The sequence below is a fragment of the Spea bombifrons genome, chromosome 2 (assembly GCF_027358695.1).
Source record: "Spea bombifrons isolate aSpeBom1 chromosome 2, aSpeBom1.2.pri, whole genome shotgun sequence".
NCBI lineage: Eukaryota > Metazoa > Chordata > Amphibia > Anura > Pelobatidae > Spea > Spea bombifrons.
The window spans coordinates 66,785,126-66,929,304 of record NC_071088.1 but is presented as its reverse complement, the minus strand read 5'-3'; the positions used below and the strand labels follow the sequence as shown (position 1 = coordinate 66,929,304).

The window sequence follows — 144,179 nt, the reverse complement described above, 5'->3', positions numbered from 1 at the left end:
TTCCACTCAGGTAATCAGACTCAGCTGTCTCAAGCAATCAATAACTAGTGCTCCAGAGAAGGAAGAGCGGCCACTAGTGTGTGCAGACACACATGACAGCAAAATAATAAGTGTATGGTCCGGGCTAGTAGGGTGGAATCCTGACAAACTCAGGGAAGACCAAACTTGCTTAAAGTGGTACACGCCACTAGAGGTCTGGAGTTGGAACACAACTCTTTGGTAGTAGTCATAAGGATGAATGATAGATAGATGTCCAGGTCAAGCTAGTCAGGGAGGCCAGAGCTCAGGAAGCCAGATGAGCCACGATAAGTGGTTGCCAAGCCAGACTTCATGATGCGAAGTGGTCAGGGTAAAAGTAGTTAAGCCAATATTCAGGATGGCACAGGTCAGCATAAATGCAGGGAAACAGAAAATACCAGAGAGGAACTTGCCCCCCTGAAGGCACAGTTTCACTGAGCATTGGCTCGGAAAGGCAGGCATGATAGGGGCACAGGACAGCTTCCTGAGTGTCATATTTCTCAGCCACATCTGCTTTACTATAGTGATGCGGCTCATTCTAAAACACAGGTAGTGCGCATTGCAATTGCGACCACCTGGCAGTGACGTGCCAAACAAATCTTGGGACGCTGCCACAGGAGGGGTGCAAGCCCAGTGGGAATGAAGACAATGTCAGCTGCATGGAGAAGGCATGGCCAACAGCCCACATAGCGGTGAGGTACAGACCTGACAGGACCCTCTCTCAACGCGTGATCTTCGGGCATGTTTAGGTGCAGGTTTCTGAGGGTGCAGTTTGTGGAAGGAGCGAACAGAGGCAAGTGCATGCACATTCACTGATGGTTCCCAGGATCATCCCTCTTGACTGTTGCTCTTCCAATTCATTAAATATTCTAATCGACCCCTGGCGACATCATGAATCCAAAACATGCAGAATATATTCAGGTTCACCATTCACCAGAACAAGAGCAAAACTTTAATGGCTGAGAAACTGAAATTCAGTGTCCTGTACGGTGGGGCTGGATATGTGCCAGAGTCTTCCCACTCGCAGTGCCCTGCTACTACTGCTGCTGCTGCATTATCACCTTCCCTGCTCTGAGGAATCAATGAATCAAACTGGTCCAATTATTTGAGAAACTGAGTCATGCCATGTTGCTGGATGTGTATATCTATTAGTACAGTGCTGCTGTTGCTGGTGGTGGTCCTGCAGTGCAAAACAGAGTGTGAATCTCTTCCTTAAGTTTATGCTATAGGTGAAAGGTGAGCCCAAAAGATATAAGGAGCTTCCCCTTTGGGAACACCCCCTGTATGTTGTTTCGGAATGAAAAATGCACCCTAAATTTTGTCTCAGCAGAACTGCTGGGAAAGCAAATTCATTGCCTCAGAACGAATGGCGCAAAAACAAAATAAAAGTGTCGTCAAAATCTATTTTGCTTGCAGTGCACAAGTCTAATGACTCCTATCAATGTATAGCAAACTGTACACATATGGCAGAACAGCATAACTCCCATCACTATATACTGAGCCAGACATTGACAGTGGTACTGCATGACTCATATTATTCTATAGCGAGCCAGACACAGACTGTGGTACAGACTGAAAATGGTACAGCATAACTCCCTATATACTAACCCAGGTACTGATAGTAGTATAGAATGATTCTAATCAACAAGCCAAACACAGACGGTAGTACAGCATACCTCCTATGACAATATACTGAGCCAGACATTGACAGTGATACAGTATAACTCTCATCACACTCTCTCACAAACGTACTCACACTCTTTCTTTGTATATATATATATATATATATATATATATATATATTCTCTTTTATTTTTATTCATATTGAAAGAATGCATATAAATGCAGACAAACATTAATAAAAAGTAACAGTTATAGGCATAATAACGTTAGGTGTAGACTTGATCCTATCTGCTTATTTACTAAGTTGCCTCGCAGGCAATATTTTATTATTAGTCCATACGCTCTTATTGCATTCCGTAAGAAAACATAGCTATTCTTGGTGTCTTAGTCCATACTGTGACTATAGACTGGCCTATCAAAACCACCTATTAACACATACCTCCTTCTGTTGCCTTGAATTTAGCTTAACAAGATTCTCATATATGGGTTCTTTTCTCAGATGTCGATAATAGATGGGCAACCCCTTTTTCCATTGTTAATTGAAATCACAATTGATTTTCAAATTGGGTCCAATCAAATTGCTTGCTTTCCAGTTTCCAGTCCCTCTCTATGATTTTTTTTGCTGCCAGACAGCTATGTATTGACATAACTGTCTGACTCTAAATCATATGGGACCATCCAAGGTTCATCAAGACAGCAGCGGTCCCATCAGAATTTTAATTCCATCTGCCATCTCCAAAAAGTAAAGAACCCTTTCCCATAGTTTATGAACTTTGGGGCAAGCCCACCATATATGGAAATATGACCCCTCTGCCTCATTGCATCTCCAGCAGGTTCTAGATACTACAGGACACATTTGTGCCACGTGGGTTGGCACCAGATACCATCTATTGATCAGCTTATATTGGGTCTCCACTAAGGATAAATCCTTCACATTGGATAGCACCTTCCTAAACAAACCCAACCATCCCTACATTGAGATCTGAATTGCAAGCTCTGTTTTCCATCTAGATATACTTGGGCAGACCATATCCCTCTCTTCAAACGTTCTCACAAAGTCCACACATTTTGAGTATAGTTTCTTACTGATTTGAGAGTTTAAGCAGGGTCTCGCCCTCAATCTACCTTAGATGTTTCTTAAGACAGTTTTTTACTAATTTAAAAATATTTGCCTTTGAGATATTAAATTGTTGTAACAACGCTGGGAAGGATATAAGCTATCCATGTTGGGTTATATCTGCTAAATAGTTCATCCATGCATTTCTCCATTCCTCTAATGATAAGTCTTCTGTGTTACTCTCTAATATTCAGATATTCTGTGTTTCAAATATTTGGTCCTTAATCCAAATTTTACCCTTAATAGAGACTGGTATAATCATTTCTAGGATTAAGTTTCTTGACAAAATCTGCCATTTCATCTCTTTAGTGTATAATGACCATATAATAGTATTTAGATGTTTTACCCCACATGCTTCTTGCTCAATCTTATACCAGGCTACATCTAATGATCCATCCATCTGCATTCTAACTATATGAAAAAGTATGCTAGATTCATACAAGCCTGTCCCACTGTCCTTGGTTCTAGCGGCCAAAATTTTTATTCTGATATGCCTACCCACTGATATCCATTCCTAGGCAGACAGACACTAACACGCATACCCAGTCTCTGATGCAGCACTACTCTGGCCTCCCCTACCGGCCCAGCGAGTTGCAGCACTGCCCCAGCTTGCAGGGTTATGCAACGCGATGGTGCATGACCCCGCCTCCTCATGGAAGTTAGGGAGATAAAGAGGTAAGTTCTCAACTCAAGGAGCATGCCTCGGTCTAACTTGGGTGGACAATTTCCCTGTTGCACCACATACCGGATCCCCCAATGTGCAAGTAGATCTGCGATCTAGGCCGGTGTATACATTGCCTATAGGTAACCCCAGCCCTACAAATTTTAAATGATGCTCCTCCGGTGCGATGCCATATGGGGCCAGCAGGCGTTCCTTCACCCTCCCGTAGTCTGTACTGTCCACATCAGGGATAGCCTCATATGCTTCCAAAGCCCGCCCCGACAGTCGACTTACCAGGAGTGTTACCCAGCAGGCCTCCTTGACTCCTTGGAATGCCTTACGCGGTTTGTAGGTAGCGATCAATCTCGTCCCTGCAATCCTCGAATTTAGTGATGGCATCATAGGGCAGTTTCTGACAGAAACCGGCAGGGTACTTATCCGTTGCATGTGCTCTCACCCTACCTCTTTTTAACTTGGTAGTGAATTAGGGATAACAACAAATGAGAAGGATTTGGGAATTGTTATAGACAACAAACTAGGCAACAATGTGCAATATCAGTCAGCAGTCAGTAAGGTATTGTCATGTATAAAAAGGGGCATCAATTCACAAAATAAAAAATATAATTTAGCCTCTTTATAAATCAATGGTAAGACCATACCTTGAATATTCTGTGCAATTTTAGCACCTATTTTAAAGAAGGGTATTATTGCACTAGAAAAAGTGCATAGGCGGACTACAAAATTAATAAAAGGAATGGAACACTTTAGTTATGAAGAAAGGTTAACAAATTTAGTCTAAGGCAAAGAAAAGGGTTTTTACAGTAATTAAACAGCAACTGGATAAATACTTTTACATACATATTTTTTTCCCTAGTTTGTTGCAATATTGGAAAGATCTACAAACTGGATTTTTTTCCTTCTTTTGGATCAACAGCAATTAACAGATGTGGGAAAGGCTGAACTTGATGGACGCATGTTTTTTTTCCAGCCTATGTAACTATGTAACTCTGCGACCTTTAGCTGAGTGACATCGCTAAGCATCTGGGCGATGAATGCTTGTGGGGAATCAGATCCGAGTAGGGCTTAGCGCCACTGCACCTCGCGCTGGACCTCCGAGGCATTGTGCTTTCAGACAGGGCAAGGTTACTCCCATCTCCCTCCACTAGCTCGAAGATCAAGGTTGCTTTGGATTTGTTGCTGGCTGTTTGTCCTTTAACCTCTAAAAAAATCCTTCAGGGTGCTCCTCTTTAGGCCACTGTACCACCAATCCTTTCACTGCGATGAGGTCCCAGTAGTAAGGAAGCATGTCACCGCTGCCACCAAACGTGGCGGGACGACCTGTACCGCGACTGGATACACCCGCCAAATTGTGCTTCCTGCAATGCAAGTTAACGGTTAACCCTTTCAGTGATGGCGAGATGAAACATTACCGCAATCCAATGGAGCCACACTGACACTATGGCTAGCCGAAGCTTAGCTACACAGTGTTACTATTGTCCTAAAAAGGGTGGGGCTATGGGAGTCGGGCATACTTTGGGGTATAATAGGCATCACTCCTATACAGTTCCAAAGCATTGCGGATAGGCACAGGCAATGGTGATCCAACGGGTTGGTAAGAGCAGGGTGTGATTATACTCCTAGGGGAAACGAAGAAAAAGGGGAAAACAACTCCAAACTGCAGCCCTAGTTTCGTGACAGGGAGCTATTTAGCCTGTGCTCGTGTGTTGCAAGTACACCCATTGTACAGCTTTTCTGTCAAAAAGCTTCAAGGTAAGGTAGATGTTTTATTTTATAAATATATTTTTGTGTTTTGAATAATGCGGATACAAGTACATCACAGTGTTTTAAAAGTTACGATATAGTATATAATACTGTTTCTTTAATTAAGGATAATAGTGCCAAATGAAAATGTGTTACCTGTCATTTAAAATTATTGTTCAGGCCTTTTTTCCAATGTTGTGAGACATTATGCAATGCAGAAAGGCATGCCTGAATACCTGTTTGTGTGTGTGGTTTGTCATGTCCCAGTTTTCCAGACATGCAGCCAAGTAATAATGTTACTTCCTGTCTTGGGGATTAAAATATTAAATTTGTTGAACAAGTCACAGATTATTACCATTATTCAAAGCATAAACTGAGTTTAGTAAGGGAAATTAAATAATAGAAAGCTGGCATAGTATAGTATTCCCTGGGCAAACTACAATTTACTAGCAGTGTAATTTTTTTTCTTTTTTTTTTCTGTGGAAGTTCTGGTGATTTCATTGAAAATGACTGAATTAACCTTTTTTTTAAAATTGGTTACCTACAGAGGACTGATGATCTGTCTGATGGTTTTTGTTGCTAGAGACTGTCTTGAAAGTACTGGAAATATGTTTGACCTTCCATATCTTTCCTGGTATTGAATCCCCAGAGATGAGAGAAGATAGAATGCTCTTATGATTGTATGACTTTTTAAAGGATTGTATTGCTGAATAAAGCATCCATCCTTAAGTAGAAATATTCTCCTAGCCAGGGCTGCCTTTGCATAGGGCAAAATGGTGCTCATGCTTTCATCAGTATTGATCCCAGGCACCTTGGTAACCAAGATGCCCAAAGTAGACACAGTAGAAGCTGTGAGACTATGAGAATGATAGGGAAATTATGGCTGTAAAAGAGGGTGAAACAGGGAGAAAGAAGGCTGTGAGAGGGGGGAGAGATAGGGAGGGAACTGTGAAAGGAGAAGAGCTGAGAGAGAGAGAGGGAAAGCTGAGACAAGGAGAAAATGAGGTAGAGTGAGTGTCTGTATATGTATTGTATCTGCATGGTGTTAGAAAGTATTCGTTTACTGTTTGGTGTCAACATATGGTGTGTGTGTGTATATCCGTAAGTGTATGGTGTTAGTGTGTGCATGTTAGTGTGAGGGTGTCAGGGTCTGTTGTTAGAGTGAGTGGATATTAGAGCAATTAAGATAACCGATCTGTGGGAGGGGGCATATTTCTCTGCCCTACTGTCAGCTGTATAGGGCAATGGAGAGACACAAATCTCTGGGCACTCGTGCAGGCTACCATACAAGTAGCCCCACTGCTTCAGACAAAACCAGTAGATTCTTGACATATGTAAGCTTGCAAGCAAGGCCTTCTTTTCCTAATGCACTACTTTGTCTCAGTCCACTAAATATAGTTTTGTCATACCCTTTGAATATATTTAATTTGTTAGCGCTGTATAAATAAAAGATAATAACACAATAATTAAAATAAAATGAACAGTTGGGGAACTTAAGATATGGGGCTTAATATAAACACATGCGTTGTGCTACATTACAGTTCTACACATGACTTTTTTTTTTACCTTAACAAAGATCAAACATACTTTAGCCTAACACACAGTATAATATAACTTTTATTTTTTCCTTTAACATGTCACAAAAAACAGGATAAGTATGAATATCCAAGGCTAACATTTAAGGCTGAATAGCCAACTGTCAAATTCAGATTTTTAGGAAAGTTTGCCAGTTTGAAATTGGCGGATCCATTTATATTTTGACATTTAGGGAATATATTTAGACTAAAATGCATTCACAGTAATGGTGGCAAAAAATGTAGCTCATATTAATGCATGAGATTGCAGTGACAAATAAACACTCACTGGCCACTTTATTAAGTACACCCTGCCTTCATTCTTCGTGGCATACTTTCTACAAGGTGCTGGAAACATTCTTCACATATTTTGGTCCATATGGGCATGATGGCATAACGCAGTTGCTACAAATGCAAATCCCAAAGGTGCTCTATTGCATTGAGATCTGGTGACTGTGGAGGCCATTGGAGTACAGTGAACTCATTGTCATGTTCCAGAAACCAGTTTGAGATGATGTGAGCTTTGTGACATGGTGCATTATCCTGCTGGAAATAGCCATCAGAAGATGGGTACACTGTGGTCATAAAGGGATGGACATGGTCAGCAACATCACTCAACTAGACTGTTGTGATCCATGCTTTCATGTTGTTTACGCCAAAAATAATAAAGCTTTGAGAGGCATAGGCTTGGAAGTAAATGGAGACTACAGAGCCTTTTTAAAGTGCATGAACACAAGCATCCCTGTTTATAACGAAAACCCTACTGTTCTTGTGGCACCCTAAACATACCTATTCTGCTAATGAGAAATGTAGTCCTGTATCTTGTTTGCTTACAAGGGGTTGCTATCCATAGATGCTGAATAACTGTGAATAATTAGTAGTTTGCTAAGTGAGTCCTGTCTGACCGTTGAACAAGCAGGGTTTCACTCAAGAATACAATCATTTCATGTACTAGTGGCTACCAACTGCTTCTACATGTATAATATTTTGTGCATGATGGGGTTTTTTGCGTGCACAGACTTAGGGAAAATGTATTCCTGATGCATTCTCATTCCCTAATAACTTGGTACACACTGTCTGAAACAATGGCACATTTGCTGCTGGGCAGTTAACATGCCACTGGGCTAAGGAAACTTAAGACTCTCCCAAGTTTGTGTTTGAATAGAAATACTGTAAGGTATTTGTAGCAAGAGCAGACAACTACAAAGAATGAATGCTCATTTAAACTCTAGGCAACGGCCAACATTGATCATGGCACAACAGCATGTTAACAAATAGTTCTTAACTCCCAACATTTGAATGGCAAATAAGGGACAATTTTGTTTAGATGCATGGATAGAAGGAAGGCCTTTATCAAGATAAGTTTGTGATGGCAGAAAAGAAAACAAAAAACGACTGGGCCATCTAGTCTGCCCATATAGAATTCTCTTATTTTTTTCTCTGTGATAGCTTTGTGGACATCCCAAGCTATATTGAACAGTACATTGTATTGTGAGTTCTACTGCTCTAGAACACTGTGAATCACTCATTTCCACAAAATATTTTGACACCCCAGAAAAAAGGAGAGTAAGGGAAGAAATGGGGACAGAAAAGTGTGGGTCTCTCCAAAAGCAGTACACTTGGAGGTATAATAATGACATCTGAATGTATATCTAATGGCAGTAATGTTCCACAGTACACAAAGAACACTTCGTGCTATCCATCATGCCCAAATGCAGCTGCAAAAGTCCAAAAAAGTCATTTCTAGATCTATGCCAATGCCTTAGAAGGTAGTTTTATATTATACGCCCTAACTGTTTGAAATGACAAATTGGCTGAAATGTTTTTTTTCAGATAAGACTTCTTCATTTTTGGGGGGCATATTCTCAGCTTAATTATTGACAAATGTGCAAATGTGCAAACATTTTATAATATACAGAAAAAAAACAGAAGGATTACAAAGCTTTGATATCCCTTGGAACAGGCCATCTGCTTAAAGATTCAATCTTGTCAAAATCGTTTGCGATGTCATTAGCAAACACAACATGACCAATATATTATACTTGGCTCTGGCAGAATTGACATTTGCACTGATATAAATTCAGTCCATTGACTTCAAGAAGATCTAGTACTTTCATAAGTCTGCTTTCATGTTTTTTCCCCCCACAGTGCAAGCAAAACACAATGAAGTCATCCAAAAAGGCCAATACTTCCTGGAGATGCTTACTATCCAACTGTTTCTTCTTAATTCTTTGCTAAGTAACCAAGGTTCTAGAAATACCCTGCAGCAACACGTAAAACCAAGAGCATTAAAAGTTGCAGGAAAAAGCCAATAAACACTGTTTTTGCTATCTTCAACATGAACATTTCTAAGATAATAGTGTATGCATCTACTTAAATCATCCGTAAAAGATAAATCTAGCAAATAATAGTTTGACACTGTATTTTGTATAGTCATTAGAAGTTAATGAGCAAATGTATGGCATTGTTTTTCTTTATCACAATGGCTGTACTGCTTTGCTAGAGGTGGAGGAGCAGGTGCCCAACACTAAGCGTGAGCATGAGGACTAGTAACGTGTAGAAATTACTTGAGCATGTCTGAAATACGGTTGTCGTGACGTGTTGGGAGCGTAGAGCAGGGTGGAGAACAAGGCGGCCAACAGGTATGCAAATAGAGTCCGAAATCCAGGACAGGATAGGCAGCAGAGGTGCAATGCAGGAGATGAGCCGAGTTGGGATTGGAGAGAGCCTGACAGATGTACTTCAGTTGACTATTACTCTGTTCCAACTAGAACGTATTCCCTCTTAACCAGCCAACCAAATTCACGTGTTTTTCTGCAGTGAATTTAACATTCAGTGGGATATACTTCCCCAAGTATACTCCCATATATACTCTGAAGTATCCTCAATTATTGAGCATCTCCAAAAGGAGACCTAACAGTTAAATATAGTGCAAACACCAGACTCACCACTCAATACACAAATTACACACTCCCTCTCACCCCACATATATGCTCACACACACATCCATGCTCACACACATCCATGCTAACACAGACACAATTACATATATATTCTCTCACACACATCCATGCTCACAAACACATACTTACACATCCATGCTTACACACACAATTACATATCCATGCTCACATACATACATATATACAAACACATATACATTCCCCCCGTTCCCCGCTTACTTCTCATCTCTCTAGCAGCTTGCTGTCCAGCTGCTCGCACACAGCTCGGTTTCACCACAGGGTCAGGTGACCCTGATACAGACTTTTCTCCCCGTACCAGTTCAAAATTGTTTAGAAAGAGCCCTTCTGACCTGGACCAGTGAGGTCCCAGATGGAAGTGCCCGTTCTAAAGAATTTTGAGCTGGCATAAGGAGACAGGAACAAGGGGTTGATCCATGCCCCCTGGAGGCACAGGCCCCGTTGCAGCTGTGACCCCTGTTCTGCAACCTTAACACAAGTTTTTCACTATATCTCATCTGCTTGCATATATATGGTAGGAATGGCAACTTTCATTGTATTGAACTAATTGGGGTTTTTTGCACACAGACTACCCAAGTAACTGCAAAAGGGACTGGACTGAGCACCAATAAAAGGAGCACAGATAAAATCTACATAATAGTGTAAATGTAAACTAAAAATCCCACCTCTATAAACCAGATCAGCCCTACAGGCAGCAATCCCACAGCCTTTCTTGTCACGGGAGCTAGAAGTCTTTATCCAGGATCCCTAGCCATCATGTTAATTTCCTTCTCAAGCCCTCTAGGGAAAGCCCTACTAAAGTCTGACTTGTTATCAGACTTTCCCACCCAATAAAATAGTGTAGCTAAAAAGCAGCCATTTTTCTTTTATTTAAAAAACAATGGGACGATGATTAAACAATGGGTTACAATTTTACTCTAAAATTAGGCTTTAGAACAGAATAATCCATAAACAGAGCAAATTACACAAAATAACTAATAAGGAGAGGTCGATTTTAGGTTGGGAGAATTGTCTCTACATTCCTAGGGCGAAGAGGACCAATTAGTACCTATCTCCTCCATGTTATCCTATGGGGAAGGGAAACCCATCACAGTGCCTGCACACTCCCTGTTATTTTATGGGGATTGGCACAAGTAGCCCAGTTCAACCTTTATTGTATGTTGCTGCCTTTTTCTGATTCTGGGAAACCTCTTCCCTTGCTGGTGCACTACCACTCTCATCATCAGTGCACACTGACTGGTCTTTAAGGACCCCTGTGGTGTCACTAGTCATTTTCTCCTGTACAGCATACGATTCCCATAAACAGCAATCAGGAGATCCTAAGGGAAGCCTTCTGACAACTGCCTCCCCCCAACAGCTTTGTTGTTAGGGCTGACTGATCACACATAGGAGGGCAACAGAGGACACTTGTCATTGTGGGAATTGTAACACTAGGTGGGACAGGAATCAATTAGAGTGTAGCTAGTTGAAGGTTCATGCCACCTATTATAACAAAAAATTAGATAACAACAGCTGGCTCAATGTATCCTTGTAGTAGGTATACTTTATTTGTTCCTTTGGTATTCTGCCCTGTTTAGGGACAAAGTGGCCTATGCCTGCAATTTAGTGTTTCCATGTATTACTTATTTATTTTGCATGCTAGGTATCGTGGAAGGGGCCCAAGGAAATGCTTGCTAGGGTCCAATTTTTTTAATTTGTTATAAAGATTACACTGTTAGCTGTTTTTTTTCCTATATTTAATTTATTTAGAGTACATTATTGTTACCAGTGTTTCCAGCTATATATTATTGTACTTGTTGGCATTTGCACGTAAATAATCTCTAACTAAAACTGGTTGTTTGTTACAAGATGTTTTTCCTGTCATTTTAGACATTGGGTTGTTAAATGCATCTAAAGTTTTAGAATTGATAGTGAAAAGTGCATGATTACTAATTTCTGATATCCAGGACCTCTAAATTGTGGCGGGATTAGTGACTTTTTGCTTAAATTCAATCTGGACACAAATTGGGTCTCCTGTAATAAAATAAAACAATTTTGTATGATTTGTGGCAAGTAAAGTCAATGTTCTGCATTTAATGTTTGCAGGCTCAGTCGGTAATAAAAATTTACATTTTGGTTTTCGCGATTACACTTCAGGGATAATGGTAATAAAAAAAGAAACATATACAATACAGTATACAGTTTTACTCGGAAATGTTAATTGTCTACAATCTGACCTATTTTTTAATGTAAACTTGTGTTGGCCAACATTTTTGTGTGGTTCACCTAGGATTCTGTGAACTGATGGCCTCAATCTGAAAGAAAACACTAAAAAGAACATGTGGAAAAATAGAATTTTAAGAAAAAGCGGTCATATAATATATAATACAAGATGAGAGATTCTTTGAGAATAAAGGTAGGTTGTAAATTGCTATATTGCATTTTAAAGTAATATTTTCGACAACTGCATATTTTTCATGTATGTGCTTTACATAAACAACATATTGTCTGAGAATCTCCTTAGCATGGACATCAATAATCAGCAAAATGTAGTGCTTGAGCAGGGAAGTCAGCCATATTGTCACATGATTTGTGGGCCTATACTTTCCTTCAGTCTAAACTACATTCATTTGGTTTAAACACTAAATTGTGAGTGGGCAAAAAATGAGGGTTTTGCAAGAATTGGACAAAAATCTGCTTTCCTGATTCACTAAAGCCAATTTGCATTAGCGCCCACAAAAAATCACTCACAACTTGCATACACTCCGCTTTAGGAAAGTCTGATGAAAAAAGCAGACAACAAATTTATGAAAATGAGCGTTGAAACTCCCCCTTCACAAACATTAGAGTGGTTGGGGTATGGCTAGAGGTGGAACCATCTTACAGTGCTCAGTAGATTTGTACATTTAGATCAATTTTGTCAATTGGTACAAATCTCAAAAAAAGATGAGGGTCCCGCAATGAAGCAAACAAAAACTAGGCAAACACATTCTGTTTAAATTGTGTTGGTTCCTTCACTCTCACACACACTCTCTTACATACTAACCTAGTCCATCTCACACCCATTCTCCCTCTCTCACACTCTCTCTGAACGTCTCCCTACGTTCCCCACTGACTGCTTCCGTGTCCCTTTCTCCTTGCCGTGTAGCTCTGCTTCTTCACTTGAATCTTCTTATTCTTCTGCTTTCTTTCCTCGTCTTCTTTCTTCATCCGCTCCTGGTGAACTTCCTGATTGCTGTTTCTTCCAGAAGTTATCCCTGATGCTCCACCATTTTGCTGTAGTACACAGGGAGGATATAATAATGCACATAGATTCACAGAGAAAGAAAGGTCTAGAAACTTGATTCTGTCTTCATTATTCTGGCCTGGTGAACTTCTGTAAAATGGCAGAGCTTCTGGCACATCCTCTCCACCGATTGGCAGAACAGGGGAAAGGGTGTAACAAGAGACTCTGCATATGCTATTATAATTATACTTTACACCTCCTGTTTTACATTTAATTTCATGAACTACTGTGCCTTTCCCAATAACATTTTACACTGCTCCTCTCACAAACGAGATTAACTAAACAGTTAAAATAAAATCAGCAACATTTTCAAGAGTTGTATGTGCTAAAAATTGTGTTCCATATATATCTGAATCATTAAGCTGCACTGTGAAAAAGAAGACCAGCCTCACTCGAGATACACACAAACGTTAGTGCGTCTTTATTTTATGATCAGTGGCATCCAGTCCACAGAATAAACAGAATAAAAGAGAAGCAAGATGAAAGCAATACATTGAAGTCAAGGGCTGTTTGTTAGTCTCTCCCTGCAGCAGAGGTTGGACTAGCACTGAACATCAGGTGGTCTTTGAAGCGGAGATATACAGAAATACAATTGTATGAGCCATTTCATAAAGTACTCTGGTCGATAGTGTAAACCTCACAAAAGATCCAGGGGAAAATAGCAACCGGGATAAAATATTTCAATACACGTACAATATACAAAGTGTGTGTATATAACTGTATATGTATAGTATTTATATATATATATATATATATATATATATATATATATATATATATATATATATATATATTTCATATATATATATATATATATATATATATATATGATGTAAAAAAACAGAGTATTGCAGAATATGCAGTGATACCTTTTTTTATTGGACTAACATAATATTTAAAAGACAAGCTTTCAAGAGTTATCCTCCCTTCATCAGGTCCAAAGCAACACAGTATTGCTTCGGACCTGATGAAGGGAGGATAACTCTCGAAAGCTTGTCTTTTAAATATTATGTTAGTCCAATAAAAAAAAGATATCACCGCATACTAAGATTATTGTTATAACCAGGCTTTCCTCTCCATGACACAAATTATGAAGACATTTTATAACTTATTGTGTAATCTTACTGAATACTTCAAATTCAAGTCACAGATAAGGGAATTCCTGAGGAAGCTTAACCTCCCGAGATTTTTTGACGAAAAATTGCACATTTTGAACCAACCATTCTTCAATAATAGATCCATTGATCTCATCATTATTCTTTAGGGCTTTAATGAGGTAAACCCAGAGGCGTATCTAGGGTATAGCACCTATGGCTCGTGCCATAGGCGCCATTTGAAAGGGGGGCGCCAGTGAGCAGCTTTCAAACGCCATTTTTTTTTATTGTGGAGGAGAGAGAAAGGCGCCTAGCAATTGCTTGGTGCCCCTCATTCTCCTCCACGAGGCCTCTACCTCCATCCCGGTGCCGGCATTCCATGCGGAGCGCTGTAATACGACGTCATATTTCGGCGCTCAGCAGTGAAGCAGCGGGCACCAGTGAGCGGCTTTTAAATGCTGTCTTTTTTTTTTTTTGATGCGGAGGAGAGGGGCGCCTAGCAACCACTCGGTGCCCCTCGTTCTCCCCCGCATCAAAAAAAAAAAAGACAGCGTTTAAAAGCCGCTCGCTGGTGCCCGCTGCTTCACTGCTGAGCGCCGAAATATGACGTCACATTATGGCGCTCAGCGGTGAAGCAGCAGGCACCGCAGCAGTACATGAAGACAGAAGCCTCGTGCTCCCGTCGCTGGACCTCAAGGTGAGAGAAAACTACAAAGGGGGAGAGGGTAGATAGTGAGTAGGGGGAGGTAGAGGTAGAGGGGTTAGAAAGTGATAAGGGAGGGAGAGGGGTTAGAACGTGATAAGGGAGGGAGAGGGGTTAGAAAGTGATAAGGGAAGGAGAGGGGTTGGAAAGTGATAAGAGAAGGAGAGGGGTTAGAAAGTGATAAGGGAATGAGAGGGGGTAGATATAAGTAAAGAGCGTGAATTAATGTGTGGATGCATTGAGTGAATGAGGGAGAGCATGAGTTGTCTGAGGGAGAGCATGAGTTAATATGTGGATGAGTTGTCTGTATGAGGGAGAGCATGAGTTAATATGTGGATGAGTTGTCTGTATGAGGGAGAGCATGAGTTAATATGTGGATGAGTTGTCTGTATGAGGGAGAGCATGAGTTGTCTGAATGAGGGAGAGCATGAGTTAATATGTGGATGAATTGTCTGAATGAGGGAGAGCAGGAGTTGTCTGAATGAGGGAGAACATGAGTTAATGTGTAGATGAATTGTCTGAACGAGGGAGAGCATGAGTTAATGTGTGGATGAATTGTCTGAATGAGGGAGAGCATGAGTTAATATGGGGATGAGTTGTCTGAATGAGGGAGCGCATGAGTTAATATGCGGATGAATTGTCTGAATGAGGGAGAGCATGAGTTAATGTGTGGATGAATTGTCTGAATGAGGGAGAGCATGAGTTGTCTGAATGAGGGAGAACATGAGTTAATGTGTGGATGAATTGTCTGAATGAGGGAGAGCATGAGTTAATTTGTGGATGAGTTGTCTTAATGAGGGAGAGCATGAGTTAATGTGTGGATGAATTGTCTGAATGTGTGAATTAGCGAGTGACTGTAAAAGTGTTTGTGTGTATCATAGATGTATAATTGTGGAAGGGCAAAGATGGCACTAGCAGGATGTTTGAGCCTTCGGGACCAAGATGGCACAGGCAGGGTGTATATGGGACAAAGATGGCACAGGCCGGACTGTTTGGGGACAAAGTTGACTTGTGCTGGGCTATTTGGGGACAAAGATGGCAAGTCTTATGTGTGCTATTTGGGTGCTGGTCAGGCTCTATGTGGGCAGTGTGGACGCCAGGGCTGGCTTTGGGGTGTGCAACCTGTGATCTATGCCTGTAATTTAGGGGGTTTTAAATATACCTTTTAATGCCGTGTTTTTTTAATGAATTCCAATTGATGTATACCTGCAAAGCTGGGATTTTGTGATATTCTGTAGATCCATATCTGCTATGCTATGTTTCCATACATTATTTATGTATACCTGCAAATACAGGGTTAATATGGCTTATTCAGTTGATTAATACCTGCAATGCTGTTTCCATGTATTTATTTGATCTATACCTGCGATGCTACGTTTCATATGTTATTATTGTATACCTGCAAATACAGGATTTGTATGTCTGATTCTGTTTATTTGAAATATACCTTCAGTGCTGAGATCACAAGTGAATTTCAATCGATCTGGGTTTGTGTGTTGATCTATACCTGCTATCGGCAGCAGGGTCTAATATATATATATATATATATATATATATATATGGGCAGCAGGCGCTAAGAAATGGGTTTTTTCAATTTCAATGCTTGCCATAGGCGCTATTTTCAGTAGATATGCCTCTGGGTAAACCATGATAATCTCTTTCTTCCAGAGATGCTAACAACTTCAATATGTCCAGTTCTTAAGACAGAGAAAGACCCTATGTATAAAGCTATATGTATATAGCTATATCATTAATAAATCTGGACGTTAAGATTTACTCTGAAATACTTGCTGAGCGGCTTAGATCAGTCATTATGGATCTAATGCACCTTGACCAATTTGGGTTTATTCCAGATGGTATAAAGCTGTTTAATTTAATTTCAGAAGTTTATACTATAGAAGTGCCTTCAGTTTGGATGCCGAGAAGGCTTTTATTAGGGTTAGCTGGAATCAGTGGTGTCGCTAGGGTTGGTGTAACCCGGTGCAATGACATATCATGTCACCCCCTCTGAATGACCACACAATCTGAGGTCGAGCCTGGACAGGAGAGTCACCCGGAACTAGCAAAGAGAGGTGAATGGTCTGTAGGGATGCCAAAGTCAGGGTACCGGAGGACAGGACAGGTCAGCAACTAGAATAGCCAGGGTCAGGATGCCAGAAAATCAGAGTAGTCAAATAGGTAAGCCAAGGTCAGGGGAACCAGATATACAGGGGTGGTCACAACAAGCAGGGTTCAGCAACAAGGTAACTCTTATAAACGAAGAAGCAAAACAACTGAGCACTGAACAAAGGTTTTAAAACGATAGACCATGCCCCTTGTGTGACAGACCACACCTCCTTGCGTGACATAAATGAGCTAGCCCGTGCCTGTGCTTATGTCAGGGTCCATTCAGGCTGCAGAGCTGCTTCTCCCTACAGTTCCCCCTTTACTGTAATCCATTCCTAGATTTCCATATGCTCTGTTCTGTGCTTCTGATTCCTTGATTCCAGTTCTGCTCTTTGCTTCAGCTATGTTTCCACCTATAAGGTGTGCCCCACCTATTTGTTATGTTTGTCTCAGTCAGCAATCTAAAGGTATGGCCTCTTGGCTTTGTGTTTAGATTCAATGTTTAGTTTCAGTTTATTAGTAATACAGCAGGCAGGGTTTAGTGTTAGGACCCACCGAATATTGGAGTACTTTGGCATAGTGGTGGGCTAGGCATACTATGGCCATATGATGTGACAGAATCGCCAATTGTTATCACAAAGTCCTAGGCTAGTTCCTGTATTCATGTTTGTCTGTCTCGTATGTACCTTTGCCCTCTTTTCCCTGAATCAATAGGATTTCGGTTCCTCTCTCCTCTCCCCATGTCCCAGTTAAGATGTCCTATCCTTGCTTAAAGGAGAAGCATCTGAGGATCCCGGCTCCTCACTCCATCCCTTGTGGTCCTTGTTCCCTGTCCTTGGTTGTGTCCTGTATCATGTATGTCTTGTCTGGCTATGTTTCTTGCTCGGTCTCCCTGCTCCTTGCTCTGTTGCAGATCTGGGTAAATCTTTGTCACTGGATACATGGTACAGAATTTTGTCTACAGTTAAGAAAACATCCACTGTATAAATCTACAAGAAACGTTTTTGAAGCTTGTCCATCATTGGCATATGGTCCCAAACCATATAAATAAATTTCATTAATCTACGCCGTAAGAATGTTGGAGATGCATTGGTCTGGTGGGCACGATATATCATGTCTGGTGGGACTGTAAAAATTTGAACCAGATTAAACAAAAAGCTGCAAATTTAATTAAATTTTTATTTAAACAAGAGATTGAATTTAGTCCACAACTGTTTCTTTTTGCCTGTATATTCCATTGAGCAATAAGCCAAATCTTTCCTTATGTATCCACATCTTCTAAGCTAGAAATATATGCCTAACTAGATACTGGAAAACTTTATACTCCTTATTTGCAAGATACTATTGAGCAAATTAAATATCAATGTTATATGGAACAATATTATACAGTACAGTATACTCGAATATTAATAAATATAACTCCATCTGGTCTCCTTGGTTTGACTATTTGGATCGTATATGAATTAATTAGTTGGGTCTCAATGCAATGACCTGACCTATCTCCATATTAGCAGGGACAACTGATATTCACATATCCTCATGAGAAATCTTCTCCACTACCCACAAGTCAGCCTATATAATATAATAACATTATTTTACATTATATATTCTTTAACCAATCCTTGTCTTATGATTTTTTACATCATGTAAGTCGGAAGTCTGTTTAAGTTCACAAGATAGAATATAACCATTATCTAAATGATAATAATGTTGCTTAATGTAAAACAAGAACAAAACATATATATAATGGAAATGAACTTAAATGTATATGTTTGTGAAATGGGAAAAAGGAAGATTTTACTTCACTGGAATTAAGGGGCTTATCCCCAAACCCTGATTTCAATAATGAAGAGCTGCACAAATCAAGGTTTTGACTGGCCCCCAAAAAGCCCTGACCTCAACACCATGAAACACCTGTGGGATGAACTGCAAAGGAGATTGAGAGCCAGGCCTCACCCAGCACCATTGTCTGACCTCACAACTGCTCTACTAGATGTACTCTCTCTCTCTCTCTCTCTCTCTCATTTGTAAATTTGCTGTCCCCTCAAAATAACTTACCACACAGGCATTAATGGCTAAACCTTGGCAACAAAAGTGATAGTGGCAACAAATGTCATTTCCTCTCCCTAATGTCATGTGACTCATTCGTGTTACAAGGTCTGAAAATACCCTGAAATTGAGCTGCAGCACGATAGGCTAGACCATACAGCGCTTTCACAGGACAGGCTCCACTCAGAACAGGCCCCGCCATGGTCGACCAAAGAAGTTGAGTGCACATGCTCAGCGTCAAATCCAGAGGTTAGGAAATAGACGTATGAGTGCTGCCAGCATTGCTGCAGAGGTTGAAGTGTTTAGACCATACGCCGCACACTGCATCATATTGGTCTGCATGGTTGTCGTCCCAGAAGGAAGCCTTTTCTAAAGATGATGCACAAGAAAGCCCGCAAACAGTTTGCTGAAGATAAGCAGACTAAGGACATGGAATACTGGAACCATGATCTGTGATCAGATGAGACCAAGATAAACTTATTTGGTTCAGATGGTGTCAAGCGTGTGTGGCGGCAACCAGGTGAGGAGTACAAAGACAAGTGTGTATTGCCTACAGTTAAGCATGGTGGTGGGAGTGTCATGGTCTGGGCCTGCATGAGTGCTGCCGGCACTGGGGAGCTACAGTTCATTTAGGGAACCATGAATGCCAACATGTACTGTGACATACTGAAGCAGAGCATGATCCCTGCAGGGCAGTATTCCAACATGATAACGACCCCAAACACACCTCCAAGACGACCACTGCCTTGCTAAAGAAGCCGAGGGTAAAGGTGATGGCCTGGCCATGCATGACTCCAGACCTAAACCTTATTGAGCATCTGTGGGGCATCCTCAAACGGAAGGTGGGGGAGCGCAAGGTCTCTAACATCCACCAGCTCTGTGATGTCCTCATGGAGGAGTGGAAGAGGACTCCAGTGGCAACCTGTGAAGCTCTGGTGAACTCTATGCCCAAGAGGGAAGTGCTGGAAATTAATGCTGGAAATTAATGGTGGCCACACAAAAAAATCGACACTTTGGGCTCAATTTGGACATTTCCACTGTAAACTCACTACTTTACATTGTAGCAGAGTGTCATTTCTCCAGTGTCACATGAAAAGATATAATAAAATATTTACAAAAATGTGAGGGGTGTACTCACTATTGTGAGATACTGTATATGTATATATTGCCCTTAAACATGCCTACCCATACTCACACATATACACTGCCTATACAAACACATGTAGACTGTCCTTACACACACATATACACTGCTCATACACATACCTATCCACATACACACATATATACTGCCTATGCACACATATACACTGCCCTTACAAACGCTTGCTCATGCACACACATATACACTGCTCATACAAACACCTGTCCCACACACACATATACACTGCCCTTACACACGCTTGCTCATACACACATACACACTGCTCATACATACACCTGCCCATACACACAAACACACACACACACACTACTCACACACACATATACACTGTCCATACACACACTTATATACATTGCCCTTACACACAGATATACACTGCCCTTACACACATACACATTCACATATGTTATATCCTCCCTTTTCTCATTAGATCCCCCTTTCTAATTATCATCTGCCCCCCCTTTCTAATATGCTCCCTTTCTCCATATACCCTCCCTTTTTCTCCCTCTGCCCCCCTTTTCTCCCTATCAGTGTACTTTCTGTACATAGCATCATTAAAGGCATTGATGAAACAAAGTTTGCTTATTGTGTTGCAGATAACTGTTAAGTTGACACTGTAGTATTTGCATAGGAATGCATTTATAGATTGACGGTTAAACTGTTAACAAAAAAAAATAAGTAAATGAGTGGGAAATGTGGGATGGTATTGTAAAAATATTTCCTTGGCTGGAATAACTGCAAAATAACATGGTGAATATTTATTTAAATCCTCCTCGCATTTCTTTATTTGATTACTAGCACTAAAGCCTTCTATACATTTTATTAGCTCTATAATACACTGCTTAGCTTGTATAGTACCCTATACGTACAGATAAGCTTATACAATATTGTCTTAATATCTCCTTATAAAGTAATGTCATTGTGGTAAAATATAATTATTTTCTTGTTAGACCCAGGGTCCATGCATGGAGATTAAGAACCAGGGGAAGGCTGCAACATTCTTTGTGGAGGATATTTTACTAAATGCCCCAAGAGCAGCAAAAACTTCTACAAGTCTTATCATGGACACTCATGCGCGGGTACGAATACTTTGCTTACCCCTGATTAGGATGGAGAAGTTCAAATCAACCCCATGATGAAATCAATAAATTGAAACTGTGGCCAACTCATGCTTAAATGAAAAAAAAACAATACATTATTGTGTGAATGGCAAGTCATTGCAGTTTATCTACCCCTTCAAAATGTTTCAGGTCTAGCCCCAAATAAAATGTAAACCTAGCTTTTAAAAGCCCTACCTACAGTTCTGTGCAGATTATTTTCTCCTCTACAGTATTAATGTATATAATGACCAGGTAGGCCATTCAGAGCTGTTCCTCTAGGGAAGTGGTTTTCTCAAGTGGCACACTAAGCCACGCATCCCTTCTTTTAGTAGGAGTTAACTGGGCAGAAAGCAGAGGAAGGCAGGTGAGGAGTAGGCAAAACGATGGTAGGGAGTGACAGTGGCCAGATACTGCACGTCTGTTTGGAGAAAGAAGAAAGTAACCTGGAGGCTCTGGGCCTAACCATGAGAGTTTCCAAGTATGATAATGAGGATTATTTGTCCTTCTTTTAACGGAGTCCAGTTTTAACAGTATCATGCCTAGTGAATAACTGAGTATTCAATATTGTCGATGTTCTGTTGATTCTTTTGTTGTTGAGTGGAGTTGTAACTGCCCTAGACTGAAATGAGCGGTTCTATGTTGTCCTTGGGGAAGGGAGGTGTGGCTGTTCCAGATAAGTACAAATATTTTCAGGGTTCTCATCTCTAACATGCCTTGGAGTGGAAGATTTGTCCTCCTCATAGGCTGTGGATAATTTTGAAACAATCTTCATTCTCAATTCTATAGCCATTGTTTATGGTTGCATCCCATTTGGGCCAGATAAATATTTGGTGTGCATCTGCTAGTAGGAGCCACCTTGAGCTCTCCCAACATGTAAGGGTGCTGTTTTTCTTATACCTGTCACGCACAGCGAGGTAGGAGGCAGAGGTGCAGGTAGGACACAAGGCACGGATAAGTACAAGGTCAGGTTCAAACCGAGGTCAGGGTACCAGAGATCACGAAATACGAATGACAAGCCGAGGTCAGGAATCCAGGGGTCAGGAGAAACTAATAACAAGCCGGGGTCAATAACAGGAAACACGAACCAGAACGCGCACTGAGGAGTAACACTATAGGAATAGGTACAACCATCAGAAGGCAAGGTCTGAATGTCCACTGGGAGTTTATAAAGGAAGAGGAAGTTACTAGGCACCAATTGGAGCAATTGGCGCCAAAATTTGAACAGGCTGATATTACTTCCTGTTTGGTGGAATCTGGCAGCCATCTTGAGTGTGGCTAGACCTTAGCCTATAAGTATAGGTGCCTGCAGTTCTGGGTCTAACCACCAGAGGGCGTGCGGAGGTAGAGGGAGGTCTCCCTCTCCTCCGTGGAGGTTGCTGTGGCTGGTAGCTAGCAGAAGGGGGTCTCCCTCTCCTCCTTGGAGGCTGCTGTGGCTGCTGGCTGACAGAGGGAGGTCTCCCTCTCCTCTGTGGAGGCTGCTGTGGCTGCAGGCTGGCAGAGGGCGGTCTCCCTCTCCTCCGTGGAGGCTGCAGGCTAGCAGAGGGAGGTCTCCCTCTCCTCCGTGGAGGCTGCTGTGGCTGCAGGCTAGCAGAGGGCGGTCTCCCTCTCCTCCGTGGAGGCACCTGTGGCTGGAGACTAGCAGAAGGTGGTCTCCCTCTCCTTCATACCAGCGGCCGCTGATCCAGGTTGGTGACAGTACCCCCTCTTAAAGGGGCAGCCCCAGGATGACCTTCGCCCGGACATGCTGGCCTCCGTGAGTGAAAGTACCGAATCAAAGAAGGTGCATTGAGCCGTGCTGCGGGAACCCAGGAGCGTTCTTCAGGCCCATGTCCCCTCCAATGGACAAGGTACTGGAGACTCCCTTGTTGTCTCCTGGAGTCAAGGATGGCCTGGGCAACGCGTTCCCCCTCCTGCCCCACTGGGGTCGTGGGGAAAGCGGGATGATTCACGGTGTATCGATTGCACACGAGTGGTTTGAGTAGGGAGACGTGGAAGACCCTTGGAATACGGAGGGTCCTGGGCAAGGAGAGTTCATAAGCCACAGCACTGACACGTCGGACAATTGAAAAAGGACCGATGAAGCGCGGCGCCAACTTCATGGTAGGAACTCTAAGCCTCAGGTACCTGGTGGACAACCACACCCTGTCTCCTGGAGAGTAGGTAGGGTGTGGCAAGTGTCTTCTGTCAGCGTAGCGCTTCTGGTGCAGAGCAGCCCGTTCTAGTGCAGCTTGAACAGATAACCAGGTGGAGTGGAGAGAGGCAAGACGTGCATCAAGGGCTGGAACCGAGGCCGTAGGGAGAGAGCTAGGAAACACCTGCGGATGCAGACCGTAGAGGCAGTAGAAGGGAGAAACCCCAGTGGACTCCTGTATAGAATTATTACGTGCAAATTCTACGAATGGCAGGAGATCAACCCAGTCATCCTGATGATCGTTCACGAATAAACGTAGGAACTGTTCGAGGGGCTGATTAGCTCGCTCAGCAGCCCCATTAGTCTGGGGATGATATGCGGAGGAGAAGGCAAGGTTGATTCCGAGAGCCCTGGTAAACTCCCGCCAAAAACGTGCCACAAATTGCGTTCCACGGTCAGACACAATCTCTGTAGGTAACCCATGTAAGCGTTCCACCTCCCGAATAAAAACCTCAGATAGGACTGCAGCATTAGGGAGTTTCCTCAGTGGTACCATGTGTAGCGGTCCACAATCATAAGGATCACGGTGTGACCCCGGGAACTGGGTAAATCAACAATTAAGTCCATTGCCAGATGAGTCCATGGAGCAGAGGGACGAGGAAGAGGTTGAAGCAGATCGGCAGATGGTCGTCTGGAAGCCTTATTAGCAGCACAAGCTGTACACGCTTTGACGTATTCTGTGGTGTCCTTACTCCAATCTGGCCACCAGAAGGTTCGGGAGACCAGCTCTTTCGTACGGGCGGTTCTGGGATGACCAGCCGTCTTAGAACCATGGCAAATACTCAAAACCTCCGTTCTCGGCTCTAACGGTACATATAGTTTGCCCGCAGGTAAGGCTGATGGAGCTCCATTCTGCATGCCTGAGAGTTGGTCAGTCAGGGGAGTTAGACAGCGGAGTTGTACAGGTGCCACGAGTTTGCCTGATGGAATGATGGATTCTGGAACCCGGTTCTCCTCCTCCTAGGGTATGGTGAACATGCATGAAAGGGCGTCGGCTTTGACGTTCTTTGTCCCAGGTCTGTAAGTAAGCACGAAAGGGAATCGAGACAGAAAAAGCGCCCATCTGGCTTGACGAGGGTTAAGGCACTTAGCGGACCCGATATATTGTAAGTTCTTATGATCAGTCAATATTGTAGTGGGCACATGAACCCCCTCGAGCAGATGACGCCACTCCTCAAAGGCGAAAATAACTGCTTTGGGTCAGGATGTCCGAGTACTGGAGCAGTGATGAACTTGTCTTTAAGGCGAGTGAAGGCTTGAATTGCCTCAGGTGTCCAAGATTATGTGTTGGAACCCTTCTTGGTAAGGGCCGTGAGCGGTGCAACGATCTTAGAGTAATCTCGAATGAATTTCCGATAGTAGTTGACAAACCCCAGGAACCGTTGAAGAGGTTTCAGCCCTATCGGTTGAGGCCATTCCTTGATCGCTTGGACCTTAGTTGGGTCCATCTCGAACCCCTCTGGGGTTAAGAAAAATATCCTAAGAACGTCATTTTGCATACCTCGAAGGAGCATTTTTCTAACTTAGCGTAAAGTCCATGAAGTCTCAATCGAGCTAAGACACTGCACACGTGCCTCCGATGAGTCTGGAGGTTAGGAGAGTATATCAGGATGTCGTCCAGGTATACCACTACGAACTGTGGAAGGAAATCTCGAAGACAATCATTAATGAACTCCTGGAAGACTGCCGGGGCATTACATAGTCCGAAGGGCATAACGGTATACTCGTAATGGCCAGACCGAGTGTTGAAGGCGGTCTTCCACTCATCCCCGGGTCAAATCCTGATGAGATTGTACGCCCCTCGCAGGTCCAACTTGGTCTATATTTTGGCATCACGCAGTCTGTCAAAAAGTTCGGTAATCAGAGGTATCGGGTATGTATTACGTCGAGTGATCTTGTTGAGACCTCGATAATCTATACAGGGGCGTAGGTCCCCATCCTTTTTCCGTACGAAGAAGAAGCCTGCCCCTGCGGGTGACGTAGATCGCTGAATAAAGCCTCGTTTAAGGTTCTCCTCGATATAAGACTCCATAGCTCGTGTCTCAGGAATGGATAGTGGGTAGACACGGCCACGAGGAGGCATAGTCCCGGGTAATAAGTCGATAGGACAATCATATGGCCTGTGTGGAGGCGAGGCGGATCGGTCTGTGGCAATGCCTGGCACAATCCTTATTCCATGCCGTGATCTGTCTGGAACTCCAGTCTATGATGGGGTTATGAGACTGTAACCACGGAAAAACCCCAGAATGAGTGATATAGTGGGGGAACGGATGACGTGGAAAGACAGCTGTTCCTCGTGTAGGAGCCCGACAGTTAGCGTGAGTGGTGACGTAGAATGGGTCACAGTAGATGATTGAAGGGGTCTCCCATCAATGGCTTCTACGATGAGGGGAACCGCTCGGGGTTCAGTAGGAATGCCGGCTTGTTGACAAAAGGTAGAGTCTATGAAGTTACCCGCCGCTCCGGAATCTAGAAAGGCCTCAGTAGAGATGTGACTGGAGGACCAGGATAGACGAACAGGAACTGTCATGCGGGAAACTAGCAAATCAGAGGAAACATCTAATACACCTATGGCAGGTCCCCTGAGCCTGCTTAGGTGCAGGCGTTTCCCGGCTTCTTGGGACAATTTCTCACAAGATGTCCAGTCTGGCCACAATACATACAGAGACCCTCCTGTCTCCTACGGTTTCTTTCTTGCTCAGAAAGTCTGGTAGCCCCCACTTGCATAAGTTCTTCAGGGCTCATAGTTGAAACACCCGGGGGAATGAAACGTGGAGCTAGACGTATATTGGGTCGCCTGGGTCTTTCTCTGTTCCTCATCTCCTCCCTCTGTGCTTGTCTGTCGCGCAGTCGGAGATCAATTTGGGAAACGTACGCTATCACATTCTCCAACTCGACAGGTAAGTCTCTATCCACAATCTCATCTTTTAGAGTCTCAGAAAGTCCATTTAGAAATGCGGCCACCAGTGCCTCATTGGTCCAGTTCACCTCTGCCATGAGAGTGCGGCATTCTATGGCATAGTCCAGAAGAGAACGAGACCCCTGGCGGATGGTGAAGAGAGATGATGACGCAGTAGTCCGCCTCCCAGGAAGATCAAATACTGAGCGTAGTGAGGCCACAAATTCAGCGTAGGAATGAACTACCGGATTGTCTCTTTCCCAGAGTGGAGAGGCCCAAGCCAAGGCTTTGTCCGAGAGTAAAGAGATAACGTAACCCACCTTGGCCCGGTCGGTAGGGAATGCATAAGGAGATAGTTCGAAGTGGATCTCGCATTGGTTCAAGAACCCACGACAAGCGACAGGATCACCTCCGTAACGAGCTGGTGGAGGTAGATGTAGAGGTACATGAACCGTCTGCACAGGAGCCGAGGCTGTGGAGGACTGTGTCACTTGGAGAGCTGGATCAGAGCGCTGTAACAGGGTCTGGAGCGCTTGGGCGAACTGATCCAAACGATGGTCCATCTCATCTAGGCGACCCTCGCAGGAACCCTGCTGTCCTACCGATGCCCGTCTCATAATGGCCCTCTGATACTGTCACGCACAGCGAGGTAGGAGGCGGAGGTGCAGGTAGGACACAAGGCACTGATAAGTACAAGGTCAGGTTCAAGCCGAGGTCAGGGTACCAGAGATCACGAAATACGAATGACAAGCCGAGGTCAGGAATCCAGAGGTCAGGAGAAACGAATAACAAGCCGGGGTCAATAACAGGAAACACGAACCAGAACACGCACTGAGGAGTAACACTATAGGAATAGGTACAACCATCAGAGGGCAAGGTCTGAATGTCCACTGGGAGTTTATAAAGGAAGAGGAAGTGACTAGGCACTAATTGGAGCAATTGGCGCCAACATTTGAACAGGCTGATGTCACTTCCTGTTTGGTGGAATCCGGCAGCCATCTTGAGTGTGGCTAGACCTTAGCCTATAAGTATAGGTGCCTGCGGTTCTGGGTCTAACCACCAGAGGGCGTGCGAAGGTAGAGGGAGGTCTCCCTCTCCTCCGTTGAGGTTGCTGTGGCTGGTAGCTAGCAGAAGGGGGTCTCCCTCTCCTCCTTGGAGGCTGCTGTGGCTGCTGGCTGACAGAGGGAGGTCTCCCTCTCCTCTGTGGAGGCTGCTGTGGCTGCAGGCTGGCAGAGGGCGGTCTCCCTCTCCTCCGTGGAGGCTGCTGTGGCTGCAGGCTAGCAGAGGGAGGTCTCCCTCTCCTCCGTGGAGGCTGCTGTGGCTGCAGGCTAGCAGAGGGCGGTCTCCCTCTCCTCCGTGGAGGCACCTGTGGCTGGAGACTAGCAGAAGGTGGTCTCCCTCTCCTTCGTACCAGCGGCCGCTGATCCAGGTTGGTGACAATACCCCCATACTCTTGCCATTCACAGATAATCCATATTTTCCAGAAGACAGAGGAGGTCTATCATTGGGCCCCCAGGAGCTTCCTGTTCTTGCTTGTGCCCCAGATATGATGCTCCCTCACCATACTCCCCAGGTGATTTCTGTCTATAATCGTTTATTAGAAAAAAACTAGACATCTTTTAAATGCTGCCAAATGTTTGTTCCTGCTCTATTGGAAATTTGGAAGTAAGTCAGTGTCGGGTAAGTAATGTCCCATGACTATTTGTTTAATATACCAAAAAAAAATGATTAATAAAAATAATAATATTTTCGGCTGCATTCAATCACCGATTCTTCACATTTCCCCTATCATAAAACCACCATTTCACATTCAAATCACATTGGTTTGACAGAGAAATGTACCTCTCGTGACTGACACTTAGTGCTCTACGTTGTGTCCTGTGTTGTGGAAACAATATCTCCATTTGATTAATTACATAGTCAAATGTTTTTTTCTTAGTTTTTTTATTTTATAAAAGTAAGAAACAAACAGAAACAACAATCTTTTTCCGCAAATCAAGGCCCTATTCATGATGCAGAATGTGTGTGCAAGAGTAGGGAGATATAGTACCCATATTCATGTAAAAAGTCCAGTCCTCGGCTGGATTGAGTTGGGTACACACACACCTGGCTCAGTTGAATTTTGAATCACATACCGAGCTGCAAGAGACAGAACGTTGGCTTTCACTATTCATGTGAGAGGCTTGTCACCTGTGCTCTATTACAAAGTAGGTGTACAACAGTTTTATATGATTGAATTTTTGCCAAAAGTATATATTTTGAAAATTTGTCAGAAGACTTCTCTTTAGCCTGTGGTCATATGATCTTCCGAACCCATATTTTAATTGTATATATCCCCTTGCATTGGGCTGTGAGAACCTAGCAACATTATGTTTCTCATTGGCCTAGTGCTTGTATACAGGAAATATCTGTTAAAATTTATATTGTAACGTTTACGTGTGTTGTGAATCAAACCAAATATTTTTGTTTCAACTGATTGTGACACTGTTCCTACTATACTGGTGGAAACAATCCAGGAATACAGATGATGTTCTGGCCAATCTAGAGGGTAGGGATACACAGGTGAATTGGTTTTCTTATACAGATTTGTGAATTAAAGTAAGTGATGCAATGATATGTATTATCTTGACATGATGCATGTAACCGAGACTTAGACAGTGATACAAACAGTCCTTGTTGTTGTCATGTGTTTAACCTGTTTGTGCCCCCATAGACATACAGGTACGTCTACAAAAAAGGTAGATAGATGCCCCCTAAGACAATACAACATTTTTTATAGCAGTGGAATCAGCTGCGGACACTGTACATATATATATATATATATATATATATATATAATCTCACAAAAGTGAGTACACCCCATACTGTAAAGTAGTGAGTGTACAGCCTGTATAACGGTGTAAATTTGGTTTTCCCATTAAAATAACTCAACACACAGCCATTAATGTCTAAACCTTGGAAACAAAAGTGAGTACACCCCTAAGTGTAAATGTACAAATTGGGCCCAAAGTGTCAATATTTTGTGTGGCAACCATTATTTTCCAATACTGCCTTAACCCTCTTGGGCATGGAGTTCACCAGAGCTTCACAGGTTACCACTGGAGTCCTCTTCCACTCCTCCATGAGGACATCACAGAGCTGGTGGATGTTAGAGACCTTGCGCCCCCCCCCCACCTTCCATTTGAGGATGCCCCACAGATGCTCAATAAGGTTTAGGTCTGGAGTCATGCATGGCCAGGCCATCACCTTTACCCTCAGCTTCTTTAGCAAGGCAGTGGTCGTCTTGGAGGTGTGTTTGGGGTCGTTATCATGTTGGAATACTGCCCTGCGGCCCTGTCTCCGAAGGGAGGGGATCATGCTCTGCGTCAGTATGTCACAGTACATGTTGGCATTCATGGTTCCCTCAAAGAACTGTAGCTCCCCTGTGCAGGCAGCACTCATGCAGGCCCAGACCATGACACTCCCACCACCATGCTTGACTGTAGGCAAGACACACTTGCAAGACAGTACTCACCTGGTTGCCGCCACACTTGACACCATCTGAACCAAATACATTTATCTTGGTCTCATCGGACCACAGGACATGGTTCCAGTAATCCATGTCCTTAGTCTGCTTGTCTTCAGCAAACTGTTTGCAGGCTTTCTTGTGCATCATCTTTAGAAGAGGCTTCCTTCTGGGACAACAGACATGCAGACCAATTTGATACAGTGTGCGGCAAAGACAACCTTTGGATATGACGCTGAGCATGTGAACTCAACTTCTTTGGTCAACCATGGTGAAGGCCTTTTCTGCGTGGAACCTGTCCTGTGAAACTGCTGTATGGTCTTGCCCACAATGCTGCAACTCAGTTGCAGGGTCTTGGCAATATTCTTATAGCCTAGGCCATCTTTATGGCCATCTTTCAGATCCTCAGAGAGTTCTTTGCCATGAGGTGCCATGTTGAACTTCCAGTGACCAGTATGAGAGAGTGTGAGAGCAAAAGCACCAGATTTAACACACCTGTTCCCAATTCACACCTGAGACCTTCTAACTCTAATGAGTCACATGACACCGGGGAGGGGTGTTTCTCTCCCCTTCTCATTATCCCTCCTACTTCTTATTAACTCTCCCTATCTCTCTCCTCATCTCTTATTATCTCTCTCCTCCTCTTTATCTCAATTGCTCTTCTTTTTCTTTATCTCTCCACTTTGCTTTTATGATTTTAAAAGGAGGCCCTACTTGTCCTGAAGGTACATAAAATATGCAAGGGAGAACCATGGTTTAACAAACATATGGTAAAAATCCTCACAAAAATCTGGTCATAAGGGTATAAAAAAACCCAGTCCTAAATGGGTTAAATATACGTGGTGCCCTTAATGTCTTCAAGCAGCAGCACAACACACACTTGGCTTAAAGGTCATCCTTGATTTCCACATTTCTAGATTTCCACAGTACAATTTGAAGGCTTAAGTTAAACTCTAAGCCTCTGTGCACTGCCTGAGTAATATCAATGCATTGTCAATGATACTTATTGATCTCACAACTTGTTTGGTGCCTTTTTAGCGTTTGTACACATTTCATAAAACACATACAAATTGTGGAGATGGACCATGTGTATGCATCCAATTTTTTAAAATGCAATTCTAATTTTATTTATAATATAATGTAAATATATACTGCTACTCAATGTTCTGTGAGCAACAACAATTAAATAAAAAAATCTATGGTCGATAGTCCCAGTGGGTCTCCTGTCAAATCAACTGGATTGGATAAATCATCCACATTGTACGTCAATTATGATTGTGCAATGTAAGGCTGCTAGAGACAAAGATATCATATAAAACGCTTGCAAGATGATAATGAGGGAAAACAATACTCTGCTGATTTGTCAATATATATATTCTTTTGAATATAAGATCCTGAAAAGTTGTGTGAAAAGGAAAAAGGTGATTCAGAAATGTATTGTTTATATGAACAAAGTAAACCCAAACATTATTGCATCAAAACTGCAAACTGGCAGTGTAGAAGAGAGGAGGTAGCCATCCTAGTGATAAATTAATATATACAGTTATAGACATGGCGTGTGAGTCATTCCTGGGAACTCTCTATCTTTACCAGGAGTCTCTGAGTAAAGCCCTGCATCCTTATTTCTCTGGACAGGGGAGCAGCATTTGGGCATGCTCACTCCCCTCCCAATACCCCTCCTACTGTCCGCCCACTTTAGACTGGCGCTAGCTCAGTCCCTATGTACGCTAGCTTGATGGATGGCTAGCCATGAGCCGTTAGGAAGCCACTCTTTAAAAAATTGATAGCTCCAGGTACCCTACCCTGAGAGGTTTGTAGGTATGGTGCTAGTAACCACACAGGCAAAGGCTTAACTGAAAAGTCTGACCTTAATAGAATAGACTTCTTCAAGTTAATAAATAGGATGGGCATTGATGGCTAGTCTAAAGATGATGGTCATTGGTGGAGCAGTTAGCCATTGTTAGCTATACATATTAACTAAAGTCTTCTAGTTATTTAATGTGCCTAGTATTTTTTTTTTCTTTAGGTTAATAAAGTGTGGCCAATTTTTGCCATAAACCTTGCTGGTAAATTTGTAAGGAAACCAATTGTTGCGTAACTTTACAGACCCTACCAGAGGCCATCTGTCCCTTTTTAATGCAATGTTTACACCACAAATACTTTCTATGCTACTTTTATGTAGATGTTTTAATATATGTGTGGTAGGCAATGAGTGTGTTGTCTTCCAAACATGATTTGGGCCTCTATATTAATAGACACGTCACTTGTTGCCAACCCTCCCTTATTAATTGCTTCAGATATATATATGGTCTTTCTCTTTCCAGATATTCACATGGACCTTAAACCATGATATTTTAAGTGTGCAGAGAAACACCATTGCATCTTCCCCTTATATAGTGTGCCATGACATGTGTGGATTATCTTAAATACAATACTAACACCTATGAATTATTTAATGTATAGTTTTGTAATTTAGTGCTTGTAATTTGTCTCCTGTATTTGTTACAAATGATCATTGCAGCTACAGGTTCACTTCACTTATATAATTAAATGCAGCAATAAATAAACAATGTATGTTGAACACCCATACTTTTGCCAGACATATTTCTTTAATCATGTTAAATGTTTCCTCATTCATACATTTTGCTGGGAACACTTAATTGTCACATGACAACTATGGCTATAACATACCAGTGCCTGATTTTTGTCCAATAACTCTTGCAAAATGTGCAAAAGGAGACACAATTCTACATGTGTAAAGATGTATTTATGGGAAAAGTTTAAAGATTCAACAGAACTAGGATTGATGTTTCTATTGATGTATTAAGTAACAAAATATTACATTTTACAGAATAGGTAGAACAGCCCATTCAAGGCTTTGGCAAATATTTGTATCTGCCAGCAACAGAAATAACAAACATGTAATAATATCTTAAAATGTAAAGCCCAAAATGATTAATTTATTAGAGGCTTACTATGGAGTAGTTAGTGAACACGTTGAGCCTTTGGAAGAACAGGTTCTCACGGTGAGTAAGAAGAGGCTGTTTGCTGGACTCTTAATGCACTTATAAAACTAAAAAAAAAGAAAAATATCCTCCTGCCGTCTGTCTACAAAGGTCATCTGTATTTAAGGTATGTTTTTCTTGAAAATCGCTTTGCTGCCTCAGGAAATTCCAGAAAGCAACTTTCTCCCTCAGGCACCACGCCTCCACCAGACCACGGGAATGCGGGGAAGCCAAAAAAGCCACCACACAGAACACAAGAGTGTGTCTACCTCAAAACATAGAAGTGTGTCTGCTGAAGAGAGGAGAGGTAGAGATAACCAAGCCCCTGTCTTTAGGTATGATACATTTAGTCAGTTACAAAGGGGCAATGGTGAATATAACACTTTTAGGAGTAGAGAGTGAAAAATAATAAATGAGATTTGTGTTTGACAAAAATTACATTTGACGTACAGCGAGAAGTACTGATTAATGTCTATGCAACACAATTAACCCATTGACAGAACACACAGAGTGGCTAATTTTTATGTGGAATTATGGCCTATTTACTATGTTTAATATATGTTGAAGGATGTGTATTCAGCTCCGGTTACCACCTTGTCCAGTGAGTGAAGGCAGCAGATCATTTTAGGTTACCTTTCATGAAATGCAAATACTTCCCCCATTATAGAGCTATCCACAGGGTATCCATTATCAAATGGATGCCTCATGTTTTGAAATACCAACCACTCACTTCATTTCATAAATGAGCGCAAGGGCCTAGTAGTGGTAAAGAAGCAGTTAAATTCCCAAAATGAATATGGCAGGTGTCAGCTTTTTAGAAGGAAATAACTTTTTTTTTGTTCTCTGTTGGATTGGGGTGTCAAAACTAATTTTACAATCATATTTCATATGTATAGCTGAAATGTCAAATTTGTCACATTCTATATACTTTAATTTAGGAGTAGATTTTAATAAAAGTGGTTTGTATGACAGATAATTATATTGTGATGATTTTATCAGAAGCTAACCAGGCTATACCAGAACTAAAAACCAGGGATTTTACACAATACTCTTGCGTAGGCTTAGGCATTTCTGACATCACATTGCTAAGTGTGGTAGCTCCCGTTCAGTGGTCTCCTGGGCATCTGTCCTATGTGGCCAGTAGTCAGATGAGGTGTAAAGAATCTGTGTGCAGAAGTTTGAAAACAATTTGTGTAGAGATTTGTAATTTTCAATTAGGATGCCAGCAGATAGTAAGGTTATCATGGTTATGTTAAACTCTGTTTCTTTAAGCTGCATTTGATATTTTAAAACAGCCTCTTCAAGTTGGCAATTTTTTTACTTCGACAGAAAAACAAAACTAATTTTACAGATGTTTTCTTCAGACCTGTGTAACTACCAGGCGTAGAGACATAGATCTCATAGATTCCTTACATTAGACTTCCAGAACTTTCAGCTCCATCAAAATGGGTCTGCATTTAAAAAAGTAGTGGAATAAAAATCCTTTAGGTATTCCAAAAGGGTTCATGTTGGGAGTATACTGTATTAGAATATTATGGCTCCCAAGTCACCTAGGCTTCTTTGTTGCTTTGCATAGGACATTCATTTAGTAAATATTTCAGGAGTTATTAAAATGAAATGAATATTAAAGCTTTATAATGTTTGTGCCATGTGTCTATGCAATGTAATTCTATAGAAAATTTATATTAAAGTCTGAAAAGATAAATATAGAAAACTAGTTAACTGCCTGAGTTAATGAGTTATTTAGTGAGCTGAGGTCAATAGTTAATTTAAATCAAGACAATTGTGTTTCTTCAGTTGTTTGTGTTTAATACTAACGGCAGAGGTGGTAATATTGTTATGATTTTCATATGTACTGCACTATATATTTTGCTAAATGTTACTACTAACAGCCAAATTTGGCAATTTTAATAACTGCCAAGAGGAGGGTAGAAAAAAATTTCCTCTACAAATCCTGAGTGTTGCTGATGGCAGGAGAGACATAATCAGGTTACTGGAATAATACCAACTTAATATTTCATTAAAATAATATACGGCAACATTTCTTTGGCAGTTCTTGTTACAAAGCCAATTAATACAGAAGAGGTGATATGCTTTTAAATGTCATGTACTCCTGAGTCATATACTCCTGAGTATACAAATTACTTTTCAGGTATCAGAACTAGAAACTTACTCATTTGACGTATAAGCAGAAACAATATTAACTATATACTAGTCAAACATAGTGATGGATATTACAAAATAATATTAGCGTGAATAGTACAATACCTGCTTTCAGGAAAGTCAACTGATTGGGGCTCCTGACTTTACTTGTCTTTGGAAATGTCCCTGAACACTTCAAAAAGGTAATATAAAGATTTCTACTGGAATCTTTTATGATCTTTTACTTTTAATTGAGTGACTACATATTTAGCATAGTCAAGGTCATTGTGGAAAAAATCAGCCAATTTGTTTTATGGAATATCCTTCAAAAACAACTTTGACACAAATGTTAGAAAAATAACAAAGTCAGTGCAATAACAAATATGTTTATAATGTTCTCTATGCTGTAGTTGTATAGCTATATTGACCAATCATAGATAAATAAGCAAACTAATGACTAATGTTTTGACTCAGAGCAGGTCTTCATCAGGGAACAATAATTCAGGCCTGCTTTTTTTTTGGAGTAAATATTCTTTGTATCTTGATTCTTTTTGTACCTTGTTTTTTAAAAAAAAAAATACTTTAAATTGTTGGAGCGCAAAAAGTTTTTATTGTTGTTCAGGGGTTGAATCAGGACTGGTGGTTCAGTAATATGTTGATCAGAAACATATTTAAGAAACAGCATACGTAGTACTAGACTCGGGGGGGGGAAAGACAACAAATTCCACAAATATTTGCCCGTTCCCGTGTTCATTTTGGGTGAATATTCGTATACGTTCTTCGGGTTAGTTTTTCTCCTTTTTCTGCTGTTTTTTTAGCATGAGTTAATACGGGATTAATGCTGTAACAGTTAGCACTATTTATGGCGCTAGGATTTTGAAGGTCCGTAAGAGCAACTCTATTGGTCCTCTGCAGGGGGCTCCTCTGGCATCAACCAATGCCCTTCATTGGTTGATGCCAGAGGAGCTCCCTGCTGGGGACAAATAGAGTCACTCTTAGGGACCTATAACTCTTGATGCCGAAGCCATTAGTCTCCTCATGCCAAGTTGCTCCAAGGTGTACTTTGTCCTGCCCTTTACCAGGGGGACTAAAATCCCCGTTCCTCCCAGGCCAAGTTGCTCAGACCGGTTGTCTCAGAATGGGGAGCAATACTTGCTTGTCTGTAGAGGTAAATTAATGCACACCTTTCCTTACAGATACTGAAATTGTTAATTGCCATTTGCAAATTAATTATGCTCCTCCTTTTATTTAATGTAATAAAGTTATACTTGAGGTAAGGAAGACTTACTTCAAAGACAGGGTGGTGGATAGGTGGAACAGCCTCCTAGCAGAAGAACCTTGAGATCTACAGAACCCCTGAGATTTTTCTTTTTCTTTTACTCATCTTTGCATCCCTCCTATATAAGTTGTTGTTTTGGTTGACAGTTTGAAATATATTATTAAAAGTTTAATTTTAGGGTGATCTGAGCTAGGATTTTTTTCAGTATATGTATCTCTGGCATTACTGTGTTTTGTTCCTTTTGCTGTAGGTAACCCTTTGCACTTCATCCATGAAGCATTTCATCCGTAGCATTTGCTAATACATAATAAGCAGCACCAGTTAAATTTATCGGGCTCTGAATGCTTAACACATGTACCCACTGCAAACCTTAACAATATTTTCTGGGAATGCTGCCAAAAATGCGAATTGTATCTTGTTTACTCCTGTATGACCCCTCATTTGGAGATTTTATTTGTATTCAAAAACAAGTTTGTACAATCCAAATGCACAAGTCTACCTTTTATAGCAATACTTTGTTAGCAATGGGTCCACAATAGAAGCCATTGGTTTTGTTTCAAGGCAGTTATTGATACAAGCAACAAAGCAGCTATTTCTTTTCACTGGCTGAAGATGAAGCAAGATGCGCATAACAGGTCATTATCTTTTTCTTGTTAGTTGTAGGATGGTTGGGGGTTAAACTTATCAGGACTGTGTTAACCAGTCAATATATCAACTTAAGTTGATGTGCCTATCCCATGGGCCTATGGCTATCCTGAGTCTAAGAGACGACTAAGGACTGACTAAGTTTTGGGTCTTAACAGCAGGAAAAAAAACAGGCAAACTAAAGCTAAACAGTTCTTAGCTGTCATCAAATTCAATGTTGATGAACTGAAGCTGATATTTTAGCAGTTAACAAAAAAGATCATGACCCTATATTCTTTAGCAAGTGCATATACTTTTATACATAAAAGGTAACAATAACATCTATGGTCAAAAGTATTAATTATTAAGATAAACCCAAACGAAAAATGGTGCCATGAACAACAAACCAGTGTGCATCAAGGGAAATCAAACTCTGGCAGCAGAGGTGACTGGCTCAGCTCTAGCACATTCTTATTAACTCCACTAACGCTGCAATGAGTCACATTGGCAGTTTAGCACTGAATAAGCCAGGAGTGCAATGTGCTTTCTGCTTGGGTTTCTAAAATCCTGGACGCCTACTTTATTCATGCAATCTTAGACAAAATACATTTTGTTGAAGAATTTCTAATATTACAATATGTCACTCCTTCACATTTCAAGAGCTTTTCTTGTAAATCATTTGATAAAAGTAGAGCTAAGGGATATACAATTTACATTGCACTACTAAACAAGGTACTATAATAATAATCATTTATTCATAAACAACAAAATATCCCTCGGTAGCAGAATATGAAGCATTTACAGTATAAACTAAGGGTAGTATGCATTTAAGCATGCTAAAACATAAACCATAAACTCTATACTCTAGCATATGTGCCCTTTATTTTTCTTTTCTCTTCTACCTCCCTTTTAATCTGATTTCCTCACTCTCTCTTTTCTATTTATTTATATGCCCAACAAACAGGAGTGTCTTGCAAAATCAGGGCTGTCCAACTATGTATCTATCCAAGTCTAAGGGCCCAGATGGTATCATACCATACCATCAAGCGGAATTGCTTACTTCTCTTTCATATACCAAAGGTAGGGACTTCCGCAAGTCGAATCTAATTTAATGGCTGAGGTTTGTACACCAGCCATTTAAACCCACATCTCTTTGCTTTAACAGGGAAAATACTCTAGATATCAGCTATGCACTTTAAAGCTTGCAGGAGATTTTTAAGAGCGTACTGTTCTGCCGACGGTATGCCACAGCTCTGAAGTTGTAGTTTTTGCTAAAGGTAAGTGGCTTTTTTATTCCCTTTAAAGTAAAGGATGCATATTAAAGCTCTTACAAAGTATTTTAATGTGCATTCTTCATTGGTAAGGCTGCATGGGACACAGGCTACAAGGTTAGTGTCAATATGCTGCTTTTTCATACAAAAAACTAGAAAACGTATAACTAGAAAACGCATACTGTGCCATGAGTGGATCAAAAAAGTGCAATAAAGGTTGGAGGAGGTAGACAGCTGATTCAGTTCCTTGAGCCACCTCCAAACCAAAGTCATTCACAACACAAAGAAATATAACAAAAGTCTGGATGCTCGTAAAAACAAAACATTTATTCATATAGCTCCAGACAGTGAAAATATTAAAGACAATTCAAAATGAACAATAACATTGACACACATTTACACATATTGGTCCAAAGAAGAGGGCCCTGCTCTTGCGAGTTTAGAATCTATAACAATCTGTATCACCAAAATACCTAACAAAGGGATTTGAGCCAGCTCTCTTTCTATTGAGCCTTTCCAAGCCTTGGGGTGACCCACCTCTAATAAGCAGCATGTATAATGCTTATCATAGTTATGCTTATAATAATGATTTTAGTGATCTCTGATCAGACACTGCATCACAGTAACATTCTTATCGTGCTCCAGTCATAGCAAATCCTAAAAAATAAAAATGTTATGAACTAAAAAACCCCACCAACTTTAACTCACAAACACACTAACAGTACTGTAGATTATGCTGGTGCTTTAGAAATAAACAAAATAATATATGGGTGGAAAATTATTCATAAGTTGCTTCATCATAACATTTGAACCCTTCTTTAAAGTTTGAGTAAAGTGGTTGCAGAAGAAAGCACTGTCAGTGAATTCCAAATACAGTTTTGTTTATTGTTCATAAAAATTGTGAAAGCATACTGCTCTCTGCTGGTCGTTTGTGTATATCACACATAATGTTTCTCAACACTTTTAGGGAACGTTGATCTGCAGCCCTATATTACAATAGAAGCAATTTGCAGAATAATGAAAGTTGCAAGACAAAATACAGCATACACTCTACAAGACTGTATATAAAATCATTTTATTTTTTCCACAAGGCAATAAAAACAAGCAGCGCCTGAATGATAACATAAAAAGTAATGCTCTGCCACATAAGATATATATAAATGCTGCTTTGCAGAATGAAGAGTAGGAGAGCATTAAAGACTGATGTGAAGGGCTGATGTTCAACGTTACAATGAAAAGTACAATGCAATGCAGATAATGCAAAACAATTTAACAATATACAAATAATGATGGGTGGGAGTTGGGTGTTATTGAATCACCAGACACACACTTAACAGCATTAACAAAGAATATTTTACTGTTATTTGGTTTCAGCATATTATCAGACAATCATAGCAGGGTTTCGTGAAACATGCTATATCTGAACAGGTATGAATGGAATAACTGAGTCTGTAAATTTCTATTCTCAAGGCGAATGAGTCTCAGTCACACAGCCTATGGCTGAATTTTTTTGCATCAATCATTGATCTGATGTAACTTGAATCTCCAGATTCAAGGATTTCCACACTGGAGCAGCCGAGGGGGTTCATGGATGAAATGAAAACTATCCCTGGAAACAATTGAACACCAGTCACAAATGTAAATACTGACCTCCAAAATACCACATAACCTGCTCACTCATAGTGATCATGCTTTGCAACAGTAAATACTTTCAAGCAATCTGACACAAACTCTGAGACTGAGAATCACTTAATTTCAGGCATCTCGTTGTTAAGGATAAAACTGACTATATTCTCGAATCAATGACACAACATACAGATACTAGATACTAGATTTGTAACAACACATATTTGAATTTGTATATACCCTTTAGATCTTAAAATGTAGTGTGTATTTAAGTAAAAGGGATGCGCTTTTTTTTTTGTTTTATGTACTTATCATTCTACATCAGACATAATTTGGCTCTTATCCTATTCCAACTAGATACACTCCAGTAATGAAGAAGTTCAGTAGTGACACACAGACATGTCACAGCAGTCAATCTCTGGGTCATGGGAGTGACATCTAGGCATGCCCCTTTCCCTCCCTATTTCCTTTTCACCCTCCACAGAACTTTAATGTGTTTGGCACTGGTCCTGCCCACATGTGGGCAAACAGAAAGGGGGAGGGCTTTTGCAATCAAGCATTATAGTGACTCAATACCAATATCTCAGGTATAAAATGCACCTGTATAATATAAAGTTGTAACTTTTACAATACATTTTGTAGTAAAAAATAAGTATGCACCCATATCTCTAGGTTCATAGGCAATTTCTACTAGTTGTTATGTTAATGCCCCTCCTAATTAGTGAATTTAGATTATTCGGTTTTGGCCCATTTGTTTTCAGCAATTTTCTCACACTGGGCATCTCTCACACTGTCTTTCTCATTCACTTTCTCTCATGCTCTCTAAATGTTTCCCTACCGTCTGTGCCGCCCACTTCCGCTTCCGCCGACCACTTCCGCATCTTCTTCATCTTCGTCCGCATCTCCGTGGACATAACGCGGTGGGAAATTCCGCCAAAATGGCAGCACTTGCAGTGGAGGATCGGGGAGAAGATGCCATCGCAAGCACTGGCATTTTTCTATTGCTTGTAATCCGGGCAATATGGTGACGCTTGTGGTGACGTCCTTCCCCCCAATAAGAAACATTTAGAGAGCGTGAGAGAGTGAACAAGAATGAGAGAGTGAGATTGTGAGAGTGTGTGAGTGAATGTGGGCTCACGAATTTGAGATGAGAATACTGAGCTTTTTGCTTTGGTTTTGTCTGATTCGTGGTCTAGTCTCGTTTTCAGGGCTGCATATGAATTTGGCAAATTTGCAATTCAAAAGAGTTGAAATAGACAAGTCTAGAGATCATTGTGTGCAATGCCAAGCATTGGCTGGAGTTGTGTAAAACCACACCTCCACTGGAAATGTGTTCTCTGGAGAGATGAACCATGCTTCACTATCTGGAAGTCTGATAAACAAATCTGGGTTTGGAGAATACTACCTACCAGAATTCATCATGCCTACTGTAATGTTTGGTGAAGAAAGGATAATAGTCTGGGGCTGTTTTTCTGAATTTTGGTTTGGCCCCTTCATTCTAATAATGGGTAATTTTAATACTACAACATACAAAGGCATTAGGCACAGTTGCATACTTGTAACTTTGTGGCACCAGTTTGGGAAAGGACCTTTTCTGTTCCAGCATGACTTTTCCCCTGTGCACAAAGCAAGGTCATGGTTTGATGAGTTTAGTGTGTAGGAACTTAAGTGGTCTGTGCAGACCCCTGACCTTAGTCAATTGAACATCTTTGAATTTTGCATTCAATATCAGAGCTTGACATCACAGAGCTTGACATGTGGACACACATTCCCACAGATACACTACAAAATCGCATAGAAGGTGGTGGAGGTAATTGTAGCTGCAAAAGGGAGAATATTAATGCCTATGGTTTTGTAATGGAGTGTTCAATACATTTATATGGATGTGATAGTCAGGTGTCCTCATACTCATGACCTCATACTGGTCATATAGTGTATACTGACAATTTTACACTCAATCAATGCATTACACATACATCTACATTTAGGAGCCCCTCCGAGCTTACCTACTTTTGTAGGCTCAGGAGGAGGCTTATTCCTTGTGGTCCAGAAGCTGGTGAACACCAGGAAATCCCTGACTCAACCTGCAGCATTCTGAGGTAACTGAGGTAACAGATGGAGAGGGCTTTGCCACTCCCCTTGCTAACCACTATCAGTCAGTCCCTCAAGGCTATCGGCAAGCACTCTTCTTTGGTACTCTCTGAGTTCCAGCATACTGACTGGGTCTGAGCACCGGAATATGACATAATTTCCCAGTGCTTAGCCACATGTGGCATGTGAGAGGTAAGGCATTGCATCATTGCAACCGTGGTTTAAAAGTAAGTTTTTTTTTTTCTTTTTAGTTTTTTTTTTTGTTATAATATACATCTTTTTTTCAGGATTCTTCAAAAAGGGGTAAATTGTGCATATTATACCTAAGATTCACAGTAATCATACGCACTCAACACCATCCTTCCTCCTTACCAAACTTAGTAGTTTGCCGCATCCCAATGCTTCAGGTATGCTGGGTAACATTGTATTACATGAGCCTATGGCCAGCAGTGGCGTCTCCAGCTTTAATATTTAGGGGGGACACATGGGGGACAGGGACCAAAGCAGAGGGGGCAATTATAAAACACTACATATACACTATATATATGCGTTCGACATGCATTTTTAACAATATAATATGTACTTATCTCTTTGACGTAAAGACCGTGACTGAAATATGATTTCAAAATAACAGCTGAACTGGGAGTTATTTTTCATTCTTTAATATTAGCCACTGCTGCCAATAAATATAAATATTAGCCCCTGCTGCTAATATTAGTGCCTGCTGTCAATATTTATTAATATTAGCAGGTATACAATAATATAAATATTATTATAATATATGTATGGAAACATAGCATTGCAGGTATAGATCACCAGAACACACAAACCCAGCACTGAAGGTATAGATCAACTGGAAATCACATAAAAACTCAGCATTAAAGGTATAGATAAATTACAGGCATAGGTCACAGGTTGCACATCCCAAAGGCCAGCCCTGGCGTCCACACTGCCCACATAGAACCTGACCAGCACCCATGAGTCAACTTTGTCCCCAAACAGCCCAGCATACGACATCTTTGTCCCCAAACAGCCGGGACTGTGCCACCTTTTGTCCCATAAACACACTACCTGTGCCACCTTTTGTCCCATAAACACCCTGTGTTTTGTCCCATAAACACACAAACCTTGGTCCCCAAGGCTTAACCACCCTGTTTGTGCCATCTATGCCTTTCCACAAATCAATTAACCATCTATGATACACACACACGTTTACACATTTACAGTCACTCACTAATTCACACTTTCATTCACACAATCATTTATTCTTTCACTCTTTCACACACATTATTAACACATATTAATTAATGCATTCTCAGAACTTCATTAATTCATACTCATTCAGATAATTCATTCACACATTAATTCATACACTCACTCATTCACACAATTAAATCACACATTAATTCTTTCATTTTCTCACTCATTCACACAATTAATTCACACATTCATTCTTTTATTTTCTCACTCATTCTCACAATGCATCCACACATTCATTCATTCTCTCGCTCATTCTAACTCTTTATTTCAATATTCTCACTACCCTCCTTTCTCACTATCTACCCTGTCTCCCCTTTTCTCACCCTCTACCCCCTCTTTCCACCTTCTCACCATCTAACCCCTCTCCATCCTTTTCTCACTATCTACCCCCTCTCACTATCTACCCCCTCTCTTCTCACTATCTCAATCAGTCATACGTTTGCTTTATGAATTATGAAACAGTAATGACATAAAGAGAACATGGTTTAGAATATTTAAGACTGCATAACAATTCTCATTATACTGGGGGGTAGTTGCATATTCAATAAATCCCTAGCAGTAAGATAGCTTTACTGAGTATACAAAAGGTCATGCTAAGCTATAAAAGGAAAAACTAGAAAGTTTCCAGCCTTCTTTTGATAATTTGCCACAAGGACTTGTTTCCCTCTCATGTCCTCCCCGTCCACCAGAAGTGCTCCCCATGCCCCCCTCTAATCATCTGCCTCCATGGCATGGAGCGTGGAAAGTTTAAAACTGAGCAGTGACTCTTATTCAGTGCTCAGTTATCGTGTCAGCCAGGCTTACTGTTCCTGCAGTGGCATTCATGCTTAATGCCTTATCAACCAAGCAGAGCTCTTCATTTTTTTCCTGGCGTTCCTGATCACAGTTGGACTATATCTATATCTATATATATATATATATATATATATATATATATATATATATATATATATATATATATAGATGCTTAGTGCCTTATCAACTAAGTGAAGCTCTGCATTCCTGTTTTGGATCATCTCTGCTAATTAAAGCCTGATCGCTAACCAGAACTCTGCCTCTCCAATTGTACCTGATCCGTGCATACTGGGTTCCTTACCTGATACCTACGTTATACCTCTGCTAAGCTAAGTGCCACTGTCTCACACTCCAGCTTTCATCAATCTCAGCATATTTAAATATCTAATGCTTGCCCCTTCCCCTGGTAAATGCTGGTTGGTGAAAAAAAGTAAGGAAAGATTCCTGCAGATAGTTAAACCCATCAACCACAGACATTACTATCAACGAGACCACTCCCTGTTTTTAGACACTCAGTCTGTTATGGTTTCTTGTATGGTACCTTAACTGTTGATAATCAAACAATATCAAAGTTAGTTTCAGATTCATTTATGAATGTCCAAATACAAAGGCACAATTATCTCCTGGTATTAGCAGCATAAGCAGAAAAAAATACCTTGTAACTTGATTGTTCCAACAATGTAAATATAACAAAAATAAAGTATCCAATCCTGGATTTGAAGCAGTCAGACAACTGAGAATCAAGAAACTGTTTAACGGTATGCAACGTAGCACCTGGTATTTGAAGCAGTAGCAGAAATCATACTTTGTTTGAAGCAGTGAGACAGACAATGTCCTAGAGGGAGCCAGAGAAGCTGTGGATCCAGTGAAGGTAAGTAGGTCACAGGAGGACGAAAATCAGATGTAGCATGGTTTGTTGGAACTTGCTCAGACTCAATACGCAGGAATTGGAAGTAGCATCAGGGATGGAAGGTAATGTAGTGAAGTGAACCATTTTGGTGAACCTGTCCACTATTGTAAGAACACAGGTATTATTGTTAGAAGGAGGGAGGTCTACTATACAATCCATCCCTATAGAGCTGGAGGGGATAAGAAGAGGTTGTAGAAGGGCTACAGACAAGGAGGAAGATTTTTTCTTTCTCTGACAGCAATCGCATTGATTGACGTAGGTATGAACATTGTCTTGTAACCTTGGCCACCAGAAGTTCTGTTTGAGTCTAAACAGCGTCTTCAAGATTTCATGATGACCTGAGAAAGGGTTATCAGGGACAAGTTGGAGAATTCTGCGTCTGATGCCCTCTAAGAGATGTCCCCATTCGTCTAAGGAGTATTTTATAGATAGTAGCTCCTTTTCACCGATGCTGTAGTTGCATTCAGAGGATGATAGTTTCTTTGACAGGTAAGCTATAGGTAGTAAGGGATTAGAGGGGGACTTGCGAAAGGATTGCACCTATGGCCTGGTCTGAAGCGTCCACTTCCAGGATGTATTGTGGCGAGGACTTCGGTTGTTGTAGAATTGGTGAAGAAGAGAAAAGGTTTTTCAGGGTGCCAAAAGCGTTGTTGGTTTCTTTTGTCCAGATGAACGAGTTGTTGGATTTAGTCAGGTCGGTCAGTGGAGACACGATTCAGGAAAAGTCTAATACATTTCCTGTAAAAGTTTGAGAATCCAATGAATCTTTGTACGCCTTTCTTGTTCTTTGGGGTAGGCCATTCTATTATGGCCTTGACTTTCTTAGGATCCATTTGAATGGTTGAATGACTGATGATGTACCCCAGTAGGGGAATCAAACACGCATTTCTCAGGTTTTGCATAAACTTTGTGTAAACTGAGCCTTTCAAGGACCCTTGTAACATGAGAGCGTTATTCCTGTTCGCTTGCGGAGAATGTCATCAAGATAAATAATAACGAAAAGGTCAAGGAAATCACGGAAAATATTGTGCATGAAATGGTGGAAAGAAGCAGGGCATTGCATAGCCCGAACGGCATCACCATGTTTTCATAGTGACCGGGTGCAAAAAGTGGTCTTCCATTCATCTCCAGACTTTATTAGAAGTAGATTGTACGCACCCCTTAGGTCTAATTTGGTGAAAATGGCGTTTTTTATCCTTTCCGATATTTCCGGGATCAGAGGGAGAGGATATTTGTTCTTTATTATTATCTGATTTAGATGTGTGTAGTCGATTATAGGTCGGATAGTGCCATTTTTGTTTGTTACAAAAAAGATCCCGGCCCCAGCTGGAGAAGTGGAGGGACGTATAAATCCCCTTCTCAGAATGGTGTCAAGGTAATCCTTAAGAGTCTACAGTTCGGGTTCAGAGAGGGAACAAATGACCAAATGGGATCTAAACCCCTTCCATGAGATCAATATGACAATCATATATCCTATGAGAGGATAAATGTGATGCTTTACTTTCGCTGAAGACATCAGCATAATTGTGGTAGTGCACAGGGACATGAGTTTCTGAAGAGTCATCACTGGTCATTGAGAAAGAGGAATGGTTACAATGTGATGAGGGAAAGAACACGTCTCCTGTGTTCCAACTTATTGAGGGATTGTTCAGCTGTAGCCATGGTAATCCTAAAACGATATTCAATATGGAGGAAGGAATCACCTCAAATATCAGTTCTTCGTGATGTGACCCTGCAGTTGTAACAGTTAAAGGTTTTGTTTGTTGCATGATAGACCCTGATTGGGAAACGGAACCATCGAAAAGAATGACTTTATTAGAGATTTTTCTGGTCAGTAGGCATGGAGAATTTAGTGACACACTCCTGAGTGATAAAACAGCCATCAACACCAGAATCAATTACCGCAAACAAATGAACAGGTTTTTTGATAACCATAAGGACTATGTTGATAGTGAAGTGTCTTACCTTGATTAGTCCACTTCGACAGAGGACAAGGTTGGATAGCATGGGCAGGAGAAGCACAATATGCACTGAGGTTGTTTTCCCTCCTTCCCTGTCTTTCTTCAGGGGACAGAGGACCTCTTGCAACTCCAACTTCCATAGGTTCTCCTCTGGAACTGTCAGGAGCCATAACAGTGTTTCCAGGTTTGCTAGGAGTATAGGGTACGTTTTTTTCCGCTCTCCTTTCTCTCAATCTTTGGTCTAGGCATATGGTGAGATCAATCAGATCATCAAGGGAATCAGGAACTCCTGTTCTAGTGAGCTCATCTTTTAGTGGTTCCGCCAGTCCGGATCTGTATTTGAATTTGAGGGCTGCCTCATTCCAGTGTATCTCAGAGACGAGACTTCTGAACATTATCACATCCTTGACACAACAGCTGTAATTGACTCGCAGCGGAGTTGGTTCTGTGTGTGTCCTCGTAGAGTCGGCTCATTTCCTGGAGAAAGGCTTCAAAGGTCCTCAGGCAAGGGTGGTCCACTTCCATGATCTGGTAAGCTCATTTAGCAGGATCGCCGGTTAATAGGGAAACAATCTTTTTAATCTTTATATCGTCATTTGTATATGTTTTCTTTTTCAATGGGAATATGATTCTGCATTCATGTGTGAAGGCCCTGAAAGAAGTGCGATCACCAGAGTATTTTTTAGGTAGATTCACTGCAGATTCAGGTGTCCTGAGAGGGTGGAGAAGTCATAGTGGAAAGCTGATTCTGGAAATCAGAAAATCTAAGATACAGTTCATGTAATGATTGGGTTAAGAGATCTACTCCAGAGTGCTCCAGAGTGTCCAAAGCCTGGTTCAGATGGGAGGGATCTTTTTTTTTAACCAACAGTTGGTAACAAAGGCACTTTGAATCTGTTATGGTTTCTTGTATGGTACCCTAACTGTTGACAATCAAACAACATCAAAGTCAGATTGATTTATGAGTGTCTAAATACAAAGGCACAATTTTATGGCAAGACAGGAGGCTTTGTATTTTGCATAAACCTTCTTTACTGTTAACCTCCAGCAGCAAAACAGTTAACAGAGAAACAAGAAAACAACCAATCAGAACACAGGAACAGTCTATAAAAGCCTTCACATCTTGAAACTCCTCCTCTTTCTTTGCTGCTTAACCTCCAGGTGAGAACATTCCATTTTCTATATATATATATTTATAGATTGCTTAGTAGCGATTATTTGGTTGTCCATTTTATTTTACTTCTATTGCTTTAGTAGCTATTTTTGGTTGTTTATTTTATTTTCTGTGGGTGTGTATATTTACTTTTTTTATCTACCTTTCTGTACTATATATGGTTTTGTTGAGGGTTCTTAGGAAGTTTCTTGTATCCCTCTTACCTTTTTTCGTTGCCCAATCCTTTTTTCCTCTGCTCCATGGCCACGTGGTGCTTCGCATGAATCCACCTGCATTTGCCTCCATCTCGGCCTTGCGCGCTGGCTCTTCTGCCGGCCGCGTGGGGCTGGGGGTATTTTCCTCCCCTGCCCGATGTCGCTTATTTGTCGCCAGGGCGTTTCCACGCGCGGCGGTGTCCACTGTTCCCACACGGCAGTTTGTCCATTGCTGCACGGCAGTCTCTGCTCCCGCTCGGTTATCTGTTACTGTGGGTGAACCCCTTCTGTCTTGGCTGAGGATTGATCCCCTCTTGCCTTTTACTGGGGTGAACACCTACTGCCTACTACTAAGGGTGAACCCCCCTACTGCCATCATATAGGGTCAACCCAGACCTCTCCCCAGCCTCGGGTTCTTATGATACGCTTTTGGGTGCATGACACCTGTTGTTTAGGGGTGACTCCTCCATTGCCATTTTAATGTACGGGTGATCCCCATTTTGTCCAGTATTAGGACCTTACTTTTACTCACTCCTGTTGTTTTGTGTTCTTCCATATAGACCCATTTTGGAGTAAAATGACTGACGATTCCCAGAATCAAATCCCTGCCGCGGTCCAGGCCTGGCTCCACTCTGCCCTGGCTGCGTCACTTCCTGCCGCTCTCGATGAGCTCCAATCTTCTCTCCCGGCTCAACCTTTCCCTTCTCCTACTGGAGTTGAGGATTCAGAAGCTGACGGTTCGTCTTCTCCCGCGGGCACGGCAGCTTCGCACAAGCGCACCTGGAACGAGGCGCCATCCACGTCAGGAAAGGGCAAAGCCCCACTAAAGGCGCGCAGTTCGGTCCTTCCCATGGTCTTCCTAACTGAGGACCTCACCGAGTATGAGATTCTGGATGAGTACTGCGCGGGCTCCTCCGGTTTGGCCTCTCCTACCCGGGGTCATGACTTCACTCCCGAAACCCCCCAAGATCCCACTTAACCCGTCCAACACACCGGACCAGCCTTTCGAGGTGACGGATGACCTCGGCACTCCGTTGTTTGATCCCAGAGCCCTGTGCCACCCTCGCTCCTCTGAGTGGACACCTTCTGCCCAGATTTTGGCTTCGTCGTCCCCTGGATAAGGAGGTCCGTCAGCGGCTCCGTTTAGAGTGTCCTCGACCCACCATACGGGGTAAAGTTCTGAATACCCCTGAGTTTGACCAGACTTTCGTTACGTTCCTCACCAAGAACAGCAAAGACCCTCGTAAGGGCATTAAACTGGGGTTACGATCGGCCCAAGAGAAATTCTTGGATGTCTCTGGCCCCTTGACACAAGTTTTCCAGATGGCGGACTAAGCCATAGCAGACGGCTCCCCTTTGGATCCCCATCTGGTCCGTGACTGGACTCTATGGCGTGGACACCAAAGGTTTACTCTTCGGCGAAAAGTTTATTAAAGACCTCAGTCAACACGTGAATCTGTTCACCTCACGCGACCTCAAGGACGCATACCTCACGGTTCCCGTTCATCACGACGATCGGGGGTTTCTGCAATTTTGCTGGCAGGGCCACCTCTAGCAGTTCACTTGCCTCCCTTTCGGCCTTAGCTCTGTTCCATGGTGCTTCACCAAACTTATGAAGCCGCTCATGGAGTTCCTTTGGGCATGTGGTATCTGCTCCATCATTTACCTGGATGACATCCTCCAGGATGTCGAATCCCTTTGGCGCGATACTTACCTCACGGTTCGTCTTCTTCAGGACTTGGGTTTCGTTATCAATGAGGCCAAGTCCCAAAGCAAAACATACAATTCCTCGGTTTCTCGGTGGATTCGGTGGCGTCGGTCCTCAGACTGCCTCGCGAGAAGGTTCTGGTTATAAAGAAGGAGATTCAAAAGCTCCTTCGTTGTGGTCTGGTCTCTCTCTCAGAGACCTTGCCAGGGTGATAGGCCTTCTCTCTGCGTCCATTCAGGTTATCTTCCCGGGCCCGCTCCACTACATGGCACCTCCGCGAGTCGGCCTCCTATGACCCAATGATCTCCTTGTCAGACGAGGCTCGGTTAGAACTCCAATGGTGGTTGGTGCACACGGATGCGTGGTCGTGCCATTTTCGGGTCAAGCCAAGATTTTGTCTTAGAATCTGACGCAAGCCTGTGTGGTTTGCGGAGTCGTGGCTACTGGGGGTCCTGAACCACAGAGGAACGTGATCTCCAGATCAACTGCTTGGAGCTCATCGTCGGCTCCTTTGAGAACCACAGATTCATGAGGGCGTCACCCATTGTTCTCTGGTGCTGCACATGGACAACGTCTCCACCGTCCGTTACATCAACAGGCTAGGGGCCTCGAGAACCAGGCTTCTCACGGAGCTTACCAAGAAGCTCTACCAGTTCTGCCTGGACAATCACTTGTCCATTCGAGCGGAATACCTGCCCGGCAAGCAAAATCTTGTGGCAGATTGCTTCTCCCGGCATTGGAGGGACGCGAGCGATTGGCACCTCCTCCCGACCGTTTTCCAATGTCTCCACGTTTGTCCACTCCACTTGGACCTATTCATGTCCAGGGTGAATCATCAGCCTGACGTGTTCTTCAGTTGGCTTCCGGATCTGCTGTCTTCAGCGGTGGACGCCTTCTTGCAGACGTGGCCACTCCGGGGAGCTTATGCATTTTCCCCCTTCTCCATGATCCTCCAGACTCTCCATTCCGTCAGCCGGGTGTTTTGATCCTCTTGATAGCCCCCCTGTGGAGGACTCAGCCATGGTTCGCATTGCTGCTGGAACTGTCATGCGAGGATCCTCTCATCCTCCCCTCGTCTTGGGACTTGCTTTGGGATCCGGAGAAGAACCCTCATCCTCCAGGATCATTTGATTCTGGTGGCTTGGTCAGTTTGCGGGGATCCTGGCACGTGCCAGGCTTATCGGAGTCAGCTCAAGATTTGCTCTGGGGATCCTGGGCTCCTGGTACCAGAAAATCTTACCTCCAGGCTTGGGGCACCTGGAGTTGCTGGTGTTTGGCTCAACACCTTGACCCCCTTACGGCACCTGTAACAGCGGTCCTCAATTTTTTGGCTCATCTTTTTTCCCTTGGCAGGTCTTACCGCACTATTAATTTATTTTGCTCATGTTCCGGTGCAGGGCCTGGGAGCCGGCAAGGATCCTTCTGTCTGCCATCTCCTCCGCGGTGTTTGGCTTTCCAAGCCCCCAAGGGCTCGTTATGGGTCCCTCTGGGATGTTTCCCGGGTTTTCCGTTTTTTGGAGGCCTGGCCGGACAACGATAGTTTGTCCTTTTGCCAGCTTTCCGCGAAAAAAGCACTTCTTTTGTGTCTCGTTTCTTTTCGACGCGTGTCTGACATCCGTGCTTTCGATGTCTCTTCTTTTTAGTTTTCATCCGAGGGTGTCTCTGTCTCCGTCTCTGTCTTTCGTCGAACAAAATCTAATTCGGCGACCGTTTCCTATCCTTATTTCCCTGATCGACCACGTCTTTGTGTGGCTCGATGTGTTCAGTCTTATCTTGCCGTGTTGGCTAAGTTTCGTTCGCCCCCCTCAGGCCTGCTTTTTATTTCTTACGTTTGTCCTTTTCAGCCTGTCTTTGTTTCCACGATTTCCAGGTGGATTCGGTGGATCCTCCTTTTGGCCGGGGTTGAGGGATCCTTTGGGGCGCATTTGGTCCGTGGCGCGGCTGCTTCCGCAGCGTTGTCGGCGGGCTGTTCCTTTTCGGATCTTTTGTCGGCAGCGGATTGGTCCTGGGAATCTACGTTTCGGCCTCCGGCTCGCGCTGCATTGGCTTTGATTGAGGGGCATTAAAACTGCAAAATACGAAGCCTCCTGTCTTGCCATAAGATTAGGGATTAATCTAGCCTTGGTGCAGTATTAATCTAAATTTTATTAAAGACAGGAGGCGAGAATTTTCCCTCCCTTACTGCCATAAATATCTCCCCCCCTATTGTCTGGGTTAGGTCCATCTGGGGGGACTGGTATTGTCATGTTTTTTACTCTTTTTTTTCTGTGTCACGATCGGCCTATGATTTGCTTGGTACTGTCAAGTTGTTCTGTCTTTTCAGGTCATCCTCCTGTTGTCCACAGTGTTCTTCGTGTTTCCTGAGTTTTGTCCGGGGTGTTGTTTCTCCCAGTCCGGCTAATTCGCAAAGAAAGAGGAGGAGTTTCAAGATGTCAAGGCTTTTATAGACTGTTCCTGTGTTCTGATTGGTTGTTTTCTTGTTTCCCTGTTAACTCTTTTGCTGCTGGAGGTTAACAGTGTGGGAGTTGAAGAATTTTGCTGATTCTGGATCTCAGCACAATGATCTTTACCTCATTGCTTATTCTGCTGATAGCAGATAAGATAACACTACAATCACCTGTCTACCTCATTTCTTAGTTTACTTATGTCTTGTTTGTGTCTTGGAAGAATGTGTATGTATGGTATGTTTTCGTGTGTTTTCTTTGCTCTAAGTGCCTTGTTGCATAAGAATCAGAGTCCGCCACGACAGAGGACAAGTTGTCCCTTTCTTGACCTTCTGTAAGTAAAGATTTCACATGTCGGGGGGGGCTATTTTTTCTTGACCTTTTTAAACCATGTGTGTCAGCAAATCAAAGTAAATATACCAACAGATGGCTAGACAATATGCTAATAACTGTTTGCGCTTCTTTGCCTATATATTGTTAGAAAATTAAGGAGGGGGAGAGAAGTCTGCGAACTGGACTCTCCCCTGTGCGCACTTGAATAAAGAATCTCTTGCTTACTCAACTCATTGAACTGGTGTCGTCAGATTTCTTGCCGACATTCACAACAGTAAAGAAGGTTTATGCAAAATACTCGCCTCCTGTCTTTAATAAAATTTAGATTAATACTGCACCAAGGTTAGATTAATCCCTAACTATTAGCAGCATAAGCAGAAATCATACCTTGTAACTTGATTGTTGCAACAATGTAAATATAAGAAAAATAAAGTATCCAATCCTGTATTTGAAGCGGTCAAACAACTGAGAATCAAGAAACAGTCTGTTTAGTGGTATGCAATGGATCTCTTGTTATTTGCAGCAGTAGCAGAAATCATACTTTGTTTGAAGCAGTCAGACAGACAACGTCCTAGAGGGAGCCAGGGAAGCCGTGGATCCAGTGAAGGTAAGTAGGTCACAGGAGGCCGAAAATCAGATGTAGCTTGGTTTGTCGGAACTTGCTCATACTCAATACGCAGGAATGAGAGGAAGCGGAGATAGCCAGTCTTAGTCTCAGATAGTCAGCCGAGGGTAGCCAGCCGGTTTAGGACAGAGGAGAGAGGCTGGTCTCCTTGACAATGGAAGCAGCTTGGAAATGCTTTGGAATCGCACCTGGAGGAGACAAAACAGCTAACTGCAGGTTTACTTAACCCCTTAAGGACAATGGGCGGTCCCTAAACCCATTGAAAACAATGCATTTTGAGCCCGTACATGTACGGGCTTTGTCATTAAGGGGTTAATACATTGAAAGTGCAGGGATGCTTGGGCGGATACAGTTCAATAGGAACAAGGTGTAATTCACCTGATTCGACGTAAGGGCACAGTTCACTATAAGCAATGATAGGTGAAACATAACACAGTCATTGATATGTACCCTCCTATACCCAGTTCATCCCACTTTACCTCATCATGAGTGCCACATGGCAACAAATGGACAAATCATGACACGTTTTTCAAAACTGTTGCAGTTCTTTTTTTTTCAGAGATGGCCCTTGTTTTCATTGATTCGTACAAACGCACAAAACATGAACAAAATTTTCATTAAAAATAAAGTTTGTAAAAAATGAATGCACAAGTCTTATAAACACTGTAGCCTTTATAATCCAGCATGCTTCTGTGTCTTTATTATAGATAGATTAATGTCATTTGAACATTGCACAATCATGTGCACTGGCCATGTTGAGAAGCTTTGAAGGCCTTTTCACCTAGCTTCTCTTATAATCATCCTGAGAAAAAACTATGGGAGAAACAGGGAGAATTCCTGCTTGGGTTTTTATGTACAGTATGTTTAACATCTGACTTATTAGTATAATTTGATAAATTAAATCGCCACTGCTAAGGTTCCCATAATTACATTTATTTGTGATAACCAATTAAAGGATTCATATAATTAAGACTTTAAGGTTGATCCTAAGAGCTAGAAAGACAAGAACATGTTTAAACAGACCATATGCAGGTAAAAAAAGACATTTGGGTGAAAAAAATATCTATGAAAACTGTGAAAACCAATCTTGTCGCTGCTCATTTATAGTTCTAGGTAATGTGAAAGTTAGACACTTGATCTGCAAAGTTACACAGTCATTTTGTGGTTGGGGTAAAGTGTTCTGAATTTATAATGTACATGTTAAGCTTCTTTGTGGAGATATATGGAGAAATACTGCTCTCTAGTGCTAAATAACAGTATTAACTGCTGCTAGACACAAACTTTTAGTTCTTTTAGGGTATTTTATGGAATTTATTCATTAAAATGTATATGGTATTATAATAGGGAATACTCTTAGGGCTTCAGAAAACCCAGATCAGATCCAGATCAGTTGCAACAAGCTAAACTATCTAGCTCACCAAATTCTCTATACATTATTAGTACTCAATCCATAAAAATGCAAGAATGAATTCATTGAAAACTCTTTTTACAGGGGGTTTATTTTCCTCCAAACCTTACAAGATGTGTCTCCTTTTACTAAACTTACACAAGAGTCCAACTCACAAATTCGCTAAAGTTAACTAGAATACTCACTTGCAAAAAAACACAACTTGCATGTAGGATTGTTGTGTACCCTAGATTTCCAAAAGTAACAAGAAGGATAGCAGGAAATAGAGCAAAAGCATACAAAAGGAGGTTGAGGACAGGAAGGTGCTGTGGTGTCATAGAAGTGATCCTGACTCTTTCATGTTATGAGTACCCACTACATACACACTGTAGCTTTTCTACATATCTTCCAGTGGTTTCAAAAGCTCCATATCTATGTGCTAAACACAATTACATCCATCCATACACCAATCAGCTCTGTCCTATCTAGGCATGGATACCACTAGACATCTGAAGGTGTGCTGTGCTATCTGGCACCAAGACGTTAACAGCAGATCCTTTAAGTCCTGTTAGTTGCTAGATGGGGCCTCCATGGATGCATCCATGGTGCCATGTGTTCTCCGGGTAAGTGACACCCACCCATGTGATGTTAAAGAAAACGTGATTCATCAGGCCAGGCCACCATCTTCCATTGCTCCACGGCCCAGTTCTTATGCTCACGTGCCCCAGTTCTTATGTATCACAACCAGCATTAACTCTTTCAGCAATTTGAACTACAGTAGCTTGTCTGTTGGATTTGACAACACGGACCAGCCTTTGTCCCCCCACATGCATCAATGAGCTTTGGTCAGCCATGACCCTGCTGCCGGGTTCACCGGTTTTCCTTCCTTGGTAGTGACCACTGCAGACTGTGAACACCTCACAAAAGCTGCAGTTTTGGTAAAGCTCTGACCCAGTTGTCTATTCAACACAATTTGGCCTTTTTCAAAGTCACTCAGATCCTTACGCTTGCCCATTTTTCCTGCTTCCAACATCAAGTTTGAGGACGAAGTGTACACTTGCTAATATATCCAACCCGTTAGTCATAATGTTATGGCTGATGCGTGTAAACATCCATGGAAACCAAGTGGCCACATAAGTTTCATTTCATTTACCTCTGATATAATTAGTTCTTTCATTGACTTAATCTATTCTACCTTAGAAAAACAAGTTTTGAAAGAGGGAGATAGCTATGTCTTCCAGTAGATGTATTAGACATCTTGCAGCATTCAAAGTACTTAGTGAGTACGCGTTTATACCTTAGAAAATGATTGGGATGTGTGTTGGAGTATCGTACCATGAGTGAAGGGAGGTAGAAAATTCACCATCTGTCACATACCAGAGTATACTTATTCTCAAAAAGGTTGGATCCCTGGACATTTCCACCATCTGTGTATATAACTTCACATCACCTCTCCACATCTCCAGTCAGTTGGAACTACTTTGGGAACGATCCTATGTATCCACTTTAGTGATCTAAACTTAACCATAAATAAAGTCACTCAGCACTCCAGTAGTTCAATGAGGTATATTTAATTCAGCAACATGGGCAACGTTTCGACCTTACGCTCTTTATCGATGCAGACTTTTGAACAGGAGCCATTTCATTTTTTTTCCTTGTTGCCATGTTTGGTTTTATGATTGTGCCATTCTGTTATCTACAGTTAAATATGAATCGCATAAGAAATTAAAGAAATCTGTTTTGCCTGCTCACTCATGTTTTTATTTTTTAAAATGGTATATTTCCAATTCGCTAAGCAAATGTTTGAGCACAACTGTATATGAGCATGACCGGAGCAGTCACAGTGCATCCTGGGGTAGTGTGACGGAAGCCTCCATCACTGGGACCACTGGAGGAGGCTGGCAGTCAGGCCGTAGTTGATATAGGCACCTTTCGCTCTAGACCCTTCCCGATTCAGGGTGGGACCCGTCAGGGGTGTCCCCTGTCGCCCCTACAGAACCTCTGGCACAAGCTGTCCATCTACATCCCGAAATTAAGGGCCTTGCAATAAGGAACACCATTTATAAGCTCAGTTTATTTGCTGATGACGTCTTGTTATCCTTGACGCAGGGGCGTACCTAGAGTATTTGGCACCCGGGGCGGATCCTGTATGTGGCACCCCCCCACACACACACACTTTAAAACTACCTGGCCGAAACTGAATATGACCCCCCCCACACACACCATAAAAAAATCTAACACTTTTATTTAAAGTAAGTAACACACCAAAATAGGACAAAACAATTAAATAACAATATATATATATATATATATTGTGACACAATACCCCTTCACTTTGGTACTCTGTCCGGGAATCTTTACTTACACACAGTCTTTCAGGCTGCAGAGACGGCTCAGACACGAGGAGGGTAAAATAAAAAGGCTGGGCCTGTTTTATTTTGTCACAGGCATAACAGAAAATAAACAAATCAAAACAAAAGCCTTGCTCTTGTGAGCACTAACTAATACACGGTTCTCCAACCTAACTACAGTTGGACGGCTTATCCGTTCCCAACAAACAAAATAACAGTTTGTTTTCAATAATTGCAGCAGTCAGTATTTTGGCAGCTCTCTCCCTCTCGCTCTCAGGGAGCCAAATGATCTCTCCCTTGCTCTGAGACCAGGAGGCTACTTAACTGCCTCTCCCATTAATTAGTGGTTACAGGTGAGTGCTAGGAGAGTATCCGATAATCTCCGGACTGGATTCCCACCTGCTGGTCTTCGGCTGCTCATAAACTGTGGAGTGGAGCACTGGCCCGCCCTACTCTCCAAATGCTCCACCCCAGGGACCCAAAACACACAAATAACAACAAACATTAATAATTACATTTGTAACAATACATCTCCCTGGGGCTAGTAAACTATTGAGGGTAACCACCCTGCAAAATATAAGGCGAAATATACACTCCTTCCATTATCATTCCCTGCTTTCTGTCACAATATATATATATATATATATATATATATATATATATATATATATATATATATATATATATATATATATAATTGTTAACAGCAATCACATTCCTATCATGCCCAGGCATACCCAGATTCCAGGAGGCACTCGCAGACTTGGCATGATAGGAGTATGATTGTCCTATCTACCCCTTCTCGCTCCCTTCTGCCCTATCTACCCCTTCTCACTCCCTTCTCCCTATCTACCCCTCCTAACTATCTACCCTCTCCCTCTTTAAAGTTCACTTACCTTTCAGGAGTCCTGCGGTGGGGGTGCAAGGCCTCTGTCTCCCAGCTCTGCCACTGTATGGAACAGTATAGAGTGATGGGAGTTATGATGTACTTTAGAGCATAATTATATAATGAAAAATACATTGGAAATGGTACAGCATAACACCCATCACTCTCACACTTACCAATCCGCATTTACCAATCCACACTTACCAATCCACACATACCAATCCACATATACCAATCCACACACACATACCAATCCACACACATACCAATCCACACACATACCAATCCACACACATACACCAATCCACACACATACACCAATCCACACACATACCAATCCACACACATACACCAATCCACACACATACACCAATCCACACACATACCAATCCACACACATACACCAATCCACTCTCACTGTATGCTTTCCTACCTTTCCTCTTTTCTCCTTACAGCTCCTTTTCCTGCTCTTCGCTCCTCTTCTTCTTCAGTTCTTCTGTCTTCTTCCGAGGGCACGGGGTTCAGAGGGCACGCACAGCGGTGGGCGCGGCTTCAGTGTTGTGCGCCGGGATCTGACAACAAACCCTGGCGCACAACAGCTGTTGCCGCGCGGATCGCAAGGGAGCAGTATCGGAGGTCTTTAACAGAACTCCGGCTCCCTTGAGTGATTTTAAGCCGGGATCAAGGGAGATCTTGGGAGCCTGCTCCTCCAGCGGCGGACATTACTGTCCGTCTCTGGAGGGGTGCCGGGTGCCGGCAAGTTGGCACCCCCCTGATGAGCGGCACCCGGTGCGGACCGCCCCCCGCTAGTTGTTATAAATGGTAAATTTTCAAGCTGGTCAAAAGTGGTAAGTGGTGTCCCTCAGGGTTCTGTTCTGGGACCAATTTTATTTAACATATTTATAAATGACCTGGCAGTAGGCATTGAAAGTCATGTTTCTGTGTTTGCAGATGACACTAAACTAGGTAAAGTTATACAGGGCGAGCAGGATATTACTGTGCTGCAGAGGGATCTAGATAGACTGGGGGACTGGGCACATAAATGGCAGATGAAATTCAATGTAGACAAATGTAAAGTTATGCACTTCGGGGTAGCGAATGCACAAGCAACCTACACCCTAAACGGTAGTGAATTAGGGGTAACAACAAATCAGAAGGATTTGGGAATTGTTATAGACAACAAACTAGGCAACAATGTGCAATGTCAGTCTGCGGTTGCTAAGGCCAGTAAGGTATTGTCGTGTATAAAAAGGGTTATCAAGTCGCGGAATAAAGATATAATTTTGCCTCTGTATAAATCAATGGTAAGGCCGCACCTTGAATATGCTATGCAATTTTGGGCACCTTTTCTAAAGAAGGATATCATAGCACTAGAAAGGGTGCAGAGGCGGGCTACAAAATTAATAAAAGGAATGGAGCACTATAGTTATGAAGAAAGGTTAACTAATTTAAATCTGTTTAGTTTAGAAAAACGTCGCCTCAGAGGAGATATGATAACATTATATAAATATATTCAGGGGCCAATACAAACCATTGTGTGGAAATCTCTTCATAAACAGGACTATGCATAGGACACGTGGTCATGCGTTTAGACTGGAAGAAAGGAAATTTAGACTAAAGCAGAGGAAATGGTTTTTTACAGTAAGGACAATAAGGATGTGGAATTCTCTGCCTGCAGAGGTAGTTTTATCAGAGTCTATACAGACGTTTAAACTGCAACTGGATGGATACCTGGAAAAACATAATATTCGGGGATATAATTACGGGGAAACAGCTTATTGATCCAAGGAGGAATCTGACTGCCGTTTTGGGGTCAAGAAGGATTTTTTTCCCCTGGTTAGTGCAAAATTGGAAAGAGCGAAACCGGGGTTTTTTGCCTTCTTTTGGATCAACAGCAACAAATTAACAGATATAGGAAAGGCTGAACTTGATGGACGCATGTCTTTTTTCAGCCTATATAACTATGTAACTATGTAACTATTTATGGGGAGAGTTTATGCGGTGAAGATGACACTACTGCCCAGGCTTCTTTATTTGTTCCACTCGATCTCGCTACCAATCTGAAGGAAAGATGTCACTAGCCTCCAGGGAGCAATTGAACGATTTGTTTGGCAAGGCCACAGAAGTTGACTCGCTAAAACTACCCTCTATAGACCAAAAACAGCGGGCGGGTTGTCCGCTCCCCTACTCTATGAATATTACGTTGCTGCACAACTGGTGATGCTGTTGTCTCTCTCACTCCACCACCCTTGTCATCATTAACCCCTTCACAAATTGATGTGCCACGTCATGACTTTAAATGGGTGTAGAAAACAATCTATGGTCGCTTTCCTCACTCTAATGGTGTTAGTATAATGCCTTGATGTTGAGGCATTCAGCATCTCTTAGATCAGCAGCAGGGGCTCTGTGTGGCCCTTCCCCCAGATATATATATATATATACTATTTTGACAAACACCTGATTTAAAGAGCCTAGGAGGCGATCAACAATCACTTCCTAACTGTAAACGGCGTTGCTGAAATGCCTCGATAGCGAAGCATTCAGCGACACCAAAAACCCACCTGAGGGCACACTGTGAGCTTTCTGGAGTAACTTGAATGGGCTAGCGTCAAAGATCTCCCAAATAACACATGGAGCAGGATGACCACATGTCAAAATTCCAATTTAAAAAATGCAGACTTTCCAAATGTGGCCTATTACCCCCAAACAAACTGACAAACCCATGCATGGGTCATATCACTGTAGTCGGGAGATGTTGCTGAACACGTATTGTGGTGTTGTTTGATAGTAGCATATAACAAAAGCTGTGAATTCGTACATGAAGTAAAATTTGTGTGGAAAAAGCCCACAAAATAATTACTACCACAAAGTTTGACAAAGGCTGGTGGTAGAATTAGTGTATGGAAATAATTTAAATACTAGCATTTGAAATACCCTGGGGTATGGTTTGATGGGGTAAATTGAACTGGCCGTGTTCAAAGATCCCCCAAATAGGATATGGGGTGTGACAAACACTGTAGCATGAGGGCCATACATGTCACAGTTAGGGGTCTTAAGCACAGTCCTCTAGGGCAATTAGAGTCAGGAACACCAACTTGTAACAAAACAGTGCTTTATTTTTAACTTAAACACCCCAAAACAAAATCATAAAAAGAAACAGCCTAGTTCCCAATTGGAGCCCTATCTAACTATACTATGCTGGCCCACACTGGCCAGCCTAAACTACCACTAACTTGACCTCCCAGGCAGACCCAGCTAAGCCAGGCTCTGGAAAACCTCCCTCAGACATCACAAAGGTCCAGGCAGGTATTGTCTCACTTGGCTTAGGGATGGTCTTCTTCAGGGCCTCTCCTTGCCCTGGAAGCACAGGGGAACTTCCTCTTCCCCCAACAGTCTCTCAGGCTCCATGGGGTTTTAATGACCAGCACCTGTGCCTGATGCAGACCCCACAGGAATCCCAGACCAGATCATGCAGATCTCGCGGCTCTGTCCGTCGTCCGCTTCGCTGTCCTGTTCTTCGCTTCCCGCATCCGTGCGGGGAGCCAGAAGCAACAGGAAGAGGGTTAAGTCGACAGGAGGGGCAGCGCTTCTACAAGCTTTTCCAGCGCTGCCTTCTCCTGTAGACTGTATGTGCAAGGGGAAGGGGGGAGGGACAGCCCAGAGTTAAGTTGAAGGGGCGGTACTATCCCTTCTGTGACCCTTTTGCCTATTTATCTACCTGACCACAGATTGTCTGACCCTGCCTATTGATTGCAGCCTGGACCTGACCACGGATGGTTCTCTGACCCTGTCTATCGATTGCTGCCTGAACCTGACCTCTGATTGCTCTCTGAACCTGCCTATTGATTGCCGCCCGCCTAGACCTTGGTTCGCCTACCGACTTTCTCGCTGCCGATAGTTCTCTTTTTCTTTCATAAAACGTTTTATTTGAGAACTCCATTGATATTGTTGCTCACTTACAGGCAATTTTGTTGTTACCATAGAAACTGTCTAGGATTTTCTTCCCCGGCAACTAAATATGTGGATGTTATACTTTCTAAGAATCACATAACTGAACCTTCATAATTATAAGATGTAGGAATAGGCATAGAAAACATGCGTTATTGCCATAATTGAATAATTACTCAGTCATAATATTGGAATAGATTACATAGCTAAAGGACAGACAGAGCATAATCCCTCAGTCATGCTGTTTGGCCATCAGGTATAGTAGATGAGTTTTCTAGTAGCGTTTTGAACGGTACAATTGAATTAAGTGGGCTCATGTCTCCTTCACTCAATCTTTGGTGCCATGTACAAATGCTGTAAGTTCCCTATGTTTAAATAAGTAGCCGTTTCCCTTCCCTTTGCCTCTTTTGTGTTCCCCCAGGTTATAACCACATATTTCATATTTTTAATTCAGTGCTTAGCCTCAATCGCAGGTACCTTGAAAGGATGTTTGGTACATATGTCCAAGGTTGAAACGGGTATCCAGATAGCTTAACATTTTATTAACCTGTTATTCTTGTTGGTCACTTTAGCTCTGGTGGTGATGTAGAGGGCACAGAGGCTATGCCTGATTCATGAAGATTCTCCTAGCCGCTGGTGACTGTATTACCTCTATTGCTTCATGTATTTCAACATGCTGGTTTACACTATTCAACCCTTTGTCCCCAGGAGCTACAGCTTCATGTGGCTGTGTGTGTCAATAGTTCATCAATGCCTTCTTAGCACTCTTTGTGTTTTAATATGCAGAGTTACGCTGAATTACATTTGTCTTAAACTCAGACACACAACAGAGGGTGCGACTAACAAAAGTGGATTTGGAATATGAAACATATACTTCCAACATCAGGTAGCAATTATTCTGTGTAATCACTTGAGGAGGATTTTGATTATTTTAGCATATTTTAAATGAAATTCCTCTGGATTCATTCTGGCATGTTATTGAAAATATTGTAACACATCCTTTATATAGACCATGACATCATTGCTGTGTGAGCAGTGACACGTGCTTACTGACAAGTGTGTAGAGGCATATCAGGAATGGTTGATGAAGGTCAAGGCTTGACTAAAAGAGAGGGTAACACAGTGGGTCAATTGTGTCTTCACTAAAAGAGAAGGTAACATAGTGGGTCAATTGTGTCTCCACTAAAAGAGAAGGTAACACAGTGGGTCAATTGTGTCTTCACTAAAAGAGAAGGTAACACAGTGGGTCAATTGTGTCTGAAGTGCCATGCCTAGAAACAAAAACCTAGAAAGGAAATGGAGCTTAAAACCCATCGTAGTGACAGTAATGTAAATTAAGTATGACTGGATGTTCCCTATCCCTAGAGGTAACATAGGCACAAAGAAATGTAGAAAACAGTGCAGTTTTAATAGAAATTCATAATCAAACTCAAAATATACAATTAAATCTAAATAGTACATATATACTGTACATAAAGCTTAATGATTATACTTTAACATTCAATGAAAATCTAAAAAAAAAAATCATGGGTGTTAGTTATGAAGATGAACCGAAATAAATTCAAGTCTTCAGTTCTGAATTACCTTTCATATAGTATAAATGCAACACCTCTTTCTTTGCCCCAAACACCTGCTCCACAGACATACATTGTGTTTTGTATTGAATCTGTACAGACTAACCTCATCCTAAAGGCCGGTTATCACATAAAAAGAGAAAGTGATATTGTGCGCTTTAGTGATATCATATACAACCTTTCAGTAATATGTTTTTTGATTTTTCAATATTCCAAATATGTGATGCCCCCCTCCCCCAAAAAAACAGAAAAATAAATACAAAAATATACCGTATTTGCCCGATTATAAGACGAGGTTTTTTCCAGAGCAAATGCTCTGAAAAATACCCCTCGTCTCATAATCGGGGTCGTCTTATAATCAGACCTCTGGTCTGACTATGAGACTAACTCAGCATGAAGACCTGGATCTTCTGTCTGTGTTATGCCCCCCCCCCAACTTTCCGGTGCTTCTGAGTCCCCGGTGCTTAGTCCGGGCAGTGTGTAGAGCTCTACGCGATTCACGTAGATAACTTCCGCTCACGCACGTAGCGCTCTACATGCTGCCCAGACTAAGCACCAGGGACTCAGAAGCACAGGTAAGATTGGAGGAGGGAGAGGGAGGGAGTGTTAAATGGGGGGGGGCATAAGGCATTTCTGGAGGCAGAGTGCTCTGTGAAATGCCTTTTAACCCCCTTAATGCCACTCTGCCTTCAGAAATGCCTTTTAACCCTCTATGCGCCACTCTGCCTCCTGAAATGCCTTATACCTCCCTATATGCCACTCTGCCCCATAATATGCCTTTTAACCCCCTATATGCCACTCTGGCATTTAGGGGGTCAAAAGGCATATCATGGGGCACAGTGGCATATAGAGGGTTAAAAGGCGTATCATGGGGCACAATGGCATTTAGAGGGTATAAGGCATTTCTGGGGCAGAGTGGCAAGCCTGGGGGCAGATGTGCATAACTGGGGGGGCAGGTTGAAAAAAAGGAAATAAAAACAACATATTTTTCTCAATCATAGCTTTTATTAACAAACAATTGTTTACATAGTTTACATGAATTAACATTTACAGGCAAAAGATTTTTCCTATATGGTCGTCTTATATTCAGGCTTTTTCTTTTTTTCATTAATTAATACTCAGACTTTGGGGGGTCGTCTTATAATCAGGGTCGAGCAAATACGGTAGTATAGTAATCTTTATAAGTGTTGATTGTTCAATTCTGGTGATGTTTACATTCACATTTTAGGAGCGTTAAAGACACTTTCTCAAAAGTAACTATATCCTTCTGGAGATATGGTCTACAGTACTGTACACTATACTCCAAATGAGGTCTTATCGGTCTCAAGGAATAAGCCCTTCCCTCTTTCTACTGCTAATACCTCTCCCTATACAACTAAGCATTCTGCTAGCATTTCCTGCTGCTCTATTACATTGTTTATCTACTTTTAAATCTCTGAAATAATAGCCCCTAAATACCTTTCTTCAGATTTTGAGGTTAGGATTGTATCAAATATTTTATACTCTGCCCTTGGGTTTTTTTGCGTTAGGTGCATTATCTTGCATGTTTCCATGGTAAACATCAGTTGCCACAGCTCTGACCATTTTCCAGTTTACTTAAATTATTTGCCATTTGACTTATCCATCCAGGAACATCAACCCTGATGTCATCAGCAAAAAAAACATCCATCAAGGCCATCTGCAATATCACTAATAAAAATATTAAAGAGAATGGGTCGAAGTACAGATCCCTGAGCTACCCTACTGATAACAAGACCTAGCTCCAAATATACTCCGTTGACTACAACCCTTTGTTGTCTGTCACTTAACCACTGCCTAATCCATTCAACAATATTGGGATCTGAACTCAGAGATTGCAGTTTATTGATAAATCTTCTATGTGGGCCGTACTAAAAATCTAGATGCGCAATGTCAACTGCACCACCTGCATCTATTATTTTAGTCACCAATCAAAAAAATCAATAAGATTAGTTTGGCATGTTCCCTCTGAAGTAAATACATGTTGTTTTTGAGCTTGAACCTTTAGATGCTCAACAATCCTATTCTTTTACATAATGTAGTTTCAATCAATTTCCCCACTACTGATGTAAGGTTCACAGGCCTGTAGTTGTCTGTCTCCTCCTTACTGCCTTTCTTGTTAATTGGCATTACATTTTTTTGTAAGTGGAAGGATAGTTTGTAGTGTGGAAATGGTCAAGCAGTCATCATTAGGTAAAAAATGTAATGCAAAGACATGAAATTCCCGCTACCTGACCCATTAGATGGTGGTATACTTTGCTAAAGTGAACTCTGAAGCTGCCTTCCGCTGTCATAAATCTCCAGTAGACACAACCTTGCACTTATTCTGCCATCACTAATCACTTTAGAAGATCACTAAAGTCAGTGCAAACCCTGATTAACCACAAGGAAATGTTGAAGGAAAGATACATGCAGAAATATACATTGAGGGTGTGCTTCTGTAACCCATGCACCATGAAGAATCTTTAATCACTTGTTATGGTTAGAAGAGTTTCACTTGTCATAGACGGTATATTTCACTGCTGCAGGCTTAGGGAGTAGTGCGCACTGGAGCAGCAACAAGTGGTGTCTGTAACAGATGGGTAATGTAGCATGGAACTGGTGATACAGAAGTAAGAGTGAGGGGAGGGGAGGAAAGGGAGGGTGCAGTGTGTAAGCAACTGAGCCTGGAGGAAATTAGAGTTGAATGTGCAACATTCAACAGACAAATACTATTCAGTGTGAATATCTGAAACAGGAAGGAAATTCTAAACATACACAGGTAAATGCTATGTAGTTAAAAAGACACTCCACCCATCATATGCATTTTAGCTGAGAGGTCCCTTTAAATTATCTTGGTACCCCAAATGGGTAAATCCACTAAAGTGAACTTCCTCCACTACTCCGACCACTGAACCTCTTGCTTATTATCATCTGATGTCAGAATATTGGCTGCTGACGCCTTCCCCTCAAGAAACATCAGCTGAGACCAGATGCTTGAGGGTAAAATCATGAACTCATTTTAAAAACACACTGGTATTTAAACAGTACAAGCAGGTAATTTACAATGTAATTAATTTACTATTTTGTTTATATAGTGTATATAATAGTCACAGCAAAAACACACATAATTCTTAATCAGGCCCTCCTTTGGACTTCCGGGAGGCGGGCCCTTGAGATGGCTGCTTTTTAATCGAGCTCCTCACTTTGCTTGAAAATCCATCGCCATCCATCATTCTACAACGGTGTTTTTTGAACGCCACTTACATCACACTATTGGTTTATCTACTGGGCACACGACTCAGGTATTTTGTTAATTTTTCTGTTTTTGGAGCTGCATTCCCCACTCCACGTGGTGTGGCCTGGAAGTCAAGGCCTCAATAGAAGCCGCTGGCCTGGAGTGGAGACTTCTCTGCTCTGCCACTTTTTCTACCGGCAACGGTATTCTTCTTCCACCGAGACCCGTCCATCATCTACTCTGACCAGCTGTAACCGGCGTAAGCCGAATACCTACCTTCTTCGTTCTGCCGTACTGTTGCGGGAGTCCAGTTGGGCCCCCGTGCGGTCGGTGGCGTTGCTGTGGGAACGCGGAGCTGGAGTGGCGGTCTTGGTTGGCGATCACCTTTCCCGGCTCTCTACGTAGCAGACAACACACCGGGCAGTGGCTGCTGGAACCACTAGGCGGACGACTCGAACGCGGCTACTTCCCCTGACTGACCTCTGATTCATCGCTGCATCAAGCAATTACCGGGATCCCCACTTGCATCTAGACCCTCGGTGCCGTTGGAGGACCGGTGAGGTGGGCCTACCCAGCTGTCCGGCAAGTACTTTGCGTTTTTGTTTGATCTAGCTGCCCCTTATTTTTCATTTATGTTACAACCTGGCATTAGTTAGATGGGAATATGGGTGGGTTTTAGTTAGGTTGGGTGGTGGGGTTTTGGGATTTGGACTTTGCCACGTACAGATGGTCTCCACGTGCTGCACCATTAAGTGGATCTGTGTCTCCTACTACTCTCCTGACACCGGGACTCTACGCTACCTGTATGTTGCTGCACCTTACATCTAGATAGATAGGGGTTATGGGAGGGCTATAGTTAGGTTGGGTGGTGGGGTTGGGTTTGGTTTTTCTATTTTTTTATGTTTATTTTTTGGTCCTGGTTTGGTTGAGTGGCTTGGGCCCGATTTGGAAGTGGTGTGCGTCGCATGTGAAGGAGAGCTACGATAAGCGCCAAGAGCACAGGGCCATACATCAACGTGACTGTACACGGACCGCTTCCTTTTTTTTTTTTTTTTTTTTGCCACTTAGTTCATGGGTTAGGGTGGGCACTAGTTAGGTGGGGAGGCGGGATTTGGGCTTCTTTATTTACTATTCTTCTGGGGTTTGTGTTCAGATTTTCCTTTTCTCTGCTGTTGTTGTGATAAGCTCACTGCTTCTGTGATATATCAGTACATGTATATATGCTCGGGTATCTCATCCCACCAACCGATCTGTGCATAGATTGTGGTTTTGTGTCATACCCTCTTGTGCTATTCTATTCTTTCCTACTCTTGGGAGTGAGTTCCTCACTGCCCCTTATCTACACATGGAAAAATATATGGATCCACCATCTAAATCGTCCACCAGACAAAGCAAGGCAAGAGACAAATCTACAGCGACCTGCAAACCGGTGCCACCTTCTGGGTCGGGCTCTACTGTAGCGGAAGGGCACTCCGTGTCTGACGCCTCCTCAAAAGATCCGCTGACGGCTCAAGACCTTGTTGGTGTCATATCTCCGCTCTTGGATGCAAAGCTTGAGAAACTGTCTGATTCCATCAATGCCGTTCTTGCTGAGTTGGTCTCTCAGGGAAAGAGGATCACTTCTCTGGAATCCAGGGTCTCCGACATAGAGGATGGGAACGTCTCCATGTCTGCCTCCCTCCGCTCACAGGATCATTTACTCACGTCATTACAAGACCATATTGATGACCTTGAAAACCGCAGTAGATGCAATAAATTGTGTCTGGTTGGCCTGCCTGAGGAGGTTAAGGGCATTGCGCTACACGACCTTGTAACGACTTGGCTTCCAAAGTCTTTGGGCCTGGTGCTTCCTCAGGGTGAATTGATCATCGAAAGAGTACATCGCATCGGCCAACTACCAGCTTCTGCCATGTCTCGTCCTAGGGCGGTGATTTTTCGGGTCCTCAACTATACTGACAAGGTCAAGATCCTGGACGCGTATAGAAAGGTCACGGCTCTTTTTTACCACAAACGTAAGCTGTTACTTTTCCAAGATTTTTCTGCAGCAGTAACGGTCAAACGACGCCAGTTCTCCGAAATCTGTACAGAACTTTACAACAAACGAGTGAAATTCGCTCTTCTCTATCCGGCTAAGCTCAGGATTACCCATGGGGGGCAGGCCTACTTTTTTGACACCCCTATGGCGGCCAAAGAATTTCTTCGTGCTGGATCCAGATCTCCTCCTTCTCCGGATGATAGTTTGGCGGTGCCTGGGGCCTCCCCCCTTCTCCTTCTCGCTCTCGTCCTGCGTCTCTGCCTCGCTCCTCTCCGTCTGTCTCCCCTAGTGCTCGAGATCTCTGAAAGCCATTGGTATTTGGATATGTATCCTCTGGTTTACCTTTATTGGTTATTGTACACTGTTTTGTTGATTCTCGATTATTCTTATTTTTTTGGTTACTCTGTTGTGTTTCTAGGCACAAAATTGTACGTGCCGAGTTTCGGTTTATAAAAAAAACAAAAAAATGGGATAAGCATTGCACTTTAAAAGTGGTGATGTACGGTTTTATTTTCTACTTCGTCCGCTGGGCACTTGGGAGGGCTGGCTGGGACCCTCCTGGGCCGCCATTTCCAGGTTCATTTTCCATCTTATCTTTTCCTCAGCGGGGCATCGGGTGACCTCCTGGTCCCGTTGTTACTGTGATTATGGTACAATCTGATAATAGCTGTGATGCGCCTTCTTCCTTACGGATTGTATCATGGAATGTTGAAGGCTTAAATACACCTGTTAAGCGTAAAAAGGTACTTAACCATCTCAAACGAATGCACCCAGGCGTTATTTACCTTCAAGAAACCCATTGGTGTGACCGTGTTAAAAATGAGCTGAAAGCTCCGTGGCTTCGAGCTTGTTACTCCGCTATGTATACTAAGAAATCCAGGGGTGCCACCATCCTTCTCTCTAAAAGGTTGCCCTTTGTTATTGAGTCCAAGATTGCTGACCCGGAGGGACGCTACATTATTCTTCAGGTCAAATTGTTTAATGAATCTTTTACTTTTGTCAATCTATACGCCCCTAATTCTGATCAGCCAGCTTTTCTGGCCAAAATTTACTCACTGTTGCTGGAGATTTCGGCCCCTAACGTCATTCTGGGGGGTGACTTCAATTTAGTGGCCAACGTTTCCCTAGATGTGTCTGGCCCTTCCTCTCGCCCTGTCGGGCTCTCCTCCCTACCCGTGTTGGATCACCTTCGTTTGCGGGATGCCTGGAGATTTCTTAATCCGACGGATAAACAATACACGCTTTACTCCCACCCCCATAACTCCTTCTCCAGGCTGGATTACCTGTTCTTACCGGTGTCATTTTTACACAGGTTGAGGGGTGCCCACATAGGCCAAATAGTGATCTCTGATCATGCCCCTATCTGGATGGATATCTGTCTGGCTTCCCCATATCAGGTGTCCCGTAACTGGAGGTTTCCTCATTATTTGTACGCTTCTGAAGCGTTTAAACAATTCCTGATTGCGAAATGGAATGATTATGCCGATGATAACCATGAACATCTCGACGACCCTGATTTGTTCTGGGGTGCTTCTAAGCCGGTTCTGGGAGGGCATATCATTGCCTATGTTGTGCGACGCAGGAGAGAGGCCGAAGCCAAACTTGTCCAACTCACTGACGATCTTTCCAGGGCGTATGTTGCCCATAAAACCCATCTTAGTCCAGATACCCTAAAAAATATAAAGAGATTAAATCCCTCTACGATGCCTGGGTTACTGAAAAGGCACAGCTTTCTTATAATTATACTCGTAATACTTTTTTCCGCTGGGGCAATAGGTCCGGCAAGCTTCTGGGCAATCTTATCCGTCACTCTAAATCTAAATATCATACTGTAACCCGGCTTCAGGATTCTTCTCAATCGGTCATGGCCGACCCTTCTAAAATCACTCAACTGTTTGCTAAATACTTTGAAGATTTTTATTCTTCAGAACCTAATGACTCTGATGAGGCGCTTCAAATGTTTCGGCGGGCTGATATTCCGAAACTGTTACCTGCAGACCGTGAGCGTTTGGTCAAACCGTTCACCCCGTCTGAGACAGCCGCTGCTATCAAGTCCCTTCCTAATGGCAAACCCCTGGCCCGGATGGCCTGGGAGACGAATATTATAAACTTCTCTCTACGTATCTACCGGCACACCTTGCTGATGTTTATAATGGATTTCTGCAGGGGAAGGTCCCCCCGAGGGAATTCACAGCCTCCCGTGCTCTCCTCCTATCGCCCCATTTCCCTCTTGAACCAAGATCTAAAACTATACGCCAAGATTATAGCCTCCAGACTGCAACCTATTCTAATGAAACTCACCTCCCCTTCTCAGACTGGATTTGTTAAAGGACGCCACGCCACTCAAAATATTAGGGGCCTTATCTCAGCTATTCTTACTGCCAAACTTACTAACAGTAAGGCCTCTATAGTAATTAGTTGTGATGCTGATAAGGCGTTCGATAGAATTTCCTGGCCATACCTTGTTAGTTTTTTCAAATACCATCATTTCGTGTTGCCTTTTGTACAAATGTTTCGAGCGTTGTATCATTCCCCGGTGGCTCAGGTTACGGTGAATAATATGAACTCCCGCTGGTTCTCCCTGGGTAGGGGTACTCGCCAAGGATGTCCCCTGTCTCCTCTCCTTTTTAATCTGGCGATCGAACCTCTCATTCGTGCTATTGAGCGTTCCGCCGAGCTTGAGGGAATCAGGGTGGGTGATGTCGAACTGAAGGTTGCCGCCTTTGCTGATGATCTTTTGTAATATCTCTCCAATCCCAAAGCGGCGATGCCTCATCTACTTACCTTATTCGATCAATTTCATAAGGCCTCAGGATTCTTAATTAATAAGCTTAAGACTGAAGCGCTTCCCATTTTCCCGCAGGCTAAACATGGCTGGGGGGGGGGCGTTCACCTTCAATTGGACTCGACTTCCCTCTTTGAAGTATCTAGGCCTTACAATCCCCATAAATTTGGTACATCTTTACAAACTAAACTTTTCCCCGTTGTTGCGTCAAATGGAAGACTCTTTTAAAATTTAATCTCTCCTTCTTAGGTAGATGCCACTTATACAAAATGGCCTTTTTCTCCAAACTACTGTGCCCAATTCATGTTGCCCATTACCTTGAAGAGGAAAGATATCCAATATCATAATGCACTGCTGCGTAAGTTTCTGTGGTGCAACAAAAAAGCTAGAATTTCGTTGGTGAAGCTCCAACAGCCTGCTCATAACGGGGGGGTGAATTTACCAAACCTTTTAGACTATAATCTGGCCTCTAACTACCGCTTTGTGGCGGATTGGCTGCGTGGCGGGTCTAGATTCACCAATGTGACCCTGGAGCAGCAACTCTTTCCAACCATATCTTTGGCCTCTCTCCTGCATCAGCCTAGACATACTTTGCCTTCCGATGTTGTCGCCAATCCGTTGTTGTATCATACATTGAAGGCCTGGGAGCGTGTTAGACGTCGCCTGGGCTTGGAGGTTCATTATTCCCGGTTCTTGCCCCTGGTTCGCAACCCGCAGTTCCAACGCGGGAGGGAGGATGTTGTCTTTAGAAGACTCGCCCAAGTGGGGGGTCACGCCGTTGGTGACTTCCTTGACCCACGAGAGGGTAAACTGTTGTCTTTCTAAATTCCCTACTGTTCAAATTCATCCTATTCACTACCTCCAGCTCCGTAACTATGTTAATACGCTACTTCCCCACCTCTCTGGGGCTAACTCCAACAACCCCTTAGACCAGATAACAATATTATCATCTGCCCCAATGCTCACAATGTCTACAATATATGATCTGCTTAGACCACTTATCGACTGGGAGTCCCATACGGCAGGTATTGCCTCCTGGAAAACTGATTTTCCAAATCTGTGTCCAAAACAAGTTCTCCAGACGTACTCCCGCATTTCTAAACTTTTGGTGTCTAGGGATTATGGTGAAATGTTCTTTAAAATCCTGCATAAAGCATATGTCACCCCCAAACTCCGGTTCTTAATGGGTCTATCAGATCATTCCCGCTGTTTGAAATGCCGCTCACCTGAGGCAGATCTTCTTCACGGCTTATGGTCCTGTAGCTCTATTGTCCCGTTCTGGAATGCCCTACAATTGAACATCACAGATACTCTGGGCATTCATTTGTAATTTCTGTTGAATGGGCGATTTTTGGTATATTCCCTGACCATGTTCCTCCCTCTGTAGCGAGAGTTAAACCTCTCTTGCTCACTATCTCGGAAGTGGCCAAACGGGCAATATTGTCCCAATGGATTGCTCCTCAGCCACCTTTGTTGCCTATGGTCCTGTTGCGATTACGCTTTTTGTTTCAGATGGATTGGCTTGAAGCCGTTCTCCATAAGGAAAGCAAAGTTAAATTTCTGTTTAACCGTTGGTCCCCATTTATCGCGACACTGGATACTAATACCAGGTTGTCGTTATACCAAACATTTAATACCACAGAATGGTACTGCCTTCAGCTCCTGAGGGGTACTCGCCCCGTCCCAGGCTTTTGATCTTAATGATGGGCGGGATGGATGCGTGTTGTGGCCCGAGGTTTTGCGTCTGTGGGGGTACTGACATCTTTGTGAAGGGGAAAATTTTGTACCTTATGATTGATTCCATGGTTGTCCTCCACTTAACCTTACTTTTGGTCTCCCAGATCATTGTTTGCATTGTATGTTATACTGGAACTGTACATTACTTGTCTCTGTATGTCAAGTTTTGTTAACAAGCCAATATGTCTGGATGAAAACTTATTCTTATGTTTTATGCTTTGTCTTCTCCATGTAATAAAGAAGTTTAAAAATAAAAAAAATAAAAAACTATTTTAAAAATTAAAAAATTGCATGTTCCAGTTTTGACTCCACAATATCTGAGAAACATGACTTATCTATGCATGTGGGGTATCGCTGTACTCGGGGGTGTTACTGAACACAAATCAATACCTTTTTTGTTCTTTCACACATCCACTCAGAAAAAATAAACATGGTGAAACTGCAAAGTGGATGTGAAAATGTTTTTCTTTTTTTGTTAGACTAACTTTGGAAGGTGCTGGTGTGGAATCAGCTGCATGGGACAGGCCAATATGCCCCTTACTAGATTCCCTAAGCTGTCTAGTTTTTTGGAATACCGTATTGGCTCGGATATAGGCCGCCCCCGTATATAGGCCGCACCCTAAAAGTTTGGTGCTTTTTTAAAGAAAAAGTTTTTTTTAATAGACATGCTGCCACTCTGTCCCCCCCGAGATATGCTGCCACTCTGTCCCCCCCGAGATATGCTGCCACTGTCCGTCCCCCCCGAGATATGCTGCCACTGTCCCCCCCGAGATATGCTGCCACTGTCCTCCCCCCCCCGAGATATGCTGCCACTGACCTCCTCCTCCTCCTCCCCGAGATATGCTGCCACTCTGGCCCCCCCCAACTTACCAGAGCAGACGCCCGAGTGTCTTGCGGGGCCAGAGGGGGACATCTACGCAATACGCGTATACAACTTCCGGTGCCGGCACTCAGTGGATGTGCCGGCACCGGAAGTTGTATACGCGTATTGCATAGATGTCCCCAAGACACCCGTGAGTCTGCTTTGGTAAGTCTTGGGGGCAGAGGTAAAACGCATCGTGCGGACGTTCACCGACTGTGGCAATGCGCGTAAACAGCCTCCACTGCCGGCACATCTGCACGATGTGCTTTAACAATCTCCCTTGCCGGGACTCCCCTCGTGGGAATTCCCGGCAAGGGAGATTGTTAAAGCACATCGTGCAGACGTGCCGGCAGCGGAGGCTGTTTACGCGCATCGCTGCTGCCGGTGAACGTCTGCACGATGCGCTTAGACAACCTCCCGTGCCGGCACTCCCCCCGTGGGAAGTGCTGGCAGGGGAGGCTGTCTGAGCGTACCGGAGAGTAGGATACAGGTCCCCTGCACCGCTGTGGGGGATCTGTATCCTAACCCTGCTGCCTGCCCGGCGCCCGGAACTGCATGTCCCGGGCGTCGGGCGCTAGACCCCGAATATAGGCCGCACCCCCACTTTAAAGACTTAAAGTGGGGGAAAAAGTGCGGCCTATATTCGAGCCAATACGGTATATAGCTTTAGGGGGTTAAAATTAAACATGGTACCTCAAATACTGTGTCTCAAAATTCCAAGTTTTAAAATTGTTATGAACATGTTCCAATTTTGAACTCGCCGTGCCAAAGAGACATACCCGACCCATGTATATGGGCATGAGCGTAGGAACCCCTAAAAATCTGGGGGATAGCATTTTCCCCCATCAGATACCCCCTATTTTCTCCCCATCAGATACCTCTTCCCTCGCTATCCCCTACCCCACTTTCTTCCCATCTCTTTTTTTGCAAACACGTACAATAACATATAACTTGAAATACTGGTAAAAATAATGTACGTTTAATACATTAAATATAGGAAGAAACAGCAAACCTTTGTAACCAAAGCATTTTTTTAATTATTGAAAAATTGGACCCTAGGCAAGCATTTCCTTGGGCCCCGCTCCACACTCCCTAGCATGCAATCACTCCCTCCAGTCCCACTCCCTCCACTCCCTTTGTCCCTTCATTCACTAAGCCATACCTCTCTTTTACTTACTCCCTGTAGTTCAGTTATAGATCAAATAAACACCACATTTAAACAGCACTGCAGGTATAGCCAAGCGGTCGCTGATGAAAGAGTTTTCAACAACCGCTCGGCGCCCCTCTGTCTCTTCTGCTCCCTGCCGCCACCCGCCTTAGCGCTGCCCCGACTCCCTAACTGCAGTGGCGGGAGCGCGAGGCCTCTGCCCTGGTGCTGACTCTTCACTCTGAGCGCCCTAATATGATGTCATATCCCGGCCCTCAGCAGTGAAGCGGCGCACACCGCGACAGAGCAGCGAGACAGAGGCCTTGGGCTCCCACCACAGGACTTCAGCACGGTAAGTGAAAAGTCTGTACAAGCGACTTTATTGGTCGCTCGTATGGACTTTTAACTGTTGGAGCAGGGAGACCAGTGGTCTCTGCCAGCCAAGTTGCACCAAGTTAACCCGACGGCGAACCTACGGATTTCCGCTCCTATTATCTACGCAGCATTGCAGGGGCTAACGGGAGCGGAAATCCGTAGGTTCGCCGTCAGGAGTTAAAAAGGCCATGGTCCTGCCGGCGACCAATAGCGTTGTTCACACGGCCCCTTAACCCCTGACAGCGAACCTACGGAAGATGTTAAATAAAGTTAAAAAACAAAACAAAAAAACAATGCTTTAATTTAAGTCCCGGGCAGGCGCCCCTGTTGCCATGGCGCCCTGTGCAGCCGCACAGGTCGCACACCCCTAAGGCCAGCACTGGGTCGACCCAACTGGTTCCTGGACAGGGTTGCATATGCTCGTGCTTCTGGCCCCAGCTACATATGAGTAGCCTCCTTGATTAATCCAGATAAGCTGATAACCCTTGTTCTGTTCACAGTCAAGGAGAGGCATGTGTCCTCCTTCCTACATCATAAACTCTCTTACACTCCACTCATTCTCCTAACATAAACTCCCTGTTCCAAAAACCCCTCCTCCAGGATGTTGTCACAGTCCTCATACACTGCGCAAGCAACTTCTCTTTTAACCACTCAGAAAAGCAAGAATGCTGTTGCAGGCTCAAGGGCAGCTGTCCCTTTAAATATGACCCTGCATATTATTTGATTATTTGAATGACAGCTCATCTGCTAAAGACTAGAATGGGAGTGCTGCTTAACATATGCAAGCATACCTCCAACATTTAATGTCCAAATCAGGGCATCTTTGTTGGGGGTGGACAAAGGCAGGGGTGGGGTCAGAGGGGGCAGAGGTATGGCTAAGTCCTTACTGGAAAGTCTACCTCTCAGATGTCTTCTACAGAGTTGGCCTTGCGGCAGCTACAATGGAGATCAGATGATCTACCAGCCAGTCCCATGATCTACGCTGCCTGGAAAAGTGTGACAGTAGGGTAGCTACATAGGTCAGTCCCCAAAAACTGGCACTGACCCACCAAGAACAGGACTGTTGAAGAAGTCTACATACAGATGCCTCCTGATTTCCATACAGGAGGTCGAGGGAGGAGGTAAAAGAAATAAAAGTCTCATTTTCCAACACAAATAATGAAATAATTACTGCAAAAAATTTCATGCCGTTAAGTGTAACAGAGTCTAAGCAAAATGGACTCCCATATTCATTTAACATACAAATTGGGCTGGAGTGGACCTTTAAGGTATAAGAAGAAACCCAAAACAAATACATGTCTGTAACATATTTTAACCCCTTAAGGACAATGGGCGGTCCCTAAACCCATTGAAAACAATGCATTTTGAGCCCGTACATGTACGGGCTTTGTCATTAAGGGGTTAATTATAGGTCAGCAGTTTTCAGCTCCCTGCATGAGCATGACGTTACATTTAGACGGTCAGACACCAAGTACACAAAAAAGAAAGTGAGCTGTGTGCAGACACGCAGCAATCTCCAGTGGTTAGAGTTTTCACTGCACAAGCAAGTTTCTTTTTGGTGACCCCCAGGAGAAAGACATATAAAGAAAATGCAGATTGTCTGGCAACCCTGGCTAAGGCATGCAAATGAGACTACTCTGCATGTCATCAATTCAAAATATCCAGTTTAGGAATGGGTGACTATCTCTCAGTCTACCAGCAGAGTGCGCAGTGCATTCATTCTTTTTCATCATACACCTAAGCACATATAGATGAGAGTAATAAACATGTCAGATTCTGACACTGCACGTTTATAGCTGAAGAATAAAAATGCTGAACTAAAAACAACATATTAATATTGTAATGTCATCAACAAACTGAAAAATGTTATACCATTGTTTAAATGCTAACCAAAAATGCGTATAGCATTGCAACACTACTTACCGTATTTGCTCGATTATAAGACGACCCCGATTATAAGACGACCCCCCAAAATCAAAATATTAATTTAGGAAAAAAACAAAAAGCCTGAATATAAGACGACCCTATAGGAAAAAAAGTTTTACCAGTAAATATTAATTCATGTAAATATATTTTTTACATTTCCTTTTATTTGCCAACCTGCCCCCCCCCTAGTTATGCCACTCTGCCCCCAGAAATGCTTTATACCCCCCCCTATTTGCCACTCTGCCCCATGATATGCCTTATACCCCTATATGCCACTCTGGCATATAGGGGGTTAAAAGGCATATCATGGGGCTGAGTGGCATATAGGGGGTTAAAATGCATTTCTGGAGGTATATATGCATATCATGGGGCTGAGTGGCATATAGGGGGTTAAAATGCATTTCTGGAGGTCCAGAAATGCATTTTAACCCCCTATATGCCACTCAGCCCCATGATATGCCTTTTAACCCAGCATGTACTGGCTGCCTTGGCTTGATAGGAGTGTGATTGCTGCTAACAGCAATCACACTCCTATCAAGCCAAGGCAGCCAGTACATGCTGGAACCTGGGGATGATAGTAGTGGGATTACAGCCTCCCTATGCCATGCTACAACCCCCACCCCCCTTACACATCCATGCTATCACACACAAACACACATTCACAAACATTTAAATACTCATTCATTCCATTAATCACACATACTTCACACATTAATCACACATACTTACCCAAAAACCCTCCCCCACCCCCTTACCTGAACTGCAGATCTCTCACTCGAAGACTTCTGCAGGGGACCGGCTGTACCAGCAACTTCTCTTGCCCCGCCCCCAGAGGAGGGAGGGGGAGATAGAGTTCTGTGAGGAAGCTACAAGCTTCCTGTCCTCCTGCTTCTAACGGAAGAGACGCTGCTCGCGACCGGTAAGCAGCATGGCCCCAGCCATTTTTTGGGGGTCTGATTAGAAGACGACCCCGATTATAAGACGAGGGGTATTTTTCAGAGCATTTGCTCTGGAAAAAACCTCGTCTTATAATCGAGCAAATACGGTAATTATCTGAAACATTTATATATATGAAACAGCCATAGCGTATAATGGTACACTGTATTATTTAATGACCTCATAATTAAATGTTTCATTATTGTATAATGATACCAGCTAGCTTAACCAGGGGTAGGCACAAATATCGCATTTTTTAAACTATTTTTAGGATTTCTTCCACAGATTAGATGCCACTGTTTATATATATAGTAACATTCCCCAGATATAGTAATACTATAATTTAAAAATCATGTTTGGAGGTAGAGAAGGGATTTTCTAGTGTTGGGGGGGGGGTAGATGTGAATAGGTACTTGGGAAATACATTTTTTTATTTCTTTTTCATTGTGGAAAGGTTTTTTTTACTATAATTATTATTATTATCATATCATGTGACCGGACCGTACCCCTGATGATGTCATGTTGGCATCACTAGGGATTGTATAATTATATTATTTTAATTTGTATTACTGTTTGTCTCTTGTCTCACTCTCTACCACAGCTCAACCTAGTACCAGGGATCAGCAAACAGCGTGGCGTGTGTGTGTGGGGGGGATTGGTCATAAAATGTCCCTTTTCATAGTGCTTCTGGTGGTGTTATCACTGACACTACCTAAAGGGAATGTCCAAACATGAACACAGTTTAAGTGTAAGCATTACATTTAGCCCCCTACTAGATCCTGCTGACATAGAAAGCTCCAGGCTGTGTACTGGTGGGGAAACCAATAAAGAATCTTTGCATCTAAATTACCGTACATAGAGAGATCTTAACAAAGGCAGGTATTTAAAAAAAAATGTCATCATATGAGTTTTATTAAAAAGACAATAATGTAGTTTTATATAACGTGGAGCAGCTACATAAATTCCTAATTGTGTAAAGAATGTAAAGTATTCATACAATAATAGCAGATAAGGTTTATTTTCTCCCCGAGACGTCTTGCGATAATTTTCTAAACCAGTTAATTAGCCCCTGGCTGGCTGACATGCCGCTAATTGTATGAGCTGCTAATTAGCTCTCAGACTTCTTCAGAATCTTCAGTTAATGTTACACTGCATCCTGCAGAAGCACTGGCGAGAGGGTTGGAGCAAACCGAAAGGGAACATATAGCACTTACTGCCTCCTAATGCAGATGCCAGGAGCCATATGTCCTCTCTTTGCCACCTACCATAATGGCAACAATGTTGTTCTTCTAGTGCACCAACATCTTGACACTTGCTTCTCACATCTTTTTTATGCACAGCAATCAAGACTTTATAGAACCATGGTTGCAAAGAACAATTATGGGTGTGAAAATAGTGCCTGTAATCTATATCTAAGTGCTTGTGTGTATAAACATCTCTCCACTAAAAGAAAGCTGTCTTGTTTTTCTGGGTGTTATGTGCACCACAATCTATCAAATTTAAAAAGTAGGCAAGATTATATAATTATAGGAATGCCTTTAACTGGAGAGAATTCTTTTGATTTACGGCATTAGGCCACAGAACATTATACATTCAGTTTTAATGTACCAAACACTGGTATGCTTCTTGTTCTACCTCAATTAAACATGTTAAGATTATAGGGATTATAGGATTTCTATTAAAGCCTTTTGCATGCATCTTCTTCTACCAATTACCAACTTAACTTTTTAATTTCTGCATATCTCTCCTACATGTAATGCAATTATATAGTCCAGTTATAGCAGTAGCAGAGTAGCACAGTTGTAACCAGATAAAAGACTTCATCAATGTGCATTTTAGCCTGAAATAGTATGAGCAACCCCCATTTAGTGCCAAAGAGACTAACTACTTAAGAGGGGCACTAGCAGTGAACAGATTATTGGAAAACCAATCCCCAAATTATAGCACTGCTTATCACAAAATCTCCTGTGTCACATTTGTCGCCAGAACAGCGAAAGGTACATATAACTTAAATGTGAAAAATACAGTTTATTTGTAGACTTTAACCCCTTAAGGGCCAGGCTGTGTTTTACCTTTTGTACCCTTTGGGACCGAGGCTGTTTTAAGACTTTTGCGGTGCTCGTGTTTAGATGTAATTTCCCATAAAAATCATTATAAAATATGATGAAAAATTGAAAAAAAACCAATTTCCTGACTTTTACCTGAAAAATCTTTTACTCATCCAAAAAAGCTCATGGAAAAACCTGCTAAATAGATTCTACTACTTGCCCTAAGTTTAGAAATACCCAATGTTTTTACGTATATATGTTTACTATCAAACAACACCCCAATATGTGTTCAGCAATATCTCTCGAGTACAGTGATACGCCCCCATGCATAGGTTTGTTGGGTTGTTTGCAGGGCCGGCCCAAGGCATAATGCCGCCTGGGGCGAAGTTTAAAATGCTGCCCCCCCCATTATCTACCCTTACTCTCCCTCCCTATTATCTACCCTTACTCTCCCTCCATATTATCTACGCTTCCCCTCCTTTGTACTTACCTTTCAGCAGTCCTGCGGCGAGTGTCCATGCTCGGTCTCGGTGCCGGCTTGTAATGCCGAGCGCCGGAAGATGACGTCATTTCCGGCGCTCAGCATTACAAGCCGAGACCAAGCTAGAGGGCTCGCAGAAGAGAGAGAGAGGCGCCGAGCGGGTAAGCGAAAACCACTCGGCGGCCCTTTCAAAAATTTAGGAAGTGCGCTCCCCCCCCATTTTGGTCAGTCTCTGACCATGCCCTATCTTTTATTACAGATACTCATTTTTTTTTTAAATTAGACACCCCTTGGGAAATTCTTTTACTTTAACTCCTTCCATGTCAAGATTTTTGGGAAGATACAGCGCTAATTTTAGCACTTGTTCATAATAATAAACTTTATTTTTTTCTTTTCTTTTATTCTTTTTGGACTTTTCTTTACATTTTGCTGTAACTGGATGGTTCCTCTGATGCATAATACTTTTTAAATGTTACCATTTTTGTAAGCTTTTTTTCTCTCCATATTTGTTGTGTGATTAGAAAGCTGGGCTCCATTGACTTGCATGGTTGAATGCAGTACCCATATTCAACCTGCAAGTGGAGCCAGAGTTCTCTAGAGTGTCGGGAGACCCTCTGGTGAACTTTTCCAACTTTGTTATTTTTTCTACAGGACGGCCGCCATTTTACGAATGCCAAAATCACGCGCAGTTTCTTATTCATGCAAATTATATTTTAATCTTTATCTTCACTGCTCTTCATCTACCGCTCCTCTTTGCCAATCGCTCTACTGGCTCCCCATACCCTTCAAAGTCAAATTCAAACTCTTGATCCTGACCTACAGAACCCTTAACAACTCCTGACTCCCCCTTATATCTCTACCCTCCTGTCAATATACACCTCTAAACGCCTCCATGATTCCTCCCATGACCTTCGTCTCTTCTACCATCAGAACCTCTTTGCACACTGGCATCCAGGATTTCACCGCTTCTCTGGCATTCCCTTCCATGTGAGATTTTCAAACTTCAAAAGCTCTGTGAAAACAAACCTCTTTTGAGAAGCATACAACCTTTCCTCATAACACTCTCAGCCAGCATCCTGTTTAAGCCATCTGAACAACCTTGACAGCTCATCTTGACTCAACCAACTCATCCTCATTCAAGCAGTCTTCTTCTACTGTTTTACTCTCCCCTCAACTGACTAGATTGTAAGCTCACAAGACCTTCTGTACCAGTTTGTTATTGTGTGTGATTTTAACTTTATCCTACTGACTCTGATTCTAAAGAGCAACAGAATCTGCTGGCACTATATAAATAAATATAATGTAATTTTAATTGCATTTGGTAAATTTTCAGGGGCCTAAAACCTTAAGGTTGTCTAACTCAGAACAAAAGAGGAAGCTGCCCCTGACCCAGCCTTACCTTTGGAGGCCATGTCAGCCTTACCTTTGGGGGCCATGTCAAAGCCATGAAGCCATCAGCACAGACCTCTCTATTACCCATGGCCGGCCCTACCATGGAGCATTTTTAAACTTCGCCCCCAGGCGGCATTATGTCTTGGGCCGGCCCTGCTATTACCAATTCCTATTTTGCAGTATTTGCTGACTAGTGTGATATGGCATCATATCCTGGAGCCCAGGTTCAGGTAGCACAGATCCAGCAAAGGAGGACATGATATTTTGAGGGCTCATCTCTACCACAAGAGACTACATATATTTTAATACACTGTCGTCATGTAACATGCTAAATCTGTGTCACTTGCAATGGCTACACCCCTACATACCAGAAACCTTATAGAGCTGAGTGGGACACATGCAGTTCCTTAATCCTCATATAAAGTAGAAAAATCTTAAAATCATTATTATGCATAAAGTGAAGAATACTGGAAAACAAAATATACAATTGAAAAGGGAATTTAAAATGTTTTACTATTTATTATCCTTAATGGGTACAGCACAGAAATAATTATAAAATTAGGAAGATACATTACTGCAACATTGCGTAAGAATCATTGGCAAAGATACAGTTTTGTCTTTTAAGTGAATTATTTGATTTTTAGCTCATACTCCTTTAGATTTTGGCTTTAAAAGTCTCTTCATTGCAAACTAGAAGACACTTAAGACAGACCGTAAGAGGCAATTTCTTTACGCTAAAATCCTAGTGAATTACATACATACAAAAATTCTATTACAGTATAACCATATTACCCAAAATCCCTCCATAAAAAGCATCATTTAACCACACGGAACTGTTGTTGGGTTATAAACCAACCGATTTTCCCCCCTTTTTTTAATGCAGGCAGGCCATGGCAGCAAAAGCATCACAAAAGTCTGAAGTGTTGATGCTGGCCAGCCAGGATGCTCCTTTCTGTCAATTCTGTAATGTTTTCCTTAAGAGTGCTCAGATTGGTGAAATGGAAGCAGGAAACATCACTGGAATATTGATTTCAGTCTGTCTTGACCAATGAAGATTGAGGGAAAAGGAAGGCCATTTTATTTGTTTAAATATTTTTGACAATAAAACAGCCATTGGGGTTGAGGATGAGCCAGATTGGTGTGATACATCATTATCTTTTTCAGTCAAAAGATCATTTCAATACATTTTTCCTCAAAAGTATTAAATACACAGAAGATGAAATTAACATTATAACCTACATTTCTACAGCCATAACAGTATTATTCCCCCACTGTTAAATTCCACTGCCATTGCAGTGCAGAAGAGGATTCTGGATAATGACAGATATATTCAATATCATCCAGGTCAATAGATCCAAACATAACAAATCTATCATGTTTCATATGCATGTTATCTCCTTAGTTGGGACTTCACCTTTTTTTCAACAAGCACAATTCAAAAACCATGTTGAGACTATAGGGATAATGAGATTCCTATTACAACTATTTACATGCATATTCTTCTACCAAATACCAACTTAACTTTTCAATTTCTGCATCTCTCTCCTACACTTAATACATATACAGAGTCCAGTTGTAGCAGTATACGAGGACAGAGTTGTAACCAGATATAAGACTATATCAGTGTGCATTCTAGCCTGAAATAATATAATTAAGTACAATTTAGTTTCAAATGGGCTTGCTACTTAATGAGGGGCACTAGTAATGAAAAGGTTATTGGGAAAAGATTCCCAAATTATGGCACTACTTATCACAAAATCTCCCTATTTTGTTTCTCCACAGTCCCCAGAAAAGTGAAAAGGGACATTTAACTATTTAAAATTTTCTTTGTTACATTTCTGCAGAAAACGGTTTTCACTTAACTGTTAAAAAATAATATATTTTTTAATCCTACTTTAGTCCCCTTAATTGTTGTTAAATTTACACAAGGTTCTATATACAGTGTACTTGTAGAGCCTGAGGCCATAGCCAAAAGAAACACTATATGGGATAAATAAAAATCGTTTTTATACAATGTTCCATTTTACTTTTGTCTTCATAATTGAGAAAAAAAAACTTTGCTTTTTCAAATAAGAAATGACTGTTTTGGGGTCTTCAATAGTTTCCTATTCATGCAAATTATATTTTATTGCATGTGGTGAAACTGCAGCACTGGGAAATCTGTAGCATATCTCTTGTGCTTTGAGTCCTCGCTTTGTGGTGGATAACAAGAGTTAAATTTCAAGTTAAATAAACATAAGAATTTGGTGTTTAATATGTTGCAGAGCTGGCCATTTAAACATAGTATGAATACAGAAAGAAGCCATTTGGGTACAAATCTCACAGAAGAATCTGAAGAACTGAAGAAAGGCTGTATTGACTGGACCACCCTTCATGGATGGTATTGTAAAAAAGAAAGAAAAAAAAGAATCCATATTTAGGAACCTTTGTTGAACCTATTTCTTGAAATTGATTTAAGCAGGGAAAAGCTAGCCCAGGCTCACTAGGCATAAGGACTGGTAATGGGTAAAAGGTGACCAGATACATCCCCCATTATGCATAAAATTCTTCATGATTGTCCGGTTTCTGGTAGGAAACACTGGCTGGTTTGGGCTCTTCCAGTGCATAGCTTCCTTCATCTTTCTTCTTCATCCGATAAATAAGCAGCATTACTAGGAATGCAGCAAACAAAGCTCCGACCACACCACCTACAATCACCGCTGTGTAAAGAAAGCTCTGGTTAATGGTACGTTTAGGAGGTAGAAGACTTTCACGATTTGTAAATCCCAAAACACAGCAATCCTTAAACAACTAGTAATAATACTGCCCTGTTAAGGCACCCTGTATTTATTCAGTGTATGGAATTTATGTGGCAGATATCTGGAAATTATTTTTTATTTTTGTGACTTTAACATCAGAATAAATGTTTTAATATTTTAATATTCTAAAAAACAGGTTATTAATTAAAAGGTCAAATGCCTTTTACATAGATATATTTTAATGTAATGTTTCAATTGACTTTTGTTGGCTTAGTAGTTATAGCTATGGCTAGTACACAATATTTGCTACTTAAGAATGCTCTTTAGTGGCATCACTTATTGGGAAGATGGGAACCAGGGAGAATTTTAAAGGGGATATAATGTTATAGTGGAAAATCTAAATACTGCAAAAATAGGAAATTTTTATTGTGTGCTACACAAGGTGGAAAACATATTTTTAAGTGTCACTCAGTTTTCTTATTTGTATTGCTTGCATGAAAATAAAAGCAAAAGAAGGAAAATTGGAAGCAGAAAATTGAGCAGTTGGTACTGAATGACCAATACAGACAGATAACTTTTTTTTATCAACCATCAGACTTCAATCTTCTTCTTTTTTTTTTCTAGCTGTTCTAAACTTATATATATATGCATGCCCTGGAATATATATAACCTAATGTATCAGTTTATCTTAGTCTGTCAAATCTAGTCTTGTCATACCCCTTGAATATATGTATTGTATTAAGCGCTGCGTAAATCGTTGACACTATATAAATATATATAAATAAAATATAATAATAATATAACATGCAGAAGCACATTCAGGCCTGGACACTGTGGAAGCAGGGTGATTAGGCTCCCCAGTACACGTTTTACTCAGGTGGTTACAAAGTAGATCTCTATTATATGCTGCACCCGGCACCACAAATTCTCAGCAGCTCAGCAATAAGGACGGTGGTTGTAGTAGTGAATCCACGGGGGCCTGGGTACTAAGTAGGGGTAGAATTTATAAAAATGTCCTTAACACAGCAGTGGCACACAGGGAAAGTAAGAAGCTTTAAAGTGTTAAAATGTGTTTTTTGACTTTTGACTTGAATGGGACAGACCCCAACGTTGGGCTGGGAAACCATCATTAGTGCTTAGTATCTCAAGCACACTAGAGGTGAAAGGCAAAGACACAAACAAGATGAGATCAGCATTAATTGCAGTACATTGTTTCTTACCTATTAATACTTCTCTCCTCTCCAGAATATTTTTTTGAGGCATTTGAGCCAATGTGTTGCCAGAATCAATTGTGTTGTCAATAAGACCAGAATCTGGCTTCCTTCCTCTTCCAGGGTCAGAGGGAGACGTACCAGGTGGCAATACTTCATTACCTATATCTAATATTGTAGGGGGCTCTGTCTGGGACCCACCATCTTCTTCTGGAATTTCAAAGTCTCCACTTGGTCCACCACTGACTGGGATCTCAAAATCACTGTCATGAGCAGTGAATGCTGTCACTTGCCAATTGTCTGTCTAGAATAAGATAAAGATACAAAATTAGAGTGTAAACATGCATGGGTGAGAGCAATAGCAAGGGTAAAAGAGGTCTGAAGATAAAAAGGGCACAAAGTGAGAAGAACAAGAAAATATAAAGAGGAAGATGGCTAGCTGAATTTGTGAAATAAATAATGTTCATTACAGAGCAACAGAAGGACAGGGATGAAATAAAACACATGTAAAGTGTAGCAGGTAAATTGGAGAACCTAAGAAAGTAGAGAAGCTGGAACTGAGTAACAGAAAAAATAAATGATCTAACAACTTCCCACATACCTGTGTCTGCTGAGTGGGTAACATTTTATCATCTTCACTTTTGCTCTTATCTACAGATGATGTAGTAAGCATTCCTTCATCCTCTGTAGGCCAGACCTTGCCACTAGCCTGGCTAGCAATAGATACAAATTGCCCATCTGTAGCCTCCACAGTCACTATTTCTTCTTCAGTGGATCTTGGTGTGGGTGTTGCAACCACTATGACAGGCTGCAGCCTACGCACTTCTGTTGTTCTAGCCGTTTCTGGTGTTGCAGCTGCAGTGGTTACTGCCTCTTTGGTAGGTATAAGGGATTCAGGAGAAGCAGATATAAAGGGGGTTTCTGTAGCATCTGGAAGCATCCATGGGTGGTTTAGGTGTACTACTGTTGACTGGGCCATTGGTGGATACCAAGTGCTCCGTGTGGGGGGAGGCGTGTGGACTGTGGGTGCAGGCTTCAGTGCTGTAGCTGTAGGAGGTGCAATTGGAGTTTCTGTGGTAAATCTGACTTCCAAATCCAAGCCAGTTTCTTGTTCAAAATCTGTAGGTATATGAAATTGCTATGAATAACCAAAGTAATAAGAACATGCCACCCTTTAAGGAATGAAAGGAAAAAGGAAAAGTCAATATTTTATTACAATTATGCTGTTAGCTATTATAGTTTGGCAGTGTTGATATTAAAGCAGAATTCGACTTATATGGTCTACGCTGACCCTAAAATAGCAAAGCACACTCATCTGCAACCTACGGAAACATATGAATCTCTATACAGCTGCTTGGAAGTACTCTCAAGGAAAGTTAGAACCACTTGTCAACTCTCGACAAGTTGGTCTACCCAGGTATAGTAGTATGGTGGCTTTTATATACATTAGTAAGATGCATTTTAGAGGGACACTCCAGCCATCATATCCATTGTCAGAATCCCCTCAAATGCATCTCCCCCTTCCAGATTTGGAGCACTTGCATTTTGGGAGGGGGTTTATGTGTGGTGTTACTCTCCATTGAGTCAGGACAGAGAGCTCCATGGCCAGTATTTGCACCAGGATCTGATGTCCAGCCAGTTTCAGCCAGAAGTCAGGGAACCGCCTGTGTTTACCATCCGCCCCACAGACTACAAAAGAGACCCCCTACTGGGCTGAGGTGCAACTGGGGACCTGATGGAGAACTGTGTGTGGTTTGCTGTGTGTATTGTATGTAAATCACCCCCTTGTACTGTTTAAGTACTGGTGTGTTTTCACATGAGTGCTGTCTGATGCTTGGCGTGGCTGCTATTATACTTTATTGTCCTTTTTAGGACAATATTAACACGGTGTCGCTAAGCTTCGGCTAGCCACAGTGCCACCGCAGCTCCGGTGCAGCTCTCTACAAAGCTGGTTCTGTCTGGCGCCGAAGAGAATGATGGGTGGTGTCCTGGCAGGAGGAAATAACATTGGGCGGGAGTACCCAGTCGGCGTACAGGGCATCCCGTCACAAAGCAGATAAAGGTAGTTCTTTATGGCTGGAAAAGCATGCTAATACCACTAAATAAAATCACTGAGAATTATTCTGTTTTGTGACCTTAGCATCACAAAGCACTGGCATCACTCACTCCAATCATGCACAGAAAAGACAGACAGGAAGAAAACAGTGCTGTAGGAGGAAGGGAGTGGAAAGAAAACCAACTACAAAAGTAGATAAAATATGCCCAAAAACATTCCCTTTGTAAATATGTACAGCCCATGATATCTCAACCTTTATAGTTTTTGTCTATGATGTTTAAAATGACGATTAGAAATTAAATCTCTGGAAGCAGGACAACTTAATTGGGGCATACAGAACAAATGTCCTCCAAACCACAGCCTGGGAATCACAATTCTGGACAAACTGTGCTTCTGAGATGTTGTGCAAGGGCCATTCTATGTGGGCAGATTCTGGGGCATTATGTGAGCTTTGCATGTGACCTCATACTACAGTCCACACTAAATGCACATATAGTCATGGAGTGATGTTGTTAGGCATTAGGAATCACAAATATATTCCCAAAGAACATTTGTTAGCAAATTGTGTCTTAGAATTCAGTTCCAGCTCTAATCTTATATACCTCAACACAGTGGTGGCTGGTGGGTAATTCCAATGGGGGTTCACAATATATACATTTTGAAAATGAAATGTAAATTTATGACTTAATTTACAGGTTAAAATACAGTTCCATAAATTAACCCTAAAGACCCCATCAACCATAACTGCCCCTAAATTAACCCTAAATTAACCGTAAAGACCTCTTCAACCATAACTGCCTCTAAATTAACCTCTAAAGACTCCATCAACCATAACTGCCACTAAATTAACCCTAAAGACCCCATCAACCATAACTGCCCCTACATTAACCCTAAGGACCCAATAAACCACAACTGCCCCTAAATCAACCCTAAACATCCCATCAACCATAACTGCCCCTAAATTAACCCTAAAGCCCCATCAACCATAACTGTCCCAAAATTAACCCAAAACAGCCCATTAACCATAACTGCCCCTAAATTAACCCTAAAGACCCCTATTAACCATAAATGCCCCTAAATTAACCACAAACACCCCATCAACCATAACTGCCCCTAAATTAACCCTAAAGACCTCTTCAACCATAACTGCCTCTAAATTAACCCTAAAGACTCCATCAACCATAACTGCCACTAAATTAACCCTAAAGACCCCATCAACCATAACTGCCCCTACATTAACCCTAAAGACCCCATTAACCACAACTGCCCCTACATTAACCCTAAAGACCCAATTAACCACAACTGCCCCTAAATCAACCCTAAACATCCCATCAACCATAACTGCCCCTAAATTAACCCTAAAGCCCCATCAACCATAACTGTCCCAAAATTAACCCAAAACAGCCCATGAACCATAACTGCCCCTACAGTAACCCTAAAGACCCCATTAACCATAACTGCCCCTAAATTAACCCTAACGACCCCTATTAACCATAAATGCCCCTAAATTAACCACAAACACCCCATCAACCATAACTGCCCCTAAATTAACCCTAAACACCCCATAACTGTCCCTAAATTAACCCTAAACACCCCATCAACCATAACTGCCCCTAAATTAACCCTAAAGACCCCATCAACCATAACTGCCTTTAAATTAACCCTAAACACCCCATCAACCATAGCTGCGCCTAAATTAACCCTGAAGACCTCATTAACCATAACTGCCCCTAAATTAACCCCACCTCCCCTAACTTTCAGCAGCCCAGATATTCATTTTATATTTACTGTTAGATTAGTTGCTGAGCAGTGTGGACGTTATAAGGAAAGGGACGGGGCCAATCATCAGTGTGACTGCAGGATTGCAGTCAGTCACTTGGGAGGGCGGGAGACTCCGGGCTGGGCGGTGAGTTTGCTGACGGTTTGGAGCTGACGGCTGGGAGCTCCTCCCTCTCTTGCACAGCTTTTACTGTGCGAACAGAGATCAAATGGGCTGCTCAGCCGGTGCTTTAGCAAGTGCGGCACCAGTTGAGCCATATAGGATCTTTCTTCCTATTGCACGTGCGATAGGTATAGGCAGGCTACATCTGGGGACAGGAGGCTTCATGGCATGTGAACCCCAAAGCGCAAAAGGAAAAAAAAATTGCAAAATTTATCAAAAATCCATTTTAATCTAATTTAGATTAAAATTGATTTTTGATGAATTTTGCAAAAAAAAATATTTCCTTTTGCGCTTGGGGGTTCACGTGCGCATGTGCTCCTATGGAGGAGCCTCCACTGCCTCAATATAAATTATACTATTACATGGATATTACATGGATGCTACTTTATGTGGGAGGGAGATACACCAATCGGGAAAACAAGTACATTTTTAAATGTGATAAAGCAACACAATCATAGAAGGCTGCAAATAATATAAAATATGTTAAAAGAAGAAAACACAGTTTGGGGAAGTATGACACCATTACATTTTGTGGCAACTGGAAAAGCATAACTTTGAAACAGGCCTGAATCACTTTAAAACATTTCATAACCATGAGTACAAATTTTTGTATCCTAATGAAAGGTGAACCTACCCCTTGATTACAATTCTTACAATCATATGGTATTTTATTACTAATGTAATAATAATGACTTACAACCGGATCCAGATGCAGAGGACCCATCATCTATCTCATCATCTTCAAGGAAGTAATCATCACCCGAACTTTCAAGATCAATCGGTTGCTCATCCTCAAACTCATGGCGCCACCGCTCTCCCTGTGAAGTAAAAAACATGAATGTGGTCACTTTCTCAATTGAACATACAGCATTAAGGTGTAAACTATATTCTACTATACATTCAGCCACAGCTTCCAACAACGTGCATTTGCCTATTTTCTATTTGACAAGGTAATGGATAATTTACACTATTTGCAACTTTCATGTGTTTCTCCAAAGTACAACAAAAGCAAGACGCTTTAGGGTGATAAAGCCTAAAACAGAGCTAGTGAAGCCCAAGGAGCAAAATTAACTTATGGAGCTCTAGTTGTGAAGCTTGAGATCTCCTAAAAATCATGAGAAACTCCTAATGAAAATGACTGTTGAATAGTATAGGTCATGAGATCCTGTGGTTTCATCAATGAAAAGCAATTAGAGGTCGAGGTCTATGGAAAGTCTTTGCAGTTATGACTGGATAAGCCTAATTGTCTAATTGCGCTCAGGAATGTAACAGGGCTTTGATTTCACTAGCAAACCCATTACACAATTTTTGTTTTGATTATTCATTTAGAAATGAGCCCATGGGTTGTAACACCATTATATATTGAGGACAGCAGCATTTGAAAACATGAGAGAATGATCAGTAAAGTTCCTGCAGGCAGACAGCATTGCATGCTAATAAAATTATGTACTAATGGAAAGTTCACATCTGCATTGGTGTAGTGATTGTGTCTCTACCAACCTTTGTACATACTGAACGCCTTTGCCTAAGTCTTTGTGTAGTATATAGCAAGGCACACATTCAACAGTGGGCAGTGAATGTTCTGTGTTCTCTGTGTTCCGTGTTTTGGCACCAGTGTGGAAGAAAAACCGACGGAAGCAAATTGTCTGGCTTAGCGTTGATACCTTAATAATACATCTTAAAGCATGATGGAAATTTTGGTTGACGTACAGTATTGGCCTGATTATAGGCCACACTTTTCCCCCATAATAATTGCCCGTTTTCCGGGACGTGCAGTTCCGGGTGCGGAGCAGGTGTTTTTTTCATTTAGCCCGGATGGTTGCTGCAGGGGACCAGTATCGTCCTCTCTGGCAGCCTATTGAGGCCTGCGCGATGCGCGTAGACAACTTCCGCTTCAGCCTGGCACTTCCACCGAGGCTTCTATGACGAAGGGCCGGCCTGACATGACATTTTGGTGCTCCATCATAGAAGCCCCACTAGACACCAGGGAGTCTGGAACACGGGGGATGCATTGGTAAGTTTGGGGGGGGGGCAGAATAGCATATCTGGAGGGCAGAGTGGCATATCAGGGAGTATGTAGTATATCAGGAGGACAGAGTGGCATATCTATAAATAAGGTGCATTATGAATTAAGGGGGGGAACGTTACAATGGCTTTAACGTACCAGTAATGTATTGTAGCCCCCACTTTATAGCCTTTTTAGGCAGCCTTTAATTAGTGATGCACTCTGTGACGGCCCAGGGTAAATAAGTGCCGTCTGTAGTAGCTATTGTTTGATTAGTCTGTAAGTCTCAGTATGTGTGTGATTATTTTTGTGCTTTTTGTTCCCCTCATGTACTGCCCTGTCCATATTCCACAATCCCTGCCCATGGACTTTAACCCTGTATAGTCTGGACACCATCAACCCCACTGGAGCGCCCCTTTCATGGAGTTAACCCACGGGGGTTGTGGTACAGACCAGGGGTGGTTGGGAGAGAGAGTCTCCTACGGATCCCCGGTCGCTGGGACCGCCAGGAGAGTGGAGATCAGCTAGGGCGTTTGTCAGACGCACGCCGGCTATCTCGCGGTCTGTCCCACGGAAACTTTGAACTGTTGCCACTTGGGATCCCTTAGGCCGATCGCGTTGCTTTTTGGACAGAATATGCCCAGGACCCCAAGCTATCCATCGGTTCCCCCGGGATCACCGCCGCTCCTTCAGGATCACCCCGAGAACGACGGCTAAAGTTATACAGACATTGCGGGGCTCGGTGGCCTAGTGGTGTGCAAACTGTCTGGGCTGGGCGGGGAGATGTGTACATGATTTATGGTTTGTTTCTCACCTAACCTATATATAAGCCCGTGTGTTTCCCAAATAAACAGTCCCTGTTTTACCTTACTACGAGTCTCGTCTTGTTATTGAGGTAAGCCTCGGTGCTGCCGTTTTCAGGGCGGTAGAGCGCTTTATTGCTATACTTCTGTATACTACAGCGCGGCCGAGGTTCCTGAAGAGCAGTGGCGTCGGCAGGGGGGGCCAGAGGGCCCCCCTACATCCTACTGTGCCCCCCCAGTTGAAGCACTGTTTATTTTTTTTCCCCGCAGCGGTGATAGACGAGAAGAGGAGCGTGAGAGGCGCCGAAATAAGTTTTCATCAACTGTTCGGCGCCTCTCACGCTCCTCTGCGAGGCTTCTGGCTTGGTCGTGGTGCCGATACTTCATTTTTGACGTCAAAAATACGGCGCTCAGCAGTGATGCAGCCCACGCACCGCGGCAGAGCAGGGACAGAGGCCTCGCGCTCCCACCGCACGACTTCTGGAAGGTAAGTGAACTTCTAAGGGGGGAGAGGGTAGATAGGGCAGAAGGGAGTGAGAAGGGGTAGATAGGGCAGAAGGGAGTGAGAAGGGGGTAGATAGGGCAGAAGGGATTGAGAAGGGGTAGGTAGGGCAGAAGGGAGTGAGAAAGGGTAGATAGGGAGGAAGGGGGTAGATAGGGCAGATGGGAGTAAGAAGGGGTAAATAGGGCAGAAGGGAGTGAGAAGGGGTAGATAGGGAGAAGGGAGTGAGAAGTGGGTAGATAGGGAGAAGGGAGTGAGAAGGGGTAGATAGAGAGAAGGGAGTAAGAGGGGGTAGATAGTAAAAAAGGAGGGTAGCAAGAATATTGAAATAAAGAGTCAGAATAAGAGAGGGAAAATGAATGGATTAATGTGTGGGTGCATTGTGTGAATGAGTGAGAGAATTAATGAATTTGTGAGAATGCATTAATGAATATGTGTAAAAAAATTGTGTGAAAGAGTGAAAGAATAAATGATTGTGTGAATGAATGGTGTGAATGAAAGTGAATTAGTGAGTGACTGTAAAAGTGTTTGTGTAAATCATAGGTGTATAATTGATTTGTCAAAAAGGCAAAGATGGTATAAGCAGGGTGTTTATGGGACAAAGATGGCACAGACAGGGTGCTTATGGGACAAAGATGGCACAGGTAGCGTGTGTATGGGACAAAGATGGCGTACGCTCTGCTGTTTGGGGACAATGTTAACTCATACTGAGCTGTTTGGGGGCAAAGATAGCATGTCCTATGTGTGTGTAATTTGGGTGCTGGTAAGGTTCTATGTGGGCAGTGTGGATGCCAGTGGCTTTGGGGTGTGCAACCTGTGATCTATGCCTGTAATTTAGGGTGTTTTATCTGTACCTTTAATGCTGAGTTTTTATGTGAATTCCAATTGATCTACACCTACAAAGCTGGGTTTGTGTGCTAATGTGTTGGTCTATATCTGCTATGCTATGTTTCTATACCTTATTTATGTTTACCTGCAAATACAGTGTTTGTATGTCTTATTCAGTTGATCTATACCTTCAGTGCCGAGTTTATATGTGATTTCCAGCTGATCTATACCTGCAATGCTGGGTTTGTGTTTTCTGTTGATCTATACATGCAATGGTATGTTTCCATACATTATTTATGTATACCTGCAAATACAGGGTTTTTATTCGTATTCAGTTGCATGTGCTATTTCCACATTTGGCTGGTGTACCCAGTCGGGGTACAGGTCTTTCCCGTCACACACTCTATATGTAAAATGCATTATGAAGGGTGGGACCTTAAAATGGCTATTGATTTTCAGAATTTCTGTTTGTATATAACATATGCTATCAAAAGCAGGACTAACTGCATAATAGATACCAAAACTGGTAAAAATTCCTGTTCATTAAATAAAATACTTTTTTACCATTCCACTAATGTGTATTTTTTTCTTTAAAAATATTTATTTATACAGGACCTCCCAAAGTCCCTTAACCAATGTCCCTTAACCCCATTATCCTAAGCCCACTTCCTCACCCAGTCAAGGCCCCTTTTACTTAGCTACACTGGTTGCATGGGCTACATTGTGCCAACTGTAAAGTTTGGTGGAGGAGGGATAATGGTAAGGGGCTGTTTTTCAGGCGTTCCGCTAGGCCCCTTACTTCCAGTGAAGAGAAAATTTAATGCTTCAGCATACTAAGACATTTTGGACAGTGCTATGTTTCCAATTTTGTGGGAACAGTTTGGGGAAGGCCATAAAAACATGGTTGGATGAGTCTGGTTTGGAAGAACTTGAACAGCCCACAGAAACCCCTGACCTCAACCATCAAGCACCTTTGGGATGAACTGAACAGAGATTACGAACCAGGCCTTCTCGTCCAACATCAGTGTCTGACCTCACAAATGCTCTACTGGATGAATAGTAAAGGATTCACACAGAAACACAAAATCTTGTGGAAACCCTTCTCAAAGAGTGGAAAAGTTATAGCGGGAAAGGGGGGACCTACTACATATTAAGTCCATGTATTGCATTGGAATGCAATGTCATAAAAGTTCCTGTTGGTGTAACGGTGTAGTGTATCACTGATGTGGGTTTGTTACCTAAAATGGCATGTACGCTAAAAATTCCATTTAGCTCAGGGAACACTACTTGCCTTATCTCCTTCATTGAACTATCAAGCAGTAGCGCTTCCGATAGAAACAGCAATTGCTAGCCAAATTGATGCTTTCATTGGTAGAATTTTTGAATTATGGTTTAATATCTGCTGAGTTTGAGGATAGTACCAACTGAGATCAAAAAAATATTTTCCAGAAACGCTGGAATGTATTTTGAAGTCACACCAGCAAAAGGTAAGCAGGTTCTTCTTATTTTTTTTGCTCTTACTTATCACCCAATTTGACATGGTTCTGATTCAGTGGAATAGATAATCAGCAGTATTGCTAAACATACTCATATATGAGCCAATTATTCATAAAATAATGTTCTATAATTTTTGTTCCATATATCTAAACTTAATAGTACACCTTTAATATCATCAATTTAAGTGAACAATAGAGGTATTCTCAAGGTATTTTCAAATCAGACTTTAGTTAAGGCATAATTTAACAGGTTCTGTTATTGTGTCACCTGCTGAATGGCTTGTGCAGTTCACATAGAATATCTGATTTCACACATCTCTGCCAATATCGGCTGTATCATTGCCTGGTATTACCTCTATCAGCATGGAATACTAAATCCTATCTATTAAGTTGTATAAGCCATCTTGACCGATGCACGTTTAAATCTGGTCTACAAGACACACATTCAGCTGTTTTTCTAATGTATTTAGTATTTATACGTATAAAAAAATCCCAAAAAGGCAACATTACATGTAGACAACCTGATAATCTCCCTCATATGTTATGTACAAAAAGGGTGATTCTGATGGGAACTTGAAATAAATCGCTTATTACCATACCAACCTATGAAATGATTCAATCAGCAGGAACATTCCATTGCTTCCTTTCTAACCCCAGGTTTTCTATAACACAATGTACCAGTTTGACTGTTCTGTTGCTGTCATTGAAATAATAAGTATTCAAAATAATTACAAATGAGAGTCAGAAGCCAACTAATGCAACAGGAGTACTGGATGAGTACATCCCAGCTTTCTCTGAAGTTACTACAGAAAATGCACATGATAGTTCTAACATGCAAATTACTGAAATACATTACCTGCTCACTAACGTATCTAACCTCAGCTTGTGGCGGAAGCACCATACCACTTCATAGCTACTCTTAGAATTTTTTTTATTTAATGTATGTGGCAGAATGATGGGAACTTGAAATAAATCGCTTATTACCATACCAACCTATGAAATGATTCAATCAGCAGAATACCACTTCATAGCTACTCTTAGAATTTTTTTTATTTAATGTATGTGGCAGAATGATGGAGGGGAATACAATACAAACTTTCAAATTGCCTAATGGATCTCACGGCAGACAGCTTTTGTGGTTCTATGTCCAAATTAGAAATTAGGCCCTTTCAGCTTGACCTTGCTTGACCTTGTAATTATTCAACCACTATATGTGAACACTCTGCTGGTTTGCCTAATTTTGACCAGATCGTATAGCAACGTGTCTTGGCCTTTTCCACTTACTTACAGGAAGCAATACAAAAATCATAGTATGAGTTGGCTGGATGCCCATCTGATTTAAGTTAAAACAATTGCGTTTGTAATATTCTCTATAGTTTAGGATACTTTTACAAATGATAGTCTAATGTATTTAAATGAGGGTTTGTCCAACCACAAAAAACTGCTCCATGCATCATACCAATACCAAGCCACTCTTTTCACACTGCATGCTGCCCCCCATTATACACATCATACACCAATCCCAGCGCCTAACCACATTCCATTAAACACATGCATAGCGTCCTGTAGCTGTGAATGCAATGTCTCTGCAAACATTTTTCCCATTATTGGTAACAACAGCACCTGCTGTTGTTCCTCTCAAGCTCCCTTATACAAAATAAATCCTGTGCAGAACCCGCTCACACAAACAACACTTTCAAAAAACAAAACTTTAATACAAACTTTGAACACACAATACATTTATATCAGATTGTACACAAACACCTTTTTCCTCAAACTTACACACACAGCCATTACACTACATATTTTGGTAGCTCTTCATATTTACTATATATTTGACCTGAGTGCATTATACAAATATTTTAATACAAACATAATTCTAGGTTGTATAGGGAAAGTAAAAAGTTACAAAGCGTGACTTTCCTGGGCAATAGAGTTAGGGATAGCTTCAGCCTTAAGTGTGTACGGGAGATCTGTGTCCGCAATGCCAGGGTGTGTAAGTATACTTGTGTATGATGGTCAGTTTAACTTAAAGAAGAAAAAAATAAAAACATTATAAGTGCTGAATAAAAAAAAAAAACATATTCACGTGTGCCTGGAAAGTTTAATGGAAAGGTCAAACGGCTCTGTAGGATTTCCTGGTGTTCCTGTAATGAGTTCCAGACCGTTCCCTCTTTCCACAGAGGAAAAAAAGGGCTATGTCTCCATTTCCAATTGCAAACAGATGAGCAGTAGAAATCCATACTAATCTTTCATATCCCCATGCATTCCTTGCCTCACAGAAATCAGAAGATTCCTTTTTCAAGGTTTTCACAAACATTCTGGCAGAAAAAAAGAGATTACATGTATTCCCAATGGGTCTACACCTACATAATGCCTTAAACAAACAAATAAAACACGGGCATTAGAGTCTAAAATGTTTCCTGTATACGACTGACCAAAGGGAGGTATTACCAGCTAAACACCTAGGACTGTAAGTGAATTATAAATTTATTTGACACACATTGTCTATATTATATGTGCATCCAACCAAGGGCGTACCTAGAGTATTTGGCGCTTGGGGCGGATCTAGTATGTGGCATCCACCCCACACACTTTAGAACTGCATAACCATGCCCCCCAACAGTTCCCGATTTATGCGGGAGAGTCCCGATTTTGGGTCTCTGTCCCACTGTCCCGCCTATCCCTTCCTCTGTCCTGCTTTGCAGGGGCAGAGAAAGGGTGAGGCGAGAGAGATACTCACCTCAGGTGCAGATGCGGGGGGGGCGCACAGCCGCCCGAACAGCAGCTGCAGACTAGGTGGGAGATCACGATCTCCCTCTAGTCGGCTCAACATTAGGGAGCGCAAGATCTGTCACTTCAGACCTTCCTTTCCTGCTCCCTAATCACAGAGAGCAGGGATATGACGTCATCCCTCCGCTTGGCAGCAATAGCCAGCGCATAGTGATGAGGGAGAAGTAAAACGAGGTCTGAAGTGACAGACCTCGCACTCCCACCGCAGGATACAGGATGAAGGCAGGATGGCAGATGGTGGAAGAGGTAAGACGTGGGGAGTAAGGGGTGTAAGGGCAGTGTATGTGTATGTATGTGTTTGTAAGCTTGTGTGTGTGTGTGTATGGGCTGGTGTGTGTATAGGTATTTGTTAGCTGGTGTGTAAAGGCAGTGTACCTGTATATATGTGTGTTTAAGGGCAGTGTACATGTATGTGTGTGTGTAAGGGCAGTGTACATGTATATATGTGTGTGTAAGGGCAGTGTACGTGTACATGTATGTGTGTAAGGGCAGTGTACGTGTATATGTGTGTGTGTAAGGGCAGTGTATGTGTGTGTGTAAAGGAAGTGTATGTGTATACGTGTGTTTATGGGCAGGTGTGTGTAAGGGTCCTTGGAGGGAGGCTAAGATTAGCCTTTTTTCATTTAAAAAAATCTCTGCTGCTGTGGACTACTCTTCCAGTGATGCTCAGCCAGCATTATGGTGGACACCTGGCTGAGAATCATGGGAATTTTTGTTCACAGCTACCATCTGCAGCTTTACTGTTGCTGCACTACCCATGACGCTCAGCCAGCATCATGGAAGTAGTATGTCTGACTGAGCCTCATGGGAATTCAATTCAATGTCTTAGTTATTTTTAATATGCATGACTGTTGACAAAACAAAGTGTGTTTTAAGTGGCAATGCAAGCGCGACATTGTAAAGTGTAATTGCTTGTATTGGTGAGTTCCACGAGATTTAAAAAAAAAGTTTCCCTCTTTCACATTTTGAAATGTTGGGAGGTATGCATAACTGATTTCAAATTATGCATACTGAGGGAGACACTGACGGTGGTACAGCATAAATCATATCACTATACATGACCCAGACATTGAGGGTGGTACAGCGTAACTGCTATCATTGTATACTGACGCAGACTTTGACGGTGGTAAAGGTTAACAGCTATTATTATATACTGAACCAGACATTATAGTGGAACAGCATAACTACTACCACTAGACACTGAGCCAGACATTGACGGTGGTAGATGATAACTGCTATCATTATATACTGAGACTAGAATGACCACATCAGCCATGTTTTCCAGGAAACATATAATTTTTACATATTGCTGACCAGATAAAGTGCTGTCCTGCAGAATGTATAATGTATAACTGACTATTTGCTTCCCTTTCATGAGTCTATACATCCCACATACTGCAGGGAAGAACTTTACCTGTGCTGGTCATCAATATGAAGAACTTATACATGTCCTGGAAAACATGGCTGATCATTGACGGTGGTATATAGTGATAGGAGTTATGCTGTACGACTGTCAACTAGATTGTAAGCTAGAGCAGGGCCTCCTTCTCCTTTTCTGTTGGTTTGTGATGTGATTTTTTATTTTACTGACTGCTGGTGCTATATACATTCATATAATGTAATGCTTGGCTCAGTATAAAGTGATGGGAGTTATGATCTACTTTAGAACATAACTCCCATCACTACATACTGAGCCAGGCACTGATAGTGATACACCATAACTCCCACCACTATACAATGACCAAGAAGACATTGACAATAGTACAGTATAACTTCAATCACTCTTACACACTTACTAATGCTTTCTCACTCCCTCTGTCTCTCTCCTTCCCTCTCTCTCCCCCTCTTTTCCTACCTTTTCTCTGTCACTGTCACTTTTCCTCCTCCACGTCCTACTCTTCATTCTTCCTCTTGGCTCTTCTTATTATGTGTCCTTCCGGACACACACACACACACATATATATATATCTGTATCTATATATAGATATATATATATATATATATATATATATATATATATATAGATATAGATATATATAGATATATTTATACATACATACACACACCAGTATACATACATATAATATATAAATATAATCAGTCAAAATAAAGTGACCAGTGGTCTTTTGGCAGCCATGATGAGGTGACTTAAGCCACATGTTATACAAACATAAAATTGAGATTTATGCCATTTCATATTTTAAGGCAGTCAATTTAATGGTGGTTTCTCCTTTTTGGAAACATTCTTAATAAAATAGCAGATGAAAGTATAGTTATTATACTTTATTATTATAGTTAAAGTGAAGTTATTAACCCTCTAACATCCCACAATATTATATTTACCGTATTTGCTCGATTATAAGACAAGTTTTGTCTACCCCTTGTCTTATATTCAAGGTCGTCTTATAATCAGACCTCAAATAGAGGTCTGACTAAAAGACTAAGGTCCAGATCCCCCACAGTGCTGCAGGGGACCCGGATCCTCCTCTCTGGCAGCCAGTTAGCATCTGTGCAATGTGTGCAGACAACCTCTGTTGCTACCCGACACTTCCGCCGGGGCTTCTATGACGGAGCACCGACATGACGTGACCTTCCAGTGCTCAGTCATAGAAGCCTTGGCGAAAGTCCTGGGTAGCAGCGGAGGTTATGTGGATAAAACAGAACAAATTCTGGGGATACAGCTTTAAAAATACTCTGTAAAGAGAATAAAAACCACAAATGGTGCAATAACGTTTAAAAGGTTTAAAACAGCCCCCACTAGTTGTGCCACACTCACAAGATTGTAGTAGGAACTGCGCCTTAAAGATAGCCTGTATCTTAGGAATCCTGAAGATTTACTGGAACTTTTTAAAACCACCTCAAAGTTTTAAAAACCGGTCATCTGCTGGATACAAACGGATGATAGGCAGGCAGGGTATCTTCCAAAAGTTCTTTATTTAAAATAGCCCATTAAAAATGCTTAATGTTTTAAGAAACTAAGTCCAACGCGTTTCGTCATATGTTGACTTCATCAGGGACTAGTTATAATACATCAAGAAGCATAAGCTAACAAAATATAAACTAAAAAAAAGCAGCGGAGGTTGTCTGCACACATCGCACAGATGTCCACTGGCTGTCCCCACTTGACACCAGGGAGTCGGGAGCACAGAGGACTAGTCAAGGGATGCATCGGTAAGTAAAGGGGGGCATACGGGGGGGTATAAGGCAAATAGGGGGGGAGTTTGGCAAATAGGGGGGAATAAGGAATATCAGGGAGGCAGAGTGGCATATCTGGGGGTCAGAGTGGCATATAGAGGGTATAAGCCATATCAGGGGGGGCACAGTTGAATATCAGGGAGGCAGAGTGGCATATAGGGGGTTATAAGACATTTCTGGGGGAGCAGAGTAGCAAGCTGTGGGGCAGATGTGCATAACTTGGGGGCAGGTTGGCAAATAAAAGGACATAAAAAAATGCAGTTTTTTTTAAATATGAAAAAAATAGTTTACATGTGAATTAATATTTACTAGTAAAAGAAATTCCTATAGGGTAGTCATATTAGGCTTTTTCTTTTTTTCTAAATATACAAATTTTGGGGGGGTCGTCTTATAATCAGGGTCATCTTATAATAGAGCAAATACGGTAATTACTGGAAATATGTGGTATCCTAAAAAGATTTCATTCCAGCCTTTATATAAATAATACCACTCATCTGTATTAAAGCAGGGTTTTTAAATGTCATACTAGATAATTAATCAGTTAATAAATCTAGGCCAATATATCCCTTTTTTGTATATAATCTTTGTGCATCTATGAGAGGATTGCACTTTGATTACTTAAATATTTTCCATTGATTCCAGCCCATGGTGTTTTACAGTTTGATTTACAGCTGTCCTCTTTTTGCATAGTTTATTTTTGTAGCATTTAATAAAATGCAAAGTGAGTGAACAGAAGAAAAATCTAAATTAAATCAATAATTGGTGTGTATTCTTCAAGATATGACACATTTTAAGGAACTTGGCAGGTAGATTGCTCCAAACATCTTGGAAAATCAACCATAGTGGATTTCTATTGATTTAGACAGTCCCTTTTTGTTCTCTTCATGTAATCCCAGACAGACTCCATGATGTTGGGATCAGGGAGCCATGCCATCACTTGCAGGACTCCCTTGTTCATAATGACTTTGGCAGAATACTTGGAGTTATACTTTTATCCAAGTCTGACCAATTCTGACCAAATACCCAGCTCTAATTGCAGAAGTGCAGCCCCAAAGTTGCAAGGAAACTCCAATATGCCTGCAAACACTCATTCTTGTGTTGCTTCACCGAACAAACTGCCTTCTGCTACAGCCAGATATTTCAAATTTTGACTCATCCATCCAGAGCATCTCCTGACATTTTCTGCATTCCAGCTCCTGTGTTTTGCGTGAATAGGTGAATCTATTGGCCTTGTTTATCTGCTTCAGAGGTATGGCATTTTTGGTCATCTATTTAGTAGAGTTGTGCATTTGGATTTGTGCGAATTGCAAACTCATACGAAGCCCAAAAGCAAGGGCAAACCCTCGACAAATCGGATGAAAATAAGGCAAAAAGCTCAATCATGGGCCCACATTCACTCATACTCTCACATGTTCACGGTCTCTAAATGTTCCTTACCTTCTCTGCCGACTTCTTTCTTCATCTGCATCTCCGTGGACATAACCCAGCGGGAACTTCTGCCAAAATGGCCGCGCTTGCGGTGACGTCCTCCCTGATCCTCTAATCGAGGAAGAGGATGTCAACAAATGAGCCATCTAAGGGCAATACGGAGGTGCTTGCGGTGACGTTCCAATCCCCCGTTTGGAGGATCCAGATGACTTCACCCCAAGCGCTGCCATATTGCCCTTGATACTCGTGACGGCAAAATGACAGTGCTTGCCTTAAAGTCCTCTCCCTCGATTGGAGGACCGAGGAAAGCATGTCACCGCAAGCACCGCCATATTCCTCTCAGTTGATGTTTTCAGTGACATCCTCTTCCCTGATTGGAGGATCAGAAAGGACGTCACTATATGCACCACCGTTTCAGCGGAAGTTCCCGCCAGATTATGTCTGCCGAAATGTGGACAAAGAAAGAAGATAACAAATTGAAAATTGAATGATGAAGAGAAGGGAGAAGAGGTGGAAGTTGTCAGCAGAGAAGGTAGGGAAACATTTAGAGAGCGTGAGGGAGAGAGTGAAGGAGATTGAGAGTGTGAGAGAGCGAGAGTGAATATGGGCACCAGGCAATAAATTTAGTTCCCAAATTAAAAAATCCCCCCAAATTTCTGGCCAAACCGAATGTGCAGGGAAAAGAAATTGGTCGCCCGAAAAGAAATGGGCCAAAAACAAAACCAACAAATTTGGGTTATAGTTTTTGGCTCATTTGCACATGTCTACTATTTAGTAAATAGCAAAAAAAGAAAGAAAAAGATATCAATTGCAGGTACCAAGTCTCAATGACCCACGAGTCTCCCCCTCCAAATCCCATAAGGCAGAGCTGGAAAACTGTAATGGTTGAGCACCCCAAAAAGACCACAATTTAGATATCCCCATTAGAGCACAGGGACTTTTGTTAAACTGCTTTTTAGGCTAGGATACACAGAATTCCTGAATTAAAGTGAGAAATGTATAAAGATCACTCCACACAGCTGTCAAGGTATAGGGCCTGCATAACATCTCTATAATGCCATAAATGTACACTGTCATACAGTGGGTGTATAAAATGTCTGCAATCATATATAGTAAATCATCATGCATGTTAAATAATTCTGTTTCAATTACATATTACGCTCCCCCATTTAGTTACAGTCCGCCTCTGGGTTAGACAGTCTATATTGGGAGTATGGCATTGGGCATACGTTTGATGCAGTACTTCTCCTGGCAACGTGTTGTATATTCCCTGTAGATAACAAGTTAAATGCGCTGCCTTTCAAAAGGGAGGAGGGCAGTTCTGCAGGGAATCCTGCTTATTGGAATAATCTGCAGATGGAACATTACAAACAATCCTTTCAAGGAGAATGGATAGGCTTAATATTGTGTGACGTGGTGTGGATGCATATAATGCTCAGCAGGGTGTCATTACCTCACTGATACCAAATCTGCTGAAGCTGCAAAACAGAAAAAGCTGAAACTGGTGAATACAGAGATTTACAATAGAAGACAATAGGGGTGGAGTGTATATATTTATGTGTGTAATCATGCTTATTCCCAAGACCCAGGTCTTTTTTACATATAGGAAGATTGCATACAAAATATAGTAGTAGTGTTGTTTTGGGTATTTTTTTGCAAACATCTATATTTCCTCTGGCAAGCGTGCATTAAGATCCGTTAATGTTACAGTGAAGTCCCTTCTCTTCAACCCCCCCCCCTCTCCTTCCAGGTAGCATTTCTAGCTCTAGATTACAAGTTGAGCACATTTCTTTAGGCCTATGTCCCTCGAGCCATCTCTATGGTGACTATAGCCATGGCAACCGCCTCCCGTATCTTTACTGTAGGCAGGGTCCAAAAAGAAGTACAAGGTTAACCATTTGTTTTCAACTATACCTGTATGATGCTTAGGGGAAATATAAAATGTATAAGAGCACATCGGTAAGTAGAATGCGGTAAGAGGTGATAAAATACAAATAAAGACCTGTGTCATTTTACAATAAACAAATTGTCCAGTGCTTGTTTTTACCTGGCAACAGGCTTCAACCTAGCTTGTGTGCTCTTCAGTAAGGTAGTTCAGAATTACCTCTGAAATGTAATAAAAAAATAAAGCCACTATCCTGCTAGCACTTTACAAGAGTATCTACTGTATATCTATACCAATGCAAGAACTATACAAACAAAGCAAAAATACAGACTGACACAACAATATTAAAGATATTACTTTTTGTCCATTTCAACATTTTCCATCCTACCACCACTTCAGCGTCTCTGCTTCTCCATACTGATATATTTTTTTTTTACTTAACTAGGACTATTTGGCTAATTATTGACAAAAAATATCTACTTGGACACAGAAACCACCTTTCTTAAAAGTAAAGATACATAATTGCTAGCTTTTTTGTAGAATGTGAAGATTCCCAGTAAAGACACAGGTAATGGGAGTACATCCAATAAGCAAACTATGATACTATAATAATGTAATGTGGGGCGAAGCCAAGGAAGCAACAGGGCTAATGCAAGGCAGGGCCAAGGAAGGTGCAGGGGGTCCACCTTCACTGCCGTTGCCTCGGAAAGAGAAGAAGGTGGTTTCATGGTGAAAGTGGCTTCTCTCCAAACTGACAGAAAGCAGACTGAGGTGATAAAGAGTGAGAAGCAGCCTGAGCCTGGCCGTTATGTGGGAGTATTATACAGATGGCGCTATAGAGAGACAGTGAATGGCATTACACCTCAGCCCACAGATTAACAGTGGTGCCTCGTATCAGACTTCCCCTGCCCTGTACCAGAGCCTTATCATCCCCTGCCCTGTATCGGCACTTTACCACCCCCTCATCTGTTCCTAGTCAACCATCTTTGCAATAAGTCGGTTTGTGAAATGTTATCCCTGCTAGATAATCCAGGGTCGACTGTAGTGGTATTATTGGAAACTGGAAGTGTTTAGAAGCAACTCAGCCATGTAGCGGAAGGCACTTTAAAGTCAAAGAGCTGGTCAAAGGTGCATAAAAGTTTTAAAGCTCTGCTGATTCCATAGCTGTAGAGTTCCAAACACCCACTGGCATTAATATGATGCCAGTTTCCATGGCCGAGCAGCTGCATGCAAGCTTCAGATCACCAGGTACAATGCCAAGCTTTGGATTGAGTGGGGTAAAGCATGCTGGCACTGGACTCTGGAGCAGTAGAAATGGGTTCTGTGGAGTGAAAAATCACCCTTCTTTGTTTGACAGTCTGATGAGCAAGTCTGGGTTTGGTGGATGTCAGGGGAACACTACCTGCCTGACTGCATTGCGCCAACTGTAAAGCTTGGTGGAGGAGGGATAGAAACATAGAATTTGACAGAAGATAAGAACCATTCGGCCCATCTTGTCTGCCCATTAATAATGGTAAGGGGCTGGTTTTCAGGAGTTGGGCTAAGCTTCAAGACACCAAGGTATTTTGGCCAATGCTATGCTTTTAACTTGGAATAACTGGGAACAGTTTGAGGAAGACCCATTTCTATTCCAGCATGGGTGCACACAGAAAGGTCCATAAAGACATGATTGGATGTGTTTGGTGTGGACCTCAACACTATTGAACATCTTTGGGATAAACTAGATGTAGACTGTATGCCAGACCTTCCTTTCCAGTATCATTGCCTGACCTCACAAATGCTCTACAGGATGAAGGGGGGAAAATTCTCTCAGAAACAAAAGTGGAAAGTCTTATTAATCTTTATTCATTTAGAATGCAACATCATGAAGTCCCTGTTGTTGTAATGGTCAGGTGTCCCAATAGTTTTGTCCATATACTGTATATTTGCCCCAACCTGTATTTAATTATGGACAATTGTATGTCAGTTTTTCTACAGCTACAGCTGAAAAAGCAATCAAGCATGCACATTCTTCATATTCTCACTCATGCTTGCTTGGTACCCTCAAGTAAAACAGTTTATTGATATGAAAGAATTATCATTCCATCATCCCATCCCTTCTAGTAATAATGGGCTGGGCTGACTGAATGGGCCGAATGGTTCTTATCTGCCATCACTTTCTATGTTTCTATGTAAATCACCTACTTACCCATTTGAGTGTGCAAAGGATTTAGTGCACAAATAGCCACTATGACAAGGCTGATATTTGTTGACACTTTACATGTATTTATATTCAGCAGATTCTAAAGCACTATATAGCTATGTAGAAAGGTTGAGCATTATCACTGAATAATCCTTTTCAAAGGAATAACTAAAATATCTCACCGAGCCTGTTTTAGAAAAAGGGATTTAATCTGAAAAATAACACACAGAGGTTTTACAAGACACCGCAAACAGCTTCCACAAATCAATACAGAAAATGCAGTTCCGTTTAGCTATGAAAGTCCTAAAAAGGTCATGATGATTTTTTAATAAATAAAAATCTTTTGAATATATATAGGTCTAAAAAATAGAGCCTGATGCGATTAAATAATTACCATCACAATAATACCCATGTCCCCCCTTATTTAATTCTCTAGTTTTACTTCTGCCTTTTTTATTTTACTATGGGTTTACATAATATGGAATCATCATACTGTAAATAAGAATATAGTTAATGTCTCAGTAAAGTGTCATGGATGGAACCAAATTGTCAAAGTGTCAAGCAGAGAGTTAGAGGAAAGAAACCTGGTTAAGCAACGGTAGACAAAAACATACTTGGGGGTGAAAAGAAGAAAGGAGATAGGAAAACATACAAAGACGTAGAATCTCGGTTTTCTCTAAATGGAATAGCAGAGGACACATTTCAAGGAGGATGGGAACATGTGAGTGAAAAGAGAAGCTGAATAGTTTAAATAGGGTATGCTTAAGGACAGTGGGAAGCAAAAGTATAAGGTTCTAGGGATTAAGCGTAAGTAGGCAGGTAGTGAGGTGGACAGGGTGTTATTAGAAATCTTGTTTAGGGTGCCATGAGTGAGGTGGCTTATGGTAATGAGAGTGGTTTAGGCGCAAAGTAAGTGGCATCATGAGGAAGGTTGCTATCCATGATTCTTTCTAATTTATTTAAGTGATTAGCTAGTTGTTGATCTTGGGAGAGGAAAAAGTAAAGATGAGTGTATAAAAAAATGAAAAAGATATTTAGGAAATGTATAGTGAAGAGAGAAAGAACTCAGGTAAATGTAACTTCCTCCACATTCAGTATTATGAGAGCAACTTTGGAGGTGGTGATTATTTTGTCTAGCTAGATCATAAACTCGCAAGAGCAGGGCTCTCTTCTCCTTTTGTATCAGTAGTTATAGAGTGTGCCGTTTAAATTATCCCACTAATTGTAACAGCGCTATGGAATCTGCTGGCACTTTATAAATAAATGTAACATGAAGGTCTAGGGTTGTGGTGGATTACAGGCCTGGCATAGGTGGGTGTTGGGGCTCTTCAACAAAGTGTGAGGCATGTAAGAATAGGTGGAAAAGGGTTGGGTTTGATGTTACCTGGAGGAGGAGGAACATGATATAGGGTGAGAGTGAGATTTGTGGAGATGTGCTACCTTCACTTGAGTTTGACTAGTTGTAAAGAAGGCTTTAAGGAACTATAAATACTGTATATATGTGTGGTAAGGTGGGGCGTTGAGAGAAGGGATGGTGGGATGTCGATTGCAGTGAAGTTGTTATGAGGGATGGAGACGCTATAAGCTTAGTGAGCTTATTTAAGTGTTCTATTTGGAAAATGTAACTACATTATTGTACCAAGCTAAGGCCAGGGAATTTATTGGACTGTGTCACATATGACCAGAGTAGTTTCTTACATACATGTAGGGGATGTTTCACACCTAGCCTTTCAACAATTACAAACAAGCTAGACTAGATGGAAACAAACATTAACACATTAAAGTCAGTTGGCTATAGACTGGTACATGAGAAGAACCAAGTAAAAGGATGTAATAAAGGGCTTGAACATTTAAGTTGATTGACTAATTGGGTAGAAACAGAGGAATAAAGCATGAAATAAAGGAATTAAGAAGTGGATTTAAGTTGCAGCAGTGACATACATTGTACGATTGATGCTGGAGAGCAGATTTGCCTGGCCAGTTGTATAAGGCAAAATTGGAGGAAAGCATTAAAGCCATAGATAATATACAGATAGTCCAGTGTAATGCCATCTGTCCATTTATAAAGAGTTCATTGTGGTGCTGTGGTAACTGTCAACAAGACATTAGCAGCAGGTCCCTTAAGTCCTGTAAGTTGTGAGGTAGAGCTTCCATGGATGCATTCTTGTGCCATGTGTTCACCAGGTAAGCGACACACACGCACATGACCATCCATGTGAAGTAAAAGAAAATGTGATACATCAGACCAGGCCACCTTCTTCCACTGCTCCGTGGTTCAGTTCTTAGGCTCACGTGCCCATTGTAGGCACTTTCCCCAGTGGACAGGAGTCAGCATGGGCATCCTGACTGGTCTGCGGCTATGCAGCTCCATATGCAACAAACTGTTCTGACACCTTTCTATGAGAACCAGCATAACATTTTTCAGCAAGTTGAGCTACAGTAGCTCATCTGTTGGATTTGACCACACGGGCCAGCATTTGCCCCTCAGATTCATCAATGAGCCTTGGCCGTCTATAACCATGTCTCCAGTTCACCCCTTTTCCTTCCTTGGACCACTTTTGATAGGTCCAATCATAACAATTTGGCCCTTGTCAAAGTTGCTCAGATGCTAACATTTGCTCATTTTTCCTGCTTCTAACACATGAACTTTGAGGATGAAGTGTTAAATTGCTGCCTAATATATTCAAAGAAAACAAAACCAAAAGGGTATGGTACAGGAACACCATGATAACTTAAAAAACAATAAATAATACACAATAGTGTAGTATGTAAAGTAAATGGATGATAAATTTAAATAGGAAGTAATTGCACACCCAATATGAGAAAAGTTGAAACTCTGCCCTGGATAGAGTTCTTTCGCCTTCTTTAATAAATGCTTCAATAAAAACCCAAAAATGCCATCAATGCTGTATTACCTAAGAACCACAGGTATGCCCAAGCTAAAGTATACACTTACAAGAGCCACACTGAAAAACGTGTGGCTACAACAGGCAAGAGAAATCCAGAACCCCAATACAAACCAATTCAATATCCTGTCTACGCATTCCACCCATAAGAATAGGCTTCTTCAGGAGAAAAAAAATCCTCCAACAATGAATGATCTGGTGAAAATATAGATCCTCTCACTGTTCATAGTCACCTATGACTGCCCTATATCACTTAGGGCAGGGGTGTCTAACCTGAGGCCCTCCAGCTGCTGCAGGACTATATCTCCCACAATGCTCTTTCAGCTAAGGGGCTGGCTGAGGAGTATGGGACATGTAGTCCTGCAGCAGCTGGAGGGCTGCAGGTTGGACACCCCGGACTTAGGGTGACACACAGTGGCTTTGCTTCAGTTTTGCGGAGGTTGCAGATGTCAACACTTCCAGTAAAAACGGAACACCACTTCCAATTTGGTTGATTTGCGACACTAAAACTTGTATAAAACAAAACATATACAAGGGAAGTGTTTTTTACAAATCAAAGGCAGCACCTTTAATATATCCTAATCACTGACAACTGCCATGACAACAAGATATCAATGTTGTTCAATTCACCGAGTTATAGCTGATCGGTGTATATTGCTGTACCAAGCAGGTTTGTGATATGAGGATGTTTTAAGGCATAAACCCCGATAATGCCCACTGATCATTTCATAGCATTTCTTTCTACAAGAGCAGTCTGCATTGGTGTGTGCTTTTAAAGTATTATGATGCTCCATCGTTTGTTTCTGTCTTCATTTCATCTGTTTAAGGCTTTAGAAAAGCTAAATTACACTTCCATTACATGAGTGCATTACTTTTAACCATCCATTTATTTTTCACTTTTCAAAGTTTTGTGAATTATGTGAGGTACCCTTTAAATTTCAATAGTGTCCCTTTTGCAAATACATAAAGGGACTGGGAACCCTGTGTGCATGCATGCAAAGCACTCCTATTGATTTAAGTTGGAGTCTTTTTCTGCCACTGTCTGGCTGCAGCTTCTACCTCGGGTAAGTGTTTTTTTTTCAATATACCTTCTTCAGTAAACTGTTCCTTTAAGGATGACTGATTCAGCTAAAATATAAGCAGTAAAGTTAGGAGGAGAGATGGAGGAGTGACAGTGAGAGCAGGGGAAAAAAGAACAAAGGGAGACAGAGAGGAGAGAAGCGTGAAGAGTGGAAATAGATAGAAATAAGAAAAGAGAAACATGTTTTTTTCATACATTACATTTCAATGACAAGACACATAAGCTAATTCTTCAAATATAGTGCCAAACTATACTGCAGAGCTGTACAAGGTGTATCATATATGGAATCAATTTAACTGACCACCCGTGAAGTATCCTTATAAAATCGTAATCCTCACATGGAAACAAACTTGCTTGGAAATGTAGCTGCAGTGGCCGCATCCCAAATGAACTCTTTATTTGACAGAGCTAAACTGGAGAGAAACTGTAAGGAACTGCAACAATATCTCCAATCAGCAAATAAACCGCCTAATCTCCCAATCACCCTAATCCTTACTATGAAACCCTACATGCTTTTACTCTTTTTGTTTTACCGTACTCCTTAAACATATTTCCTTCCACTTGACAACCCTTCCACAGTCCACATCACTCCCTCCCACTGTTATCACCCTACCTTAGCTCACATGCCATTCTCTGCTTTATTCATACCCTTCCCATCACTAGCCAATCTCCGGTGAAGGCATCCCATTCTCACAAATTACAATTCCATTTGTTATCTGTCTGTATCCTACTCCTGTGCTTAGGCAACATTGAATCTAACCCTGGACCCACCATCTCAACCTTCTTCTGCCCTACACTTTCTGTGCTAACACAAACTACCTCAATCCCTCCAATCCTAAACTCCAGTCTATTGTAACCCTTGCACCCCTTTCTCTTGTGCCCTCTGGAATTCACGCTTTGTGTAGTAAAGTGCTGTCCATGACAATTTCATCTCTAACCACCTCATTCTCCTTACACCCATTAAAACATGGTTAACATCCTCCGACACTACCTTTCCTGCTGCTCTCTCTTACTGTGGTCTATACTTCAGTCACACAGCAAGACCTGGAGACAAACAGACATGGAGGGGATGTTGTCATTCAGCCATCCAGCAGTACCTTTCAATGTCTGTTCCCTCTCTCCTTCTCGCCTTTCGAAGTACGCTATGCCTGTCTCTTCTCTCCATTTGCTCTACTGGCCTTCCCTATTCTTTGATCAGTTTGCTGCATGGCATCCACTTTCTTTTCTCCACCATCCCTACAGTAATATACCTGTTGGTGACCTGTCCTCACCTGCTGCTTCCAAACTACTTTCGTTCTGCTTCTCTCCAGGAGACTCTCAATGGACTACCTCCCCTACTCACTGCAACGCTAATCAAATCCACCTAGTGTTCTCCCACCTTTGTTTGACATCTCATTTCTCCAAACCTGTCTGACTACAGCCTGTTAACATTTAACCTTGACATGCCTCCCAAACCTCCTCTACCCAAAAAAAAACCACAAACCTACTGAAACCTATGTGACCTCAACACTCGACAGCTTACAGAAACACTCTTCAGCCACTTCTCTCAAGTATCTCCATCTCCTCCTGTCCTGATGCAGCTACAGCTCAATATAACCATCCACTACCCTCAGTCCTCGATATGGTTGCACCTGTAACTGTGGGCCACCTGTCACGCTGTCCACCCGCCAAAGGTGCTCATCTTCTGCAGCTCAAACTTCTGTCCCTGGCCTACAGATCCCTTAACAGCCCTACAACCCCTATATCGCTACCCTCCTTTCCAAATACACCTCTAACTGCTCTCTTTGACCCTCTCATGACTTTTACCTCTTCTCAGTCCTGTATTCAGGATTTCACCCATGCTGTACCCCTTCTTTGGAATTCCCTTCCCTTTTCCATCAGACTATCTACCTCTTTGAAAGCTCACCTTTTTCGAGAAGCGTACAATCTTTCCTCCTAACACTCTCAGCCATCACCCTAATCAAACCATCTGAACGATCAACAACCTCTACAGATCATCTGGACCAACTCATCCCCATCCAAGCAGTCTTCTCATACTGCTTCATTTCCCCCTCAACCGTTACTACAATTCAACTGACTAGACTGTAAGCTCGCAAAATCAGAGCCTTTTTTCTCTTTTTGTACCAGTTTGTTATTGTGTGTGATCTTAAATTGGAGCAGTGCTACAGATTCTGCTGGTGCTATATAAATACATTTAATGTAATGCCAGTTTTCCTAATCGCTTTGCCACTTTCCCCAACCGCTTATCAAAGATCTTCCAGGATGCCCAGTAGTCTGCCATTATTCCTGTACCTGGCAAATCTATGAAAAACATAGATTTGCCAGGTATAGAGATAGAGGCAACTGTTGTACAGTCGGGGACTTATGAGGTAACATTCATGGCACATGTCCAGCCCACTTTCTGAGAATCTGTACCTATGGATACTTTCTAGAGCGAACATTGAGACGTGATTGGTAGTAACATACTCCATACACCACACTTTTTCATCCACTCTGCCTCCTGCAACTTTTTGAATCCATATTTAACCATGCTTCATCAATAGTCAATCATGCCCCTCACAGTTTAATGCCTCAATTTTTTTAAAGATATTTTTTTCAATGCAATTTCTGGTTAGAGTATATACTTTGCCAATGGGTTCCAACCCATTCCACAAGGCCTCTGTCCAGGTTTTATGAATCTACTTATTGGAGTAGAATGTTATAATTACTAAATCCTGCTTTTAGTGTCTTTTAACAATGGGATTGAGAAAAAAGCTATTGTACTTTGGTCCTGTTTCCCCTAAGGGTATTGGTCCACTGGACTGAGGGAGAAACATGTCACTTTAGGTTCTTATATGCTCTGTTTTTGGGATAGCACAGCTAATGTGCAGGGACGTTTTCTGGGAGCCCTTACATTGTTTTGCTCATTTTTTTCTTAATCATCTTTACGAAACTTTAATCTCCCTTCTGGATTGTAATTTCCTTATGAATAACTGATCTAGCTTTGCATATATTCGTATTAGATACAGGGTTATCTTGGCTTAATTCAGCAGTTCTTTACTACTGGTAAAAAAAATATCAATTTTGTTGTAGACCACAATGGAAAAAACAGAAATGAAAACAACGCATAAATTTGAAGCCAGGAAATAAGATTTACCCAGATGAGATGCATTGAGTACAGTCATTCATTTAGCAATGAGCTATATATCTAGCAGACACATACTGGAGACTATGTTTACACTTTGAGACGATGAGGCTGGGCCATTATTTTTTACCCATCAAATAACCTGGCCATATATAGCATTGCACAGCTTTAGCGTTGTCATTCAATCTTTTTTTTGGACAGCAGCATTCCAGTGACTTAGCTATGATAATTAGATAAACTAAAGATATAACTTTTATGCTAGTAAAATGGAGTAAAAAAAGCAAAAGAAAAGGGAAGTGATGCTGTCAAATGTGTAGACTAAACACTGAATAAGCTTTACAATAGTGATTTATACAGACAGATCAGGTCATATTGAAACTATAAGGTTTATTTGCAAAAGAATGGATCTGCAGGGGAGTTTATCTATTATCATGTATTGCTTTATATAATATAATCATCATACCTGGGAACTTTCTGGCTCTGGCTACCCAGAGAGCCCCTTGCAGGATCCAGATAGGAAGTCCTGCTGCCATCGATGCTTCCAAAAAAAGGTAGAAAAAGATTAAGGGGAAAAAAATAAAATTTATTGGGAGCTCAGTGATGTCAAAATTTACATAACTGGCATCAAAAATGTATGAGAGGTCCCCAAAAAGATTTCAAGCCATACTGCATTAGAAAAAAATGAAATAAAAGGGGGTACAAAAAAATTGAAGGTGCCCCTTAGCCCCACCACTACAAGTAAAAAAAATATGAAAAATCACTATCCCCAAAGCCAATAGTATTAAAAAATGTAATATAGGGTAAAATCTAAAGGAAACCTGTAGCCCTTTTGAACTTGAAAAACATATGTATGTGAGATATGACTAATCATGTAGCTGAACATAAATTGGGTCATTGTTCAGCCGTGGCTTTTTTTTCTTTAAGTATAAGGTTTTTAACTATTACTGTTTAACTAATAATTATTATGATTTATTTATTTCTAAAAGAAGACCCTACTTCTTCTGAACAAAAGGATCTACAATTTGTGCATGTTCATCAAATATGGAAAAGGGGAATCATACGTTAACAAACATATGATAAAAATGACAAAATCTGGTCCTTAGGTTATGAAAAAACCCCGGTCCCAGGTGTGTTAGTGTTGAGAAACATAAAATAATGCACTTGGGATGTAATAATCCAAAGGCAAAAACAAAGCATTGAGGATACTGTGATGACAACAGAAGAGAGGAGTAATTATTTCTGATAACTTAAAGGTAAGTAAGCAATGCAACAAAGCATTGGGAAAAGCATGCAGGATGTTGAGACGCTAGAAGAAATAGTGGCAGAAAGAAGGAGGTTGTTATGCCACTTTACAGATCTCACATCAGGGTCACTATTGTGTACAGGGACCCCATCTCCACAAACATATTGACGTTCTAGTGAGAGTTCAGACAAGGGCTATTAAAATGGTGAATGGTTTGCAGGGATAACTAACTGTTCTCAATATGAAGGACAAAAAAGGGAGAGCATATCTAAGACAAAACCAAGGAATGATTAGATTGGCCCAATAGTTCTTATATGCTGTGAAATTGCATGTTTATGTGTTTTGTTGTCAAACAGCTCATTCAGCCAATTTCGGAAAAAGCACTGAAGCTTTTCTTCCTGAAGACACATGGTCCAGCAAATTTCTAATTCATCTTACACTCTCCTAAAGATGACACCAGTCGCCGCATTTCACCAGTCAAAAGCTACTCACCTAACAGACAGTACTCTTTATTAATTACAGAATACAAAAATAAGCCCACAAAAAAACCGGATCCATAAACATAAGATTCTCTTTGAATTTTGTGATTTACCTACACAGTCAAATCAGTTCTAGGACACATGCATCATTTCAAACTAATCTAGAACACCAGTGCTGCACACTGGACTATGTCAAATGCAAAAGTAACACAATACACTGGCATTTACCTCTGCTTCCATTCACACAGCACTTGGTTTACAATCCAAGGTCTTATATCTGTAACTGTACACAGATACTGTCTCATGGAATAATTTGAGCTGTACCCGAGAAAACATTAGTATCCTAAATAAATAGCACTGCATTCAGAAAGTGCCAATTCTGTGTGTACATCATCTCGCTCTTAACATAAAGGTTATAGTAGTAACAACAGTTTATTTTTTGCATATGGAAAATGATTAAGAAAATGTATTTAATGTGTACACACAGACATACAGCTAGCTACCCTCTACCATCCATCATTAAGCACAACCACTGACAGTGGATGACACGCCTGTTAAATTTTCCACCTGCTACCCATGAATGAATGCTATGTGACAGCAAAGGCCAGGGATGGTAATATCAGTGTTATAATGATCATTATGTATGTCAGTGACCCAGACAAAAGAAGCTACAGATGATGTTGATCAATGTAGAATAGCTAAGTAAAATAAACTCTATCAATGGAAAATCACACCCAGCTGAAATCTGGTTACAAAGTGCCAAGGGAACAAGGTTCTTCCACTGTGATATTTGTATTAAAATTGTAGTTTACATAAAAGTTGGAAATTTTAACCCCCTGGCATCACTACGCATTATCGAGAGCAACCTCCATCAGCTTCTCCTGCACAATGCATAGGTTATGTAGACTGATTTAGCTGTGTGTTAACTTTAACCCTTTCTGCAGCAAAAGCTCACTGTGGTTAGTCCTTCATAACGGGTAGTGGTATCAAGGAGCTGAAATGTTTAACTAGCCTCCTAACGTCCTCTTTAGTAAATTGCTCCTAATGTTGGTGACAGGATGTGTGAAATATGGCTCCTAGCCCTCCCACTGTGGGGAAGCACAAAATATCCATGATGTCTAAAATTTGCATCCAAACCCTAAACAGTGCCAAACAGAAATTACCTATGAACCTCTACACTGTGATTTTAAAAAGCACAATTTATTTTGTATCTTTGTATTTTTGCATCTCTCAACTTGTATTTTAGTTCCAGACCCTTTTTTATGTAATTGCTGGCAGCTTGGAGCAAACCATACCCCCACATGTCAAGACATTTTGAAAAAATGCTCTGTGAATTAACCACAGTACAAGGGATGCTTTTGAAAGTGTCCAGGACACAGCACTGAGTCAGGAAGTGGCACAGCAGGCAGAAGGGAAGGGGGTAAGGAGACTCAGAGAGATGTAAAAACAAAGCTCTCCCACATGCAGCTCCTCTGTAACCACAAAAATTTATTTTGCTATCCAGTGTTACTGGCCCATTAACCCTGTCAACAAAAATAGCTCCTAGGGGGTTGCTTCAATCCCAAAGGGATGAATCTTGCAAATAAATACACATGCCGTTTGTCACCGATATGCCATGGAGATGAAGACGTTAAATTTGGGGTATTCAAGCTGTTTTTCAAACTCATGGAGAAAAATCAGGACACAGTCAAGCTTTGTAGTCTGAAGTGACTTTGTCACTCTTTGAAACAATGGCTTAGGACAAAAGGAGCATTGAAACTGGGTGTTTGAAGATGGTTGAGAAAATGAGGGGGAGAAAAGTCATGGGAAAACTGTGTGCTATTGAATGTGTGCTACAGAAGGACACTATGTGTCACCCAGCCTGTCCCTCTTGTAGATAGGGAAAGTGATACTGAGAGGAAGTAGTAAACTAAATTTTTAAGGTATTTTAATGTGGATCTTTCTTGGTAGAGCTGCATGGGGCACTGGAAGGAGCCACTGGCTCCCTCTTCTTGTTAGCCTCCTAACAATCCCCCATTTTCTGATTACTTTGCCTCCCCTTTTTTTACAACTAGTGTTGGTGTCCTCTTTCTCAAACCATCCCTATCTCTGCACAATGATACACTTGGGTCCACAGATGTGAATGCAAACTTCAAACTGAGTGCAAAAGGCAATCTGACAGTTCCCTTTGGCAAAACCGGTAATGACTGTTGTGACCAATAAAGGCCAAGTGACTTCAGGACAATTTGGAGTTCTTGGTCTCTAGGTCACTTCCCGTTTCACCCTGCACATTACTGCATCAGTGTGACAGAAGAACACAGATATTCTAGAATGCGAAACATGAACTTAGGAAACAAAGATATAATTACGAACATTTCTGTAAATTTTTCATGTTTGACCCTACGTTTCATTCGTATTTTAGTGTGAATGTCCAGATTCTCAGGGTTGGAGCTGAATGCTTCACATACTAGTCCAAATTTGAGAATCTCTGAGCCTACCAATTAGTGTTTTTCTTATCAGGAAAGGAAAGAATCATGGCTTCAATGCAGTGACTCAATTAAGGAAATATTTATGTCTGAGAGGTTAACGATAACACATGGAATGGTTTTAGAACCACTAACCACAATTGGCATTAATATGTTGAATGCTCTTAGGGGGTCATTTACAAAGTTCAAAAGTTATTAAAGAGTGTTTTTTTGCTTTATGACAATGTTAACATAAAGGCAAACTGATCCCAAAATATAATTAGTCTGGATTCAGAAACCCAGTACAGCCATTAACAGGTGGTTTCCCTGAGGGGTAGCTAGTCAATTACAAGCTTAGGAATGCATTGCATACCCCTTTGACACTAAAATGGTGGTAAAATGACACTCAGAGTAATCGGGGAGACAGTTTGAGCAACAAGGGGAAAAAAAGAGTATGATAATGGGGGATGGTAGGAGACAAGGTATTAGAAGATATGAAGGGTGGTGTGTGATACATAACACAGTACTCAGCAGAGCTATTCCACAGATGTTACATGGAGAAATACTCTGTTTTTATTGTATGAGGGCTCCACATAGCCACTAGGAAACTGTTGGAAATTCTGTAATTCATCTATTTGATGATGATAAGGTGGTCGATGGGGAGAATAATGCAGCAGTCTTGATAACCACTGCACAGTCCATTCATATGTTTAGAGAAACACTGAAAATTGAATTCAGCACTCTCCTTGTTGAGGGTACTAATCTCCCACATGATGTCACTGTCCTTCAGCTGTGTACATTGTTAATTATTTAATTGTGTGTTAATTAAAGAAATCCTAAGGTTTAGTGACATTTTGGGGCAGTGCTACACTTACCTGGCTACTCATTGTTTGAAAGACAATGCTGCTTAAACTCTTGTTCTTCAAGAGGATAATAAATTTTAGTCCCTAGCTAATTGTGTTTTAGATTTATTATCCATAACCTCTGTATCAGATGACACAAAATGTTAAACACTGTGCAAACTTCCGTCAGCTTTTCAACAGTAGCAGGCCTGATGGCTGCCTAAAGCCGGCCAGCAGCTTAGCGCTGTGGAGCTTACACAGTGTGTGAGGAAACTTTTAAGTTTCCTCACGCAGTAAGCTGTGGGCCCGCTTTAGGCAGCCGTCTGCGCTGCCCCAGTTACGGGTGGCCTGCCCTCGGAGCAGTGAAATTTGCAAGAGAGGTAAGGGGGTGCGGGAGAGTCAATGGGTGAGTGAATGAATGAGTAAGTGAGTGTTTATAGGCAGAAATGGCATTGGCAGACTGTTTAGGGGCAGTGGTGGCACAGGCAGGCTGTTTTACGGGCAGTGGTGGCACAGGCAAGGTTTAAGGAGGGTTATGCTGCACTCCCATCAATGTCTGGCTCAGAGTATAGTGATAGGAGTTATGCTATACCAGCATCAATATCCAGCTCAGTATATAGTGATGGGAGTTATGCTGTACCATCTCTGTTCAGTAAATGTTATTTATTTAAACTTATTTACTTTATGTATAAGTTATTAATTTATTTTTTCAGATTTCTATTTTTTCCCAGTTGACACACAGTTTACAAATTTGTGATTTAAGTTATTGTGATTATAGGATATTAAACACTAGTAGATGAAAAATATTACAAACCCAAATTCTGCATGCATATTATAGAAACATAGAAAATGATGGCAGATAAGAATCATCTAGTCTGCCCAACCTCAGAATACTTCCCTTAGTCCCTGGCCTTATCTTATATCTACATTTGCCCCTGAAGACTTAAGACTATGTCCTCTTTTTGTGGTAGTATTTCTTCTTTTAAATGAACTCTCTTCCTTTATCACATTGACTTTCTTTAAGTATTTAAATGTTTCTATCATATCCCCTCGTCACGTCATGTACTATTAATAAAAATAATAATACATATAAGGTCATTTTGTTGTACTACATTATATAAATTAATAATACTATATTAGTTTGAATATAAACCTCTCGTTTTCCCTATGTTTATTTATAATAAACTCAACATGCAGTTTATATTCTCAGACCTATTTAAATCAGATTTTTATTTCCACATTAAAATATTCAGGTACAATACATTATCATTATCAGTCCAGGTAATAATAACATCCCCAGTATGCCTAAATACTTTTATTTTAAATAGGTAAGCATCCAGCATGTGAGGCATGCATATGAATCTGCACCTTTTAATAGTGTCTGCAGGAGAATATACCTGATGTTTTCAGTAACGCTTGAATTACATTAACATTAAATTGTAATTACAGCAAATAGTAACCTCTGTAGAGGTTCTCTATAGAATGGGAGCTTGTTAATCTCTAATGAAGCAATTCTGCTGGCACAACATTTCCACATTTACGCGACATGGCAGCTTGTTCTTGTCACTCTGCAGTAGGTGTAAAAAAAACATATTCGGCTGCTCCATTTGTCAAATCACAGTGCACATTAAGGAATGGATCCTATTACCTGTGGAAACATTTCAGATTTTTATCCCTGGGGTATATGGGGGAAGTGTAGGATAAAATGCATTATAAAGTTTTTCACTGGTAACCGAATATGACCCTAGATCTGCTACATCCTGGTGTGTTACTGTGTAAGCCAGTCTGTATACTATCAGATTTCCAATAAGGAATCCTACATAATCAAGCCTCTGAGATAGAGATGCTGCGGCTTCATCATTAAAGCCTGAGTTTTGTACAAATCTGTGTATACTATGCAGTCCTACTTTACATACATGTGAACTCTGAGTGAACACAGACACTCTTCAAACTTTTTAAAAGGCCATCACAAATATTCTTTTGTAGTGACTGTCAAACAATGGAAACCAAATTATTCTAATAACATTGTGAATTAAAGAAATTGCCACCTTTAACATACCTATGGGTAAAGCCTGTTTGGAATGCTCAGATATCATTAGATAAGGAATATACAGAAGTCTGCTCTAGACAGCGTGATCCTGAGACTGAATCCACAAAAGTGCCCACTTTTGGTAATTAATACTTTATGTTTCAAATAATGTAAGTCATATTATTTTGAAAATATGTATAACAAGAAACCTCTCCTCCAGTGTTTATAAATGGAAAAATTATTGGCTTGTACAAGAGATTTTACAGAGTAAGAGGAACACCCATTGTACAGTGCTACGGAATATGATGCCGCTATATAAAACAATAAATACAGTAATAATAACATCAGTCCATTACAGTTGGATTAGGTGCAAGCATTTCCCACCTAAACCTGACTGAGACAGCTATACCAAATACAGCTGTGCTGTAACGGGCTTCAAAGAACAAAAGAATTAGACCAGAAAAGGTCTAGGAGAAGAGTCAGGGATAAAATACAAAGGAGGTGCAAGATGAAATGGAAATTAGGAAAGCAGTGTACCTCAGGGTCTAGTTTTTTTATGTAAAATTAGGTTTCCAATGACATTTCATAATGATGGATAAGTGACAATATTGTACAGTTCCCATTTATGAACCATCCATCCCAGATGATAAACTGATGATCTGTATATAGTCCATTTCACACTATGGACTGTCTGAAGTAGTTACTGCAGCCATATAAACATAGCCAAATATTCAGGCCATAACCTCCTAGTGTCGAGGAAACTGGGTGATCTTTCTCCTGCTGCTCCACGAAGTCTATATTAATACTGACACATGGAGCATTGGGTTTTGGTGACATAATTAACCCACACTTCCTGAGTGTTTCTAACTCAGATCATCTGAGGTTGCAGCGTTATTTGATACTACAGCTATATACAAAGAAATTCCTGTAGATACACTACTGTCATTTTTAGAGTGAATAGCATTCATGCTATTCATGTTTACAATCTTGCCACTATTGTGTGGAGCCTGATAATCAAATCCTCATTCATCTTCAATTATTATATCGTCCTGCATCGCTCAATACTTAGATTATCTATTTCATTGAGTTTATCTATTGAGCTAATGTTTCAAGCACTTCCTCTAATAAATTATATTTAAAATTGCTTTATCCTTAAATCCAGCAAGCCTTAAAAACACGTCAAGCTACTTATATAACAAAAAGCAAATTGGTTGTGTCGCACAATACACCTAAAGTGCATATAATAAATAAATGCACCTTTTTATTTAAAGTCATAAATCTGCTCCAAGTAAAACATGAAAATACAAAAGAAATATATATATATAAATATAAATATAACATATAGTACAATATGCCTATAAAAATGATAACACTCAGAACTCACTCTGCATTTGATTCACATGAACTGGAAACCCACAAGGTTACTGTGTTCCTTGCTCCAAACTCCAGACCTTAACAGTCTTACATTAAAACCGGGCAACCGGTGAAACGCGTGTTGGAGAGAAAGCAACCTGGCACAAATATGATTACTTCAGTGGGGATTTACCTATTACCTAGCCTTCTGTGGGATATCATCTGATTTTAATTTAAGATAGAAGATCCAAAAATGCTTTTCAAAATAGACATGGTTTATATTTATCATTTAACAAAGTGCAAAGTGAGTGAACACAAGAAAAACCTAAATCAAATCAATATTTGCCTTGAAAACAGCATCAATTCTTTTAGGTACACTTCCACAGTTTTTTTAAGGAACTTGGTAAGTAGGTTATTCCAAAGATCTTGATGAACTAACCACAGTTCTGTGGATTTAGGCAGCCTCAGTTTCTTTTCTCTCTTCATGAAATCCCAGACAGACTATATGATGTTGAGATCAGAGCTCTGTGGTAAAGACAGTTTTAAATGTCTTTGGGTGTAGATTTGGTGCTGTAGTCATGCTGCATGTCTCCTTAATGGGATTGCATGCTGACTAAGTGTCTGTCTGTACTTCTCAGCATTAAGGAGATCAATAATTCTAACCAAATCCCCAACTCCATTTGCAGAAATGCAGCCCAAAACCTGCATGGAACCTCCACCATGCTTCACTGTTGCCTGCAAACACTAATGTTTGTACCACTGTCCAGCCCCTCTATGAACAAACTGCCTTCTGCTACAGCCAAATATTTAAAATTGCATCAATCCAGAGCACCTGCTGCCAATGTGTTTTAGTGGATAGTAGAGTCGCTTGGCCTTTTTTCCATGTGGGAGGTACAGTATTTTCCCAAGTCTTCCGTGAAGACCACTTCTGACCAGACCTCTCCAATCAGTAGATGAGTATAGCAGGGTCACACTGTTTTCTGCCAATACTATGCTAAAGGCAGTGCTGGACATTGTCCTTTTGCAAAGGGAAGTAAGCATGATTATCATTATAATTATTAATTGTTTTATATAGCGTCATCAAATTCTGTAGCGCTGTACAATGGGTGTACAAGTAGTTTGTAACATAACAATTTGACTTACAGAGACAACAGGACAGGAGGGCCCTGCTCAAACGAGCTTACAATCTAGAGGGATGTGCCTTTCATCTGCTACACTAGGTTTCCACTGCATCTACGGCGCACAACATTGCCAGTTTCTTTGTGCTACTTCAAAAGAGTTGGACAGAACATCTGGAAACCTTATCTGCCTTGAAATTGCTGCCTGCCAGACACCATGCTGATGCAGTCTTGTGCCTTGTACTCAGTCTTTCCATGTTGTATATTTTCTGCATTAAACTGTCTTCAGCAACTGTTCCTCGCCTATTTTTATTCCTTCTACACAGCTGTTTTATACAAAGGTTCAACCTACATATTAAATTGATGATCATTAGCACCTCTTTGGCATAATTGTTTAATCATGCACCTAAGTATATGCCTACCAAACCCCTGATTTTCTATTAAAAAAACTGAATGGTGAATTATTTAATGCATAAAATCTGGTTATTTGTAGAATACATTTTTAGTTTTTTGCTACAGGTCATGGGGGGGGCATTATCAGAGACATGTACAAGAGGACAGATCACATTAGATTGTCCCCTTCAGAAAGTGACATCAGGTGATATTCAATAATATTGTAGTAGTCACCATAAAATACAAACTTTGTGAATCATATTAAACAAAATTTTATTGTAATCCCTGCATTTTCAGGATAATATTACGTTATCTATATTCACGAAAATCACCCAACCACTATTACTACATGGATTTGTGGAACCATCTTCTAATCCACAAGCAGATGTGTATGTATACTGTACAATAACTATGGGGGGGGCAGGGAGAATGGGTATAGTGTGTAAAGAGCAAAAAATATGAATGTACTGTAGTGAGAAAAGAGATGATGGGCAAGTAGAATAAGAGATCTATATCAGAAACTAAACTGCCTAGTCCCCCTCCTCCCCTCGCAACTATTCAGACGCCCTGTATCACTTCCAGATGGGAGGCCGAGACGGGTTAAAGCGAAGGAGAGTGGGGAGCTCACCCAGCCTCACACACACACACACACACACTGAAGCTCATATGAGCTCACACATTCACGCTTTGCAGGCACTGGGAGAGTGCAGCAAAGAACAAATAAGAAGTCTGCCAAAGAGACAGGGCAGAAAAAAATGAGGCAGAGCAAGAGAACAGGGAAAAGGTGACTAAAGTAACAATAATGAGGGAGTTAATACAAAATAGGTGGAGAAATGGGATGAGAGACAACTAGTGGTTATTCTGATTGTCACTCTACAGGGCTGCACATAGACCAGGATTTTATATATATATATACATACATACATGCATTTGATTTTCCACATTTCAACCATCTTCATTGCTACCTGTGCTAAAGCTGGTATATTTAAAAATTCTGGCCTGTGTGCAATCACTGATGGCTGGATGGAAATTTAGGAAGATATTAATCTTTATAGCTTTATTTCCAGAGGAATACAGATCCCTGTTCCTATATCGATTTTCCAACGGTAAGAGATTACTCTAAAACGCACTCTCCAGTAGGCTGAGGCAGCAGGGGTTGGTTGAGGCCCAGGGTATTGTGCTGACCCTGTAAGGGAGGTATGCCTTCTCCTCATACCCCTGTGCCTACTCTATCTTTCAGTCTCCAGGGCCCATTTACTAAAGAGGGAGTTTGCAGGGAAACTGCAGTTTCAAATCGCAGACGTTACAATACATTATGGAAGGTCTGGACAGATCTCCTGCCAGATGGACTAAGCTGACCTTGCATGCTTACACTTTCAAGACACAGCCTTCAGTTAAGTATGCATTATACAGGGACAACTAAAATATTCCTACAGATAAGGGTAACTGGGGCTTACTCTTCATGATGCATAGCGATGTCAGTGAGTTGAAACTGTAATTCTACCGCAAATTCTCTTTAATTAGAGTTAAGGCATATAATCCAAGAGTCCATCTTTACAGGGCACAGGCATTACGTGGCATGCGTAACTGAGTAATTGGTAATGCAAAATCCAATACTGCAGGGCAGCATTTTACATGTGCTGGTGAGCAACATGTGAAAATCATGTTTCCAGGAAAACATGGCCACTGTGTTCACCCTAGGACTTGACCTCTTTGGGACCTAAATCACCTTCTTTCAAATGTCTTTCTTTTGCAGGAGCTGTTTCTTATTTGTATTTTAAAGCCTCGCGACTAGCCAAACCCCATAAGACTGAAGTGTCTGTGACCATTTCAAATATTAGTATGCAGCAGAGGGAGGCCCCTAAGGGAGAGCTCCAGACACACAGAGCTCCACATTTTTTTTACACTTAAGTCTATATATGTGCACATACAGGCACAATGTAAACCTTTATATGTATATACAGGGTAGGCACTGACATGTTACACTACTGAAAGGCCAAAGCTAACAGACTATCCCTGTCATTCACTCTCACATTTACACACATCTGAATCCTCAGAGTGAGATGTAAATCCTCTAAATCTCCTTAAGAAGACGCTCCTCCCATCAGTATCAAACAGCAGATCTGAGAAGGGAGGGGATCCAAGGAGAGCAGGTCCAATATATATATATATATATATATATATATATATATATATATATATATATATATACAGGCAAACTACAAAAGCTAAGCTACAGACGTTATTATTAACATCATTGTTTATTTATAACTGGGCCAATGCAGAACAATAAGAACTAGTGATAAATTTAAACATGTGGAAACTGATGGCTCTGTCTGATTGCTATAGCTGATTTCATGCTGAGTAATGGAAAGCAGAAATACATTTTGTTGCAGTGCAATCAGTGGGTGAAGGAAGAAGTAGAACAGTGGCGGAACAAAACAAAAGCTATTTTTTAACTCATTTACTTGGTATATGACCATACCTGAGAACTTCCCAGAATTTAGGTTGCAGTATTATCCCCCAGAGTCCTGCTCCATACAGTCAGCAGGCACAATAACAAGTGTTATTATAATGTCCAGTATTTGGTAGCCACGTGAAATAGATAATAACTATATATATATATATATATATATATATATATATATATATATATATATCTTTCTTCTTATAAATCCCATGCCATCCAGTATTTTAGACAGAGCCATTAGTAAAATCCAAATTAGGAGAGTTCCCACTTGCAATAACACTGCTTCAATATTTAATTGTTTTAGAGGGCAATGGCAGCTATTTTTTTGTAGATATGGCTACCTGCCATTTGTACAGCTGTGATCTGCTGGCATGCATGAATATGAAGACAACAGGGTCTCCAGTTTTCATGGTTTACAAGCCATACATTAAATGGGTTCCACGTGAAACAACGCTGTTTATGAGAAGCGCAGAAGAATAAAAGGGATTTTTGTTAGCTTGGTGCACCTTTTCCACTTGGGACTGGGGAATTACTATACGGACGCAATTTGATTCCTATGTTCCATTACGGTCATTTCCACACCAAAAAGGCTGTCTTCTTGTTTACAGATACACTTAGTGCAACTAAATTGCATTCATAAGTGTTTAACTATATTATAAACTATATTATAGTTAAACTATATTACTCAAAATAAAAATATATTTTCTTTCTATGTGGCCTCTTTTTAAAACAAGGGTAACCAGGTTACAGGCCACTTTTCTATCTACGCCCAATAGGAAAAAATCACGGGTTATGTTTTATCTACCTTGCCTGCTACATTAAATTGAAAAGGAATGCCCCAACCACATCACAAAACATTCAACATTCATTGAGTTTGTGATATCATATTACCAGGGCCGGACTGGCCCACTGAGATACTGGCAAATTTCGTGGGTCGGTGCGGCCGGCAGACCAACACTCAAAACAGCCGCTAAGCAGCTGCAAGCGGGATTGAAAACGGCAGGCGGGCCGCCTTCTTTGGCCGCCGGTGCCTAATGAAGTTTAAGAGGCTGGCATGCACGTGCCGCCCAATGGCCATGCCCCAGCACTTCGTCTCACGTCTTAAAAGGGGTGGGGCGAAGAGCTGAGATACGGCCATTGGGCGGCGGGATGCGTGCATGCTGGCCCCTTCATGAATGCCGGCCTCCACCCGCTGCCCTCACCAGACACCAGGGAGTCAGAAGCAGTGGTAAGTCGGGGGGGGTGTGTTATATGGGGGCATAAGGCTTTTCTGGAGGCAGAGTGCCCCATGATATGGCTTTTAACCCCCTTTATGCCACTAGAAATGCCTTTTAATCCCCTATATGTCACTCTGCCTCCAGAAATGCCTTATACCCCCTATATGCCACTCTGTCCCATTATATGCCTTTTAACCCCCTATATGCCACTATGTCACTATGGGGCACAGTGGCAAGCCTGGGGGCAGATGTTCATAACAGGGGGGGGGCAGGTTGGCAAAAATATTTTTCTCAATCATAGCTTTTCTTAAATATGAAATTTTTTTTACATGAATTAATAAAGAAATAAAAGTTTCTTACAAGAATATTGTGAAGAATAATATGATCACGGTTTTGTTCCACTGAATAAAATGGAACTATTTCATCTAAAAATGTTTGCAGTAGCAAATGTTTTAAATCCATTATGTCTTTTGCTTTCTGACATTTTAATACAAATAATGTGATAAAAAGAATGTTTTATAGTTATTTGTATGGCAAATAGTGTGTCTCGAGTATGTATAAGGGCTGCATGTGGGTATAAGAGATCAACCGCGAGATAAACTATATGGGGCTGGTCTCCAAATGTTTCCAGCTTTTCAGTCCCAGTCCAGCCCTGCATATTACGGTAGAATATTCTGTAGCACTACTGGAGAAGTCTTTCATTTAAAATCCTTGTAGAACATTCTACTATATCTATATATATTTTATATGCAATTATCATATATACCCATGAGAATAGCCATCTTTGGGAAGATACATAATCTTAACTAAAAGATGTTATATCCTTAAGCTATTACATTTGGTTGATTAGATGTTCACATTTTCAGGATATAGTTCCCTGCGCATCTTTGAGGCTTAAAGGTAAATAGTACCTCAATGGTAACTTGGTACTCATCTGACTGTCAATCACAAACTAAACCCACTAGCTATTTTACAATCCTTAATTATGACAAATGTCAATAGTATAAGAATTTGGGAATTCGCATATTAAAGTGTATGCTTACAATCTAACTTATAGAAAATTCTAATCATCTTCTTTTATAACATGAACAATATTTTTAAGAGTAAAATATTTTGGCACATTCTTTTCTCTAAATTTAATGAAATTATTTTTTAAAAACCTAGTTGGGTATTGGCCCCAGATGTGACTGAACTAATCCTTCCTGAGGTCATGTAATATTTATATATCAGGATACAAGAAAACCTTAAAAGCAAACATTCAGTGAAAAACTCTCCAAAAAGTTAGTATTTCGGTGGTATAGGAAGGTAAAGTTGATGGATATAAACAATATACAATATGACACATGGGTATTTCCAGTGACCACGTAGATTTGACAAGCTCTTGCATGTAGGCATGGGGGACAAATAATGATTCATTCAGTCTCTTTAATTTAATATCAAATAGAAAATTACAATGGCCCAACAAACTAGTCCTTTATGTACTATCAGCTTTATAATTATTTCTGTGATCCTCCCACATAACCACTTGTCTTTTTGTTTCTTCTTCCCACAACTTATTTGCTTTCTCAAAAGCGAATTGTAATTTCATAGCCATATTCACATTAAGGACCTGGCTTATACAAAGGAAATGTAAGCATACATGCTTAGATGCAAAAATAAAAAAAACACCAGTAACATTGTTTCATTGACTCAAGTAAAACTTTTAAGAGTTTAACCCAAGAACCAATGTCTGGCACCAAAATATTAAAAAATCAAACAAACCAAAAAGAAACACTGATGTTTCTATTTGCTGGATAACATACACTTAGTTTGTGGGCATGTGTCCATAATTAGGAGATACAGTGTATATTCTCTTATAACATTTCCAAAAACTATTTAGAAAAAAAAGTGTAATATATATTACGGTACTTCAGCAATTATTTATTATACATTATATCATTCCTACACTGACCCTGTGGAGACTATATCACCAGCATAAGAATGGGTCTGAGATCAAGAACAATTCAGGGCATCTATAATATATATATATATATATATATATATATATATATATATATATCGTTCACAGACACATTCAAATCAGAATCCAAGAGAATGCAAAGGGCCTGCAAAAGTTGTTTTTGTGAACCATTGAAAATATATACATAATTGTAGGCGGTACACTTGGAGTTTAAAAATCTTCAAGGTCAAATCATGTAGTCAATTAGGAAGATCAAATTCCAACAAGAAATGATCACTGTCTTTGAAAAATTTCAAGTGCATCTGGCATGTACTTGCAGCTTTACATGTGAAAAGTTATTTTTAGTTGCAAGATTTTAGGCTTTTTCTGTATGCATACAAATATCTATTGCAAATATGGTTACCATATGGACTGTTTGCACCTCTTTCCGTGCGCTTTCAGAGAATGCAATGTGCGCAGTCTGTTCATAGAGCAAACCAGAAAAACTTATTTTGTGCCTTTTTTATCTATTCATGAGGGAGCAGTTCAGACAGTAAAATTCATAGATGATGTTTCATACTTCTTCTGAAGCATGGTTACTCAAACATTTGTGGACCATTGGCCCAGTTTAACATAATAGCTAGTTATACCAACAAATAAATGGGGATCACTAAAAAAACCTTGTTTAGAAACACTGGATTCAAAATATATTTTTTCTGCTTAAACAGTACATTAATTGTGCTGTCTGGCGTAGATCTGCCATCTTATTATCTTCTCTTAAGGTTTAATTACATAAAAACAACATAGAAACTTTTAGGAAGGATTTTTTTGGTTTCTACAGCACCAACCAGTTCCCGGTGTCACATGACAATTAAGCGTTCCCTGAAATTCTTTGTTCAAAAACACAATTGTTAAATATAGTTTGAAAAGGGTTTGGACATTCAACAATAGATGATGTTTCTAATGCTGCATTTAGTTTAGCATATTAGAATCAACACAGTATGCAGTGATATGTTTCCAATGCTTCTTATTAAAAACTTGTATTTCCTTTCCCATTTAGAAAATGTAGGCAATATATACATACTGCCTATACCCCTACATATTTGACAGCAGAGTGGATGATTATAGATGCACATCTCTGATTGGTTGTGCAATGTTCTAAAGTAGAACACTGGCATCCAGATGCAAACTCTTTTTCTAATTTTATTTAAAAAAAACAACTTAATCCATCCTATCAATACCAAAATCAACTATAATTTCATGAGAGCAAATGGGATGTAAGAGACACAGGCCTCAATTATCAGACACAGCAGAACCTATACACAATGTATAAATCTAGTCCAGCATTTAGTGTTGAATTACCAGCATGCATTTAAAACAGCCATAGAAACTGAAGAGATTTCAAATATTTGGCCATTTTCTTGACTTTTTCATATTGTTGAAGTTGAGATATAAATAGAAAAATCAGTTCAAATCTTAAATTGCATGACATGAATTAATATATGTGTATATATATATGGATATATATATATATATATTTTATACAGTTAATATCTCATTTATATATATAAATATCATGATATCAAATATATATATATATATATATACACACACGCATTATTCACACATTACTATATTCATTGTAATATTGTATTTACATAGAAATGCCACCTGTATTGAACATTTTCATTTGATAAATAATTCATATTCCCACCATGCACTTTAAACTAATACTCTGAAATCCTTTACTATGGTTATGATTCCTTTACCACAAACAGAATTAATAATGATTTACCACTCAAAGCTTGTGTCTTGCTAAGGCTGTATGTAACAAATGTTGCCATTGTGCATATGCAGGTATTTATGTGCAGAACTCCGTTTATAGACATTTCATGCAAAACAGTAACAATTTATATTAAACAATCTGGCAGAGCAACAGGGAAAACACAGTTAATATCTCGATTATGTGCGGGAGCAGCCACGTATGGCTCTGGCAGCATTATATGTAATAATATAGATGTATATTACTAAAGATTGCGACAAAAATGTCGACAAATGACTGGCAGGTATCCTGGTAGGTAATGCAAGCCTCCCATTTAATGCCTTGCAGATACTCAATGTAATAGAGAACACAGGAGGTAGGCAGGCCGTGGCCCAGCACTTAAAGGGTTTTTTAAAAAAAGCACGGGTGGGAGTGGACCCTGCAGCGTGGTTATGATTTGATCAATTGAGATTTATATGATATTACTTACCAGAGAAGCCTGGGTGATGAAAAGCAGCAGCCCTGCCCCATGTATAATCCCAAAGGCAAAATGCATCCTCCTGTTGGCTCTATGTATCCCTACTGAGATAACCCTTTTGTTTACCCCTCCTTACTGTCACTGTTACCCCTAAATGATCTTACTATTCCTCCATAGGGACCGGCACACTCTCTGACTGTAACAAATCCTCCTCTTTTCCTTCCCTGTCACCCTTTCCCACCTTCTCTCTCATCCACCCCTTAGCAAGCAATGTATCCTCTCTCTCCTTGTACCTCTGCCTCCCTCCTCCCTTCTCCAACTCCTTTCCTCACCCCTCACCAAGAACCGTCTCTCCACCCTTTCCTCTCTCTTCTTCGTCTCAGGTCTGTCCCCCCTCCTTTCTAATCTCTCCCCCTCACTCCTCTTCACCGTCTGTCCTCTTTCTTTCGCTCCTGATCTATATGTTCTTCCTCTATCCTTCTTCCCCCCTCAGCAGGAAACGTCTTCCCTCCCTCTTTCCCTAACGATCAATGGAGAGAAGGAACATATATATAAGGGAGGAGGATGTATAGAGTGATATAGAGTCTGATGCCATCTGGTGGTTATCCCTTTCTATTACCGGAGAAAAGGACGTTGGTCCCCACTGCACATTATTCATTATGATACAATACATGTCTCTCAAAGCATTGACCTCATCCCTGGGATATAAAAGGATCTTATTCCACTGGGTATCAAATTGGTTTATGTCATTTCTTCTTTATTGGGCCATAATGTGAAGTAGTGCTTACTCACACCAGATTTCTATACACAAATTTCTTTAGATGTATGTAATTATGTGTTTATTTTTTGTAATCATACAGTATTAACCCTTAAGGACAATGGGCGGTCCCAAAACCCATTGGAAACAATGCATTTTGAGCCAGTATATGTACGGGCTTTGTCATTAAGGGGTTAATGTCCACCAGAACATGACCATTTGTATATTATGCATATAAATGTTGATACTATGTATAAAACATTATGTCCTTATAATAAGTTAAAGGTTCTCAGTAGGAAGAGAGGTTAGTTGGAGGTTGTGCATTTCTATTTAGATTGTTTGTGAGCAATGCCCTCAGTTTCATACCCAGACTGGGGTCCTGGGATAGATCATGCCATGTGAGGGTTTATTTATAAAAAGTTCTTCTGGTTCCAAACTTTATTATTAGATTGTATTACCATTGAAAACAAAGGAATGTTCCTGTTGAATGGACCATTCCAGGTGTTATTCTGGAAATAAGACTGGTGAAGGTTGGTAAAAGTGCAAAAGGCAATTGCGCCTTGGGCTGCTTTGGATTAAAGATTCCAGGCTGCTGCCTGAAAGCATTTTGTATACTTTACTTGTAATTCCACGTATAGCCCCCAGGGTGTCTAGAGTAATAATGATGAGGAAACCTTTCCATGATTACTTAATCTTTGCTCTTTTCAGTTTTTTTCACCCATTTTCTTTCTGTATATGTGTGCTGAACAGGACTGAATACGTATGTTGTCTTCAGGGTTTGTGCAAGGCTGTGCAGGGTTTGTGCAAGGCTGTCACCTTGGGCAAAAGGTGACCAATAGAGTCGCTTGTACAGACTTTTAAAATCTTGGTGCCGAAACCAATAGAGCCGCTCGTACTGACCTTTAACTCCCCACTTCAAGAGTTAAAGGTCCGTACGAACGACTCTATTGGCCGCCGGCAGCTGGCAACCAATAGCGTCGCTCGTACGGACCTTTAACTACCGATGCCGAAACGTGGCGTGGGGATAGAACAGGAGTTAAAGGTCCATAAGAGCGCCTCTATTGGTCGCCGGCAGGGGCCTCCTCTAGCATTAACCAATTGGTTGATGCCAGAGGAGGCCCCTACCGGCGACCAAGAGAGTTGCTCGTATAGACCTTTAACTCCTGGCGGCAAAATTTCGCCTGGGCCCCCTCCAGGAGTTAAAGGTCCATACGCGCGACCAATAGAGTCACCTGCACTGACCTTTAACTACTGATCCTGAAACGTGGCCTGGGGAGAGAACAGGAGTTAAAGGTCCATAAGAGCGCCTCTCTCTCTCTCTCTATATATATATATATATATATATACTCACTGGCCACTTTATTAGGTACACCTTGCTAGTACTGGGTTGGACCTCTTTTTGCCTTCAGAACTGCCTTCATACTTTGTGGCATACTTTCTACAAGGTGCTGGAAACATTCCTCAGAGATTTTGGTACATAAGGACATGATGGCATCACGCAGTTGCTGTAGATTTTTCGGCTGCACATCCATGATGCGAATCTTCCATTCCACCACATCCCAAAGGCGCTTTATTGGATTTAGGTCTGGTGACTGTGGAGGTCATTGGAGTACAGTGAACTGATTGTCATGTTCAAGAAACCAGTTTGAGATGATGTGAGCTTTGTGACATAGTGCATTATCTTGGTGGAAGTAGCCATCAGAAGATGGGTACACTGTGGTCATAAAGGGATGACATGGTCAGCAACAATACTCAGGTAGGCTGAACGATGTTCAGTTGATACTAAAGGGCCCAAAGTGTGCCAAGAAAATGTCCCCCACACCATTACACCACCACCACCAGCCTGAGCCATTGATAAAAGGCAGGATGGATCCATGCTTGTATTTTGTTTATGCCAAAGTCTGACCCTGCCATCTGAATGTTGCAGCTGGAATCGAGACTCGTCAGACAAGGCAACGTTTTTCCAGTCTTCCATTTTTTTGGTGAGCCTGTGCTAATAGTAGCCTCAGTTTTCTGTTCTTAGCTGGCAGGAGTGGCACCCGGTGTTGTCTTCTGCTGCTGTAGCCAATCTGCTTCAAGGTTTGATGTGTTGTGCGTTCAGAGATGGTATTCTACATACCTTGGTTGTGTTTAGTGGTTACTTGAGTTACTGTTGCCTTTCTGTCATCTCGAACTGTCTGCCCATTCTCCTCTGACCTCCGACATCAACAATGCATTTTCGTCCACACAACTGGCGCTCACTGGATATTTTCACTTTTTCGGACCATTCTCTGTAAACCCTAGAGATGGTTGTACGTGAAAATCCCAGTAGATCAGCAGTTTCTGAAATACTCAGACCAGCCCAATGCCAACAACCATGCCATGTTCAAAGTCACTTAAATCCCCTTTCTTCCACATTCTAATGCTTGGTTTGAACTTCAGCAAGTTGTTTTGACCACATCTACATGCCTAAATGCATGTTGCTGCCATGTAATTGGCTGATTAGCTATTTGTGTTAACAAGCAATTTAACAGATGTACCTAATAAAGTGGACAGTGAGCATATATACATTTGCCTTAATAAAATAAATAGACTGAAAAGCTCAACAAACGTGCATGGTGGATTTGCTCTTTATACAATAAAATGAATCACCGGTATTGAACGCCAGGAGCAAATCTCCCACTGTGTATAATGTATTATTAATTATTTGTAAACATAACAACTTAACACTATCCTAATATTTTAATCAGGAGTTGTCTGCTAATTTGCAAAAATGTATATGCATATTATATTTCAATAACAATGCTAGGTTTTATGCTGACTGGCTCATTTAATTATGCATTAGATAAATGTATATAATTTAAATGTCAGGTGTGAGGGTTTAAAACATTTGTGATATAGTATAAGCTAAACACCTGATCCTGCTCATGTTAATAATGCTTAGTCATGTATTTCAGATGCATATTTAGTTATTTAGCTCTTTTGGCAATAATTGCAGAACGTTTCTAAACCCGGGGCTTGATAACTTTCTATAATGAAGGAGCTGCAAAGATATATTTTAGAGCCAAACTCATTGTTTTAAGATCTACAGACAGACAAATCAACATTCAGAATCCATGGCCCCTGAGATTTATCAAATCTTAAAATTCTTAAGTGGATCTGGTATACCTATGGTTGGAAAGACTAGCCATCCTTTATGTTTTCCTGTCATTCTTAAGATATCCCTGGATTTACCAACTAAGAGGAGATAGCGTGGCCTCTCTCACAGTTGAAGAGCGTTAGTAGCTGTGAATAAAGGCAAGCTATTTAAAGGCTTGCACAGTTTAGAAAATTTGCAAATGATTAGCTGGATCAGTAGGTATTTTTATGTGCAGTGGGGACTCTCTGGGATGGTTGCTAAGATAGGTCAGGCAGGCTTAAAAAAGCTGTGATTAGCATTTTTGGCAGCATTTACAGAAAATGTGGTTATGGTTCAAAGTGGGTCCAAAAACAGGTGCTGCTTATTAAGTGTAAGCAAATACAGAAAATATTTTATTACATTAATTAAAAGTACAAATCTTGGGACTTCTGTGGACCTCAAACTTCTTCTGTTGGGTGGATGTTTCACATATCCACCACCCCTCAGTAGAGTAAGTCTTCTTTACATTTAGTAGAATGTAAAAATCTCAGGAGAGCATAATTAATAAGCAAATGTCAATTTACAACTTCAGTAAGAAATTACCTCTACAGACAAATATTATAATTTAGGGTACCTTCTACTGCAGGTACTAAGAACACTAAACCCCCTCCCCTTTCTCCCTTCTCCCACCTCTCCTGTCAGCATGGTCTCTGCTTCTGCAAAGACAGATCAGAGGAGATCAGAAAATTCCTGGAGAAAGTAAGTGAGCAGGTCGGGCCAGGGAGAAATTCAAGGCAGGGGGCACAGACATGATTGAGGAAGAGAGAGGCATTTTTTGGGCAATTAATTTTGTTTCTGAATTTTAAAAAGCCCCCTGTTTCTTAAAGCGCAGGGAATTTAATTTGTTGTCTGAAAACTAATAAGCCAAAAACACACCCCCGGGTGTGTAATCTCATAATTTCCATATAGTGTCTCTGAATGGCAGAAATAAAATGTGGCCGCTCTAGCCATCATTGGTAGAAGCATCTCTTGTGACGCCTCTATGATGTGTGTGCCCCCAAACAGCTTGTCTGCTCCATACTTGCACCCAAACGATTTATCTGAGCCATCTTTGCCACCAAAAAGATAAGTATTGCTGGTGGCGCTGAATGGGAGGGTCATCTGGGTAGGAGGACCCAGACCATTTGTTTTATAAGGGGCCACAAAAACTACCGATGGCCGCCCTGGCGAACGGCAAGCTGGCAGATTGTGAGTATGTGTGCCGCCAAAGTCATAGGAGGGAAGCATGTGCTTTGCCTCAGGCTCCAGAAGTGTGAGTGTCAGTGTCACAGGCGGTCAGACAGCGCTCCAGCATTTCAAGTAAACCTTCACTACGTCTAATGAATTGCATTATGGCTCAACCCTTTGTTGCCCTGCCCTTTCGTAGCTCCGTCCTCACAACCCACAACTACGGCAGTCATTGTGTCAAGGAAAAGGTGGCAACCCTACATGAGTGACCCTGAAAACATTGTTTAATTTTTTTTTTTTTTAAATCCAGAAGTGAAAAAAACGCACACCTCTTGAATTTTGAGATATAACTACCTCTAAACATCAAAATAACCCCCATAAACTATATATTTCCTGTACATACAGTGAAGACACCCACCTACCTTTCTAGAAATCTTACAGAAATTGTGAATCTTCCAAGAAAAAAGAATGTTTCTCAACTTTTTCACCTTTCAGGATGAATGCTGCATGATGGGATATCTGAAACAAGAAAACACAAACACAATCTCTCGCTACTACACTTATGGGTGGTATGTCAGTATTATATAGAATCACAAGGTCCTAAATCATGAGTGATTTCACTCAAAGTGGTTTCAATTTTTTATTTTTTACTGTTGAACCAGGAAGGGTTGTTTCATGATTTTGTGGTTAAGACTATCCCTGAATACCAAAATAACCCCTAAAAGCACTTTGCCTGAGGATTTCAAAGACATCCTACTTAACTTTTTAGGTAGACCGCCTCAAACATGAATTTTATAAAGAATTTCAGGATTTTGTACCCTCAATTTTTTCATGTCAGGCAAGTTTTGAGATGAATGCTGCATGTTGGGCTACTTAGAACGGGAAAGAAAATGTTGGGGATTTATATTGCTGTTGTATCAGTAGTGCCTGCTATCATTTTATAATCCTATGAGGCTAAATGTGATATACACTGGGTAGGGGTTTCACCTCGTTGGGGAGGAATGGGAGAACATTTTGGAGTCAACTGTGTAAATGTCACCTATAAAGAGCCTTTAAACAATATAAAGAGTATGTAAACAATTGTTAAACTGGAACACCACTGAAGTACTCTAAGAGACCATAATAATGCAGATGGATATGGAGGGAAAGAATATTTCTGCCCATTCCTCCAATCAGGGGTAAAGCTGTACCTGCCTAGGCTTTGCGTTCATGGTGGCCAAACGCAAAGGTGGCCAGGTAAAGAAAAGTTTAAATCTATAGCTTAAAATGGCTATATATATATATATATATATATATATATATATATATATATATATATATATATATATATATATACCACAAATGGCTTGAGACGGCATGTCAAAGAGCATTATTAAATTTTGATAGGGATTACCTGGTGTCAAGGAAGCCTCCGTGCCATGGGCTCCTGGAGGGGAGTGCCAGCCTCCTTACTACAGACTATGGGCCCTGGTAAAGAGTGCCATGTTATCCTTTTGTGTGTTACTAATAAAACTGTATTTTATTATTTCCTAACCGTTTACACACAGCACAGTAAGGTCTGGGAGATATTCTAATCAAGACAATGTGTATTCCTTATTTTAGTGGTGTCTGTATCCTTTTGTATTGGTAATCCCTTTACTGCCCCTGTTGCCTCTGGGATGCAGATTAAGGGGGCAGTTTGTATCCCAATATCTTTTTTTATGTTAATGTGTGTTTTGCTGGATATATCCAGCCGTCTGTGTCTCAAATAAATCAGTTCTCCTCTTGTTGCACCTAAAGACTAGTCTTGCCTGGTTATTTGGGTACTGGATAGTGATACCCCTTTACTTTGCTTGGGGATATTGCCTATGGATTGCGGGTAATTATTGTCCTGAAGGGAGAAGTCGCTCTTGGCGGAGAGGGACAACCTGAGGTCCCTGGTCGGTCCGTCACACCTGGTTATCCCCTTAAGGACAGAGGACGTAGGGGATTCGTCATGAAAAAACTGGTCCTTGAGGACAGGTTTGTATACCCTAAGTCATGCGTTCAAACCTGTGAAGAAGCGCTGTGCAGGTTGGGGTTGCGGGAGGACAGCTGTGACTGACTGCTCCTTGACCCGAGTGGTCAGTCTACAGCCAATCAGTGCATTTCGTTGCATATTAATGAATACTTTTACAGCGAATCACATGCACGAATAACGTTAAATAAAAAGGCCATGTTTAGTGGCACTCTGACGCCACATTCTTAATCGTGATCATTGGAGAGAGACAGGCAAGTATCTCACTGTGTTCAGCAGAATGTGTTCTTCTTTTTGATTATTCTTAACTTTAAAGAAAACCAGACTGTATAGTGCCAAAGAGGCATTTGCCATTTTAGCATCTGATTGTGCCACAGGCTGTAAGGCACCTACCTTAAACGGCTCCCAGTCGTCCTCTTCTCCCTCCCGGCAGAAACGCCGGCACCGCTTGTTGGCACATGAAGCAGCCGCTCGCGCGCGCAGCCGCTTCATGAATATTTATGAGGCTGACCGCGATCACATCTCGGACGTCGGGGAACGCCTCCCCGGGCTATTTAAACCTCTCTCTCTCTCCATGTCCTCAGTGCTCAGTTATACTGGTGCTTCCTGTATCTCGTGAGCCCCTCCAGTATCCCAAGTTGCTTTGTCTCGTTTATCCGGTATCCAACCCTGGTCTGCTTAACGGTTCTCGTGTACTTCTGGCATACTGACTCTGGCTATTCTACGACTCTGTGTATCTCTGGCATCCTGACCCCGGCTCTCCCCACTACTCCGTGTACTTCTGGCATCCTGACCCTGGCTATCCATACTGACTTCGTGTACCTCTGGCTTCCTGACCCCGGCTATCTCAACGGCTCCTGTGTATCTCCGGCATCCCGACCCTGGTCTACTAAACGGCTTCGTTCTGACCACCCGTGCTTACAGCTACACTGCCAAGCGCCCTGTTACCTTCACCAGGCCCCTTGTGCGTGTTCTGTTCTGAGCAAGTGTGTTCCATTCCTGCATTCCGGATTCCTCCTGGTAAGACGAACCTCACACAGGCACTGTTTCAAAATATTTTATTGACGTTTCTTATAGGAGGAAAAAAAATACATACAAATATAGAATACAGAATGTTTGTAACGACCAAAAAGTGTTTTTGTGATCAGGTTTACAATTATGCAATGATTAGAAACGTTATAAATTGTAATAGGCAGTGACTACGACCCGGTTAAGTAAATAGGATTAATATACATACCCGCCATAATATATGCATAAACCAGTTGTACTATACAACAACATGAAGAAAAAAGAAAAATTAGATAAAGAGTAAGAAGAAAAGTCACTTAGTAATATAAATATGTATTTAGCATTCATACTAACAGTCATACATCTTACAGGACACACACATTCAGCAGCGGTAGAGGGGAGCCCGAAAATTATCCATCGATTATTAAGGGAGATCACTGCGACACTAATCCCATTGGGGTATTAACTTTAAAGTCAAGCTAAGAAGGCCACATCACGATGACTAATATTTATTTATGGAAAAATATAGCTAAGGGATTTTGATGTAGATCAATTTAGTGATACATCCAGCAGCTCAGACACTGCTGGGCCCCCTGTTAAAAAGATCCATTGTACCCCCAGTACAAACCCTGACCCTTGTAAATAGATCCCTACAGCTTGCACTTTCCCTGAAATTCCTGTTTTTACCGCGACTTCAGGTATTTCTGCAAATGTCACCAATTTTTCCCCAGTTCAATTAATGGGGTTGCACATGGGGGATGATCTATGAGAGGAAATAACTATCAATTCATATGCAGCCCAATATCTTGCCACCAATCTTAATTCATATATGGCAAAACAAAACTTGGTATAACACACATGTGTTATGGGGATTTACTGTCATACTGGAGCACCGTCCCCATTTGCTCTACTCCTATCCCCCCGCCCCCAACTATGCTATTGGATTTCCTACATTTTCCAGAGAACTTTTGCAGAGGTATATACCCCTTTGAAGGGAATATGTGAAGACAGATCCTTTATGTAATTTAAGGGAAGATTGGAGTCTAAACAGTTTATCCCATCCAAGCACTTCAGGTATGGAGTCAAAATGTACAAGTTATGTGAAAGTGCTAGTGGCTATACATACTCATTCTGATTATATGAGGGCAAGGGCTGCATCCCCGAGGAGCTGTTGATGGTTTAAGAAGGATGTGTACATGCTCAACACCATCCATAATCACAGCATTGAAACTATTTGTGTATGAGGCAAAACACAATTACTTAGAAAGCCAGTATGTATTAAGGCCTATAACAGGCATATGAGGGAATTGTATTTGGCAGACCATTTTTTTGCAGCCCTACCTCATAATGAGATAGGCCTGGAACTCAAAGGTTGCCATCTATATGATGCCAACTATAATTCATAACTATTTTTTAAAACACAAACCCTGAAATAAGGTGCACATTCCTGCAATATCAGCTCCAATAAAATTCAAGGATGATAAAGCATGTACCTTCTGGGTGTGTGGTGTCTCCAACAATCCTTAATAGAATTGGGGCTGCACATTTTCTCTTCACAATTCCCCCAACCTCAAAAAAGAAAGATGCACAGAAATGTTGCAGGGTGAGTTATAAGACTGGGTGTAGAACAGAATCAAAGTTGTACTATCCTGATTGCTCTAATCAGCCTGGGCTCTGTATTGGCAACTGTTTTAAGATTTATCACATAGTTGAGAATTGCTAAATTATTATTTTTTCTTTCATTATCATTATCTCATTGTTGGGTTATTTAAGTGTAAAAATAGGAGTTTAAAATTTCAAATTTTAATTAGATCAGTTAAAACATAATAAACAAAAAAAAAGAAAAAATGTGCTCAAGTGATAGAAAGGAGATACGCCAACGCGTTTCAAACCTTACGGTTCTTAATCATGGCTTGGAAGTATGTAGCCGCTACCAAACCTTATATACAAATGAACTTGTCTGGAGATTGATCTATACTCACACCCACCAATTATTCCATAATTAGCCAACACAGGGAGCAGATGCAATGGGTGGAAATTACAACACACATGGAGATTCTACACCAGGTGATAGTTCCAATGCATATAACAAATAAAAATAATAATACATAAGAAAAAATGCTTAATACATGCTTGATAAATGTATGCTAAGTCATTTCGGAAGCTCATACCCAAAGGAAATCTCGTATCAAGACATAGAATCCAAAAGGCTTCCCTTAGGCGAAGAGCTCGAGACCAATCTTCTCCCCTTTTAGGGGGGTGAACACGCTCTATGCCTATTAATTCTAAGTTTGATGTGTTGCTATTATGTACTTCACTAAAATGTTTGGATAAACCAGACATAGAATTTTCGAGTAGTGCACACACAGGGCCGACCGAAGACTTAACGCCGCCTGGGGCGAAGTTTAAAACGCCGCCCCGCCGACGCTGGGGGGGGGCGGCATTTTAAACTTCGCCAACGCCATAATCTACGATCCCCCCCCGGTACTTACCTTTAAACAGTCCTGCGGCGAGTCTCCCTGCTCTGCCACGGTGCCGGCTTGTAATGCTGAGCGCCGGAAATTGACGTCACTTCCGGCGCTCTGCATTACAAGCCGGCACCGGGACCGAACAGGGAGACTCGCCGCAGAGGAGAGAGAGAGAGGGGCGCCGAGCGGGTAAGCAAAAACCACTCGGTGCCCCTCTCTCTCTCCTCCGCTTCAAAAAAAAAACAAAAAAAAGCGCTTGGGGCGGCAAAGTGCCGCCCCTTCTAAAGTGCCGCCTGGGGCAATTGCCCCAGTCTGCCCCATTATAGGGCCGGCCCTGTGCACACGACATATTGTACATTACATGAAGTGCATGTATCTAAATATATGACATGCAATGTGTTACAATTAATAAACGTTTTTATAGAGTAACTTTTATGATTAATAGATGACTTAAAAAAAATTGTTTTCTTAATGTAGCTACACAAGTTGCACCTGGGTTTAGAGCATTTGTAACAACCTTTAAGATGTAACCAACTACGTGTGTTATCAGTAGTTAAAAAATCACTAGGAGACAATTGATTGCGTAATGTACAGCCTCTTTTTGCCACTACTCTGACGCCACTTCTAAGAATCTCACTAAGATAGCCGGCGTGTGTATGATAACCGCGCTGGCCGATCTCCATTGTCCTTGCAGTCCCAGTGACTGTGAATCTGCCGGAGGCTCCCTCTCCGAACCACCCTTTGTCTGTATCCTACCACCCATGGGTTACCTCCATAAAAGCTCTGTGGTCGGGTTGGTGGTGCCCGGGCTATGAGGGATTAAAGTCCGTGGGCAGGGCATGAGGCACATGGATAGGGTAGGATGGGAGGGAGAACAAAGCACAGACAATACACACCACAAATATATAAAGGAAATACAAAAATCAAACATTAAGGGATATAAGCGGCACTTATTAACCCTGGATGGTCATAATAACTACTACAGACGGCACCAATTATCACGGGGCCACCACAGATACAAAGCAGGGGAAGAGTTCAAGGGCACAGACATGACAAGGAGGGCAGAGAAGGCTGTGGGGAACAGGTAAAGAGATGACCAGTGAGATAAGGGCAGGTGGAACAGAAAGACCTAGGGAAGAGAGCAAGTGGCAGAGGGAGACAGAGACTTATTTTTAGGCAATACATTTTGTTTCCAAATTTTAAAAGAAGCTCTCCAAATTTCCTCTGAATCAAAAGGGCAGGAAATGAAATTTGTTGGCCAAAAATGAATGAGCCAAACACGAAATGAAAAATGTATCCAAAATTATTTTGAGCCTGTTATTTTG

At 41.4% G+C, this 144,179-nt stretch overlaps 1 protein-coding gene across 1 annotated transcript; it reads right to left on the bottom strand.

The window, feature by feature from the left end:
- Nucleotides 1–84,601: 84,601 nt before the first annotated feature.
- SDC3 (syndecan 3) lies at nt 84,602–132,816 on the bottom strand. The gene is made up of 5 exons (XM_053454611.1): nt 132,314–132,816; nt 91,004–91,124; nt 86,910–87,427; nt 86,318–86,612; nt 84,602–85,058 (listed from the first exon to the last, which is right to left on the bottom strand). The coding sequence occupies exons 1-5, from the start codon at nt 132,377–132,379 to the stop codon at nt 84,892–84,894; spliced, it is 1,167 nt and encodes a 388-aa protein (XP_053310586.1). The 5' UTR covers nt 132,380–132,816; the 3' UTR covers nt 84,602–84,891.
- Between the last annotated feature and the right edge of the window lie 11,363 nt (nt 132,817–144,179).

What these genes read in the sequence shown, in the direction of transcription:
- SDC3 (XM_053454611.1), bottom strand. Translation starts at nt 132,379, where the DNA reads ATGCATTTTGCCTTTGGGATTATACATGGGGCAGGGCTGCTGCTTTTC. An exon ending in TCATCACCCAGGCTTCTCTG is followed by an intron (nt 91,125 to 132,313) that starts GTAAGTAATATC and finishes TTTACTTCACAG; the next exon opens with GGAGAGCGGTGGCGCCATGA. An exon ending in GAGGAGAGAAGTATTAATAG is followed by an intron (nt 85,059 to 86,317) that starts GTAAGAAACAAT and finishes TTCTTTACACAG; the next exon opens with CGGTGATTGTAGGTGGTGTG.